Raw genomic sequence first — 121,896 nt, forward strand, 5'->3', positions numbered from 1 at the left:
TCAGTGCTTTAAAAGTACTTTTCCTACTGCAAAAAACAATTTATAGCCTCTTTTTTGTTACTTTGTAAGTGTTCTTGTGCTTTCCCCCCATGTCTATTTCAAGTCTTCACCTAAACTAATTGTCCTGGGACATGGGCTTGCGGGCAAGTGACCGAGCATCCTGGCGTGCCTGAGACGGTCCCAGGTTTTAGCGCTGAAAGCCTCATGTCCCCAGGGAACCCGTCAGTCCCAGGCGAACCGGGATGGTTAGTCACCACGGCTGTGGCGGGTCTTATTTGCAAGTACCCTGACCTGTTCACAGCGAGAGCAGTGTTGTTTGTAAGTGGTGTAGGCCCTTGAGTGTGGTGTGGTCCTTGGATAGCAGCAATGGCCTCCCCTGGGAGCTTGTCAGCAATGCAGAAGCTCAGGCAGCACCCCAGACTTGCTGAATCAGAGCCGGCTCTTTAACACAGCTCCCAGATGATTCCCAGGCAGGTTAAAAGTCAAGAACTGCTGCTCTGAAGGCTGACTTCCAGCCTTTCTCTGCTGAGAAACACAATGTAGATGGCGTCTGCTTTTAAGACTCTTGCTCCATGGGCGTCTCAGATGGGAACCGAGCCCAAGCTTTTGGGAGGCAGTAAAGCACTGGGCCAAGTTGAGAGCAACCCAGCCGTGAGCAGGTGTCAGGAACAGCTTCTCGGGGGAGGCTGTGGAAAAGCCAGGAGGGCCACAGGTCTGCCTGGGGCCTGGCACAGCTGCCACTCCAGCTCTGAGAGTATGAGAGAGAGCAGAGTTAGAAGACCAGCCTCAAGTCTGCTCTGACTTATGCATTTCAAAATGTTGGCATCTTAACTGTGAGTAGCAGGAAGCCATATCTGATCTCCATACCCTGCCGCTCTCACCTTGAGTGTTGATCAGAAGTACTATGGGGCTCGCTTTTTAAAATCAAAAGTTTCAGGGCCACACTTCCGCTCTCCTGCAGCAGGGTTTCTGGCGAAGGGTCAGGCTTCAGTGATTTGGGGAAGTCCCCCAGGTTGCAAGGAGCATCCAGGGACCAGAAGCACTAGGAAACCCATGCCCCTCAGCCCAGCCCACTCTCCGCCATCCTGCCTGTCACCAGAGAAGGACGCCCCACCCTCCCGGCCCTGAAGGAGGAGGCCAGGGCCCTGGCCCTCCCCTAGGTGGGCTGGCACAACCTGCTGAGGGGAGGAGTGGGGAGCGGAGTGTGAGAGACTGGACTCTAGAGGACTCAAACCCCTTGGGATGCTGAGAGACTGCACAGTGTCCTGATACAGAAATGCTGACCTGGTTCCTGAATCCGCAGCAGCAAACCGCCTCTTCTCAGGAGACACGCTCGGGAAGGTGCCTCGGGCCTGCCTGCCCAGCCTGAGGGGGGTTCTGCTCTGAGCGCTTCCATCGCTTCACTTCCAGTTTTCCTCGCGCCCACCCTGACTTGACTTTGAGAAGAACCCAGGCCATGGCCGTGAGGCATTTTCCTCTCGTGCCTTGAATGTTTCTCCAGAAGCCTTTGCAGACATGGTCCCTCTCCTCCCCCCAGCCCCGCAACACCTCAGGGGCTTTAGAGGTGGACGTCATAGGGCTGGGCCATGGCCCATACACCTCTAGGCCAGATGCCGAAGGGCTACACCTGAGGAGCCAGCCGCGAAGCACAGGGAGGGGACGTGGACAGAGGAGCTGGGGGAGATGTGAGGAGCACCACTGATAGGCAGTCAGGGAGACTGCCTGCTGGTCCTGGCTGCCCAAATGGTCACGGGTTGCATGACCTTGGCTATCTCTTCTCACTGGGCCTCAGTTCTCCTGTCCATGTGATGTAAGAGGAGCCATGCCATGGGTCCCTGAGTTCTCCAGCTTTACAGAGCCATGATTCTATGAACGCTTTTATGGACAAAGGTATTAATATCCCCATTTGGTTTTATCTTAGTTTCATAAGAAGACAATTTTTACATAAGTTTAAACTGTGTCAGGCCTGCTGAACTGTATAATTTTTGGTTTTTTCCCTGTTTAACTAGAAATGGGCCAATTGTATCATCATTGGGCTCATAAAGCACCAAGCACTTGTCCATTAAGAATCAACAGATCTCAATGGGGGACAAAACTGAGATCAGCTTTTAAACCATCAGGGAGTATTTATCCTCTCTTTATCACGTAACTGACTACCTTGAGAGTAAATCGAACTCTTCTAGAACACTGGGGACAGGCATGACTTAATATGATTAGTACATCCTGAAACAATAAAGCCTTAGTGTTTTCTGTCGCTGTTGTGTGGGGTTTTTTGTTTTGTCAAAGACTCTGGGGTATAATCAGCACAGGATTTTAACTAAAACTGCCGGAGCACTCTTAACATACATTCCAAACCCCACCCCCACCGGCCCTACCACTTATTCTCATTCCACATTAGGCAACTGAAGCTCAGACAGGTAAAGGCACTTGCTCAGGGTCACACAGTGGTGAAGTCACAGTTTGGACTCAAGCCTGGCTGATCTCAAAGCCCATGCCAGTACCACCACTTCGTGCCGTCTTAGTGACGAGTGAGTATCTGACCACCTCTCCTCACCTCGCTGTGGGCCAAGTGCTGGTTCTACACCATATAGTCGGACTAACTGACCAGTCAAAGCCATCTCTTACGGCCATACTAGGCTGTGTTCTAGGTGCTGGGGATCCCATGATGACTAAGACACAGTTCTGCTCTCTGAGACTCAGAGTATGGTTGGGCTGAGGAAAAAATGATTATGGCCATACAGTGTGTTAAGTGCTTTAACAGAGGTAAGTCCATATGCTCAGGGACCATATAAGAGCATCACCTGTCTCATCTTGGGACTCACCGAAGGCTCCCCAGGAGGTGACCCTTGAGTTGGGTTCCGAGTTGGCCAGAGAGATGAAGGCAGGAGCAGGGGACAGTGTCAGGCACAGAGAACAAGGGGGGGCCCTGGGTGTGTGTGTGTGAAGATGCTCCTGGAGCAAGAGGCTGAACCAGTTGTCAAAAGGTCTTGAATCTTTTTTCTGGAGTTTGTTCTTCATCTGGACAGTGACAGAGAGTCATCAATAGGTTTGCAGCAGGCAGATGGTGGGGACGTAATCAAATGTACACGTACAAAAATCGCATCAGGTCAGGGAGAAAGGTAGATTTTTATGCCTGGAGCCAGGGCATCCAGATAAGAGGTTATTGCGGGATCCTGGGCATCTGAAGGCCCCTAAACTGAGGCATAATAGTGGGTGTGGTGGGGAGGAGAGGACACCGTCTAGTCATAGTCCTGGATAACCGGACGTGGTGACTTGAACATGGGCGGTAAATGGGATGGAGGAATTGGGGCAGACATCCAGGCTCCTGGATATGCAACCTGGCGAATGATGGCACCATCAGCGGAGATGAGGAGGAGGGAGGGGCATCCCTGGGAGTGGGGCAGTTCAGGCTGGCATGGCACGTTTGAAGGGCGTGTGGTCCTCCCACTGGACATTCCTGCATGCAGTGGATAGATGATCCAGGAAGGAGATACCTAGAGATCTGGGGTCATCAGCAGGTAAATGACAATGGAAGTCACAGATGTGGGTGTGGATGAGGTGACCGGAGGGTCAGGTGGAGGGGAGCGTGTAGGGCAGAGTGGGGTGAGCAGAGGGTCACAGGCAGACACCAGCTAGACAGCCTGTGTGGGGAGAAAACTCTCCATCTTCAAGACTTAGCTTCTGTTCTGACGAATCCAAAACCAGCCAAATTCTGTCCACAGTCACTAAATTAGGAATGGTGCCTGGGACCGAAAGGAGCTCTCCAATGAATTGTTTTATGTAATTAGTGGCTGCTGCCTTCACCAGGAGCTATTGGTAAAAGCATTAAAACTGAGTTTGTTGAGCTTGATTGAATGAGAAAGAAAATTAGAGTACAGAATAGAGTTAGAGGCGTCTTCCTTCCCTCCAGTGTAAACACCACACACAGCGCAGTGATGGGCCTTGGAAGGACGCGAGGGGGACGATTGGAGTGCAGGCACCTAAGGCAGGAGGGAAGGTCCTGAAACAGCCGGGAGCAGCATGGGGCGGAAGCACAGCAGCTCAGTCTGGCCCTTGCATGTCCGTGCCTCTGAAGTGACCTTTCCTTCCTGCCACACGAAAAAGGTGGCAGAGAGGGGGCAGTGTTGTAATTTGCATGCAGGACCCGAAGCACCAGAAAGGGAAGTCTGCAAGTTGACTGTGAGCGTTTTTTGTTTCTCTGGCCCCTTTTGCTCTGGCCTGGGGTGTAGTGGGCCGGGCTCCCCAAGGCAGCCTCCCGGAGGAGAGCAGGTTCTGGTACCCGCAGCACCTGGGGGTTGGGGCTCGTAGCTGGCCTGCTCAGGCCCTCAGCCCTTGGCCTTGTCTGCCAGTCCCAGGGAGCAGGTGTAGCTGCTCTGCTAGAGTGGTCTGAAGTCCACCACGTGAGGACAAGCACCTTTGACCACCTTCTCACCGGGTCTTCACTGTCTTACTTTCACACTGCTTCTAGCGATGAATCCTGACCCCCAGCGCTTCAGAATGTGATCTCATTTGGAAGTAGAGTCACTGCAGATATAATTGGTTAAGACAAGCTCATTTGGGTGAGCCCTAATCCAAAATGACTGGTGTCCTTAAAACAAGGGGAAATTTGGAGACAGGAACACAGGAAGAAGGCCATGTGAAGATGAAGGCAGAGACTGGGCTGAGGCTCCTTCAAGCCAAGGAACACCTGAGATGCCTGCAAACCACCAGAGGCCAGGAGAGAGGCTGGAACAGACTCCTCACAGCTGTCGGGAGGAACCACCTGGGTGTCAAACTTCCGGCCTCTGGAGCTGGGGGCCGGTACATTTCTGGTGTTTAAGCCATCCAGTGTGTGATATTTGTAACAGCAACCAGCAGACTGATGCACCTCTGTCCAGATTACTGTGTGTGCAAGCCACCAGGCCCCACCTTTCCCACCTGTGAAGAGGTGACCTCTTTCGAGAAGGAAGGTGGGGAAGCTGAGTGTCCCAGAACATTCTTCTGGTTTCTCTATTCAAATTAATATTCCAGCTTCTCAACCAGTCATGCTCATCCCTCTCCCAGGCCTGTCCGTGACTCTCTGCATTTGGTTGTTCACATCTTCATTTGTTCGTCCATTGTCCATTTATTTATTTGTTTGTTCGACATATCTTTCTTGCTCACCTCCTGTGTGCCAGCCACTGTCCTAGACGCTGGGTGCACAGTGGGAAACAGACTGACGAGAGGCCTGTCCTCATGGCATTTTCATTACAGTCGGAGTATTAGTCAAACAATGCAGAAATCAGTGGTAAGTGCTGAGATGACAGAAACAGCGATTAGCTGGTGGGCTCGAGGTCCCAGTTAACCCTGACCCTGACCCTGACCCCCGTCTGCTTTTCCACCAGCTGAGGACAAGGACAGCTCGGTTATAGTTGAGTAGCCTCATCGCGCTGCAAAGTGTGACCGGTTGTCTTGGGCACAGACAGGGATATTGGTCTGTGTCTGCTCCCTCTGCAGCCCTGTTTTTGGGAGAGGGGCTCTCTAGCCAAGGTGGCAGGGAGGTCCAACACCTGTAGTGGCTGGATTTCTGGGTAAAGACCATGAAGCAACAACACTAGAGAGCTGTGAGAGACTCGGGATTCTCTGCTGGACACTGCGGGACCTAAGTGTGGTGCAGGGCAGTGCAGCTTCCGGGACCAGCAGTGCTGCCCATGAGCTTTTCAGAAATGCAAATTCAGGCTCTGCACCAGACCCACTGAGTCAGGACCTCTGGGTTGGGGACCCCAGGAGTTGTTGCTGCTCCTGGAAGTCGAGAAACACTGCTATCAGGCACAAGCATGGCTTTTGGGACAAATGAAGTTTGAGGTTTGGTTCTTTTATCTTTAATAAGGGCATAAAAACAGCACCTAACTTTTAGTACCGACTTCTACAGTTATAAAGAGGGTATTAGATAATGCATATAGGTGCCTGGGACCCAGTACAAGTGCAGTAAACCTTAGTTAGTTACTCTTTTATTACAATTTTTATGCTCCTGTCTGCTTATGAAGAGCAGACCTACCTAACCTAGGCTTGGAGCATCAGGAGGTTTTCAAAAGCCTCAGCTGACCCGAGGCTTCTCATGAACTGGCTGCCTGGCTGGCTCAGGGCTCACCAGCAGAACTGGTGAGGCCACCTGGCTCACGGGCTTGTGGCCCTGAGGGTTTATAGGCCAGGAGTTGTCAGGAATCTGGCCCCAACTTGCTCCAAGAAGTGTGGTCTCAGATAAGGTTACACACGCACATCGTCATCACAACACCAGACGGTGAAAAATCAGTGCCTCATGCAGGATCTGAAGGAGGCAGGCTGTGGGCACTGGGGCAAAGATGGGTGTGGGAGGGTGAGGCGATAAACAGATGTGTGTGGAAAGGGAGGGAGAGAGATTTCCCTGGAGGAGCCAGGCACCAGGAAGGGCGGGAGCACAGTCTTGGTGTTTGTATTGCCCCTTTGACTTCTTGATTAGCTCCCTTAAAGCACCTCTGTTTGTCTACCCAGTTGTAGGAGGTTGTTCAGAGCTGGAGTAAAGCTCTGTGCTGGAACCAGCTCTACCACTGCTGGGGACAGCGCCCCAAGCAGTTAGGAAATCCAAGGGAGATGTGTGCACACTCTGAGCTAATTCCCAGAATGTGCATTTTTCTGCCCCGCCCCACTCCTCTCCCAGGAAGGTTTGACTGGGTGAGGCTGGAGGGGCCCCTGTGGCATTAAGACTCCCAGGGCTGGCTGCATGGGGCACCTGGGCAGAGACCTACCAGCCTCCTCTGTGGAGCTGAGGCGGGGCTCCCACATCGTGTCAGAGGATGGAGGCAGAATGGGGCTTTTCTTCAGCTCTTTCCAAGGATTCCCTGGGAGGTAATCCAGTCCCTGGGCCAACATATCAGGGTCATCCCATTCCAGAGGAGGAGCCACAGCCCAGTTTGGAGCCCTTGCCTGCTAGGATGAGACTGGGACGTGGTGGCCTCACCTGTTTGCACAGGTGGCACCTTTCTGGTCTGCTCTCGACTTAGGTTTCCCTCTGCAGTGGGCTTCCCCTTTCCCAATCCCATCCCAACCCCTGCACCAGCAAGCCTCCGACACATTCCCTGGGGTGCTGCCTGGCTTCCCCACTGGGGATCACAAAATGGGTGAGAATGCTAACACCCCTGCAAAAGACATGCCGAGCAGGTCCTTTTTCCTTTGGAAGCAGGAATACATCCATAACATGCTACATTTACAAAGGGTTCTCAGGGCTGCCAACCTTACAGTAGAGGTTAAGTAGTGGTATATTTCTCCTATAAACAACAACCAAAAAGGTATCCCAGGCCATAGACAAATCAGAGAGAGAAAAAAAGGTCATAAATTCCTGTGGACCTTACGTACAGATTTGTATATTCTCCAATGATTCTGATTTTTATTACATTATTTATATGTCTTTTTGTCATCTGGATTATTGAAAAACCACTTAAAGCTGTGGATGAAAAAGACTGACTTTTTTTAGCGGTAGTCTACTTCTTATCTCAACAGGGAATGAAATGTGATTATGGGAAGAAAGTGATCCCCGAATCAGGGCACAGTCGTCTAAGACACATGAGAAGGACTAGAGGTGTGAGCGAGTTGGTCTCTGTGCCCCCTTAGCTTCTGTCCTTTTCTCCCTCCTCCTTCCCTGCGACCCTCTTCCCCTAGTCCTTGCTCACAGAATAGGGCCCGATACCCCTTGGGGAGAGATGCCCCTTCTCTAGCTCCTTGGCTCCTATGGGACCCCCCCACCCCCAGAGATAAGGGAGGCGAGTGACTCTCCTGCTGTTGGCCCCACCCCAACTCCTCCTTGGCACACACACCCTCACACAACGTCCCTCCGCACAGATCTGAGAGCCCTGTGTGGACTGCCCATTCCTGCCGGTAATCAACCCCAAACAGGAATCTACAAACGTGCACACATCTGTGTTATGTCCTGGAAGGACTTTGGGCTTCAGGCTTTATGTGTGTGTGACTTCTGTTCGAGTGGCAGTAGGGCACAATGCTGAAGATCTGGACACCAGCGACTGCTCGCCTGGGCGTGGGTCTACCACCGACTGTGTGCCCTTGGGCACACCTCCTCCCTGCTTTTGTTGTCATTGTTTTTATTGTGGTAAAATACATGTAACTTAGAATTTACCATTTTAACCATTTTTAAGCGTACAGTTCAGTGGCATTAAGTACATTCACATTGTTGTGCAAATCAGCACCACTCATTCTCCAAAATTCTTTCCTTCTTGAAAAACTGGAACTCTGGGAAATCCTGTCATGTGCTGCAACGTGGATGAAACTTGCAGACATTATGTCAAGTGAAGCAAACCAGTCACAAAAGGACAAACACTGTATGAATCCACTCATGTGGGGAACCTAGCGTAGTCAGATCCACAGAAGTAGGAAGTGGAAGGGTGGGGGCCAGGAGCTGGGCAGAGGGGCAAGTAGGGAGCTGTTGTTTAATGGATACGGAGTTTTCGTTTTGCAAGAGGAGAAGGGTTTTGGAGATGAATGCACAGCAATGCAAATTATTTAACGGTATTGAACTATACATTTAGAAAAATGGCTAAAATTCTTTTTTTATTGAAAGATATTCTTTTTTTATTTATTTACTATGTTGCGTTCTTAGTTTGAGGTGTACAGCAAATAAGATGATAAATTTTATGTTATGTGTAACTTACCAAAATGTAAAATTTTAAAACTAAAAAACCCCCAAAGGTGAAAACTCTGTACTCTCCCCTCACCTCTTTTTGCCTCCATTTCCTCATTCGTAGAATAGGAATCATTGTGCTACCCAGCTGATAGGGCTGTTGTAAGGGTCTGCTGGGCAATACATACAAATGGTTCACATCATGTCTGAGTGCCCTTGTGTCAGCTATTATCATTATTATGTTTAATTTGTTATTTTGGGGGAGGTAATTAGGTTTCTTTCTGTATTTTTTAATTTTCTATTTTATTTTATTTTTAGAGGAAGTACTGGGGGTTGAACCCAGGACCTTGTGCATGCTAAGCTCGTGCTCTACCCATGAGCTACACCCTCCCTTGCCACCCCGGCTATTAACATTATTAATGTTTTATGTTGAGCAGGGCAAGAAGGAGACAGATTAGTAGATTGACTTTTCAGAGAAAGGGGACAGAGATGACAGGAAGACATGGTACAGGTGTGGAGGGAGGGGAGTCTGTTCTGGGATTTTGGGAATCTGCCCCACAAGACGGAGGAATTCCTCCAAACTTGTTGGCCTGAACACCTGGGCCCCAGCAAAGCTGTTACTGCCTTCCAATTACATAGACTCTAATCATTTTACATTTGTGATCATTTATACACAGCAGGCTGGAGTTTCTGAACCTTTTACCCAGCAAAAGGGTGAGCTGAGTTCAGTTTTGGCATAAGCCAGTTAGGTCGAGTGCAGGAGACTTTTCTGAATTTCCTAACAGGGTAAATGACGCCCGAGTCCTTCGACAGGGTTTTCCGGGGATGTGGTTGCAAATCATCTCACCTTCCAGCTGAGTAGATCCTCACAGCAAATTTTAACAGTGTATTCATTTAAAAAGCTTTATGAAAATATAAAATGTAATTGTATTTAATAAACAATTGCATTCAAAAGGAAAAAAAAAATCACACCTTTGTGAATCTGGGAAGTGTAGCCCCCAATTATGTTGGGGTGCTACCACAGTGAGGTCAGGGTCCTGGTCTCCCCCCAAACACAATTCCTCCTCCAAGACTGCAGGACGGTGACTGAGCAAAGCCCCCAGTGCTGTGGAAAGATCCAGCTGCAGACGGGCAGCAAAGACTAATGAAGCAGAGAAAGCAGATTACTCCGAGGGGTTTTACAGCATCTGTCGGACCAAATGTTTTCTGACATTTGTATTAACTCTCTTGGGCTCTTGCTCAGAGGACTCTAATGACCTCATTTCCCTTAACTTTGCCTTCAGGCCGGCCACAGGCAAGCACGGTGGTCTCCCGAGGGAGGGGCTGAGGAGCGGGGACCACCGCCTGCTGGCCTGGCCTCGTCTAGGGTGTGTGTGTGGACGGGGTGGGCTTGCATGGCTGCCCGGGACCTTCAGGGCCTCTCCCTGCCCGTGCTGGCTGCAGAACTAAGGCTGGGACAGCTTTTTCTTGTTTTATACCTGTTTAAGGTTTAACTGACATACAATAAACTGTACCTATTTAAACTGTGCGCTTTGATAAGTCTGATGTATGATGTACCGTCACCACAAGGTAATGAACATATCCACCCTCTCCCCAAACTCCCTCCTTCCCCTCTGCACCCCACTAACCCCTCACGGAGGCAACCGTTGACCTGCATTTTGTCACTATAGATTCATTTCTTTTGGGGGAGTCCACAGTCTTTTCCCTCAGCTTTGTGGGAGCCCATGATTGGGTTAACAAATTGTAACAGATCCCAGCCACTTGTCTCCTTAAAGAAGATGTGCTTAGTACCTGCCTTGAGGTTTTAGCAATAACCCAGGCCCCGGCTATAAATGCTGGGCGTGCCTGAAGTTAGTCTTCTATCCCCAAAACAGCCTTGGGCTGGAATGGCAAACAACTTATAGAAAGCTGCAGACTCAGAGGTGAGAAGGCTGGTTAGCCAGTGACGGGTAAGACCCCGTGAGGGGGCAACCTAAGACGGGCACAGCCGCCTGAGTCCAGGAAAATCTTGTCAAGCAGCTGATTCTCATACGTTCCACCCTGATAAGCTGAAAGGCTCAACACGATTATGATTCACCAAAAACGGTCTTCTAACCTTGAGCCAAACACCAACAATAAACAAAGCCTTTGTACTCATTGTGATTCCACCCTGTCCTTCCCTAAATTCCTGCTTCAACTGTACTCAATAAATATGAGAGATTTGAGAGGCTCGTGGAGTTGGCTCCTGACTCCTTCTTGCTCTCTTGACTTTTCCCCAGAGTCTTGAGTAATTCATTCCGTCTCAGTGGGATTTCTGCTGGCCAGAACCCACAACTGGTGACGAACCCACAAGCTTAATTACTTTGCAACTCATTCATTGTTGTGTATATCACTGGCTTGTTCCTGTTTGTAGCTGGGTAGTAGTCCGTTGTATACATACCACAACTCGTCTATCTAACTGCTGATGGGCATTTGCGTACAGGTCTTTGTTGTGGACACATGCTTCCATTTCTTTTGGGTAAATCCCTACGAGTAGAATAGTTGGATCATATAATAGGTACATGGTTATTTAAGAAACTATCTCACTGTCTTCCGGAATGGTTGTACCATTTTACGTTCCCACCAGCAGTGCATGAGAATTCCAGTTGCTCTGTGTTCTTGCCAGCATTTGGTCCTGAAGGTCTTTAACTGCAGACATTCTAATAAGTGTGTAGTACTACATTGTGGTTTTGATTTGCATTTCCCTAACTAATGATTTTGAGCATCTTTTCTCATGCTTATTTGCCATCTGTATATCTTCTTTGGTGCAGTGTCTATTTGAATCTTTGTCTATCTCTACCATTGGCTTGTTTATTATTGAGTTTTGAGGGTTTTAAAAAATATAATGGAAACATGAGTCTTTCATCAGATACACACACTGTCGCCTGTGACTTATCTTTTCATTCCCTTAGCAGTGTCCTATGAACGGCACAAGATTTTGATTTTAAGAAGTCTAGTTTATCCATTTTTAATTTTATAGATCACAGTTTGGTGTCACGTCTAAGAAATCTTTGCTTAACAGAAGGTCACAAAGGCATTTTCTTATTTATTCTTCCACATATTTTATAGATTTCATTTTTCATTTAGGTTTATGGTCCATTTTGAGTTAATTTGTATACATGCTAAAAGTTTTTAATCCAAATTTTCTTATTTGCATATGTATATCCAACTGTCCCAGCACCATTTGTTGAAAAGACTATTTTTGCTCCACTGAATTGCCTTTTGCAGAAAATCAGTTCTGTATTGTATTTTTTTTCCTAGGACTGCCTAACGAAGCACCACAAACTTGGTGGCCTAAAACAACAGAACTGTATTCTCTCACAGTTCTGGTGGCTGGAAGTCTGAAACTGAGGTGCTGGCAGGCAGCACTTGCTCTGAAAGCTCTAGGCGAGAATCCTTTCTTTCCTCTTCCAGCTTCTGGTGGCTCCAGACATTACTTGGTTGGTGGCAGCGTAACTCCAATCTCTATGTCTGTCTTTACCTGGCCTTCTCCCCAGGTATCTCTGTGTCTTCCCCTCTTCTTATAAAGATACCTGTCATTGGATTTAGGGCCTATCCTTAATCCAGGATGATTTCATTTTAAGATCTTTAACTGAATTACATCTGCACAGACCCTTTTTCCGAATAAGATCACATTCACAAGTTCCACATAGACATGATTTGTAGGGAGGAAGGACACAAATCAATTCACTACATGCATCTGTGTGTGGATCTGTTTGGTTACTACAGCTTTGTAATGAGTCTTGCAATCAAGTAGTGTTAGTCCTCCAACTTCGTACTTTTTCAAAGTCATTTTGGCTATTTTAGGTCTTTTGTATTTCCATATACATTTTAGAATCAGATGGTCAATTTCTATAAGAAAAGACTATTGGGATTTTGGGGAGATTGTGTTGAATCTATTGGGGAGAATCAACATCTTAACAATATTGAGTCTTCCAAACTATAACCAAAGTATATCTCTCCATTTATTTAAATCTTTATCTCAGCAGTGTTCTGTAGTTTTCAACATACAGATCTTTCTCATTGATTGTCATGTTTACCCCCATTTCATATTTTGTGATGCTATTGAAAAGGGTATTGTTATTTCAATTTCCATTCTGATTGTTCATTGCTAGCATGTAGAAATCCAGTCAATTTGTGGATGTTGACCTGTATCTTGCAATCTTACTAGACTCACTTTTTCTAGTGGCTTTTTTGTAGAGTCAAGCAGATCTTCTTCATAGATGATCGTATCATCTGAGAATAAACACAATTTTACTTCTTCCTTTCTGATACAGATTTCTTTCCCTTACGTTTTGAATTGGCCAGAATCTTCAACACAATGTTGGTTAAAGTGGTTAAAGTGGACATTCTGATGTGCACCAGATCTTAGGGGGAAGGTATTCAGTCTTTCACTGCTGAGTGTGATGTTAGCTGCAGGTAGGGTGACAAACTGTCCCACTTTTCTGGAGACTGAGGGGTTTCCTAGGACTGACCGCTTGCAGTGCTAAAACGAGGATAGTCCCAGGCAAACTAGGAAAGTTGATCACCCTGGTTGTATGTTCTGGGTCAGTTTCAATGATTCGTTTTTCTTCTTATTATGGGCTGTATTTTCTTGTTTCTTTGCATGCCTGGTCATTTTTTCACTGGATGCCAGATATTGGGAATGTTACTTCGTCAGGTGCTAGATATTTTCGTATTCCTATAAATATTCTTGAACTTGTTCCAGGATACAGCAGTTTTATCCTTTCAGGCCTTTAAGGCTTGTTAGGTGAGATGAAAGCAGTAGTTAGTCTAGGGCTAATTACTCGCCACTACTGAAGAAGCTCCTTCTGAGTCATTTCCCCATAAACTGTGAATGTTTCCAGTCTGACTGGTAGGAATAGGAAGTATTGCCAGCCCTGTGTGAGAGCTGGGCACTCTTCATCCTTTTGGGTGGTTCTTTCTCCAGCTGTGGGTAGTTGTCCCACATATGTCTGATCATCAGTGCTCTGCTGAGAACTTAAAGATTTCCAGGGCTCTTTCTCCACATAGCTGTCACCTCTTGGGGATTCTCTCGTGTGTACTGTAGCATCCTGCGTCTCCCCCGGAATCCCAGCTCCTTCTCTTCTCTCACAAAATCTGCTGGGCTCTGCTTCAGTTTCTCTTCCCTCCACCGGGTCTTAGAAATTCTCTCAAGGCAGTAAATGGACAATTGTAGAGCTTGCTTGGTTTGCTTCCCATCTCTTGGGCATCACTGACTTCAGCTGCCTCACGTCCAGGGTCTCGGAAGCTATCATTCTGTATTTCCCTCCATCAGGCCAGGTGCTCCCAGCAGGCAGGTGCTATGCCTGCTCTTACCAGGCTGGGTGTTTCCTGGGCTTCTTCCTTCCTCCTTATCCTTTCTTCAAAGCACATTCCAACAGAAACTTGAGTCCATCGCATTTTACTGCATGGTCATGCTCCCCCAGTAACATGTTTGCTTTCACGTGATACACATTAAGCTTCAGTCCCATCAAATTGTCCTTCTTTCCCTCAATTGTTCCTGAGGTCTCACATCCTCCAGGAAGTCCTCCTGGATAGGATGAGTTAGATGGTGCATCTCCTTGCCACACTGTCTGCCCATGAGTTTATGAATCCTTTCTGCCTTTTACCACTGTCACAGTGACTCCTTAGATCTCCTGACCCCAGTCTTGGGTTTCCCCAGGAAGGTTTTAATCAAGCTTACCAGTTCTGTGCAAACATACAGGATTTACAGTTCAAATAACTTTGGGAGATATTGTTGGCTATATTCCACTCATGGAGATTCACAGAGCATATTAAGACTTCAAAGGCTCTGATAAAAATATTGTCATAAAGAAATCTGTTTGCCCCAAAACAGACTCACGGATGTAGAAGACAAGTGGGGAAGGATAAATTAGGGGTTGGGGATTAACAGACACACATTACTATAAATCAAATAGATAGACAACAAGGACCTACTCTATAGCACAGGGAACTATATTCAATTTCTTATAATAACATATAATAGAAAAGAATCTGAAAAGAAAATTTACATGCATGTGTATGTATAACTGAACCACTTTGCTGTAACCTGAGACTAACATTGTAAGTCATCTACCGTTCAATAAAAAAATGAAAAAAAGAAAACTGTTTGCTTTGTTTACACATATTTTCTGAATGCGTTTGATCTCAGTAACTATTTGATCTCAGGCTCTCTCAACTATTTATTGTTCTTAGGAACATACGTGAAGAAACACTAACCCAAATCATCCTGAAGAAATGAGAGGCTGTCCTCTCCCCTGCCCTTCTCTTCCTAAAGAGGACAGCAGATGAATGTGTGTTGAGCAGAAGATTAAAAGAAAGGATTTGAAAGCACTCTCAACAACGCTTCTGCCTTTATCCCTCTGGATCTGGCTGGTTCCCCCGAGACTCTCCTGACCCTCTCTCATCGCAGGCTCACTTGTCCCCTCCTGCCCCATGGTCCTCCAAACCCACTTCAGTTCATTAGTTCCCTGTTGTGCTCTCTCCCCTACAGATCTGGAGAAATCCTGGCTGCCGAGGCCCCGGTGAGCCACCAGACTTGGGGTCTCCATCACTGCAGGCTCAGGGGCAGGCAGGCCTGGGACGTGCTGTGGTTCAGTCCCAGCTGCAGTGCCCCCAGGTTGGTCCACTCAGGTTTCCTGGCATATCTGAGTCGCCAGGGAGTTGTTGAGAACCTGAGGTTTCCTCAATAATTTACATCCTTACTTCTCGCTTGACAGGATCACATGGTCCGGGACAAAGTCAGTGAACACTCTGCTGGGGGAACCTGATCTCCTAGGTCGGGTAGCAACAACACGGGCGACAATGCGAGGATTACCCTGAACTCTGGCCAGCACTTGGTGGGGGTGGGGGGGGGTCTCGACCCAGCGGGAGGCCAGTGACATGATATGGCCGCTGAAGCTCAGCAGTAGCTTTTAGCTCACTAGAGGGTGGAGGGTGATGAGGGAAAAGGAAGCTGAAGGCTCTGGGAACCTGAGGGAAAAGACAGAGGATCTGTTTCACCCACCCCGACTCACTGGCCTGTGGAGCTGCTGACTGAAGTCACTCGGGCATGGACACCCCACTCCCTGCCCATCTCTGCCATCAACGATGCTTGTTTCGTGTTCTTCCACCGGTGCTCCAGCCCCACCCCCTCCCCTTTTCCTATGCCTTGTTTCTCCTGAATCTCACCCTTTTCTCCCCACTGGTTCCATACCCACAACAGATAAACACACTTGGGACTTTGGAATCCTAAATAACCCTCCCTTTGCCCCTCCAGTCACCATCCTACTACTCTCCTTCCCTTCTGGGATCAGCTACTGGCAAGAGACTTAGGGCACTACATCCTCTGCTGCCCACAGTCCACTGGTGTCCACCTGGCCCACGGATGCAGAGACCCACCCCTCCACGATTTGTATACCCACAAAGCCCCAGGGCACCTGAAGGTTCCATAGGCAGAACCTTGTTATTCATTCAACTGAACTTGTTATTCATTCATCAAAAGCTTTTTAAATACCTCCTCTGTGCCAGACGTTGAGCTATAAAGTGAGTACAATGAGGCTCATGGAGCCTATGATTTGATGGTAAACAGAGATGTCAACCAGCCCTTAATGGATCTAATTTTGAAAGGATGTCACTGAAATCTGCCCAGAATGTTATGAGAACCCAAGGGAAGTGCGTCAGACTGGGAAGGGAGGAGCAATTGGTCAGAGAAGGCTTTCTGGAAGAATTAGGTTGGAACTGATGTGTATGAAGTGGGTAGAAGAAACTGGGATTTTGGCTACAGGACTCTTACAGGTTTAAGTGACAGGACTAATTTAAGCAAACCAGGGAACTCCATAACTGGGATGACTGGGTGAAGTGGCTTCAGACCCTCACAAAGCCTTCAGATCTGCTCTTCTTGCACTCATCTCTATTGTTTCTCCCTCTGTGTTGGACTCATCCTCTCCTAACCAGTTAAGCTTCCTCCATGTTTCAGGGGGCAGAAGGAGCATGGCCGCAGGAAGTTCCAGGCTTACATCACTTCAGTTTGTTGGCCCCACAGGAAAGAGAGAACCATCCCCAACACCCATATATAAAAGCCCAGAGAAGGGCTCTGATTGGCCCAGATAGGGTCATGTGCCAGTCCTGGGCCAATCACTGAGGGGTAGGATACTGTGTTTGATGAGGCCTGGGTCTCCTGCCCGTCCCTGGGGCCAGGGAGCAGAATGCTGTGATAGGCAGCTCCATCAGGACCACATGGATTAAGATAGGGGCAGGAAGCCAAAGGAAGGAATCCTGAGAACACAAAAACAACAGATGTTCACAATAGACAATTAATTATCTAAGCATAAAGAATCACATATGCAAAACTATACAACAGCCATGGAATGTGGGAATTACTAGTAATTTTATATAACTGGATCTAAGGGTGAACTTTGATGTGTGGCAAGAAATAAACCTGGAGAAGAAAGAATTTGGAGAGCCACATGTACTGAACAACAGAGTTTAAATGTTATCCTAAAAGCTAAGGAGAATCTTTGGAAAATGTTATATCAGTTACTTTATATGTCAGATTCTAATACTTGGGGAAAAAAGTCCTTTTGACCATAAAACCGTTCTTTTCTTCCTTATTTCAGTTAATGGCATCCTCATCTTGCCAGGTGCATGAGCTAGAAATGTGAGGGATTCTTGGGTCCATCTCCTTCAGCCAAGTTCTCTCTGGACCCCCTTCCCCATTAGTTATTTCATTCTATGGCACTGCTTTGGTTCAGGCCCAGGTCTGTCCTTGCAAGGGCTCTGCTAACTTAAACCAAGACATCCACTCTTCCAGGGAGGTTTCTGGGCCCCAGCCCAGGCCAGGTTAGACCTGGTTCTCTCTGCTTCCATCGTACACAACCCGGGCACAACAGTCATTCCCTGCATCATAACTGTGTTCCATCTGGCTCTGACCATATGCTCTGTGGGCACAGACTCTGTGGATTCCTCAGGAGCCTGCCCCTGGTTTTCATTTCGTACCCTAGCAGCACCCATGGTCCAACATACTATAGACACTGGGTAAATGTTTGTTGATCAATGAGAAGACAAATGGATAAATGAACTTCACTTCCTACCACTAAGATAGGCAAATATAAACATACCCATAACTGAAAAAAGAAAATGTTCAAAGGCCTTAGTGAAGCTGTCTGAAACAACGGTGTTTTCCTCACCCACTTCCAATGCCCACATTCTTTTTCTCTACCCGTCTAGCTCTTCTTTTTGCTTTCTCTCTCTCTAGAACTGTGGACTGGGAGGGTTGCCTGCCATTCCTGTAAACAAAGAATGTTGCCTGAGGGGCCTTGGCCCACATGATTAAAGCTGCCATCTTGACACGTGTTTTTTTAAAAAAAAAAAAGGTTCTACAAGGATCAAGCATTAGCCACCACCTCAGCCACCCACTGAGGCTGTACCCCGAGGGGAATTCAGGATGGAGAAAAACAGGAAGTATTCTGTGCTTTGGCTACTGGCCCTAGATAGTTAAGATGCATATCAAAGGAATAATTTCAATGACCTCAGATTTTTGCACCTTCCCATCAGCAGTAATTTTTTGATGTTTGACTATGTTTTTTTTTTCTAGCAAAAAAACTCCTATAAATCCTGGCTCCTCCCTTACCTCTTGGAAGCAGTTCATCAGAGCTATCTGAGAGGCTATAGTCTCAGGAAGATTACTGAATAAAACTTAACCACACAACTTTCAGGTGTGTGTTTTTCTTCAGTTGACAGAACACTCTATCTTGTCTTGCCAGCATGATATGGAACTGAAATCTGCATTGAGTGTGTGTGTGTACAGGAAATGCTTTGTAACAAATCACCCCAACCATTAGTGGCTTAAAATATCACACATGCGTTATCTCAGAGTGTCTGTGTGTCAGGAATCTGGGCCCAGCTGGGCTTGGCCCTCTGTTTCAGGAAGTCTCATCCAGCTGTAATCAGCACCCAGCTGTAATCAGGTTTCAGCTGGGACCTGAGCCATGTTTGAGCTCCCTCACATGGGTGGCGGTAGGATTCAGTCCCTTGCTGGCTGTTGGCAGGAGCCCACCCTCTGTTCTGTGCTCTGTTGGCCTCCCCACCATTGCAGCTTGCTTCACCAAAGTTAGGAAGAGACAGAGTTGACGACGTAATTTTTTGTAAACTAATCACAGAAGAGACATTCTCTCACCTTTGCTTATTCTATTTGTCAGAAGTAAGTTACTAGGTTCAGCTCATACTCAAGGGAAGGGAAGGGGATGGAGTCATTGGGGACCATCTTAGAAGTCTGCCTATCACAGGGTGTAGCCAGTAAAAATCATGAAACTATTTAAATGTCTCTTTTGCGGTTTCATACTGAATAAAAAAAGGAGCTCTGTCAACACTTTTGTATTCTGGAAATTTAATTTAATTTCTCTAGATTAATACTGTGCTGTCTACCATTAAATTGAAAACCAAATATGACTTCTAAATTTGTTTACTGACCTTCTTATTGCCCAAGTGAGGTGACATCTGTTTTTGTGCCAAGATGAGAATTCAGACCTTTGTGGTTGCCGGTGACAGAAAACAAGTGTGAACCTATTTAGGCAAGAGGGACAATACATTGGCTCCACCCACCAAGCCATGGGAAGGGCCTGGGGACAGCTGCGACAAGACGCCCCAGTGTCACCAGGTCTCCCTCTGTGATGCAGGAAAATGGATCTGGGGCGTGAGAAGGGCTGTGTCCCAGGCTTCGGTTGAGCCCCTGGGACGTGCCCCGCCAAACGTGGGTCCTTGGCTTTGCGCAGAAAATAATTCAAGAGCGAGCCACAGTTGAGTGAAGGTAGATTTATTCAGAGAGATACATTGAAAGGCAAGAGAAAGGCCACAAGGTGTCGGGGTTGTGCGCTCAGATTAAACGTGGGTACACATCCCATGGACAGTATGCGGGCCGTCTCTGAAGAGGGAGAGAGAGGGCCAGACACGAGGCGCCATGTTGCTGGTTTTTATGGGCTTGGTGGCTTCATATGCTAATAAGTGGAAGGACCAGTCTAAGGGGAAGGGGCTGGGATTCCCAGGAAGTTGGCCATTTCCCACTCTTTGACCTTTCGTGGCTGGCCTTGGGACTGCCATGGTGCCTGTGGACATATTATTCACCATGTTAATATATTACAATGAGGGTATAATGAGGCTCAAGATCTGCTAGAAGTCAAATCTCCCACCATCTTGAGCCTCAAGGCCTACTGGGGGTTGAATCTTTCACCATTTTGATGTTAATTGCTGTAGCATTCCTTGAATGGCTGTGCCCTGCCCCCTTCCATCCTGTCTCATCTGCACACTTTGTGTCTGGATCATCCCTCGTGGCCACCAGCAGCTCCAGGCTTCCTTTCCCAGCTTAACCAGTAGAATAAAATGAGACTTGTGCTCTCAGGCCTTGAGGATCTAAGTAGCTAAGAAGAGGCTCTGTTTTGCTCGGTTTGGATCACAATACATTGGCTCATCTCTGGATCAGTCAGTCAAAGGCAGTCAGCGGCGGTGCTGTGGTGTTCAGGTTGGGTCAGGTTGGGCCCCTGGTGAACCCCTGTGCTGGGGGTGGGGTGGCGTGTCCTGCCGAGTGATTGTCTCCATGGAATCACATGATAAGAAAAGGCCAAAGTCAATTTGCCAGATGGGGGAGGAGAGCTGGACGGACAAGACGAAAGCTCCTTCTTGCCCTCACTCTCTGTCTCTCACACATATACACACAAGGCGCTTATCTAAAGAGAATAAAACTTGGGTGGGGAAGGAGCACTGGGGCAGGAATTTAAATCTGGGATCTATTCCTACCCACTAGTTACATGACCATAGGCTGGGTCCCTTCTCTCTAGACCGTGTTCCCAATTCATAGAAAGGGAACAATCGTACCTGTCCCTCTTGCTCCAAGGGAGATTGTGAGGGCCAGTTGTAGTGGACTGAATAGTGTTTCCTCAAAATCCATGTTTACAGAGAGCCTCAGAATGTGATTTTATTTCAAAAGAGTACTTGCAAGGGGGGTAGGGCATAGCTCAGTGGTAGAACGCATGCTTAGCAAACACAAAGTCCAGGGTTTAGTCCCCAGTATCTCCATTTTTTAAAAAATTAATAAGTAAACTTAATTACCTCCCCCTCAAAAAAATTAAAAATAAAAAACTTTTGTGAAAAACCAGTATTTGCAGATATAATTGATTAAGGATCTTGAGATGGAACGATCCTGCGTTTAAGGTGGGCGCTAAACCCAGTGACCAGTGTCCTTATAAGGAGAGGAGAGGGCACAGAGAGACACAGAGGAAAAGGCCATGTGAAGGTGGAAGCAGAGACTGAAGAGGCACATCGACAAGCCAAAGGATGCCCAGCACCAAGGGAAGCCACTAGGAGCCAGGAGAGAGCAATGGGATGTAGTCTTCCTCAAGGCCCTCAGAAGGAACCAACCCGGAAGACACCTTGATTTTCAGATTTCAGGCCTCCTGAACTGTGAGAGAATCAATGTCTGTTGTTTTAAGCCATTCAGTTGGTGGTAATTTGTCAGCAGCTGCGGGAGACAAATACATAAGATGAAAAGTGTGAAACATATGCAGCATATGGGATCGAGAATATCATTACGATAAGCAGTGATTGCACAGAATCCTACTGAACTCAGAGTTCCTTTGACCGGTTCTGAGCGCTGCCCAGATCTGTTTGTTATATTGTTGCCCCCTCCACAGCCTTAATCCAGCCACAGCCACCTCTCTGTCATCCTTGCAGGCGTGACCTGAAGCTTGGAAATCATCACTGAATTCAGAGCTAGAAGTTAAATGGAGTTCTTACCAACCATGAGGACACTGTGCTCGGGGCTCTTCTGCAGATGGAGAGGCTGATCCAGGCAGGGAGTGAGGGCAGAGCTAAAATCTGAATGGCAAGGGGTCAGGTTTCAGAGCCTGTGCGTGAACTGCCTCACCACACTGCCTCAGGCTACAGGATCACCCCTTCCTGATTTATTTATCGGGCACAACACAGCTATCACCAGAGCCTCGTGCTACCAGTGTGTCCTTCCTCCTCCTTCCATCTCTGCTCCCTCCCACTGCCCCACTATTGTCTAAGATGATGACCGGCTCTGGAATCCCAAAGGTTCTCTAATCCCCTGCCCAGGCCAGTCTTGCCTTTGGTCGCTCCACTGAATGCCCAGCCCCCAAGAGCTACATCTTTGACATCAGGGAAATGAGCTGGTTGGAAATGTGAACCAGCTATTATCCAGCTCAGGTGCTTACTGGCAGGTGGGAAAGGGCAAGGCACTGCTGTGGGCGCCAGGCTGGTGTTAGATCTGATTACTCACCAGGAAGCTTGGTCCTGCCGGCTACAACAGAGTGCGGCTGCAGGCGGTGCCTCCCGTCTCCAAGCCTGGAGCATCTGAATGTTTCAGGTCTGCCTTTTATCTCTACCACCAACTAAACCCTCAGCTCCCTCAGCCTTTAGCCTCACTTCCATGTGCCCTGTCCTCAGGCCATGGCTTTCCCTGTCACAACCCCCTTCTGTCTGGATCCTGCAGGAGTTCCCAGCCCCTACCAGCCCAGGGTGAGCTCATCCAGTCCCCTCATGTCCGAATTTACCTCTCCAACACCGCTGGGCTGCAGATTCGTGTTTCCAATCACGTGACAGGTCCTGTTTAATAGCGAGTAGGTACTCAAAACTTTACATGTTGTCATCTTCCTGCGCCAGTCATCCCCATCTGGGCGATTGGCACCCCAATTCCTATACTTGCTTCAGCCTCCAAACCTAGGTGTCATCTTAATTCCTTTTTCACTTTCTACATTCAATTCATCAGCCTATCCAGTTTCACTCTTTCTCCAAAATATACCCCAAATCTGTCTCCAGTGTCACAACCGTGGTGGGGGCCATATTAATCTCAAGCCTGGACCTTGTAGTCACCCGCCAGCTGAGCCTGCTTCCATCTTGATCTCTTTGATCCATTCTTCACACAGCAGCCTGGCAGCTCTGAAAATCCAGAAATCAATTTCATTGCTATGCTTAAAACCATCCAATGGCTTCAGGCTAAGTGCTTGTGTGGTCCTCGGGGGCCCTCCCTCTGGCCTCCTCTCATAGGCCCACCCACTGCACAGGCACCAGTCTGCCCAGCCATGCCCAGCCCTGCCCACAGCTTTCCCACCCAAGGCCGGTGCCCCTGGGATGTTCGGCTCAGGTCTCTGAGCTGGCTGCCTGCTTCTCATCTGCAGATCTCACCTCCTGGAGACGTCTCCCTTGATCAACCCCCTTCCCATTCACACACTCATCAACTCCCTGTTTGATCTTCCTCCTGGCACTCATAAACAAAATGGTAGTCTTTATGTTTTGTAAAGTTGCCATGAACAATGAATTAGCAAATATTGAGCCATCGGGGAAACACAGGTTTAAGGACCTACGAGCCTCTGGCCACAGCATTTTCATCAAGACCAAACCATGTTCTATGTGTGTTTCTGTTTAGGGACACCTTGCTTAAAATATTCTGTCGATTCATTAACACTGAACGCCCAGCTGACAGCACTGGTGCCTGAGGGAAGCTTACGTAATACTCGTCTTGTCTGTGGGGCATTTCACAGCCTTCTTGCCCTTGCAAATACTGGACAGTCAGCTTCAGCACTGTGCTTGGGACCAGTTTAAACAACGAAATCACCAACAGAAAGCACAAGAATGAAAAAACAAACGTGGGCCCCCAAAGGACCCTTGTACTTATAGTATGAGAGCTGAAACAAGAGGGTTCCACCCAAACATGCACATCCGGCGACTCAGTTCTCATTGCTCTGCCCTGTCCCCGGAGGGCCCTGGGAGTGCTGGAGGTATTGATCTTGGGGCTGCAAATAAGTTCCAGCAAGTAGGTGAGCTTGCAAATGTGGAACTGAGAATAAGGAGGACCAGCTGTCCTTCACTGAGTTGTCTTCTGTTTCTCCTGACTAGAGGATGAGCTCCAGGAGACCTTGTCCGCTCTGTTCAGTGTCGCGGACCCAGCACAGTGCTTAGTCCATGGGAAGCACTTGGTGCATGTTTGTTGATGGAAAGAAAAAAATGGAAGGAAGGGAGTGGTGGCGGAACATGCCACCTTCTTTGTCCACATCCCCACACCAGCACTGTCGGGTTCCACCCTGGGCTCAGTTCCCTGACCCAGTGGCTGATCAAGAGCTGATGATCAGATTCTCCTTTATTCTCCCCTGGACTCTTCTCGGAGGTGAGAATAAGGAGCTATCTGACCTTCCGTTTTAGTGTCTGGAGGCATCTGCATCTCCTGGTGTTTGCTCTGATTTTCGTCTCTCGCAGGTGGAATGGAAAGTCTACTGGGTCAAGAGTCAGAAGCCCTGCCTTGTGCTATCAGACCTACTGGCAGTTAGCTGTGTGACTCTGGGGGTCATTTCCCCTCCCTGGCCTCAGTTTCCTCATGTATTTTTAAAAAGAGGAAAAGGTCCTTTATCCTTTCACCTTTTGTGACCATCAAATAGCATAAAGTGTATATAAAAGTGCCGTGCAAACTCTAACGATCTCTTCAGTGGCACGTATTATCCATGTTATTCATCCTGGGTTCTCGTCAGTGGAATGCTAGGTTACAAGAGGCTTAAATTGTTTCCCGTCTCACACATCAAGAAGCCTGGAGGGAATTCCTAGATTCAGAAGCTTAACAATGTCCAGGCTCTGGGTTAGCGTCCCTCCCACGCTCTGGCCTTCCAGCCTCTCACACCAACCAGTCACGGAAGGTGTGGGCAGTGGAGGAGCTGATTAGAAACGTGAGCCAGTTGTCCAGCTCAGATACTTAATGACGGGTGGGTGGGCACAGGCTCCGGGGAATGTTGATGGGGAGGAGGGAAGAGCCTCCCTCATTTCTCTCTTACTTTTTAAATCAAGAAGATGAAAATCTTTCCCAGGAGTTCCAGTAGACTATCTCCCAGATTGTATTGGCCAGGACTGGGTCACACTAATAGGCTAATCACTGGTATAGAATAAGATTCTAAACCAATCACGGTTCATCCATGGTTCATGGGTGGGGGGAGGGCCCTTCTGACACATGAGAAAAGTTGGGGTTCTCCAGCATGGCAGGTGGGGGAGCCAATTTCACTTGCCACATGTGCTGCCTCATCTTCTCCTGGCCCTCCTGTACCCCTTCCTACACTCCTGCCTGCAGCCCCTCCTGCAACCCCAGACTGTGCCCCCTCCTGCACCCCCTATACACCCACTCCTGCACCACCCCCAGCAGACCCCTCCTGCACCCCCTCCTGATTGCCTCCTGTACCCCCTCCTGCAGACCCAGCCTGTCTCACACACCTCCTTAGAAGGAGGCTCTGCACTGTGGGCCCTGACTTGCTCCTTCCTTCTGGCTCCTGCCATCCCCCCAGAGACTTCTTACTAATGTTCCCTTCCTTTTCTGCAACTCCAAGTCCATCCCTTCCCTCCTTCCTCTCTCTGATCTGCAATATCTTCAAACAACCACCACCACTATAATGGTGACAACTACCCATATCCCTGGTGTCTTTCCCTTGTGCCCTGATTCTCTCAGAAGATTCAGGAAACATTTCAGGATCTCATCTGTGCCTCCAAGTCCACACCAGGCCTGGTGGGTGGATGCGTGCTGTGGAATCAAGTCAGAAAGGTTTTCACAACATTTATACAATACTTGAGCATCTAGTTCACCCTTTTAATCTAGCTTGACCCTCATGAGACCCAGGAGGCAGACAGGGCAGGCATAATGAGCCCGTTTATCAGGTGAATCACAAAGGTTCTAAGAAATCGAGGAGGTTGCCCGAGGCCACGGAGCTCCTAGAAGTTGGATATGTAAGGAGAATTCTTGGCTCAGGTCCTAGATCGCATGCCCATTTCATCACACCACGACCCGGCACAACTCACCACTGGCCTGTTGGAGCGTTCAGTTTAGATTCCAGACAAAGAGGAGTTTGCCAAGTGAACAAGTTCCAAATAACGAACTTCACTGCGGGTGCCAGGAAGCCCTAATACGATGCCAGGAGCAAGGGCAGAAACAATGGTCATTATGTTCCACTCCCATAAAACTCCATTGGTTCAAAAATTCCCCTCATATGTGCTGTTCCCTTTGATCTCTGCTGCCGACATGGAGGCAGAGGGAATGTGACCTGACTGCTGGAGAGACGCTGGGCTGAGAAACGGCCCCAGGGTCCCTACTTCCCAGGCCAGGGTCCTTCCCCTCCCAGATGAACAACAGTCCCGGACTTGCTCCTTGGCACACAGGCTCAGAGGTTCTGGGCTGGTCAATCTGGCAACCAGTTTCTCAGAAGAGTCGGGGAGGTAACCAGGACCTAGAAAGTGGTTTCGAGGAAATGTGGCCAAGGGAAGAGGGCTTGGGGAGGGAAAGAAGGGCCTGGCAAGAGGCTCAGAGCAGGCCCTGCTGAGCCAGCAGCCCTGACAGCCCCCAGCCAGCTGCCAGGCCGAGCCCCCAGTGAGTCTGTGAGGAGGAGGGGACTGAGGGGCGGGACAGTGGGGGTCTCCGGGGTTCTCGTGCCAGCAGCAAAGTTTGCTCTGAATCCTTGACTGGGCTTTGAGTCTCCTTCTCTACGAAGCCTCTGGGGATTAACCCATCCCCTGGAGCCCTTCAGCAGGGCCACGGCTAATCTCTGTGATGCCATCTGGGGGGTGTCAACATGCGGCTGTAAGGGTAACAGGATGCGTCCTTTCTCCCCTCTTTCACCCTCTTCCCAGTCCACGCGGTAAACACACTTCGGAAACAATGCCCCACTATCCCACTCGCCAGGGTTCTGGTGCTGGTTCCCCGGTGTGACAGGGAGGGGACAGGCTAAGCGGATAGCTGGAATATCACATGACTTCAGTCAACAAGGAAAGGGAGAGGAAACAAAGAAATGCACAGGAGAACAATGCAAATGACATTTCATCCACACAGATCTTCTTGCCACGCCTGCCCCCATCCTCTGTGGGGGGCCAGTTCCCAGGGGAATCTGGTATCCCCTATCCAGACATCCGGGGTGTCCCTCACTGCAGTGCCCTAGCCTGCTGTCTTCAGCTGCCATTGTGGTGAATGGCTGGGCTCATACCCACTTCAGGCATGGCCCACCTCAAGCACAGGCCCTGAGTCTTTCTGCTTTGGGCCTTGGGGCTTCATTAGCGCCTGGGGATCCTTTCCCACTCACTGCAGGGGCAGCCCTGAAGTTTGGGGAAGTTGACAGCTGCAGGGGCAGTCCCTCATCAACAGGGGAACAGGAGGTGGTGGGTGACTGCCCAGCCTCCCATAGAGCTGTGATCCCTCTGTCTACAGTGGTGGCCTCAGTAGGGCCCCCAATATTGGCTTTTTGTCATCCCTTTTTCTTTCTATGCCCTCTGCTCCCTGACCCATTCCAGGAATCATCTCCCAAATAACTTCCTGCACCCAAAGCCTTATATCAGGCTTGGCTTTAGAAGGAACCCTAACTAAGACACCGTTTACCTGGACGAGGTGCATGGTTGTCTCTGCCTGTTGCTCCCGGCAGCCTTGCCTGCCTCCTTGGTGGGTTTGGTGTGGTTTTACTAAGGACAGTGAAGGAGGAGAGGCTGCAGCCTGGTGATCCAGCTCCATTCCTGTAGCAGTTGTCCCGCCGCAGCTCCCCTCTCTGAGCCATTGTGCTGAACCCCTGGAAAAAGAGGAAATCCGAGTGGCTAAGAGGCAAGGCTCTGAGGACAACTGCCAGCATCTGAATCCTGGCTCTGCCACAGTGCCTTGGGTGGGGGGCAGAGAGGGGACAAGGAGGACCCCCCAGGAGCCTGGCTCCTTACATTCCTCAGTGGCTTCCTTGTTGGTGGTCCTGGTGGCAGGGCCAACTTCATAAACGTGTGACCTGCGCTTGGTTAAATGCTCTGTTGTTGCCATCTGGAAAATCTTTACATTTTTGAACAGGGGACTCCACATGTTCATTTTGCACTGAGTCCCACAAACTGGGTAGCTTGTCCTGCCTGGTGGCTGGAATCTTGGGGAGATTGCAGAGAGGCCCCTGCAAATGATGAGAGCAATGCGAACCCTGTCTTCTGGCCAAGCTGGGCTCATTGTTTCTTCCCTCCTTGGAGCAGAGCAGAAAGCGCGGGCACAGTGGGAGCTTTGATCCCGGCCCCTGTGACAGATGGGGCTCCTGGGGGCGGGGGAGGCCTTTGGAGTCAGCTGGTTCAACCCCACCCAGAGCTGTGATCTCCTACCCAGCACCCGTGGCGCCGGCTCACCCAAGCCTCTTTGTGAATTCTTCTAATGGCAAGAAAGGCCCCGTTTCATTGTTGATTCAAACTGTAACCACCCCTTACTCTTATGGAGTGTTTTAAGGTTCTCCCAACCTTTTCACAAGGATTATCTCGTTGGATTCCCACCAACACTCTATGAGATTGGTATTTTCTTAGGAGTAGAAACTGAGACATTGTAGATGAACAGCCTTGGCTGCCCCACTCAGCCTTTCCTTCTATCAGCCGTTGAAATCTCACTTCACCTAGGACATCTTTCAGCCTATCAAAAGAGAAGGAGAAACTCCTTAATTCTTTGTAGTACTAAATTATTTCCCCCACCCACAACCCCCCAGGCTGTAGGGAATACAGTGTCTTTTTTTCAGATGTGCTTTATTTTGAATAACAGTCATGAAAGCGGCAGGAGCTAAGCAGACTTTTAATGAACTAAAACTTATTTTAAATGGATTAGACTTCTGTTTAAAGATGGTGGATAAAGCAGGATCACAGAATGGCCCGCCCCCACCACCCCAGTGTCCAGAGAAATAACATAGAAAGTTAAAAAAACAAAACAGAAACACGCCTTCCAACATCCAAAGAGTCAATCACACAAGGAAAGAGGGTGGAGCAAGTGCTTTTAGAAGTGCCAGTCGAGGACAGGCCAGAAGTTTCTGGAACCATGTGATTTCGTCCCACCCCAGACTGGGGACATAGGTCCATCAAGAAAATCCTAAGCACATCACCAAAGCCCTTGGCTTCAAAGGGCAGCCGCCCCAGGGAATGGGAGTGGAGGCCCCTGGGGCCTGGGACCTGTGCGGGCAGGAGGGGCTGTCCTTGGCTTGCTGGGCTGCAGGGTTGACAGGAAGAGCTGGAGCCCAGGAGGCGCAGCCCAGGTGGAAAAGCCTCACCATGGGGTCCTACCTGTGAGCACACACCCGCGCCACCCAGATGTCTGCGGCTCAGCGTATGGCGGGAGCTCCTGGAAGGACACGCTTGTTGCTTCTCATTTGCTCAGTAGACCTGGTGCTCGCCTGCTTGCATGGCTTATAGCAAAGATAAGGACTTGACTTTCACTTCCTGCTTGTTCATGGTTTTCAGATTCTTTGTAGCTCTGTCCTGTGCCCCACTCCGCCCCACCCCAACCCCAAATGCCTTTCAAATGAAAACCCCAGGGGCACTCCACTTGGGCTGGTCTGTCTGCGTTAGAATCTACCCCTGCGGTGAGACAGGGAGCCCCAGCAGGGCTGGTGAGGGGGCCCTCCTGTCGCTCCCCTCCTTCCTCTTTCAATAAAGAGTGAATCTGTCCGAGTCAGTCCTCCTCCTGACACAACACGTTTCCCCACCATACAGACACAATTCCAGTTTATTCCAATTACTATTCAACAATAATGGAACGAAATTCTGAAGGTTAAACAGTCAACAATTCCATTTCTTTGTCTCCGAGGAGAAACTACTTTATAAATTCCACATTCCTTGACTCATTCAGTTCCTTGCCTTTTTAAATAGTTCTTTAGGAAAACAAAGCCAGGTTCTCTTCGTGACAAGCCAGCTCAGGACTTGTCTGAATATTGTCATGCCTGGGCAGACACAGCTGTATCCCCACGAGTCATCACCGGATGATGGCTTCTAAGTATTTCTAAATCTCCTCCAAGAGGCCTGTTCCGCACTCTCACCTCTGCCCTTCATCCTCTTTCTTGTGGAATTGTCACTTTCTGGCGTTAGGACTCTGAAGCAGTTCTGTAAGTGCTGGACTAGACAGCCTGGGGGCTATCAGGCTGGGAAATCAAAGGCTCTTTGGCCAGATCAGGATTTGAAACATCACCTTTGTATCACCTCTCTACTTGCACTCCCAGCAGAGCCGGGCCTCAAACCCATGCCTGCTGTCCCAGAGCTGCTGAAAGTTCCTCTGTACTTTACCACGGCACCTCCAAAACCATGAGAAACATTTGATTCGAATCTGCCCACTTCCTTCTGGTACCCAATTTCCAAGAATTGAGAACACTGCACCTACGACTGGAAGATAAAATGTCAATGTGCAAGATGCAAACCTCAGGAACCTTCTGCAACTAGGAAGGAAAGGCTTTCAAAATCAGTGCAGCTTCCTAAATCTTTAGGATGCCTTCCATGCCGGCTTTTATATTTAGGATCACATGAATTATACATGGAGAACTGTGGGCTGGTGGATAGCTTCCAACTACTAGAAATTATATTTCCCTCCCTTTTGATAATTAGTTCAAGGTCTTCACCACAAGTGACATCATGTCTCAGAAGCAAAAATAGGTCCCTATTAAGACTCGGTAATGTCTTCTGTCTAGAAGGTTCTATTTCCTCTTTATGCCCTAGTCTCCTCACCTTCCTAATTGGCTCTCCAGCCTCAAAGCTTTCTCTTGCTGCTGTCTGGAGCCTTAGATAATTAGGTATAGTCTGACTAGGTGAGGTTAGTTGCTTGGCTATGCTGATTGCCTTTCAGGTTACCGGGACCTAGGGCTCTGGAAAGTGAGAACAGGCATTACAGCCTATGCAATGGTAATATAATTCCTCTGAACTAAACAGGTTACTTGGACCTTAGGTACAGCTGGGTTTGGGAATAATTTACATTTTCTGTTAAAGCTAGTTGCGGTGGGAGAAAGCAGCCTCCCTTACGAGCATTCAGTACAATGTGTTTCAGACACACAATCTCATTTAACACTGAAAGGACCTCTCTGAAAGTTTCCTATTTAACACATGAGAATGAAGTTGAGAGGATAAAACCCTTGTCAAAGGGGTTGAGATTCAAGCTCGTGCGCCAAGTCCTGGCTTCTGCTGCCCATTTGTGGGCTTCTACTTAGACAAGTCCTGGAAGCCAGAGGCCACCGTGATGGAAGGACATTTGGGCACTAGGGGTAGTCATGAATTTATTATCTGCTACCAGTTTCAAACCTGGAATTCAGAAATGAAAGGAACTACGAGATTGAAATCTCTATCCCCTTCAGTCTGAAACAAAGGCATTCTCTATGTTGTACAGAGCAAAAATAAAAACAAAATACATTTCACCTCCATATCCAAAAAGAGAAAAAGCATAGATTTCAGACTTTTTAGTAGTTAACTGTATCTCTGCAACAGCCGAGGGGAACACTTATTAAAAAGTAAACTTCTAGGGCTTGGGAACTATTATGTTTACTTCAAAATCAAGGAAAGGGAAATTAAAGAAGTTTTTAGATCCATCACTCTTTTAACAAGCATACCCAATCCTTTGGCTGTAACTCATTTACAAAAAACAGAAACCCAAACAGAGGCAATCTGCTGTTTGGAGGAAAACTTTTGGTTGGAAATCAAGGGACCTGGTTCTAGTCCCCACAGTTCTATTCAGTAGACATTTGGTGCTATCAGCAATGGACCAAAATTGCACCAGGATGAAATTCGCTGTCTCAAAACAAGGTGATTATTCTAAAGTTCCACTGGCTCTGAAATTCCGGGGGGCCAAGGAGGGCCAGTGATTGAATCAGTCAGTGCCAAATATAACATAAAGGTGACTCCCAAACAGAACCTCCATTGTTTTAGAATGTGATTTATATGAATGAGTGATGGATCAACAGATGTAATCTTCTTAAAGTATTTGGGAAACTCAAAAAATTTTCCAACGATTGAAATTATGGGCAAACTTGTCGAAGTGAGAGAGTTTTCTAGATCCATCCAGCGTTCTTTAATTATTCAGATACCTGAGGGATTATTTACTGGGTTAGCTGGTCTTCAAAGATGGCTGCCAATCAGCCATGCATTCATTCACACCCTTTTGTAGGCCCTCCCACACTGCCCTGTGACTCACTGTAACCACGTGACATTGTGCCAGTCCTGGGCCTAAGCCAAAAGAGTTCTTGGTTGCTGCTACTTTTGTACTTCTGGGGAGCCCAGAGCTGCCACTGCTCTCACTGTTACACACTAAACATATCAGAATTAACAGATCCAATAGAGGCCCAGATGCCTCATTTCCAATGCCATCCTTTGTCCTTATTAAAATGTGTACATATCAGGGAAAGAGAAAAAGCCCTATTGTGGGCTCTAGATGCCTTGATTAAAAGAGGCTTCTTGTCACCAATATTTTGAATTGTCCCTTTGTTTGGCATCTTGGAGATGCCTAATGGCTGAGAGGCATACTCTTCTTCTGCCAAGAGGGCAGAGCATCTGAAATGGCAGCTGGGATCCTTTACAGGTGAACCCTCAGGGATGGTAGTCTGAGGACAGTCTGCTTGGAAGTCGACTTCCTTAAGACCACCGTGTTTGAATACTCCCCGGGGGCCTAGTGTATTGGGGTGTGTGCACCTGTGTGTAGACAGCAGACTTCAACACTCCCTTTGCTTTCTAACACTCCTGGGTTCTTCTGCCTGGTACCCCAAGTTCTTCTGATTTTCCCTGCTTCTAGGTGTCTATTTTCTTTTCCCTTAACTGTCCATCAGCTGATCCTGATATAGTGTTAGGCGTTAGTTAACTGATAAGAAAACTGAACATTAAGACTTTTTCAGGGAGTTTCTGCATCAAAAATGAAACAAAGGAGTGAAGATGCAGCAAGTGTTATTTTAGGGGAGGTATCATAGGAATGTGATTTCTCAGTGACACCACTAAGGCAGCTGCTTTAGCCACAAGGATGGCCCAGCGCTCCTTATCAGTGAGAATTTTACTACCGTGTCCAGAGTGAATCGCACACCTAAAAGGCAGAAAGTAGTCCAGGGAGAGGCAACGGAAAATTTCGAGGGAAAAACTCAGGAATGAGCTTTGTGGTATGTTCACATTTTCTATTAAGAAAACATCGTTCCAATTTCTTCCTTCATTAAATGGGTTTATCATACCTAATTAATTTTCTGACTGTGAAAACAGCCTGTCTCATTTTCAGAGGTTAGACAACCCTCCTCCCATGGTCCATTTGTGTGTGTGTTTATATGTGAATTGGGTAATTGATAACTTGGTTTATGTTTCTTATGCCTCCAAGAGTTAAGAACAAGGTTGTCCAAGTCCTGAGAGGTAAAAATTTATTGATTTATATCGTATCAGCATGTTATGATATGGTCACACCTGCTCATACAGCTGACTTTTTCTTATAGCCAAGAGAGGAAATTTTTTCCTTTTAAAAATACAATTTTTTTTCAGCAGGAAGAAACATTTTTAAAAAACAAACATTTTCGTATTAAGTGGAAATTAAAAACAATGGCTCTTCTTTTTTCCCCCAACTCATGAATAGGACTGGTCAGCAACAGATCTCAGAGAGCTTCAAATCTGCTTTCAGGGCTCTGCCCTCAGTTTGTTCTTTGTCTTCCACACAAACCACACTGGGGCGGGGAGAAATTACAGCCTCACTGAAACAGCAGCCGAAATCCAGATAGGAAAAGAAGAGGTAGACTGAACTGTACAATTTAACTTATTTGGTAGATTGTGTAAGATACTTAAAGACGTTTAAAAGTTTTCAGTGGGATCAAACATACTCTCCAAACAAATATCTAAACAATAAATGTTTTCAATGCTCAAAACACGATCTTAGAGATGCCTATTATCAGTATACTTAACTCTGAAAAATGAAAGCATAGAACCAACTTTAGAAATATGCGAGCTTCCCATGCACTTCAGGAAGCTTTTGTCAAATTCTTCAAACCAAAGCACCCTCTTGAAGGACTGATATTAATGATTTCCCACTCTTTAAAGCCCCTGCAAGAGTCAGTGATAGGAACATCTTGAGAGCAGTACGTTCACTCGACACAAACAGTTTAAAAAAAAAAAAAAGCACAGGGCAGTGGTGTGCTGAAGACGGCTCCTACTGGCTCCCTAGAGCTGATTGTTAAATTTTAGGATTTTGCCAGTAGTTGCTAAATAGTTGTTATTCAAGTTAAATTATATAAGCTTACAATGAGCGCTGAAGCTATAAGTGGTTCACTTTAATGGGTATAATTTGTACAAGGGTAAGACATAGTTTAATAGATCACATATCAAAGTGAATGACAATAAATATGACAAATAAACAGATTAGGATGTAATTCTACTTTTCAAATCATGGCTGAATTACAATCAGATTGGCAAGAGTTCAGCAAAAATCAGTTAAAGCATCCTGGGAGAATCAACTGGCTATATGGAATTTACAATAAAGTACATTTTATTATTATTTGTTAATTGTATTAGGTATCCTTGCCATCAGCAAAATTTATAGCAAACTTGTGTACACTTGTATACATAATTTTTTTTTCTAGGAGAGCAGAATATTAAACATTTACCAGTATACCACTGGATGGGGAAAATGGGGAGGGAGTGAGAATAGTTTAAAACCAAAGAAGGAAGTACGTTTTTCATTTGGTTTTTCAGTTTGCCCTCAGCATCCAACTGCCATGACACACATCCACAGATATTAATGCCAAAATATCTCCAGTAAAATACAAACACCCTACCCCCACTACTAAGAATTAAAAGCAGTTTACTTGAAAAAAAATCAACTTTATTTTTTTCTAGGTTAAAAAAAATAGAACCAGCTATTCATTTTTGTTGAGAAAATGCTTCTTCTGGCGTTCACATCTATATTTCTGAAAAGGTGGTCTGGTTACTATAATAAACCCAAATGCATTCACAAACCAGATCCACATGTGACCAGCCCTTTACAAAATTTAGTTACAGTTGCCACAGCCTTTACATTCATTCTTATTATACATTATTACATGCAGATACACAAAGAAAGAGACAGGTCAACAAGCTGAAGTAAACATTATGGCATCAGGAAAACTAAAATCCACCTGTATAAAATAAATACAACTTTGTAATAACTGTAAAGAAAATGAAAGCACTTAATACAACAATGGCAGGTCCATGTATAACTGTTTCATTACTCAGTCATGAAGTAAGTCACTGTAAAATGCATAGACTCTTTACATGTAAAGAATTTGTGCATCACAGTCATGTGTTCAACAGTTTTACACAATAAAAATAAAGCCATTCAAAATATGTGTGTATACCTTGCAACTAGATTACACTTAAAAATTTTTTTTGCTCTTTTAACTGTTTTAAAAAAATATTAAATGTAAAAATCCTCAAATGGAAATTTTGCAGAAAAACCCTTATTTTATCTTCCGTATGTCTACAGTCACCCTCCCCCAATAGTTCAGCACCCTCAGCTTATTCCCAGGGTCCAGTTCCTAATTGTTGGGGATCAATGCAAAAATGATTACAATAAAGCACCAACCAGTGACTTTTCCAGAGAACAACCAGCCCCTCTGTGACCTAGAAATGTCTAACTTAGGTGGTTTTGGTCCCAAACATATTAGTCTCTATGGCCTCATAAAATGAACCAGTAGATTTTCTGCCCAGGGCAGCTTTGCCCTTGCCTTTCGTGTTAACAGACGTAAAATGCACAGCACTACATTGCAAAAAAGTAGGACTCATCATTTTTATCCACCCTCTGTGGACCAGAGCTGACATGTTCATAGTGGAAACTCTGGAGTGGGGTCCTGCATAATTAAGAAAATAACTAACTCTTCCTATTCAGTAATGCAAACAACATCTTCTTAAATATAAAAAGAATCCAACAAGATGATTCATGATTAAAGTCTACTTCCTGTGATCATAACCAGGTCCCACTAGTTCAGAACAGTCTGTAGGGAAGTGATTGTCAAAAAAAACGTTGCTAAGACAAACCTACAAGAAGCAGGTGACGTGAGTGAAGAACAAAGAGGCATTCTTAACGTTGATCCAAACGACGTTAACGCGACGGTGATGTTCTGAGGTTTGCATTTGGTGACTTAATATTTCATTTTCACAAAAAGGCTTGAGAAAAATTACAATACCGCTGTCTTGATTATTCATGGATCCCTTTTCCAGCCCATGGATTATTTAGGCTTTTGTGTTTCCTCTCCCTGAAGCTGTCTTCCCAAATCTTTTCACTACTCATTAACAGTCATAAATATATAGGCAAGAAAAATTAATAAACAACTCAAATCATTTTTAAAAAATTAATAAGCATCCTTAGAAGAAAAAAAATTTGCTGAGAATAAAACTTCAAGATTCCTAAATACAATTCGATTTTTGGCTTACTAGGACTTATTCCTGGATTAATTATCCAGTAATCTCTAGTTCTTTTACTGTGGAAAGTTAAGGGTTGGCTGTAATATTAAAAACTTCTTAATAATATGACAGATCTGAACTCATAGGTATCTATTTAAAAAGATCTACTATTTAGATTCTCAACTTGTATGCCCACCCAAAACATCATCTTCCATGCTGTAATTTTTCTTTACCTCCCACTGGCATATAGGTTTCTCCACAATATCTGTATATTTCAATACCAATAACAGTTTCTGAAGTTAAGAGTGCACTGCCGGGGCGGTCACGTCTGTGGTCACTGCACCTGCCAGTGGCCAAGCAGATGCTCCGTCACTGTGACTTGTTGAGACCAGGATCCAGCAGGGAGTTTTCAACCTCTCTGCTGTGTGAATCCAGGCAGATCAGCTGAGCCCAAGAAGTGCTGAGAGTCTACAAGCTACTTGCATAAAACTGGCACAGTTTTATTTTCTTTCCCCTTGACAAAATGTATATTCTCTAAACACCCTTTGATCTCACTTTGAAAAGCAAATACAAATCAGGAGTTTTAATTCAGTTCTGTACAGTGAGTGGCATATTGCTGCTTCCCTGATTCCCATATAAAAACACTGATTCTCTCTTTACAGCCCCAAGTGCAAGCAGGAGAACTCCAGTTACTGATAAGGAAAACACTATCAATGCTCTCAAACAAACATATTTTGCCAACAGAAGACAGAGGACATGTTGATAAAGAATCAAAGAGGGACAGGGCAGATCAAATACACATCTATTTACAACTCACAGATCGATTTTCAAAAATTGACTCACACCTCTATTGGTTATTTGTCACTCTAGAGACAGCTGAAATGACCGCGCTTGAAAAGTAAAGTGTCTTACAGAATCGTCTGCTTAACGTGTACAGTGTATTAAACTGTATCATGTTCCTTTGGAGCACAGGGATGGCAAAAGTGGCCCTAAACCACAATTCCATATGCGTGTACACACTTCTTTCTTTTTTTCTTTCTTTCTTTTTTTTGATAGGAGAACTGGCCACTCTACCTGTGGCTTGCTTAGCAATGAGGAAAAGGTCTACTGGCCAGGGGTATGCAGGCCACACTCAACAGTGAGCACCTTACCCCCCAGATGGCTGACTAGCCTCTCAAATGAACAATTTCATCTTGTAGTCCAGTAGTGCTTGCGGGGCCTCAAACAGAAGCATCTCTAAGCTTCTATCTGGCTTCCGATCATCGGCCACACCTCTCAATTCAGACTGGCTTCACCTACTTACTGTCACTGTAAGATATATAACGAATTGCTCAGATTTTTAAAAAAATTGCGTCTTACAACAACCGTTACCAAATCAAACACATTAGCACTGTCTTCTGCATTCCACCAGCAGTGGTGGAATATTCAATGAGGTATTTCAGTTAGCACGTCATTCTCTTTCATATATGCACTGAATTAGCCTAAAGATGAAGCTGCAGTGGGCTTTTATTTGGTGTTGCTTTGCCTTTCCCACATAACTGGGAGAAAAATTCACATCTTTTCAGTTTTTTTTTTTTTTTTTTGGTTTATTTAAACATAGAAAACAATAGCCTTTAGTTTTATTTTCTGGCCTACTTCTCAAAATTGTCATTTGTGTGATTAGTGACAACAGGGGAATCTACAATGCTCCTATCACAGCTAACTAGCACTGACTCCCTAGGATCTAAATGGTCTTACAGTCCCAAACCCAAAAATACCCTCTCTCTTAACACTGGGAGCGCAGGTGACGGACCGAGGCAGCGCCAGTACTTTTTGAGAAGAGTTTGGTTCTATTGTGAGGTAAACCACATGAACATAGTGACAAATACAATAACAGTTTTCTAGAACTAAAAACCTGACTTTGTCCTTTCAAAAGCAATTGGAAGAGACTGGGAAGCCTTTTTGCTGGTCTGTCTCCTGGTTACACCGCTCTGACATGGGCAGCTCCATGACGGGATAACGGAACATGGGTAATGGGGGTGCCATGGGAGAACGTGTCGCCATTTTAAACCAGTACCTGGCTCTGGCTCATACTTTTCCAATAAGCTAGCCTATTTTGCCATAAATTGATCATTTAAATGTTTTACATTAATTTGTTTCAACCAATCCCAAATGCATTTGATGCTAATATGCAAAATGGAGGGGGAAAAAAGGCTCTGCTCTGGACAGAAGCCTCAATGTGGTGCCCAGCGCAGGTGGTGCTGGAGAGTGTCCGCACACAGATGAACACGCAGACAGGCAGCTTCTGGAGGCCCCACTCACTGTTCACGCTTATGTTTGTTTTCAGGCTACGTTACTAATCCTTTGCTATAGATGCATCTGATAAAAGTGCATTTTGTAAAAGACAAATATCAATCTATGATATGCCTTCTATACAAGAGGAGACATCAAGCGACCCCACCTCATACAAGGAAAAGCCCTAGCGCATGTAAACACGGCACTGGACTGAGCTAGTCTTTCTAAAGAACACATTCCAGTACCAGAATACGCCCATGGACACTGCTTCCCCGCCCAGGGCATGCTTGACAACGAACCTCACAGAGTTGCTGAGGACTGCAGCATTGCTGCAAACAACAGGGAACAGTTCTTCAGAAGGTGCCAACCAGCTTCCCGCAAGGTCACTAGGAACAGCAAAGGTTGGGGGAAATGACGCGCTCTACGGCACTGCCCAAATAGAGACGGCTAGCTAAGTGGAACGAATACGTACAACTTGCTCTGAGTTTGAACTAGATTATCAGGTATTTCTCTCAGAGAGTCTCCTAGGATGGTTTTATGATTTCCTCTTCTCCAAATGTGATGTTTGCTTAAATGTGTGGTAGAGTGTATCTTTTGAAAACATGAAAAGTCCTTAAAACACATTAGCAGGTCATTATATTATTGATCCTCATTTTAGTAGAGTTTTAAAATATCCCAAAGGGGGATAAATATTAGTCCATCCATTGAATTTCCTTCGCTTTTTTTTATATATTTTGTTTTGCGCATGTAAAATAATGCACGCTTATGAAAGTCTGAACTCCTGTGGTGACCTTGACAAGTTCAAGTCAATTCCTAAAACAGGCAATGGTAAAAATACCGAAAGATGTTGTACCACATGTAGCCTGACAAAAATGCAAAAGACTGTATGAGAAATATCCACATGTTGCTGAGGGTCATATCCCTGGAAACAGCTTCTTTACGGCCGTTGGGAGGTGGAAAAGCCCCTAAAAGACAAGATAAAATATTACTTTATTTCACTGTGGTGGTAGGTGTCCTAGAACAAAAGCTGAATATTAGTCTAACTAGTTTTTTGTGGCTTTTTAAAAGCACTTTCTGTGACTTCTCGTTGCTCTTAAAGAGAGATTATCATTTGAAACACAATTTTCAAACTGCCGAGCCCTTTCCTGCCGCTGAGCCTTTGCCTTCTCTGCCTGGAATGCCCCCTCTTCCATCTCAGTGAATGGCAGGCTCCGTGCATTCTTCCTATATCAGAAAAATACCACCCATCTCTTCTGCCCACCAGTCACCTTCAACTCCATGCTCATTTCCTTCTTGGCACTTTTTACAATCTGTATCTTGATCCTGATCTATCTCTCTTTTTTTTTTTCTTTCCTACAGACTGGTTTACTCTCCGTCTCCTGCTGGAATCTAAACTGCGTGAGAGCAGTCACTCGGGCCGCCTTGTTTTCAATGGTATCCCTAGAGATTTCCACCATGGCTAGGATACAGGATATGTGAAATCAATTAAATAATTTCCAAAATAACATAACTTACACTAATTCCTCTATTTACAAATGAAATGTTTTTGCCACAAAAGAGGTTGTACATTACTGATATTATTTTCAAATGGCAATATGGTTTATGGAATACATCTTAATAATAAAAAGGAGAAACACCACGTAAACAAATGTCTTTAAATTCTTTTCCAGAAAGGAAAGCTAGACTACTTTGGAGCAATATTTAAGGTCATCTTGAAAACACTCTTCAGCCTTTCAAACAGTCTTTGTCCCTGCTGATAATCCCCTAGGGTAAGCTGATTCTTGAAAGGATTTGCTTCCAACAATTTACAGAGAACATTTTTAAGTTTCAAAGTCTATTATGCAAATAGTTTTCTTCAAAAGAGGTTTACATTATTGTTGCTACGATTTAGACCAAATATCATAGAGATTGAGACTGAAAAAGAGAGATCTTGTTGGCCTCTTAATTACCTGATGCCTTCTTACACATCCAACCTGTCTTGTCTTTAAATTCTAGAGTAAGAACCAAGGAATGTGCGCAGCACAGAGGTGCATCCTGTTTAACGAGTCTTACTAGGAATTCTAACGGCATACAGTGTCCTACTCATGTCATATTAACACGCACTACTCCAAAGCCTCAGGTTCAGAAAGATAAAATGACAAAGGAACCCTATTGAGGACAAAGTGAAGCAATTTTAAACACACAGACAAAATCCTTAGAGGTAATTAACAGTTTCAGTCTTTGCTTATTAGTACTAGATCTTTGACAATCTGATTTATTTTTGTTGATTTTTTTTTTTTTTTGGTTTGTTGTTGTTGTTTTTATTTTGTGGGGAGAGGTAACTAGGTTTACTTATTTATTTATTCTTAGAGGAGGTACTGGGGATTGAACCCAGGACCTCAAGCATGCTAAGCATGCACTCTACCACTTGAGCTATATCCTCCCCCCAAATCTGATTTAATATCTATTTTAATTATGTACCAAAAAACTCTAAGTGGGAAGAAAATTGGGCCTCTATTAATCTAAAACCCCATGGCGATCCTCAGACCTGGGACAACTTTCTCTTCATCTTTTTATTCCTATTGCAGGCTCTAGCAAATAGGCCTACCACACAGCTGTCTGGGGAAGCACTCTGGAAGTGCCTGGCATTCTACCAAGGTTAATTTTCTTCTTTCCTAACTACCTGTTTTCCTCCCTCTCTCCTCCTCCCCTCCTCCCCCTCTCCTCCTCCCCTCCTCCCCTCCTATGTCTTTTTCACTGCATTTTAGTTTTCATAGAACGTAGAGAATACTGAGTATAGAAAAGTGATCTGAAGGTAAATAGACTTTTTTCTCCCTAGGAGAAAAATGTAATAAGGCTGTATCCATGAAAACTTAAAAGGTAAATGTTATCCCTCTGTGTAAAGAAAAGAACAAGCACGTGAAAATGCAGTTAAAAATGATCTGAAATGACTACAAGGTGATGGCATTAGTCAAACGATCAAGTCCAATGCCAAAACATGAATGATATTTGCTATTTCATAAAACGGCCCATATAATCATGGATGTATAACTGCAGTCTTCCACAGATTGTGTACTTTCTTGAACGAGATCCATGTATACAATGTTTTTACTCATCATTTGATTTTTCCACACTGGCTGATGAAGCAAGAGCCTGAATAAATTTAGCATAAATTTGTCTTTATAAAAATTCTAAGCTGAAATTCTTCTATACAGAAATACTTCGATTCCTTTAGGGTATTTGAAGAATCAAAAAATGGTTCAGATACACCTTTGAAACTATCAGTAACTTCAGGAATGCACGTAGTAGGATTCTGTGTACCTGTTTCATAAAAATGTGACAAGAGGTCCTCTTTTTCAATAAAACGTTGATAGAGCCAATCAGCAAGGTCATCAGTCTCCAGGGGTACATCTTTAACTGGAAAGATCCTATTAAGATCAGGGGAAAAAAGCAAAAACTACTTTAATTCAGGAGTCAGAGTCACTCAGAACCACAATTCAGCTTTATGGGCCTGGCATGCTTCTGCTGCGCGACTCTGCTACACAATTCAGCTTTAGATTATCCTGAATCTATGAGTAATTATTGAGAAACGCCTGTCTTCCTATGTTTGTAGGTTTAAGGAGGAGCGGTTTTTGGAACAGATGAAGTTTTAAAATGCAGCTTCTTTAGAACACATGTATAGTACTCAAATGCTAGGCCAAATAATGCATCTTAGCAATGTTCTTTTGGTGGGAATGTCTGGGAACCGGACAGAATCTGCCTAAATTGGTGCTTTTTTGTTAACTGTATCACAGATACTGGTTTCACTGCAGAGCCAACTCTCACTGACCGGGCGTAGTTGCTGGAACGTGACCCTGAACATTCTGCAACCGCGTCCTTACTCAACAGGAAATGGGGTGATCAGTGATGTCTCCCCATTGCAAGTGAGAACAGAAAGGGGCAGCAGGATTAAGTACTATAATTTGTTGACCTTGAAAAAGTGCTTCTTTCTTTTCTTTTTTGTTTTCCAATGGGGGAGGTGTTATTTTTTTCCTCATCGTAGGTATAAAGGTACATTGTTAAAAGTCTGCAAAAGTTTTCTTTGTGTGAAAAATGCAGTCCCTGCCCCTCTGCCCTTTGTTTCTTCCTCCCCAGGGGAAATGATTTTCACCTCTTCGTATTTATCACCATGTTTCTTCTTCAGTTTTAGGGCTTATCCACTGACTATCAGAGATGAGGACTAACCTCCTTCCTTTTCCTGTTCCCACCACATGAGCACTGTCCTTACCACCTTCCCAATGCAGTTGTATGGTCATTTTAACTACTACAATATTTGACATTTACACTATTATCATCATGTAAACATATTCAAAGCTAAGTCATGGAGTAAACCATGACTACTTTTTCTTTCCTATCCGACTTTTGTTCTCCCTGTGTTGAGCAACTGCATTGTTTTCTAGGTACATATAACAAGTTCAACCACAAACGCTGGGCCAATTGTCTAAAATCAATTCTCTGGATCACGTCTGCAAACTTTCCTTTAAGGGGCCAGAGAGAAAATATTTAGCCTTTGCAAGCTATTATGATCTCTGTCCCAACTATTCTACTCTGCTTTGTACTGGAAAGACAGCAAAGCTCACCCTCCTGAGTTGAAGAAATTTATAGACAAGAAGTTATCACTGAAATTAAATGGGAGCAGATATGTCCAAGGAATATTGCAGGAATTTGATCCTTTCGTGAATCTTGTGATAGATGAATGTGTGGAGATGGCAACGAGTGGGCAACATAACAACACCGGAATGTGGTAACATAAGGAAATGGTATCATCACGTTAGAAGCCTTGGAACAACTATGAACAATGGCTGTGTTCACCAGAGAGATCAGCTGCTTCCACATGTCTCTTCCCCACATTTTACTATGATAAAAATTGGGTCATGTACATTTTCTTATTGAACATTTTTTTGTTAAATAAGCTTTTGTAACAGTAAATAAATAAATAAATAGCCATAGAGCTAAAGAATATCTTGAAATAGTGTTTAAAACATCTTTATAGGGAGAAAAGTGACATTAAAAATAAGGCTGATGTAGAGGATGGGTACAGCTCAGTAGTAGAGCACGTGCCTTCACGAGCTCCTGAGTTCAATCCCCAGTACCTCCATTAAGAAAAAAAAAAAAAAAAGCTGACTTAAACAGAGGTAATGTGGGTTTACCAAGTGAACTCTTGAAAGAATGTGGTGAGGCTGATGAGGTATCTAATCAAAATGGGGTGAGTGTGGGAGTAGGGCTCTGTTTTAACAGAAAATCTCTCCTACCATCTGCTTAGAATAGCTTGGACATTCTCTTGCTTTAGGAGACAGGCAGGAGGGCAGACCAAATGCTCCCTCAAGAGTAATCTACCTCTATTACTCATTGTTTGGTCACCATGGGATTAAAATATTAAAACGACTAATCTCCTAAAATGGCAGAGTATCAAATGCACTGAATACCAGTCATCTTGGAAGCAAATAAAAGGAGTTCTTGTGGGACATAAATAAGTAAATTATAGAAATAAACCTTTCCAATACCAATAGCTAAACAAATGACAAACCAGCTCTTAATTTTCAAGAAACAAAAATTCTTATTATCAGTAATCTAGAACGTGCTCCTAAATACAGAGTATTCTACCAAAATCCATAGAATCAGATTTACGAGTACTAGATAAATCATACTTTAATAAAAAGATATAAAATCATGCTTAGCAGATGGCACCTCTATACATTCTCGTTAGAATATTAGTATTTCATGCCACCAAGACTCCGAAATGTGAGCTGACAAACAACATGGCTAAACCCTCAATTCAATTATGCCATCTACATGTAAGGAGCTACTCAGCCCTGAAGAAGATAAATAGTTCATGCTTTCTAAAACCTAATAATCTAGCAGAGGGATAAGGAAAGCAAGTAATCTAAAACCAGAATGTGGGAAATGTTGTATAAGGAGTTTAAAGAATTTCAAATGAAGGGGTGTGCATGTCTACTTAGGACACAGGATACGTGGAAAAGGTATCACTTGAGTTGGCCTAAAAGAGTGAGGAGGATTAAAAAACATTTTACAATTTTTTAACAAAGTAACAATATGTATACCATTTTCAAGAGTCAGAGTACTACAAGGTTTACAATAAAAAAATAATAGGGCTTATTTTTTCCCTCCTTAGATACCTGTTTCCCAGATAGAATCCCTGTTCACCTCCACACCATGTATAAATCTGCTAAATAACACCACAGTTTCTAGATCATCCAATTTAAAATGTACTCACTAACCTCCTACCCTGGAAGGTAAGAACCTGGCTCTCTTCTACTTCTGTCCTCGTCTTCTTCTGCCTCCTCCTCCTCTCCTGCAGAGTTAATAATTCCTCCTCAGGGTCATCTCTGTCCTTTGTAACTATGCTTATTAGTATATGTTCTCTTTATTTCCCTTTGTGTCTGTTTCTTCTATCAGACCGTGCCATATTCACCTTTGCACACCTATTGTGTAAATCAGCGCCTGCTCCTTTGTAGGAACTCAGGTTTGCTGAACCGAAGTAAATTCAAAGTAATCCACCAGTGTAAAACTTTACAAGGTACCATCTGTAACCGCCATAAACACATGGGCATGGTTAGCTGACATCACCAGGGTTAGAAGGACATTAAGGATAATTCAGAAATGCAGAAACCACTTGTCATCAAAAATAGATTTATGGACAAGAATAGATATTGTCAAATTTAATATATCAGAATATCTCCCAGCAGTCAATTTCCAGAAGTTCGCTTTGATCCATCATCCTTAGGTAAGCTGCTCAGGCCTCATCCTCAACATACTAAAATGTAGTATTTTTATAGCTTTCCCTTGACTTCACTAGCAAGATTTACAAAAAAAACAACCACTCAGTAATCTGAAAATAGAATTCAGCAACCCAGATATAAACTTTTTACCCACTTCAAATATAGGGAAAAACAGGTTCTCAGGTAGCAAATCTAGGGTCATATAGGAGAGAATTTTGAGTGACTTGAAGTCTGTGTAGAAAGGAAGGCAGCAAATACTCAGCACTGGGGCTACCTCTTCCCTTCACAGTCAGGGACAACTGAGCCTGGTACCCCTTTCCCTTGAGTCCTGCTCCTTATAATAGTCAAAGCTGTAGCTAACCAACACGCCACTTGAAGGTATAAATAATGAGATGGCATTGGTAGCACCTCAAACTTATACCTTTATTCGTGTTACATCCCTTGAAGCACAAATGCTTGCTAAATGAACTGAACTCTCCGGTAAGCAAAACTGAACAGTGGTATATTTGCTTAAGAGAATCACTATTATGCTTTCCACGAGTCTAATGGCTTTTTAAAGTTTCTCCTTTAAGATTTTTATTTTTTTATAGCGGTTTAAGATTCACAGCAAAATTGAGGGGAAGGTACAGAGATTTCCCCCTAATGACTTCAAGTAACTAAAAGATAAATAATGATCACCAGTGAGAGTTATGCTTAACCATTATTAACCAATTAAAATTTAAACTCTAAGAATTATTTTTTGGGGGGGATATAATATTTCTAACAAAACTTAATTAGAAAACAAAAAGTATTTAAAAAAAATTGGGGGGGGTAGTTAGGTTTATTTATTTATTTATTTTTAGAGGAGGTACTGGGGATTGAATCCAGGATCTTATGTATGCTAAGCATGTGCTCTACCACTTGAGCTATACCCTCCCCTACAAAAAGTACTTTTTGAATACCAATGACAGTCATTGTTCTTGACTCTGAAGAAATCTGGAAGTGAAAAAGACAAGGTGACCCCCAGAGGGCCAAGAAGATAGGAACCAGAGCACTTCATTTCCAAAGCTTATTATAGTTCTCCGAATTATATTATGTCCAGATTCATATATTGAAAATAACTTAGTAAATTAGATATTAGGTTACGTCTTGGTTCTTTACAATGTTAACAGTAAAAAATATCTTTCATATTATAACTTCTTACAAATATTTGAGAAGAAATTAGGCATATGTTCTAACTAGAGAATGAAGATTTTATCTTATTTGAAATGATGATTTACCTCTTTTAAATCTTCAACTTCATTACAGAAATACAGAATGCAATCTATAATATGGTCAAACCTCAATTAAGATTTTAATGTCTCCAGCATCCTGAATAGTGACAAACTAAAATGTTTTGTTTTCTTAAAGAAAAAAAAAACTATTGGTGCAGAAAAGAAAAAAGAATTTGGAGGTGGTGAACATTAAAAAAAAAGTGGCAATCAGAACTAAAAACCTGAAGATTAAGTTTAATGTCTAACTTTCCATTTTCCAACTGGAAGCTTTGAATAGTGACTGATGACTAAAATGCCCAGCCTTTTCCAGCGAAAAGCCAGGACACAGAGGCTAAGCCACAGAAGATAAGAGCTGACAAGAAAAGCTGACAGGAAGAAGAGAATTATTAGACAGCAGAAGTAGAGGTGAGATAAGTAATAATTGTAAGAGGTGATAGAGAAAAGCTCCAGCACAAAAAAAAAAAAAAAACCAAAGACAGGACACTGTTTCCTTCTGCTAGGGAAAAAGAACACTACTTTTAGTTCAAGAGGTAATCTTATGACCTTATGAGTAATTTGGGGGCTGTGGCTGAGGCTCAGGGTGGTAAACCGCTAAACCTTCATCATTAGTATCTAGTGTGCACCACTTAGGGGTGAGCCACTTTGGAGTTACACAGTTACTGGGGAAAGGTGACCTGAAACTTGGTCCTCATTATGCTGAATAACTGAATTTTAAATTGAAGAATTAATACTCACATTGTTTTTTAAAAAAAAAAAATAAAAGCCTCAAGTAGTACAAAGAGAGGTAAGCATCCCTCCCCAGAGGCATTTGCTGTCAATACCAACCATTCAGCAGTCTGTGCTGGGGAGGACATAGGAGAGGCAGCAATCACTTTTTGCACTTTTGCTTAAGTGCTGCATGCCAAATATCCAATTAAATTATAGTTAAGGATTTATTATACTGATCTTAAGATGTCTCTCAGTTTCAGAGATGTTAATATGTGAAAAATAAGCATCTTAATGGATGAAATATGGTATGTGATGTCTTGCTTACTGTGTTTTTCAGGTATTAATTCTAAGAGGTAACACTTACTTTCTCTCTATGGGGTGGGCTTCAAGTATCACTTTTCTAACCATCAACCTATAAGAAATGTAGTTAGAAAATCATCAGTCACACACAAGTTCCCAAGAAAATCTGGACTTTCTAATCTTTCATTGACCCTGCCCCCATACTGCACTGCTTTAATTATATTAAGCCATGACATGTGGCAGGAAGGATTTCTCTGTCTTGTTCATCTTTAAAACTATCTTAAGCTATTCATTTATCTTACTCTCTCAAATGAATTTTAGAACCACTTGTCAAGTTTCAAAAAAAAAAAAAAACCCTCCAGGATTCTGATTCCAAATACTCCTGAATATAATGTAATTGCAATTATGTTAAATTTATAGGTTAATGTGGGAGAACTGACATGTCTATAATTTTCAGCCTCCGCCTCTAAGAGAACAAAGTATCTCTTTCTACTTATTCAGGTCTTTCATGTTCTTCAATGAAGTTTTATATTTTCCTTCATAAAAGCTTTATACATTTTTTGTTAAGTTTTATTGGTAGATACTTTATAGTCTTGCTCCTGAGAATAGCATCTTCTTAAAAAATTACACTTTCTATTTATTGCAGGATAAAGGGATAATATTGATTTTTCTGTAATAATTTTATATCAAGATTGCTGAACTCTACATACAGATGGTAAACTCAGTTTCTTGGGTTTTCTATGTAGAATACTGAGGTGGTTAACTTCACATGTCAACTTGACTGGACTAGAGGATACCCGTACAGTTGGTAAAACGTCTGTGAGGACGCCACTGGAAGAGACTGGCATTCGAATCAGTGGACTAAGAAGACTGCCCTCACCAATGAGATGGGCAGTATCCAATCCACTGAGGGCCCAAATGCAACAGAAAGGCGGAGGAAGGGTAAATTCAAATCCTGCTTGAGCTAAACATCCACCTTCTCTGGCTCTAGGACATCGGTACTTCTAGTTCTTTCAGATTCCCTTCCCCACCATTCTCAGACCTTGGGATTCAGACTGAATTATGCCACTGGCTTTTCTGGTTCTCCAGTTTGTAGACAGTAGACTACAGGACTTCTCAGCCTCCAAAACCATGAGAGCTGACTCCTATGAGAAATCCCCTCTAACTAATCTCTCTGTATATCCTATTGGTTCTGTTTCTCTGAAGAACCTTGACTAATATCTGTCATTCCAATGGATGATTTATAGCTCATTTTTCAAATAGGTTTAGAACATTTCCAACACCTTTATAGTTTGGGACACAGTAGGGAAAAACCTCTTTTAATGGCTCATCAAACAATATAAGACTATGGACCTTCTTATACCATTACTATGAGGGTATCTTAAGCAAACTATCCTCTATGTGTCACATGGCAGAAGGGGCCTCAATTCTAAATTAAAATTCCTGACATCACTGTCTGGAGTGAAAGAGATAAAATGAGTAGGTATCATTCTCCCCTCAGAGCACTGTACTGACTAAAAATTTAAACTAAAAACAGCATTCAAAAACTATTTCTGACAGACAACCAGACATTATTTACCTCCTGATAGAAGAAGTAAGCAACACCACTTATAAAGTATTTCTTGTCATGCAAATTCAAACCTCAATCTGATAAAGTTTAGTATCTACCTACCAATTTATAGGCAAAACAGGTAACGGAGGGATACACAAGATACAATCCAAAACCAAAACTGTATAAACTCTACAAGGCAAGTAGTCTGGTATCTTCAAAAAATAAACTATAAGGAAAATGAAAAAGAGAGTGGGGAATCTATATATAAAAAGAAACTTAAGAAATACACCAACCAATTGCAATCTAACTGAATCCAAACTGTTTTAAAAAAATAATTCATGAGACAATCTAGGAAATTTGATAACTGACTAGGTATTTAAAAATATTAATGAATTGTTATTAATATTTCTAGGTATGATAATGTGTAACATTTTTACAGAAAGAAATCTGACATTTTAGAGAATACATAATGAAATATTTATAAATGAAATGATATAATGCCTGAGCCTTCCTTCAAATTAATCCAGTAGGATCTGGGAAGTAACACAGAGGAAACAACATTCACCATAAGTGGACGATCAGTACATGGGGTTTAATTTACAATTTTGAAATTTTCCATATAGAAAGTTTTAGAGGGAAAAAACTAATTCTGAAGTTATAGCCCCTAAAACTTATAAAAACTGTCGACTTTCAGTTGTTTTAAGGAGGAAAAAGTAGAAAGGAAAACCAAAGTGACATATCAATCACAAATATAAAATTACAAATAAAATTATCAAAATAATTATACTCTATTTTTAAATGTTGATAATTTCTCTTATAAGTAAGTTCTTCCCTCATCTCTTTGATGAACACTTGCAATTCAGATATAATTTTAATAACATTCTCTAATCTAACATTAGCACTAAAAGGTTAAATATATCTATTATCAAAAAACTAAAGTATGGGGTGGGGGGAGCTACATGTATATACTAAGATATTCAGCATAGTGTTATTAAAGTCAAAATAAAACCTGAAAAGTCTATGGTCAATAGGGAAATAGGGAATTAAATGTATCTACTAACCAGATAGTTTTTGGAAAGCCACTAAAAACGTCAGGACTTCATAACAGAACTTACAAATACTTATAATATTTGTAGTCTTAACAACTAGTATATATGTAGTACAGGTTTAATGTTCATTAAAAAGCTATGTGGTATAAAGTACAACAAATAATTTTTATGCATATTACAATTATAGCTACATTAAAAACGCACATAAAAATAAATATTAAAAGGAAATATAAAAAGGAATTTTATGTGAGTATGCTGGGAAAAATTTTTTCCCCTCTATTAAGTGTTTTTCATAGTAATATGCTTTTATTTTTAAAAATAAATTTAATATTTTTACAAAGTACACAATAGAGAATATCTAATAATATTAAAGAAAAAAATTTAATCCTTTAATCCCCTAAATCTAAAACATTATCATTTCAGCATATCATCAACAAAAATTATTAGTGAGATGGTTTACATTCTCTTTTCCTACTAGTCTTTAAAATTCACTGTGTATTTTACACTTACAGAACATTTCAATCAGACTAGTCACGTTTTAAGTGCTCAGTAGCCACACATGGCTAGTGGCTGTTGTAACTGGACAGGGCATATTTAGATAGCATGATTTGAGCATTCATACATTCAATAAGTACTGAGTTTCTACTGTTTGCCAGAAATGTTCTATAAATATAACTAAGAAGAAGACAGGCTAAGTACCTGCTCTCACAGGGTTGTGTTCTAGACAAGGAAGGCAGACGCCAATGAATAAACTATTAAGATTTCCAGTAATGATTGAAGTTTTAGATAAAGATGCTACTTCATCCTAATCTGTTTCATAGCAGGGCATTTTTAATACCAGGTTGAGGATTATTATACTCATTTCTTATTATATAAATATGAAGCCTGAGGCATAATAATGATAATGATATACCATTTCAAACCTATCAACTTTGCAAAAAATTCAAATGACTTTGGCATAGATGAAGGAAGAGGTGATCTCTTATATACTGCTAGTGAGACTGCAATCTGATACAACCACTTTGAGAACTATTTGACTATATCTAGTAAAGGTGAAAATGTGCATAGCCTATGACCTAGCAATGCCACTGCTGGACACATATGCATCTTACTTTAACTCTCACTTACCTATGTTTACTCACTTATGTTTAGTGAAACAGGTATAAAAATGTTCTCTGTGACATTATAATAGCAAAAAGACTGAGAAAACAAGGTTCCAACAACAGGAGAATGGACAGATAATGTGTGACAATTATACGATGACAGTAGAATAGTTTAATAGTGTTAATAGTTCAATCTGAATGAAAAGAGCCATAGGTGTAAAGACAAAATGATCTAGAAAATAATACAGAGTGGAAAACATGTGTTGCAAAATCATATACCATATATGGCATTATACATTTTTTAAAACATACAAAACAGGATTATATATTATACACATTCTTATGTAGTAAGGGTATGAGGACAAGAAGGATACACAGCTCATTTATGATGGCAGCAACTTCGAAGGTGGGACAGAAGGGGTATGGAACTGGGACGGGGGACAATGGGAAATTAACTTTACTAGAAATGTGGGATTTCCTTTATTGACAAAAATACCCTGAGGCAAATATGTCAGCATGTTAACATTTGTCCATTCTTACTAGTGAGCATATTTTCTTTAAAAATATTCGTTAAATATTCCTTTTCTGAATTAATTTCCCTCCAAACTGAAAATAACTTGTTGTCCAAAGTCCCTAATTGAATGCCTTCTCCAAATTTATCAATGTTCCAATCAAATTAGACATGAAAGTAACACTTCTGCCTCTAGTAATCTATGCCACTACACTTATTTTAAGCTTTTTAAAAATGAAAATTGTGTAATTTCTGCACAAGAGAATCATCTTCTCTAACTCACTTTCCTAATTTGGAGTGAAGCAGACATTTACATTAAGGACAGGGGTTACTTTTGCTTTTATTGCTATAAACATTCTATCTCCATAATTAAAATCTAATTCATGCTTAATTTTGCTATTATCCCCTTAACAGCAGCACACTGTGCCCATTACTCTTTTAATAGGAATAAGCTGTCTTCCAGTGAGACAGTAATATGAGGGGGAGGAAAAAATAGTTCTTCTCAAACCATTTTCATAGTTAAGCCTCAGTTCCTTCTCCAATCTGTGGGGAATTTAGAAAATGCTAATTTACTAGGACTGGATTTATCAATAACACATACACACTTTAGATATCTTAATAATAATACTTCATATTTGTAGCTTTTAAAACACTTTTTAAAATCAATGTATCATTTGGTGCCCAAACAATGTATTTACTGAAGTGGGGCAACCTCTGACCATCAAGGTCCCAGGATGAGCTGCCTTAGGAGCTATCGGGTTTAATTAGCAGAGTGGTCTGGGTACTTAATCACCATTTACCACAAGTTTCCTAAGGAATGAGCTCCAAGCACTTGTCTTAAAAGTTCAACTTTTGAAAGAAAACAACACTACCTGTTTGTAAGACAGGATCCAGTAAATAACCATGTCACAAATTTTTACTTTCTCATTTATGTGGCATTTTAGGGAAGTATTTCACAGAGTATAATAACAAGTGTATCTGGAGTTCATTTCTTTCAGAAATCCTAAAAACCAACATAAGCCTAACAAGTAAGAAGTGAATTGACAATGCAGAAAACTGCTACTGGAAGGAAAAACGGTTTATTTCAGAACGTTTAAAATTAGCTACTGCACTCTTGTCCTTTTTTTCCCTAAGCATCAGAACATTCTGCTGTATACTCTGCTAACTAGTTAATCTTTTCCTATTTAAATAAAGACCAAATGTTTTCTAAGCACTTCATTTTACTAACACACTGAAGTCTCTCTGTAAGGAAAATGCCTTTTCTTGTTCAGAGACCTCCATACACCTGTCACAGTATGTTCTAAAAAGGTACAGAACAGGTAGTGGAATCCACTTGGTAGCCTTGACAATAATTTCCAAGAAGAAAAAAGAAATCTATTAAAGAAATAGAAAGTGGCCCAACCAATGTTTAATGTTAAATAATGACGGCAATTGTATTGTTTCCCAAGTGCATTCTGATGGTCAGGAATGTTACAGCATAGTAACAGCGTGCTCCAGCCATCCAGAGGCACATTCTGCTGCTTTTAGCAGGCTCCAGGATGTACTACACAGGAAAGGACAGTTACCACCTCCCATGAAATTCTCCTAAAGTATAATAAAAGTACTCCCTGTCTACAGAAACGTATTACAAACTTAGTGCTTATGAATTGTTAAACTCCTTAACCTGTTTGTACTTCCGACTTAGAGTTTCTCTTGGAATTGTTTCATTTCATTACTACTATCTCCAAATTTGCTTAGGTTTGACCTAAAACGACTGCCTTTGAAGTGGTACCACTGTTCGAGGATTTACCTGTATTAGCTCTTTTCAAACCTTTTATTAACTGTATTATTTCTTTTGAAATAGAGAAGTTAAAATACATGCAATATTCTTTTTCTAGATACTTAGATTATGTATTAACTCAACAAATATTTGGTAAATAAAACCCATGAGCCAAGCCCTATGGCAGGAATTTAGCTGTAGCTTGTGTTCTTTTCTCACTCCTTTGACTAGAACGTTTACTGTGTGTGTGTGTGTGTGTATATAAATATATACATAGACTAAAGCCTATATTAAATATAAGAACTCAATCAAATGCTTTTCAGTGTTTAATGTAATCATAAAATATCAACTGATGTTTCTGATTGATTCACCTCCCTTTTGGTTCTCATGTAATAGCTGGTAATGATATTTATAGCAAAGAGCCGAGGGCTTCTCTCTCTCTCTCTTCTAAGTGGGATCTGATAAATACTGAGCAGAATGGAATAATTCCTTTTGACTCTCACATGTATATGCCTCTAGATTATACTGAAGGAAAAAAAACCAATAATACTAACTTGTCCAACTACACCAAATCACCAAAGTGATCACTTCAGTTATATTCTCTATGAATGGGTGCTGCTTTATTTAAAAATAAGTCAACTGGGCTTAAGAAGAAAACAAATACTTTCTATGTCATGTGAAGCAAAATTGACTTGTACCAATTTTAGCTTAACAGTAATGTTCTGGGTAAACTGTGCTTAACTGTAGGAAAAAAAATACATTCATGAATAGATTTTTAAATCTGCCTATAGGTGATGATAAACAACTCAGTATTAAGCAAAACCACCCTTTTTCGGTGAGCTTAAAGTTTCCAGACCACCTTTTCCTATCTCTCTGGGCCCCAGTCCCCAATTTAAATAGTCAATGCTGTTTAATTTTTCTTTCCAGTCTCCCCACATTCAAAGAGAAAGAGATCTAACCCCAGTTATTTGTATTATTCACATTTATATATATATGATTTCTAATATTCCATTTTAAATCTCTTTTTCTAATTGGAAACATCTCATCCTTGTTTAAAAAATTTTTTAAATATAACCAAACACCTGGAGAGTCTGAACAGAAACCAATCTTTCTGAGAACACTAAACAAACAAACAAAACCAAAAATGAGTAGGAAGCGCCACGTTTGCTTAAATTTATTTTAATTTCAATGGTGTTATTTCTGACAGGACAAATCCAGGATACACAATAAAGAGATTATTTTGAAACTGAGAAATTGGGGCAGTAAAAAAATTTAAAACAGCCAAAAAAAACCCAAAAAACAAAAAACCCAACCAACTGAATAAAAATCCAGTCTTTCTTTCCCTACCCCCCAGGGTGGGAATAGGTGGCCTAAAGTGACACATGAGGAGATCCAGTCAATCTATGGCTGATAGAGACTTATTCCTGGGAGCTGCTAAGGACATGGCCCACATCCCTTCTCACAAGCTTCTTGCAAATCCTCAAAACTTTCCTGACACCAAGACGCCTGTCCTCTCCTGCACCTTTCACCTGCTCTCCCTTTCCCACCTGAACACAGGTCTTTCCCTTTTCCTAACATTGGTTAGACAATGATCTCTACTAAATTTCTGGGAAGAAAAGTATATCTCCCCACCCGTCTCAAGACTCACAGGATTGAGTGTGTATGTGTATAAGTAATCAGGCATAGTTTGTGCTTTAATATTTTGAAGTATGATTCTATAACACAATTTAATCTCTGGTAATTTAACATATTAGAATTTTCTTTATTATTGCTATGTCTGTAATAAAGTTTCTATAACAATTTATTTGAGAAGCTCCTATTTTCTTAATGGAAGTATTTTTCTATATCAAACTAATAATTCCTCATCTTCTATATACTACAATATTTGGTTTTGATCTCTAAATCAGGGGCCCTTAATCTTTTCTTAATCCTTAATCTATTTTGAGAATAAAGTGAAAGCTATGAAATGTCTCTGCAGAAAATTATACACACACACAAAATTTGCTTAGAGATTAGGTTAAAAAATTCTCTGAGGTCCATCCATGAGACCCAGGGTTAAGTACTCCTGCTTTAAGTGAATATAAGAGCCTTGTAGTGCTCTTATTAAAATAATTTTGCTAAAAATGGTAATTTCTTAAGATCCCTTATGACTCTATTCATTTTTTTCTCAGTATCTATAAATTATAATTTCTTCTATTTATTGGTTAAAAAAGAAAAGCAAGGTCAATAATAAAGAACACATGTGTAACTTAATGTTTTCTTCCTTGTCTGAATTTGTTTTGGGTATGATATGCTAGGAAGAGCTACATATATCCAAAGCAGGTATAATGCAGATACATGTGGTCAAAACATATATCCAACAGCCATATATTCTGGGCTTGGGCATTAAAACTGAGCTTTATTTATAGATTACAATTTAAAAACTTAGTGAAGGTTAGATGTGTTTCATACATAATGAAAATAAAGCTGCTCCTGGAGAAATTCTTCCAGGCCCTAGCACCTTGCCTTGTATATAGTAAATGCTCAATAAAATAAGGAAAATGGACAACATATGTGGAATAGAGTCAGAACAATCATTAAGAATTACTTGAGTGGTTTACACGTATGAAAATACGCTACCTATTTACTTTTTCAATGGATATGTAATTTGAGTAGTTTTCCTCTTGAATGAAGGGCTTTTGTGGCAAATTGTGATCTTCCTTAGGACCAAATGTTCACTTGGCAACCCAGTTGCCATGTGCTAAGATCTTTCACCAGGAAATAGAGCAAAGATAAATGGCTTATAAAGTGATCAAATCTAAGCAGGTCTTAACAGCATCATGCTTTGATATGAACACCTCTGCACACTGACCTGAAACTCTTCAAAAACAAAAATCTATATCAAAAAATCTCAACGGGCTAGAACAGAATAGTCAATAAATGTTTTTGCTGCTGTTTATGCAAATGACATATGCATCATAAAGTATTAAAAATCTGGAAGTGAAAGTCATAGCTAAGTTATCAATTTAATCATTCAGAAAATCTTATAGGGCTTACTGATTTAAAAACAAATTCCATTTCTATTAATACAAATTTACTTAACCCAAGTGAGTTCATATTTACCCTTGCTATTTGCCCTTTAAGTTAATTACTTTCATTCAAGAGGGTCAGGCAATCAATCACAGAGCCTCTAGAAAGCCATTTTTAGAGACTTTTATCACTCAATGAAAATAACTACTTCAAATGGTATGTTCATATTAAAAATTTAACACAAGAAAAATTAGGAGGCGACTATTTTCACTACTGATTAAAAATGTAATACTAAAACATTGGTACTATCTTGAGTTAGTACTTTATGCTGGATTAATGCTGAGTACTAATGTGGAATTCTTACCTGTAATGTACATGTGTGACTGCTGGTTTCCTGTATCCAAGGATCCAGGTTTGAATATCTATGGGTTCAGCCTTGGGATAAGCTATGGTTGTATCTATTATCCACTGGAGGCCTTCTGATTTGCTGTCTGAGAAAAATATAAAATTGGATCAATTTTTATATTATTGGCAGCAAGTAACATAGTATAGATTACAGGTATAAAGCATATTGATATATCTTTCGTTCAAGAGGATGAACTTTGGTGTTACTGTTCTATATGATGCACTTAGGATGAAATTAAGCATTTCCTTTATACTAGAAAGTGGCTGAATCCCAAATTAACAAACAATAGAGCACTGTTATATACTGGACATGCATCATGTAAGCATTCAATACAATTATGCACTATCAAGGTCTAATCTACATTTTATCACTCATAAAAACTGGCCTATAAAAAGTCAGAAGCTGAAGCATCACATTACAAAAGCGAAAAGCAGATATCAAAGCAACAACAAAATCCATTCACTAAATATAACAAAATATAATACAAACACCAAGATTTGTGATACTTGGGAGACATTAATAAATATTGGAATAAGGCAATAAAATTAAGCATTTTTTATTGACACACATGATCATCAGTTGCTATTCTTGTTTAAAACAAACAAACAAAACACTCCTCTCCTTTTAGCAAGGGTTATATACAAATAAAGCAATAAACCTGTCCACTCTGTACTTTGGTAGGTACAACAGGGAACTACTGTTGTGAGAGGGGATGGGGAAGTTCTGTTTACTCTGGTCCTCTGCACGCTGTTTTTATTCCTAGGAGTACAGAGTTGAGCAAGAATTGAGAGGAACCTTCACAGAGAATGCTGAGAGCTAGACTTTAAAGTGTAATGGCCTATCCTCTGAAGTATTTAAGAGATCACTAAAAACATAAAACTTATTTTCAAACATAAGGCCAAATGTACAATGGGAATCAAAAATATTTTACTTTTAAAAATCAAATAATTAAAAACTGGCCTTAAATTCTTTAAAAATTTTAGACAACATTCTGAAGGGAAAAAATACTCATATAAGAAATGAAAGAAAGAAATACAAGAAAGAATTTCTCATATAGGAAAGAAAAAAACTTTCTTGTATGTTTGAAAAATTTTGTAACAAAATGGTTGGGAAAAAAAAATCACCAGAGTTCAGTTTAATATTTATCAAATCATACAATAAACAAAAAAAGCCTAATCCTTTTAATTAGACACAACTTAATTTTGGTATGTGTATGGATCACATATTAAAACAGACATTGATGGCATAGTCTGTGTTTTTATGAAATAAAACACTAAATAGTGAATATGAAAACTAAAGAAAATGAAATATAAAATATCAAAACATAGAGAAGAAAATGGTAAAAGAAAAGTAAAACTAGTTTTGGGGGTATACAGTTTTCTAGAATTCCTTGTGAGTTTTCCTAAATTGCTAGAATAAAAATTTTAACTAAGGTAAGATAAATAATAAACTACTTTGTTTTGGTTATAAACAAAATTATTTCTCTCCAAAAGAAAAAAAACATTTTTCTTCACTCTTGTGTAATCAGTATGACAAATGCCCCTACCTTTGAGATCTAAGGTACCACCGGGTACAAACTGGATACAACTATTTAAAAATAGCAGTCTTTATTAGTGCAATTTAATCCTACTTGGAAGACCTCTGCCTTTCAGATTTGGCCTGGCTGACATTGCCAGTGTTTCTCCAGCAGAGACGCTATTCGAACTTTATTTTTCTATTAAAAGACTCTTTCAATTTGTCTTTTTAATAGACAGTGAAAGATTCAGAGAGCTGACTACCAAGCATCTGTTTAGAAAAAAAACAAATTTAAGGAAAACTCAGCACAATCTCACAGGCATCAGTTCTATGCCTGGTCCTCACTGTCATTTAAAAACATCTATTTCTGAGAGCCAATCATTGCCATTCTTATTTTATCTAAAGAATATCAAAAGAAATAGCAAAATGGTACTAAGGAAAAAGGCCCAGTGAGTTTCCTTCAGCTTTTTAATCTACAATTTATCACCAAACTTTCAGTGTCTTAGATAAACTTGTTCAAAACAGTCCTCATGCTGTTGGCACAAATATCTTCTGCAAATCTTCACCATTCATTAGGTGATCTCCAAGATAGTTGCATCTTTGAGTATGGTTTACTTTTTCCTGGCTGTAAAAGTAATACATACTACTTTTTTCATTCAGAAAAGTATTAAGAAATAGGGAAGAATTATCCATAAATGTAACAACTCAGAGAAGCCATCACTGCTAATATTCTGGAATTTTTCCTTCCACTGATTTTCTACTGCCTTATTATTTACATATTTGAGTTCATGTTGTTTGCATAGAGTTTTATGTTCCTCCCACTCCGTTAACATTATAGATCATAAACTATTCTCCAAGCCAATAAAAACTCTCCATGAATATCATTTGCAATGACTGTGCTGTATTCTGTTAGACGGATACTTGACAATTACTTACCTGTTCTTCCTTCTGTTTCCAATTTTTTGCCATTACAAATAATGCTGTGATTAACTACTTTGCTAGCATTTCAAATTACTTCCTTTTGATAAGTATTATTTGCAGTGGAATAACTGAGTCACTTATCAACATTTCAAGACTCTTAATAAATACTGCCAAACTGCATTAAATTCATTCTCTGTATTAAAAACAAAAAAAAATCTTTCTAAATTTGGTAAATGAAAAAAATACATATCATCATGATTCCATTTGCATATCTATGATTGGTTTTTCAAATTAGTCATTTCTATTCCTGTATCTTTTAACCTAGCAATGCCACTTCTAGGAATCTGTGACAAACATACTTCCACAAGTATATAAAGATATTTATAGGAGTGTTTGCTGCAGCAGTGGGAATGGCCAGGAGTAAGGTTAGGGTAAGGGCAAGATACCTTTGACTTTATACATTCCCATATTATTTGAATAAACTATTATGAGCGTGGACTACTTTTATACATAGAAACATTAAAAAATTATATTTTCGTCTTCTCCCTCAGTATTATTTCTATTTGACAAAAATTATAAATATAAAAAAGAACAACAATGTTATCTTCTGGAAATCCAGAAAATTCTTTAATTCCAAGAAAAGAAAAAATGCTAAAAACCATCATACCTAATTCTTTAGCATCTCCTCCTACTGGACTTCCATTTTCCTGTCGTGCTACAAGTGCACTCAAAATAATTTTTGTTGCCCCAATCCTCGGCAGAGTGACATGTGTAAGAAATGGCAAGTTGTTTTTCTTGGCAAATGCCTGACTGGTTTCTCGCCTCTTCCTGAGGAAGCCGCCTTCTGGAAACAGAACAATCCACTTTCGATCTCTGCTCCTGTAATTATTTTCCAGGTGCTTCTTGAGAAGAAGAAGCTGTTGGTCACGATGAGATTTTCCCTAGAAGGTAGACACACACATAATAAGTATTTAATTTAGAGACCTAAAATTAAATAGAAATAATTGCTGCTACAGTAAATCCCAATCACGGGCTGGAACAGTGATCCCCCAGCCCCAACCCCCTCACTTACTTCCCCTTTTCACCATAATGGCAAAAAGAAGTTATTAGCACTTACGTAAATAAGAAAAAAAAAAACTGCTCTAATTGTCCCTGAAAGTTCATTCATTATCAGTGATTTATTTACTCAATACCTACTACTTACTCGAAGGCACTGTCCTGGAGATAGAGAAGTAAGAGACCCTCATGGAGCTGACTTGCGTGTGGAAGATAGAAATAAGGAGTATAAATTCAATTGTTGGTAAGTGTTAGGAAGAAAAGAGTCAGAAGTCAGAGAAACTCAACAGGGTCAGGGAATGCAGCTCGGAGGAGGTGATATCTGAGAAATGAGGGAACAAGCCATGTGAAGATGAGAGGCAGAGTATTCCAGCTGATGAGGACAAAAAGGACAAAGGCCCTGAGGTGGGGAACAAGCTTGACATGTTCAGCGAACTGTAGCAAGGCCAGTGTGGCTGAAAACTGCAGAGAGGTGCAGAGAGCATATGAGAAGGGCCTTGAGCTTGGTAAGTAGCTTGCGATGGGAAGTCATTAAATATTTCTGAACAAAGGAGTGTCATGATCTTATTTACATTAAAATAAGTGACAAAGAGACTACAGGAGATAAAATGGGAGACCACTGCAGAGTCTGGACAGGGAGTGTGATGAGATTCAACTATAGTATACTGATGAGAGGTGGCAATATTCAGGAAAACATTTGAAAAAAGTCTGAAAGCTAACAGGATATTCTGATGGACTGAATCTTAGTTGTGAGGGAAAGAGAGGAAAGAGGATGACTTGGAAACTAAAAAGAATCCAGAAGCATTTTTAGGAAAGCCCCAAACCCAAGACTTAAATATTACAAAGGTTCTTCCTTTCAGTATGGTCAATTTGCTAATAATTTTCTAGTCAACACAATTACAGAAGCTCCTCAAAATAATTTGTATGCTTCAGTCTTTAGATTAAATTATTCCAAACGAAAAACAAGTAAAAATTTCCTTAGCTAATTTATGGAACTGAATTAATTATGATTAAGCTTTATTTATTTATTTAGTTCTCAAGACTACATGTAAAATATTTTTTAATACTCATGGAAATATCTTGACAAAAATGTCTAGTAGCAAAGTCCCAAGAGACTTTCTTTAACATTAATACATTTTCCTTCCTTCCACCATAGATTTTTATTACTATCTAATAGGGAAAAACTTTTTTGCTCTTTAGAAATGAATTTGTAAATCTCTTCAATACTTTGAAATATAGTCCTTAAGTATGCAAAACTTTACACTGCAATAAAAAGGAAAATGTTTTGAAGTATATTATTTTTGTATTTTCAACTCCTTAAAGTACACTGATAATTTTGTATAATTTAGCCTCTTCTTGATGCCTGAAGATCATCATTAGGGTTAAGTGTTACACTGCACTATAAATTCAATAATTTCTTCAGCCTCTCATGATGTAAGGGGTTCAGCAGGCTTTTCCTCTGGATTCCCCCGAGACTGCTTCAGTTGTTGGCTCTGCTGTCTTTCCCTCCAGCTACACTCTTAAGAAATTAGCCTAGTTTCTTTGTTAAGTTGCTCTGAGATCACTGTTTATTTTGTCTCAGCTGTGTTGTGGCCAAACTCTATCCCTAATTCTTCCTGAGGTGCTTTTTTTCATCTCTCTGCTCAGAAAACCAAGGGATTTTCCAGAAGAAATTAGACAATTACACAGCATGTGAAAAACCAAAATATGTTTTGTACATAAAACTGTCTGGAACAAAGAATATGTGCTTTGGGACACCTATTTTCACAGCACTTAGAAGTTTTTCTACAGACTTCCATCTTATTTCTGAATCTGTGGTTCTCAGAAGAGGTGTAGTTACATTTACCAGCTATTCATTAAGTACTCACTATGCGCAGAGTGCTGCACAATCCAGGGTGAAGTTGCCATTTAATTACTTAATAATATCCCTGCTTATTTATTTAACAATCCCCTTACTGCTAATTTAGAGACCGTCTGATCACATGACAGTGACTTGTAAATAAAAATAAAGTGATAGTACAGATGATGACAGTAGTGGTCACGATGAAAATGATGACGAAAGTCACAGAGACTGTTCTGAGTACGCAACACGTATGACTTCATTTAATCCCCACAACAACTCTATGAGAGGAGTACCCAATATTCTCACTTGAAAAATAAGGAAACTTTGAGAGGTTAAATAACTTGCTCAATTCATACAGCTAAGAAGCAGAAGAGCTGAGAATGTGGCAGGTGCTTGATAAACATTTACTAAAAAACATTGTACTGTTTAGAAGGGAGGAGGACAGTAGAAATGAAACTATTTGCATTATCAGCATTTCAATGCTTTGCATACTCAAATTCAGATTGAAATGAATGATTTAGGGAGCAAAGATTCCCAGCTCCCTCAGATACTTGAACTGTCTCTATCTCTTATAATTGGTTTTGTTATGCCTCTTTTTACAACAAAGAATCAGATTGATCAGGCTATCACTGTGAAAAAAGTGCTCATTACTTACCTGTCTTATAAAGAAGTCTCCGTGAATTAGAGAAACAATTCCAAAGTTTGTGTACTTAAAAATATGATCCATCAACCACATCATTTGAGCAACAACCTAAAATATTTAAAAGCAAGAAATAATTAAATGTTGGGCAGAAAAAGCCTGACTCTAGTCTAGCCAAGTCTCTAAATTTTAAATGTAATAATCACCCAAGCATACTTTTAATTAACCTAAGTATCTTAAATTTAATGTTATCTCTACAAATAAAACACTACGTGAAAAATTATAGGTCTTGATTCCAAGTCTTGGGATCCTAAGTCACAAGTGTATACATATCACTGTGTCACAAGCTAAATTAACTTCTTAACTTTGTTTTTGGTTTGTTTTTTTTTCTGCTGGGGGGAGATAACTAGATTTATTTATTTATTTATTTATTTATTTATTTATTTATTTATTATTATTATTTTTTTTTTTTTTAAATGGAGGTACTGGGGATTGAGCCCAGCACCTCGTGCATGTTAAATATGTGCTCTACCCTGAGCTATACCCTCCCCTGAACTTCTTAACTTTGAACTTAATGATTTCCAATGTGTTCTACCTACACAAAATCTCTGGTAATTCTTATATAACTTGTAAAGTTATTCTGAAACAATATAATATACCTAAAGTTACCAAATGAGGGCTATAAGCTTAATTAATAAGCACTAAGGCTTTATAAAATGTGACTTTATCTTAAAGGCTAAAGTATTTAAAGTCATAAAATATCAATATATAAATATAAAAACTGTATAAAAAATAAAGTAAGATCCAAAATAAAAGAGCATCAAAGAATTTATTTAGTCAATAAATATACTGTAAATTAAAAAAAATTTCATTTAGTAGAATGATTTATACATTCTATCATGCTATGAAGAATATTTGTTAGTTTATGCAAGCCCATACTCTTTGTCAACAAAAAATACTCAGTTTCTTAAACACAAAAATATTATCCATTGCTGATAAGAATCAATACCTGTATCATCCAGTGGGAGGGAAAAAAAAAAAAAGAGTTAATACCCGTATCTAAAGCAGAAGATTTTATTTCAAGCTGATTTCAAAATTAAAGTAAGTGTAAACAGGATCTAATTAATGAACTGGTTAACTGTCCTTCCCTGCTGAGGAAATAGCATTCCTGGTTTATAAGCCTTAAATAAATAAAGTGAAAACTACAGCAGCAATCAAGAATGCCACAGAGCTCTAGCTTGGTTCCTAGAGGACTAACAAATGTAAACTTAATCTCTAAGCACCAAATTATATGAACTAACATATAAAGGAAAAAACTAAGCGTCGATACCCATGTGCTGCTTTTACAAAAGCATTATAAAAGCCCACAAATAATATAATATTAAAGCTTATGCCTTAATTTTTCAGGACCACTAAATAGTTTTATTACATGACTCCTAGTCCATCAGTTTTATTACGTTAAATCACTTTTAAAAAATAAAGATACATGCCCAGTGAAGGACTGATTCCCCTAGTCAATTAATACAGAATAAAATAATCACCAACATCTCATTTTTGAATCCTGTTTTGCTTTGTAATCATGACTACTTTGTTTAAACAAATTGAGATCTGAACTAAATGGAATTTGCTAAAAAGTATCCTAAGGAACAAAACAAAAACCAAGTGGATTCAACTTATAAAACCTTGAGCTTTATATACAATATAAAGTGTAGCTGCAATTTATTGGTCTCTGTGTTTAATAGCAACACTAAAGTAACTAGCTTTTATGTTTAATCTTACATTATAGTGGATTTACCGCCTCAGTCAGAAGGGTCACCTGAAACAAATTAAATAAGACAACCAAGCTATCTTCTGAGATTTGTATGGATAATTCTGTTCTAATTTATTTTCGGGGAAATGTTACAAGTCAATAAATGTTTATTACATATTTAATAAAGTTCTTTGGATAGAAATAAAAATTCTTAGTTTTATCATCAGTTGCCACGAAAGGGCAAGACTCCTCACTTCACAGATACTTATTAAAAAGGTACCAGCACATTCAGAAAGTACAATTAATCCTTTGTTTCATATTCCTCAAAAAAAAGAGGTCAGTAAACACAAGCTGCCTGAATCAGCTCTGTCAACATTTCACATGCTGTCACTTGGAACGTTGTTAGGTATTTCCCAGGGACAAAATTATACCAATTATTCTTTACCTGGAAGCACAGAATTTCTATATATCAAAACATCTGGAGAGGCTTACATGAATGACTCAATTACTAGCTCCGTTAAGAGGATAGTGTCTTATAGGATGATATTCTATATTTATAGTCAGTGACCATGATATGAAACACTTACTAAACATTTAGTGATTTGTTTCTTTACTATTGGGCCAAATATTAACTCCACTAATCGTATATACTTTCTATTTATTTACTTCCCTTTTTACCTTCTCCTAAAGTGATAATCCTTTTAACGTAAAGGACTGATTTTACTTTAAACCCTCCCAGTTTATAGATATATTTTAGTTATCAATATAAGCCACGTAAAATCACCAGTTCAAACAGCCTCAGCAACACTAAAGAAAATGGGCCTAACATCTTTCCTTTCAATTTGCTTTCTAAGTGAAATCCAAAATAATTTTTACCGTATTCTCCTCTGGCTAAAGATCCCCAAGATCACTTAATGCCCTGACCAATTTTACTCTTCTGTCTTATGCAAACTGCTTCTCGTGCTTGTACTTCTCAAACTGGCAACCCACCTCTCACCTCAAGACAGCCCCACACTGAACCGTATTAACTTTGCTTTCATTTCAGTTATGTTTTTTAAAAAACATCTTGGTGGAGATATAATCCACATCACCCCAGTTATTTTTCTCTAAGTCTGTAAATTCCTCTTCTGGAGTGATTCAGAATTGTATACGTGGGATATTTTTCTTTTCAAAATTTTCTAAACTTCAGGAAAGGTATACCTTATTAAAGTTTAAGTCTATATTCCCAGCCGCAGTGAAGCAGTTAAACTGAGCCTGCCCCCAACCCCGACTCCCGCAATCTGCCCCTGCCTTCAGGGCGGCTTACCAGTCCTTTGTCCTGCAGGCACATCATCAGAGTGCACACGTCTCCTGTTGCCTGATGATTCACCAACATTACTGCTTCATCTTTTGAAATTGCTTTAATATCTTCCCCCCACTCCATCACTGTAAGAATAAAAAGTTTAAGCGCTGTCATTTTAAAGATTTCTACATCACCAGAAACCTTATGTTAGAAAAACCGGTGCACATTAGTGATGATACATCACCTAGCTAAAACATCTGAAAGTTTAGAACTAAGTTTATTTCCTATAACATTTTATAGAGACCCAAAATATCCATTAAAATGTAAAATGGTCATACCTTTGATTCAGAAATTCTACTTCTTAGAGTTTATCCTACAGAAACATTGCCGAAATAGGCAAAGAAATGCATAAAGGGTATTTATTACAACTTTAATAGTCACCAACAGGGGAATGGATAAGAAAACTTTAATATCATGAAAGAGTATAAATCCTTTAAAAGAATGAAGGATATCTCTATGCACTAACCCCCAAACGACTTGTTACCAAGTAAAGCAAATCACAAAACAGTATATATAGCATGAGACCATCTTTTCAAAGAAGGAATAAAACTTACATGTTACTTAGTACATTGAAAAAAATCTAGGGGGAATGAATTCAAAACTACTAATACTGATTATCATTGGGAACTAGTTCTCAAAGCTCCTTAAATTCTACTTTATAATAATATATGCAAATATTATAAAAATATGTAAGCATTGTCATTGTAAAATAAGAAAACTAATAAAGATGTTACATAATTAAAAAATCTCCATATGAAAAGCCATTGCACCAAAACCTATATGTACACTCCAAGGAAAAAAGTGGTATCTCCAAGTAGTTATACCTCATTTTATAGTTAATTTACTACATAGAAAAAATAAAATTGAGCATCAGCTTCAAACATCAGGATTCTACAAAGAAGCTTCTAGATTCCTCAAAAGTCTGACATGAATCTCCAGAGGCTGAATGTATATTAGTATTCAGTCATCTTACTCACTGCTATAAGGAAAGAAGCTGAGCCATCTGTGTGTAATAGTTCTGGATGAAACAGGGATGGGAGACGTGGGGCTCACCTGCTTTACCCCTGTCAGCCTCCCTCCCTCCCCCGGCACCCTTCACTGTCACCCCAACAGAGTGGAGCTTCTCATAAGAGTTCATGTGAGAAGAATTCTGCTAATGTTTTCTTTCTATTAAAACCCATTTAAACAAAGCATCTGTGCATTCATTTTAAACATTTAAAAAATTTGTATTAAGGGAATTTCAGGTGGACTAAACGTGTATTAAGTTGTGGTACCTACTTACAATCATTCTCTCAGAAGTTATCACCAATACATAAATAGCTTACACAGTATGAGGAAATTTTTTTACTTTAAATTTTTTAAATGAATGCAGTATGGAAACTATACTTGAGATGTCAAGTAGTCCTTAAGGAATAGAGGTGGAACACGGGGGACAGCCCAGCAGCACCAACCTTCCCTCGCAGTTGCCTTTCCTTTCCTCCCAAGATCCCAATGAAGTCTGGCTGACAAGCTAACTTTACTGAAACATACTTATTTGAACAGCTGATATACATTGTTGGGGGGAGTATAAATTGGTACAATAGTTCTGGAAGTCAATTTGACAATATATATTTTGCTAAGGAATGTGAAAATCTTTCTACCCAGAAATTCCACTTCTAAGAATTCATCTTACAGAGGTACATATTTATGTGTAAAATGATACCCATGCAAAGCTATTTCCTGCAGCACTGTTTATAAGAGCAAAGATGAAAACAACTAAAGAGAGACTAACTCAGATTTATAGAAATTTTTAAAAAATGGTGGTTGACAGGACGGAAAAATGGGAAGTTTTTAAATTAGTATAGAGTTTTGGTTTCATAAAATAAAAGAGTTCTGGAGATTGGTTACACAATAATGTGAATATACCTAACAACACTGACACTTAAAAATGGTTAAGATGGTAAATTTTATGTTATGTGTATTTTGTCACAATTAAAAATAAAAAGGGAGACTAGTTAAATAAATTATAATATGTCTATGTAATGGAATATTATGCAATCATAGCATTTACACACTAATATGCAATAATGTACTGTAAGTAATAAAAGCAAAGTATAAAGGATGCCACCAGTTGGGCTTAAGGCAGAGCATATATTTATTAAATGAAAACTCCCCACATCATGCCTCTGTTAACAACCCTTCAATGAAGACAGACAGACACACACAAACACACTCACACAACCATTCTTTCATTAATTTATTCTTCACTCAACAAATCAGCATCAGACACTATTAGGTATTGTGGATATAAAATAAATAAGAACAAAAGTATTATCCTAATAGTAGTTAAAATACTCAAGTCTAGCGTGGTTCTATAAATATTGGGCTTATTAAGAGGTAATGTGGAAAGTCTTCTGGTTCCCCATCTATATAAATAGATGTTTCATAACCAAATATTCCTCTAATGCAATCTCTGCTACATGAACAGAAAATTCTAGACACCTAGGTGTGTGCTATAGGAAAGGATATATGTGAATATATTGCAAATAAAAATAAGTTTTCTACATAAAATGCATCTTACTTGTCCACTTTATAGAAAGTAGATAAATCTAGTAAGTGTGTTGGTTTAAATCTCAAAATATAAACCAAATTTAGAATTCTCTGTTCTGAATTTAATAGTGTCCCCACAATTTACATCTATCCAAAACTGTGAATGTGACCTTATTTGGAAACAGGGTCTTTGTAGATGTAATCAAGTTGAGATGAGGTTATAGTGGATTAGGGTGGGCCCTAATACTCAACACGACTGGTGTCCTCATAAGAAGAGGGAAATTTGGACAGGGATACACAGGAAGAACACCATGACAATGGAGGCAGAGACTGGAGTGATAAGTCTACAAGCCAAGGACTGCAGACAGCCACCCAAAACAAGCAAGAGGCAAGGAAGGATCCTTCCCCTAGAGCTTTCAGGTGGAACAGGACCCTGCTGACATTGCAATTTCAGACTTTAACCTCTGGAACTGCGAGAGTGTGAGAAGATGAATTCCTGTTGTTTTAACCACCCAGTCTGTGGTACTTTGTTAAGGCAGCTTTCTGAAACTAGTATACTCCGCCCTCCTCAACTTCCCTCATCCTTTCTCTTTTTCATTCTATTCCCCACAAATTATAGTTTTTTTTTTCTAATCAACTCTAGGAAAAGAACAATGGCACTGTACTTTAAACATCTAGAACATTATAACGGAAATCTAATATTATGCATTATAAATGGTTTTCAATGTTCATTTCTATAATACTTTCAAAGTGTAATCATTAAGAGTTAATCCAATATATATTTTATCTCTCAGCAATAACTTAGCTACACTCAATGTTCAAACTAAATGTCAGTTTCCTAAGACTAACATGGCATACGAAATCAAACAAGTGAAGATAGCTGGATCAACTTTTTCAAAGAAATTATCTTAATGTAGCAATAAAGTCATGTTGAATTTTAATAATCTAAATTTTATTCAAAAATTTCATTTCTAGTGTCTATGGTATTCTTCTTCAATCAATACTTTTTACCATGTCATTATATACTTCAAAGATCATTGTTAGAAAGTGACATAACAAAATTGAGATTAAAAAATGCTTGTAGAGAAAAAACATTTATTTTATGTATGAAATAGCTATGTTCCTCAAATTGTAACCTGCTGTCCCAGAACCAGTAAGTACAATGATGGAGCTAATATCTTAACCAAGGAATAGAATTATTTTCATGTTAAAGAACAGAAGCTATGGATGGCTGCCAGTACTTACACTGCACTTGATTAGAAGGACAAAAATATTTTAACACACTGTTCTGTGAAACGAATTCTCAAATAAGAATTGGGTCAGGTCCACTATTTCAAAGGGAATGAAGGACAACTGAGTAAAAACTGGAAGAAAGGTTCTCTAGTTGTAATTGAATTTTTTAAAATTCTTTTTAAAATCCAAAGCCAAAGATCATCACCTACACTACACACACACACATACACACGCATGCACACGTGCACACACACACGCTCTAACATATCAATAAACCATCCTCAAAAGTTTTAGACTAGAATTGATCAGGATAGTTCACATCTCAAAAAGAAAATAAAACAACAATAAACCATCACAAATTCCTTAACATTATACTAACCCACAGAACAATGTGGAGAAGAAAGATTGCTTAATACATGACCATAATAGCTTACTTTTCAAAGTTCAAAAAAAATTATGCCTGCAAGCTGATGTCCCAAACTATTTTACCATTCTGTACCTCAGTATTCTCACTTAAAAATATTCATATCATTATGCTACTCAAATACATTGTGAAATTGTAACTAATAGAATCACAGACATCCGGGGTACTGACAGCTGAAGTTACCTTTGAAATCACTATTAACTAAAGTGTCATGTAAGGTCAGGTATTCTAATATGAACAGTAAAGATTAAAGAGCAAAAAAACACATGAAAGAATCTCATGTAGCTCAAGAACTGTGGCTTTCAGTAGCCCACATTAAAAGCAGACAGGATTGGAGTCATCCAAAGTTAGGGGTTAGCAGAGCATATGGGGCAAAATAATAAGGGAGCGAGCATATCAAGTAAGGGGGGCCATGAGAAAGCAGCTTGCAGTGCTGACTGATGGAGGGGAGACTGGTGAGGACAGGGGTAACTGATTGAAAAATTCACAAACAGGGTCCAGGCATTTTGAAAAAGTCCCCTGGGTGAATCTGATGTATACTCATAAATAAGTACCACTGGAATTCAAGTGCTGATGAGTTCTGTTTCACTTTCTTAAAGCAAGTATACTGAACATACCAGGAAGTTGTGGTTAGTGCCCCTTTTTGGGCACTTAAAATTTAAGAGGGTAAACCTGAGGAGACAAGGCTCAAGGTGTAACTTTTGGAAGGCTGTTTAACTAAAAGAATAATAGTAACCTATACTATTAAATAGCTATATAATTAAATACTAATAATCTTAATAGCCAGCATTTATAGAATGTTTACCATGTGCCAGACATTAGTAATCAGTAATAGAAAATAATTTACATTATTTTCTTATTTAATCTTCACAAAATCCCAAATGTACAGACACTATCATCGCTAATGCACAACTGAAGAAAATGAGACACTACAATCCTCCTGAGCTGGAGAGGACTTACAGAAGGTGACAATCTGGCACCTTGATCTTGGACTTCCAAGCCTCCAGAACTGTGAGCAATAAATTTCTATTGTTTATAAGCCACCCGGCCTGTGACATTTTGTTATAGCAGCCCAAATAGACTATGACATGTATGAACTAACACACAAAAAGCATTTAACAAATTTCAATATCCGTTTATGACAAAAACTCTCAGTAAACTAAGAACAGAAAGGAATTTCCTCTATGTGATAAAGTGTTTCTACACAAAGCCTATAGCTAACATAATACTTAGTATTAATTATATGAATGCTTTCTCCTTAAGATTGAAAACAAGGCAAGGCTGTCCCATCTCGCCTCTCTTAACATTATTCCAGAAGTCCTAGCCAGTTCAGTAATGACATTTTTAAAAGAAAGGGGAAAGGAGGGTGGGAAGGGACAGACTGGGATTTCAAAATTTATAGATATTGACAGGCATATGCAGGATAGATAAACAAGATTATACTGTATAGCACTGGGAAATATACACAAGATCTTATGGTAGCTCACAGAGAAAAAAAATGTGACAATGAATATATGTATGTTCATGTATAACTGAAAAATTGTGCTCTACACTGGAATTTGACACAAAATTGTAAAATGACTATAACTCAATAAAAAAATGTTAAAAAAAAAAAGAAAGAGAAAAAAAAAAGAAAAAATGAAAGTCATATAAGTTGGAAAGGAAGAAATAAGACTGCCCATATTCACAAATGGCAGTAACTGTCTCTGTAGAATATCTCAATTAATTTACAAAAACCTCCTATTTAGTGGGGGAGGGTACAGCTCAGTCACAGAGTGTGTGCTGAGCATGCATCAGTTCCTGGGTTCAATCTCCAGCATCTCGATTATAAACAAACAAATAAATAAACAAACTTAATACCCCCCCCCAATTAATCAAACTACATATTAGTAGAACTTTCCTATTTTAAAGGGCTTTCATTCATATTCTCTCAATTGCCACAGCAGCACTATAAGGCATACAGGCCATGTGTCAATCTTACTTAAAGCCAAGGATCAGAGAAGATAATATACAAGGTAAATACTGCAAGTAAGCCCTATAAATCTGACTGAAATCTAGGTCTATTGACCTCTGAGACCAAAGCATAGATAACCCCTGTCTAATGAAACTATTAACCATTCAATTAAAAAGGAAGTGTGCTGTTTTCAAGGTATAATGAAAATACACAGGCTTTTGAGTAGAAGACCTTCATCCAGAAATGAGCTCTATCCCTTGCTAGCTCTATCATCCACACTGAGCAAGTGACTTAACTTCCAGAAGTCTTCCTTTTCTCATTTATATAATGGGGTTGATATTACTTCCCTCTTAGGACTGTTGTTAGTATTTAATAAGATGCCACATGTAATCATTTGCTGAAAGGCCTGGCATATCAGGTACTCAATCAAGGTAAGTTTCTCTTCTCACTGGAAGACTTACCTATGATTTGCATAGAAGTTAGTCTCCTTGCTACAGAATTAAGTAAAAAGCACTGGGAAAGGCTTTTCTTTTCTTTTATCAACAAATCTTATTAAAAGATAGTTTCTAAAGGAATCAGTGAAACTAACTCAAAAAGCAAACTATAAATTGAAGACTCAAGAAGTCACAAGAAGAAAACATCATCATTTTGAGGTTGGTATGAACAGGACATGAATGTAAGAACATGACATAGAGAGAAAATAGAGACTAGAATATACCAGAGGTGGAAGGTTCTTCTCACTGAGCTGGAGTTCAAGCCTGGAGGCCATGGGGTCCATAAATGGACTTTAAAGAGTTGTGAGCCTCTCGAAACTGTTTGTAAAACTGTGAGCACATGCGAAGGTGCTGTGGTAAGCCAAAAAATGTCCCCCATCCTCACCCAACAAGGCACCATGTCAAATCCCTGGAACCTGTGAACATTACTCTATAATATGGTAAAAGATATGATTTAGTTAAGGATCTTGAGAGGAGGAGCCAATTCTAGATTATCCAGATGGGCCCTCAATTGATGACAAGTGTCCTTATAATAGACACAGAGAGGACAGACAGAGATAAAAGGAGGTGGCCATGTGACCCTGGAGGCAGAGCTTGGAGTGATGCAGCCACAAGCCCAAGAATGCTGGCAGCTACCAGAAGCTGGAATAGGCAAGGAATCTCCCCTGAGAGCCTCTGTGGGGAGTGCAGCCCTGCTGACACCTTGATTTGAACTTCGGGCCTCCAGAAATATGACAGAATAAATTTCTGTTGCCTTAAGTGCTTCTGTGGTAATTTGTTATGGCAGTCATAGGAAATTAATACAGGTGCACTTTTCTGAGGGGAAGCCCCATAACTTTCATCAGATTCTAAAAGAGGTTCTCATGAACCCCAGAAAGTCAAAGAACTACTATTCTGTACCACCCTATTGTACAGGATAAAGTAAAACCGTCTATAAACAAAGGAACTAGAATTTTTTTAAAAAAACCAGCAGAACAAGTAGTTACTTGGATAAGTCTCCACAGTTAGTAAAAAAAATAAGAAGCTGTCCTCTGATACCCAATCCAGTATTCATTTCATCATCTCCTGGAGTTCAACCCTGTGAGTGCATTAAAAGGCATTCCCAAGTAATTCCAAACGGTTAAACAGCTTGTTAAAAATATAGGTTCTCAGGCTTCATCGCACAGTATTGAATCAGAATCTCCAGGTTAGATAAGTTCACATACATATTTAACGCTCCTCTGAGCATGCAGATGTGCAGACAATTTGAGAACCAGACTATAAGGCAGGGATCAGTAAACTTCTTTTGTAAAGGGTCAGATAGTAAAACTTTTACAATATGCAGGTCAGGAGGCAAAGCTGAGGATGTTATATAGGTATTTACACAATAAATTTGTTTTCCAACAAATTTCTACAAATCTTTTAATTGACAAAATTCAAAAAATAAAAATAATTCAATACAATTTTTTGCAGTATCAGTCTGCTAATGAGAAGAATGAAATTCTTTCTTGGGAGGGGTATGAGTTCAGTTAATTGGGTTCAAAGTTAGTGTTTTCGATCATCAGATCAATTGCAAATAGTCATCTCTACAATCATCCTGAGCTGGAGAAGACTTACAAAACAACAGGCAGTGGGCTAGATTTGGCCTAAACGCTGTAGCTTGCCAACCTCTATAGGAAGATGTAAAGAAGAAGAAAGAACCATAACCCCTGTCCTTAAGCAACTGAGAAGTTAGTTAAAACAGACAGGAACGGGGGGAGGGTATAGCTCAGTGGTAGAGTGTGTGCTTAGCATGCACGAGGTCCTGGGTTCAATCCCCAGTACCTCCATTTAAAAAGAAAAAGTAAATAAATAAACCTAATTACCTCCACCCACTAAATAAATAAAAATAAAAAGAGATAGGAACAGCAAAGGTAAGACAGTGGTGAGAAAGAAGAAGCAGAATTGTGGATGTTTTATGTGGTAGAGCAATGAGTCTAAACTGTTTCAAGTATAAACAGTCTTTCTTAGTGTCAAAAAATGTGGCAGACATCTATGATCGTAGTCCTTTGAGCTCTGAGGGAAAAGATCTATAACAGAAAGCAACTGAAAAGTCTATAATGCTTTTAAGGGACTTCTTATTAATCAAAACAGCAGCCACATATATTTGAAAAATATTAACGCATATTTATAGGACCCATTATTTATTCATCCTCAGATGGTACTTACTGTGGGTGTGGATTCTTGACCCTCTGAGAGAACTCTGAAGCTTGGCAGGAACTCTCAGCCCAAAGCTTAGTAATCACAACTACAGAGCAGATCCCAAAGAGGTTCAGAAAGAAGGAAACAGTAGAAACTAGAGTAGTGAGAAAGGATTTCATGGGCTTAGATAAGTAGGCATAAATTTTCAAAGAAACTGAAGAACAGATTTTAGGGACAGGAAGAATATCAAGGAGAAAAGGCAGAGGGGCTGAGGGAGGGCAGCCTTACTAAGTAACAGTTCAAATAGGATCAAATGATGGTGGCTCCGCCCTGCTGCCTGCCTCGGCCACCAGAGCCAACATTTAAGTGTTTTCCCTGTTTCATTCGGCTCAGTGAGCCCTGAAAAACCTTCTCCCATTCAGTCGTCACTAAGAATAGTTTACTAAATATTTGAGCTGTGTATGTAAATGACCCTGGTTTCATCAGGTACAACTCTAAGTGGGTCAAAATCCAGACTTTCAAACTGTAAAAATAAAAAAATTTAAAAGCCTTCCCTTGACCCAGTTTCTCTCCTGCAACCCCCTAATTCCTTCAGAGCCACACTTCTGGAAAGTCATTCGTTTATGTTTCCATTTTATCTCCTCCCATCATCATTCATCTCTAATCCACTCCAACCTCGTTTCCACTTCTACCACCTCAACAAACCTGCTCTTACCAAACCACTGAAAGGCTAAATAAGCTCTCATCTTACGAAACATAAACTCTCAGCAGCAGTCACTGAGAGCCCCTGCCTTGGAACACTGCTGACTTCTAACACACACCTGCAGGGCAGGCATTCCTTCCATTTCTCCAGCTGTTCCTTCCCAGGCTCTCCCACCTGCCTCTCCCCAACCTCCAAATGCTGGCATGCCCTCTGAGTCTGACAGTGGGCCCCTCACCACTCAGTACCTACAATTTCCCTAGGTGATCTCATCCATCTGCATGGCTTTAAATACCATTGGTAATTTCCCAATTTATCTTTCTAGCTTGGGTTTGTCTTCTGAGTTCTAGACTATATATATCTATATGCCTACTTCAGAGTTTCACTCAGATGCTTCTCACTAACCTATGCTCAATTTTTATCTTTCCTCTCAACACTGCTCCTTCTCTGGGCTTCCCTAATCACCCAGCATCTCACACCAGAAACCTCGTGGTCAATCCTGTCACCTGCCCACGTATTGCATCCTCTATGTCCAATCCCTCAGCATTCCTAACAATGTTCTTCCTAGAAAACTGTCTAATTAGTTCACTCCATTCCATCTCCACTGCCACCACACCTAGACCAAGTAAACTATCACCTCACCTGGTTCAGGTGAGACTCTTCCAGAGGGTCTCTCCTATACGCTCTCAATTCTCTCTAATTCACTTGCACAAAGCAGGCAGAGTACAGAACTACAGATATGAATCTGATCTCATCATTTCCTTGCTTAAAACCCTTGCATAGTTTCCTTTCAGGATAAACTTCAAAATCCTTAGCAAGCCCTAAAAGGCCTCAGTGGATTTGGCCCCATCAACGCAGCACTCAACCACCACCACCCCGACTCCTCTGCTCCTCATTCATTCCAGCTGGCCTTCCCCTTGTTCCTCAAACATGACAAACTCTTTTCATCTTCTGTACATGCTGCCCCTTCCCTGGCATCACCTGGGCCACTCATACTTGAGGTCTCAGTCTTAATGTCACTTTCTCAAGGAGGCCATTCCTTCCTGCCACCATCATCCCCAGGACAAGCTCTCTGTTACTTATCCTCATAGCCCCTACTGTGTTCTTTGTAGCCCCTTTCACAGTTTTGATTACATGGTTATCATGTGACTCCCGTTTCCCACATGAAACAGTCAACTACAGAAGAACAGGAGCTGCCCTGTTTCATTTGTCACTGTTCTTCTATCACCAGCCTGACAGAGACGGTACTCAGATATCTGGTATTGGAATAGGTGACTGAATTAATCAGAGGACAGTTAAACATAAATTGCTTTGAAGCATTCAATAATTTATAAACACAAAATTTAGTTAATATTTTAGACTATGGTTTAAATTACTAACAATAAATTATTTTTATTTATTGATTAAAGCAAGAACTGTACTGAGGCATAGTACTAGCTAACTTTGAGTAATCTCAAATGTATTTGTAAAACTATTCCGTAAGTTAGCTTTTACTCATTTAGACATACCTTTCCCCAGAAGGTTAACATAATTGTTTTCCTAGGCATTAATATAACAATAATAATGGTAATAGTAAGCTATTTATAGAGTACCAAATATCATGGTAAACACTTTACATTTAAGCTTCGTAAGAGATAAATATTATAAGCTTCATTTTTAAAGATGATGAGACGGAGGCTCACAGAGTGCCAAGTAACTAGTTCAAAGTTACACAACCAGCAATGGGTGGTGGCAGGACCCAAACTCATACTAACTCAAGAGTCAGTTTTTTTCTAATACATCATGCTATCTCTAATATCATACTTATTCAGTCATATCTATTATTTGTTAAAAATACAACATCTGTATATAGGTATCTGAGGCTTAGAGCAGCTTTAAGTGATTATTTCAGCTTTAAAATGACTACCTGATTCAGTCTCTCATACATAAAAACCAATTCTATCTCACTCCTAAAAAACAGCTTGTAACTCATTTCAAATGACACCCTTGTTCCCTATCCATGTAATCTATACTTTATTCTACAAAATAAATTTAGCTTTCAGTTAATTTTCTTCTCTGCAAAGGCCTCAATTAACTTTAAAAAAAAATGGAACCATCACATTAGGGGAAAATGTACATACTGATTTCCATTTTTTCAGAAACTTTTCACAGGACCATTCTGGACACATAATTCATAGCAAACTCAACAATTCCCAAAACCATCTTATCAAAATAGAAACTAAGCCAAAAATTCTTTTGGTAGAAATTAATCTAAATCACTCTTTAGCACAATATTATACAAATCAATAACTTTGCTAACTGGCAGTAGACAGCCAATAAACATTTGACTGATCAATCATGTAAGATACTTCTACAACTAAGGTCCTGCTTCCCTGAGAGAGCAAACAGGATATAAATATTGTTATTCCTAATCACATTATTTCTAGACAACTCCTAGTGAAATACATAATTAGTAAGAATTTCCCCAACACAGAAGTAGGAAGGGGTGATTCAACCCAAATATGACTAATAATTCTTGAAAAACACTGTTCTCAGCAAATACTTTTAAAAGCAAAACAGCTTTAAACTAGGATCTGATTAGTGAACTAGCCTCATTATTAAGTCATAATACATAACAAAAAGGATCGTCTATTTTTAAAGAATTAAAATACAACAAAATATACTTAACACTTGAAACTCGGTACAAAACTACAGTAAGTAAGTGTCATAGTGACATAAGGAAAGACACAAAGACCAATGTAATAGAATTGAGAGCCCAGAAATAAACCCATATAGCCAAATGATTTTCAATAGGGTGCCAAGATCATTCAATGTGGAAAGAATAGTCTTTTTAACAAACAATGCTAGAACAACTGGATATCCACATGCAAATGAAAGGATGGCTGGACTCCTACCTTAAACCGTAGAGAAAAATTAACTCAAAATGGATCGAAGACCTAAATATAAAACTTAAACTCTTAAAAGAAAAACATAGATGCAAATCTTCATGACCTTGGATTAGGCAGTGGTTCCTCAGATATGACACCAAAAGCACAAGCAACGAATGAAAAAATAGATAGGACGTAGTATATGAAATATAGAATCTTATAATTCAACAATAAAAAAACAAAAGCTCCAATTTAAAAATGGGCAAATAGACATTTTTTCATAGATACCTATGGCTAATAAGCACATGAAAAGATGCTCAATATCATTAGTCATTAAGGATAAGCAAATCTAAACCACAATGAGCTACCACTTCAAATTCATTAGGATGGCCAAATTAAAACAGCAACAAAACCCCAGAAAATAATAAAATATTAATGAGTAAGTAAAGATATTGGAACCCTTCTACGCTGCTGGTAGGAATGTACAATGGGACAGCTGCTATGGAAAATAGTTTGGCAGTTCCTCAAAAAGTTAAACGTAGAATTACCATATGACCCAGCAATTAGACTCCCAGGTTTAAGAGAACTGAAAACATATGGTCATCCCAAAACTTGTATGTAAGTATTCATAGAAGCATTATTCACAATAGCCAAAATGTGGAAACAACCCAAATGTTCATCAACTGACAAATGTATAAACAAAATGTGTTCTATCCATACAATGGAATATTATTCAGACATACAAAGGAATAAAATACTGACACATGTTACAATACGGATGAACCTCGAAAACACCATGCTATGTGAAAGAAGCCAGACACATAAGACTACATATTACATGAGTCCATTTATATGAAATGTCCAGAATAGACAAATCCATAGAGATAGAATATAGATTAGTGGTTGCCAGGGGCTGAAGGGAGAAGGAAATGGGGAATGACCGGGTTTGGGGTTTCTTTTGGGGATGATGAAATGTTCTAGAATTAGTCAGTGCTGATGGTTGTATAATCTTGTGACTACAGTAAAAAAAAAAACAAAAAAACCCACTGAATTGTACATTTTAATACAGTGAAATTTATGGTATGTGATTTCTATCTCAATTTAAGTATATGTAATATATTCTTCTTCTTTTTTTTTTAATGGAGGTACTGGGGATTGAATCCAGGACCTTGTGCACGCTAAGCATGCACTCTACCATTTGAGCTACATTCTCCCCCACCACATAATATATTCTTAACAGTAAGCTATATTGATCATAGTTCAGACTTTTGATAATTCAGAAACATCTTGATATATTTAAATTTATAGATTTTTTTCCCTTAAAGTGTCAAATGATGGAAACTTCTAATTAATGACATATGAAAAATGTGTCTTATATACATGATTCATAATGGTTTCTTAAAGTTTAATGAGTAATAAAAAAAAAGTTTCAGGAAAGTGTTTTGCAAGCAAAACTTGATCAGATCTACTAAACCTTAAGAGAAAATATAACCTCAACTAAAATTTAGGCATGCTTTTTATAATACTATTTTAAAATTATCTGCACTATATTTTAAAGGAACAAAAATCAACTAGACTTGCTTTGTTTTTCATATTTAAAATATGAAAAGCAAAGAGAAAGAACCAATTTTTAATAGCCTACATTTTACATGATTATAGTCATAAGAGGAAATGAGTGCACAAATAACAGGAAACATTTCAGTAAGTTAGTAATATGGTACATGAAGCTTGAAAAACCTTGTGACTACAGTTCTTACTAAAGTCACTTCATTTTTCAGTTCCCGTCACGTGCCTCTGCTACATGAAATCAGCAGCTGAGGTCACTAACAAACTTTCAGTTTTAATGGTAGAACTCATTAGTTTATAGGCACCCCTAAGGCATATAAATTCAAAACTATCATATGCTCAGCAGAAACAGACTACTGATTATTGCTTGAGTATTTTAAACGAACATCATCTACACCTCTGGGATCCAGGCAGGTAATATAAATGAGCAAAGTGGCCCGGGAGTAAGACATGGAAGGAGTGGGCTCTTGGGTGAACTAGAGACCACAGGCCCATCTAAAGGAAGCAGCCATCACTTAGCTCCAGGAAACTGCTGCCAGACATGAGGGCCCAACACGGCCAGACTTCTAATTTCTCAAGAACTAGTCATCTTGGTTTTATTTTTCGTGTTTTGTGAAATCCCACTAATTTTGAAATGATGGCAACTAATTTTTTAAAAAGTTGAAATAGTACAAAGGTCAAATAAAGTGTATCAGCTGATGAAAATGGCCACTAGTTTGCAAACTTTGAGAAGAAACTCTTATACCTAGCTTATAACAAATAAACTACAAATATATTATATTTAATATATATAATATACTTTTCTATAAGAAATATATATCATACCTATTTAATATATATAATATACTATAAATCTATTTATCAAAGTTTAGGGGGCATTAGTCATCTTTAAAGTTTTCAAGGTGGTCCACATACCAGACCCTAGAGAGTAGTATTAAAGTTATATTTCATGCATATTCATTACTCAAGTATCAAAGGTAACTCACTTCTTCCATTCATTTCAGTGACATTTTCTTATTGCCAAGGGGAAACAGAGTGGCTATCCTAACTATACTCTATACTGATAAGTATTTTAAGAATCAAAACAGTTTGGGAACCAAAAACCAAAAAACTTTGGGAGGGGAAAAAAAAAACTGGGGAGGCTAGTTCTGCTTTTGAACAGACCTTAAAGAAAATTAACTAGGTAGTAAAATTGATCTCCATTTAAAAATAATCAACTAGTAGTGCAGTAGAATGGTGACAGAGGTGCCTGAATTTTAATTATATAGTTGAATAAAAATCTTGCATTGCATTGCATTTTCTAGTATGAACACAGTAGAGTTATAGACATGAATCTTCCTGGAAAAAACACAGTAACAAAGAGAAAGAGGGGGAAAAAAAAACCCTCATAAAACTCTTTTCCAGCAAACCTAGGGGAAAAACAAAAATATAAAAATTCCAAAATACATGAGATCAGGCTGAGACCAAACAAAGCTAGTATCAGACAGAATCTATGTTGGGAGTGGAGAGTGGAGAGCAGAGACAGAGACAGAACGTGTGGCATGTGATGAGGGGGCCCAAGCGTGGCAGGTCTCAGAAAGAAACGGCAAAAATGCACATACTTAAGGAAGGGGGTTTATTTGGCATGATGTGACTGTGTCCCTCTAGTCACAGCTGCAAAGAAGGAGTGGGAAGTCCAGAACTGGTGGCCAAAAGCCTCCTAGACTCAGTCTGGTTTGGAGACAGAAAGGACTTGTGTCAACACAGAGAACACACCCAGGTGCCAATTGTAAAAAACAAAAAACAAAAAACTATTTCTGAGGCAGAAATCTGGAAATCTACCCTGGCCCCACCCACACCTTCTACAAATAACTGACTGAGGAAAATCCAGCTCACTAAATTACAGGGAATAAAAAGGTAACTGGCACAACACTGACTTGGAGATACTATAAGAAAAATGGTAGAAATGAGCAGCATAATGTACCGTCAAAGGATATGCAACAGAAGAACATTACAATGGAGAAGATAAAAACTGCAACTAAATATTCTTACATGAATTTAAGAAAATCAATGAAGTCACCACAACTAGGAAGAATATCGCAAAGCAAGTATAACAAGAAGTCAAGGAAGAAAAGTCCAGACAACAGGAACAGAGGGAGTACAAACTGGAAGAACTCAAGAAACAAATACAAGAATAAACAAAACTGTCATAGAGATGAAGAAGAAACTAAAAGGAGAACAAAGAAGAGAGACATGGCAGAAGACACAGTGAGAGACATTAAAGACAGAAACAAAACAAATGAAAAATTGTTTGAAAGGATTGAAGAGAAAATAATAGCTAAAAAAAGATATAAAAAGGGAGATTCAGCACACATATAATTAGGTTACCAAAAAAGAAAACCAAAACAATCAAACAAACAGATAAACTTATTTACAAAGTAGAAAAAGGATCAGACATAGAAAACAAACTTATGGTTACCAAAGTGGAAATGGGGGGAGGAGGGATAAATTAGGAGTTTGGGATTAGCAGATACAAACTACTATATACAAAACAGATAAACAACAAGATCCTGCTGTATGGCACAGGAAACTATATTCAATATCTTGTAATAACCTACAATGAAAAAACATATGAAAAAGAACAAATAATGTGTATAAGTGAATCACTAGGCTGTACACCAGAAATTAACACAATATTGTAAAACAACTATATTTCAATAAAAAATCAAACAAAATAAATATTTAAAGATATAATTAAAGAACTTTCCTGAGATAAAAACAGATTCAAATCAACGTATTAAAATGTTACACATGTGCCAGCACATCCTACACCAGCACATCCTAGTAAATTTACTAAATATTAAGAGACAAAGAGGGAATCCTTTGGGTAGATAGACAAAAAAAGATCAAATCATTAATAATGGGAAAACATTCAAGTTTTCACATATCTCCCTATCAAAATTTCACATATCTCCAGAGCAGCATTTAATGCTAGAAGATATTTGTACATCTGTAAGATACTCAAGGAAAGAAAGAGTGAGCCAAGGATTTTATTACCTGCTAAGCTGTCCTTCAAGTGTAAAGCAACAAAAAGAAGTTCTGAAAGTGTTGTAAGAATAATATTTCCATATTGTTCTCATGATTCTTTATGGAGAAACTACCAGAAGATGAACTTTAACCAACAAAAGAGTAACTGGGAAAAACTTCTGCAAAAGTGCTTGGGCAAGGATTACATATATTTAACTGAGGGATTAAAAGACTAAAACAGAAAGAGGTAAAGGTGATAAGGTAGATAGGTAGATAGATAGATAGATAGATAGATAGATAGATAGATAGATATAAACAGAAAACATAAAATACAATGACAGAGCCCAGACTAACCATGTTTGACAGATTAATAAATATAAAAGGATTCAACAAATATTGAAAGAGATTTTCAAACTGACTTATAAAGCAAAACCTATCTCCACACTGATGACTAGAGATACATCTAAATCAAACCGTAATTTAAACGGTTTGAAAACAGAAGGATGGACAGAGATATACAAGGCAAACATAAACAGAAAGTAGGAATTGTCTCACCCAGCTCTTTCTGACTCTGGAATCTGAGGTCTTACCCACTGCAAATAATGCTTCATGTGCTTCTGTAATACTGCATGTGGATATGTGTGCATGAATGAATACACTATATATATATAAAATATATAATAAATATAATAAATATAATAATAATATATAAATATAATAAATATATATAAATAAATATAAATAAAAATATATACATATTAAATATATATATTAAACTATCTAAAATAAAGTACTCAATTGTATACAATCTTTGAAATAAGACCAGATATCAAAATGCTGAGTTTAAAGAATTTAGTAAAAATGTTTATGTTTAATGGTATTCAAATTTTTTTCCATATAAAAATCAAAACACTGTACTGAAAACTCCTCGCCTGGATTTATGTCAAGATCAGCTGTCGACCTTACATTATGCAATAAATCCTCAATCCCATGACAATCTACTGTCAAGCACTCAAAGACTAAAACTTCAGTTGAGCTGTTCTGTGAATCTTAAGGAAGTGGGATTTTATGAAATTTATAGTATACTACAAATACTTCCTTTGAAGAAACAATTTTTTTAACCGCTTGCAGAAATCCACAGCTATGATACTGCTTTCAGGTGTTAAAGAGTTGTAGCTTCAGAAAGAGATTTCGTGCCTCAGAAACAAAAATGCTGGTAGTAAATAATTAAGAAACACTCAAGGAATATCATATAAAGGTCAACAAAGGCTCCTTTAAGTACAAAAGTAAGCTTGTGGCAGCATCGACTCAGTTAATGCACAAGAGGAAGTAACCGTGAAATGTCTGTATTTCGATTTCAACATCCGTAACAAAAGGGGGCATAATAATAGTACCAACCTGATAAGACCGTTGTGAGCATTAAATGACTGAAACACTTGGAACACTGCCTGGCTTATACTTCAATAAATGTTAGCTAATATTATCATCACAAAGATATAAATTTCGAACTGACACATTATTCAAACCTTTAAAATCTATTATAAATACTGATGATAGAATTACCCCAGAGAGAAATATTTCCCTAATTAAAAAAAAAAAAAAAAGAATGTAAAGCCGCTCCTTCCCTAAATTCCCCGTTCCCTCTCTGCTACCACCAACCACTGGGGCAACATCAGGAGCCCTTCCTCTCTCACCCACAGGACATCTCCTGGTACAGAGCACTGTACCAGGATGTGTTCCTTGTCAGTGCACTGTCTTCCCCACCAAGGCTGCTGTGATCTCCTTAAAGTCAGTGATTATACATTGTGCATCTCAACACCTCCAGGGCACCTGTTCCCACGCATAACAGAAGCTCAATAAAGGTGTGTAGAGATGTTAAAGTTAAAGCTAGATCAAGACAACTGACTCCCAGAGTTCTCCTCAATTTCAGTGCTCTTTCCACCAGAACAATGCCTTTCAAATGTTGACAGGGCTCATAGTGAAAAATGTATTCTGTAGCACCACCCAGTACAGATATACGCACTTCTGATCTTTTCTATTTAATTCTTTTCTATTTTGCTTTTTAAAAAATGTTCATCTTGACACACTAAACTGGTTTATGACTCAAAGGTGGAAAAATACTGTTCCAGAAGATATATTTTAAAAACTCTCTCTAGAATTTCAAGGTCAAAAATAATTCCTAATAATTTTTCTCACAATGAATATCCCAGCAAAAAAAAAAAATTAAAATGCTATCAAATAATCAAATAACCCACAATGACTAGCACAGAGCCATGACAGCTGTCACTTGGGAGTGGGAGTAAGCTAAATCTAATCTCCATCAGCTTGTCTAAAGCCACCCAGGTAAATACCCAACCTAAGGGAAATAGTAATTGTTATGCAAAAACATCTTGGTAGCAATTCCCCTGGCACCTTAGCTCTCTTACAGCCAGACTGTGGCCCAAAAAACTCTCAACATATGTGAGAAATCCTGGAGCTTCCACTTACAATGAATATTTTTTAATGATTTGTGTAGAAGACTTTAATTAAATGTGTTTGGATGGGGAACAACGAATTTATTAAAACAAGTGAATGAAAATCAAAATAAGCTATTTAAAATAAACACATCTAATTAAAAAAAATCTCTCACTGAGATTTGCCAGTCTTCACTTAAAATTGAGGGAGGGGAGTATATTTACTGATTTATCTCCAAAGTGAATAAAGCATGTAAAAGTAGATCATTAAATAAGGTATTATCTCCTTTGGTTTGCTCTTAAAATGTGACTGGTAGGGCAGTATACAACTTTTCCTCAAAGTGAGATGCTTGTACAGCACCTCCCACTAAACGAAATGTGAGATGAAGAAACCCCAGTGTCCTCAGAGCTCTTTCAAGAAATGTGTTCCCCTGAACAGACATAAAGCCAGAAACAGAAAGACCAGAAAATCCCTTTCCATCTTCCACGTCCACAGACAATGGTACTCCAGCCCTAAGAACGCACACTAAGTACAAGAACTGTTCAGTCAAGCCCCTGGGCTTACCAGCCTAACCATTTCTCGGCCAAGAAGCATGTCTGAACTTAAAGGACTTATTTTTGTGACATTTGCCTCAAATTAAAAGACATTTTATGAAACTTTAATACATCTTCATGTCTTCCCCCCAAAGAAATCTGTTTAGAACTATGTTGAGAAAAATATTCTTCTATAAAGATAAAATGCATTTTTCCTAAGAAAAAGGAGAAAGCCCTACCTATTTATCAGCTTGATCTAACAGAACTTTCTGTGATGATGGAAGATCTGCACCATCCAATACAGTAGCTGCCAACCACCTAGTACCGAGCACTTGAAATGTGGTTGGTGTGACTGAGAAACTGAATTTTGTTTTATTTCATTTTAATTAATTTACATTTAAATATCCATATATGGCTAAGCAGCTAGCATATGGGGCAGTGGAGATTAGATAATCAGCATAAGTCCGCAGTAGCTGAGTAACTGACTTACCTTAGACTGAATGCCACAATTTGAAATACTGATACTCAATTTTTAGCTTCCCAATTAATATTTAATTAATTAACATTTAAGGTTTCCTCAGAAGTGGTTTTTCAATACTTTAGTAATTTTTATTCTAAAACATGAACATATTAGATCTGCTAAGCAGAATTCCTTTGGCAATGTTCAATTTTCCATCTGTGAAACTTAAGCATAGGGAAAGGGGAAAGAAAAAACTTAAGCCCACCTGTCCTCTTGATTCAAAGGTAAGAAATGAAATACCTAATCTGTACAAAGCTTAATACAACCTCCTAGACCCTTTCCTGGGTACATCTGCTCATCAATTCCTATTTACGTTTGCTTCTTTAGAGCCAGCTGTGGCTTTCAACAAAAGTCATTCCTAAATCTGTTTGACCTTTTGACTGCGTTCTGCTATGATCAGATCCTCTAAAAGTATTCTACCCATGGGAAAACCATTTAAAATGTATATATTAAAATAGTCTATATTTAAATGAGACAAACTGATCAAATGATCAAAAAGCAGTCACTGGAAGGAGAGCAGATGCTTCAGAGACTAAAATACGCAGATCATGCCAAGACCACTTTCCAAGCAGGTGGCAAAAGAAACTGCATAGTTCTGTAGTCAGCAAGGAAGAGACACCCTAAGAAAATATGCTTAAAAACACATGGCAGCCTTGCTGTGGCCACAAGATAACTAACTTTAACTTCAATCAGCACTGCTACGCTCCTTACAATCTCAAGGTCAATGTCAAATTATTTTTCAGCTTCTCATCATGCTAACACTTGTACACAAATATTCCACACACACAAGCACAAATGTTTCAGTAATTTCATTATTTTTAAGGAGAATGAATCTCAAGATTGTATCTAAAAACACTATGAGCTCACCTGAAACAAGCAAACTCAAGAATTCTGTATGAAGAACAAAACCACTAGTACTGCATAGCGTATCTGGGGAAGCTCAAACTATACAGAGCAAAGTAATTCCAAAACACAGTGCAGTTCAAGTAAGAATTCAGCACCACAGACAAAAACTTGATTCTTACTTCATTTTTTCTCTCTACTGCTACCACCAGGTCCTAAAAAAGGACTGGAAGTTCACCTGCTGTATCTAAAGAGCATTAGGATCTCAACAAGACACATCAGAAAGAAGCAATGCATACACTACCCCAGGGGCTTCAGGTGTTGCAGAAAAATGAATGGCATCGCCAAAAGGAGAAAAGGACACATCTGGGGCAACTGAGAGCATTCTGATCTAGCAAGGGACTGTCAGACCCCATAGAAGCTGTGTGCTGTCAGTGCCCTGGTGTGCAAGGATAAAATCTGCAGGTGTAGCCTGGGCCGGAAAGAGGGAGACAGAATGTTAAATGGGGAACTGCTGTGCTTGCTGTTCAACGCCGAGTACCCTCCTCACTCTTCCAAGGTACAAACTACAGACTCTGCTGACCGCAGCATCTGCGGCACCATCTCTAAGGAGCTTATCAGTTATAAAATTCTATGATAAAGCCTCAGGGTCTACGACCAGCACCAGAAACCTCAGTGCTTTTTTATTATCCTAATTCTTGGAGGAAAAAAAAAGTCAAATAAATATAATAAACAGCACAGAATTTTCACAGCAGAGGCACAAGTTCTCAAAGTATGTAAGGCTTATAAACAGAAAATAAACACTACTTCTCATTCAGTTCTTTAAAAGTCCACTTCAGAATGGCATTACTCCTGCAGAAATAAAAATCTGCTTAAAGACACTCAGAAGATAGATTAACAAAGATAAAACTTAATTAATATTCTAATATAGAATTATGAACTAAAATATAGATCCGGGTAAAGAAAAGAAACATACGTAACAGAAAAGAATGCCATTTTTGGCTTGGCTTAAAATGTTAACACAGTACAATACATCATTAAATGAAAAAACTTATTCAATTATCTTAGCACAAATAGGGCTCAGTTCTTTTTCTTAAGGCCCAATCATTATGGGCTAAATATCTTACCTCTTTGTTCTTGAAGCCCTGAAGTCCTGAAGTCCTATAAAAGCCATACCTATTATTCTAGGAGAGCTTTCATGTACTGGTTTTAGTAGATGTCAATCATTAAAAATATTATTTAAGGAACTTATCAATATATAATTAGGAAATTATATATCTGAAAATATCATCCTTCCTAAATTAGGATTCTGGAAAAAAATCAATGGAATTGCTTTCTAGTTATTTTTTCAATGGTTAAAGCATCAAAGCTTCTTCCAATCAAAGTGTAATATAAATATATCATAGACATATACATTTTAAAAAATCATGGCTCCTGACTTAAGCATAACATTACAAAATTTTAATATGCATTTAAAAAGTGCTCTGTCTCTTACCTGTATATCCAGCATACCATCCCCAGGAAGCCACCATTCCTAAAAGCCATTTGTACATGATTCCTTCAATATACCAGAACCGCTTACTGTTCAGCATTCGAAGGGGCTGAAGCACAATTACATAGCAGATGTAAGATGGAATAGCAACCAGGTTGTTGGCGACCATGAAGGCAAACCTCATCAGGGCTTTCACCAAGATCCAGCCCAACCACGGAGCTTCTTCCAAAGTCACAGCCATTCTCAGGTTGGAGTTCATCCTGTCTTTCTGAGGCGAAAAGAAAATTCACTTACAAATGAAAACGGATTAAACGCATCTAAATAGTCACCAACAGAGAAATCACCTCCGGCACAAAAATAAGAAAAATCCAGGGTCTACGCTTTCCCCGCGTAGTACCTCAGCGATCTGTCTGGGAAATTCCAGAGGGGGACAGGGAGCGAGGGAGGAGGAGCCGCACAAGGTCAAGGGAGCTGTTCACGGAGGCACAGGCTATGTCACAATGTATTTGGCAAATGGTAACACTATTCCCACTAATTGGTGGCCGGCCCCGCACCGCGTCTGACTGCAGTCTTCTGTTGGACTTTAAGGAAGAAAAATAGACCCACTTGCTTCACACACCGTCAGGTATCTCCAAACCGACCACAGGAGTGAAAAGACGGAAACAAGGACCTCTCGATCAGATTTCCCAGATAACTGCGACCTCGGTACCCTCACCACCATCCTCCTGCACTGATTCGTTCCTTTAAAAGGTCTCTTCTTTTTGCATTATCAAGAAGAGTTATGCTAAAATTTTTTCGTTTGCGGCAATCGGGTCTTCTGTTCTTTTTTTTTTTTTTTTTTTTTTTAAAAAAGAGAAAGGGGCCAGGAAAGAGGGCAAAAGGGTGAGAGGAAGAAAGTGGGCGATAATAAGGCGAAAAGAAGGAAGGACAGGAGGGGGAGGGGAGCAATAGCAGAAGGAGGTGGAGGCAAAGGGGCCGGGGATGAGGAGCACGGTCCCCGGCCCGAGGGCAGAGAAGCCAGGGTTGATGAAAGAAGCCGGGAAGAAGAGGCGACGGCAGCACTCGCGGGGCGGGTGGAGTCCGCAGCGGTTTCCGCGGAGGTAGAAGGGTCGGGGCGGCGGTCTTGGCCCGCGCGCGCTGGGCTCACCTCAGCGGGCGCGGACGGCGGGCGGTGGAGCGCGGGGGCCGGCGGGGCCGGGGGTCGGCGGCCCGAGGCGCGGTGTTGCGCGGCGGCGGCGGGTGTCCCCGGCCGAGGGGTCGCGGTCATGGACGCGGCGGCGGCGGACGAGGCGCGGCTCGAGCGGGCGCGCGGGCGCCCTACTCCCCTCGCGGCTGCCTGCGGACAGAGGGACGGGGGGTACTCAAAGGCCGGACCTGTCACCGGGGCGGGTCCCGGGGAAGCGGGCGGATGCTCCGCGCCCCCGCCTCCTCCTGGGGCCTACCGCGCCCTCGTCCCTCATGCCGCCGCCGCCGCCTCCTCCCCGGGCCGCGCGACGACGACACCCCTACCCCGCCCCCCAGCACCTCCCCGGGCCCGGCCCGCAGCAGCCTCGGGGCCTGTGCCCGCCGAGCCGGGGGTTACCTCGGGCTGACCGGGCCCCTGCCGGGGCTGCAGGAGCCAGAGGAGCCGGAAGAACGCATGGCCGGCGGCGGGCCCGGCGGAAGGAGGCGGCGGCGGGGCCCGGCCCCGCTCCGGCTGCGGCGCTGCCCGCGCCCTGTCCCCCGCGGCGCCGAGACTCCGTCCCCAGGGCCTGGCCGCGTTCGCCGGGGCTGGCGGGGAGGGGCGGCGGGGAGGAAGCGGCGGGAGTCGGGACTGCGGCAAAGGCGCCCCCAGAGCGCCCTCTAATGAAGGCGCGGCCGCCGCCTGCTCGCTCGCCCCGCCGCCGCCGCCGCCGGTGCCCGGGATCCCGCTTGAACGCGGGTCAAGGCCCTTGGGGCTGCCTGGCCCCTAGGCCGGGACCTAGCTGAGCCCGGGACCGCTCAGAAAGATCAAGGAATGAGCACCAATCCTTACATCACACGAGGAGTTGTTTGGTCCAAACTGAGAGCCCCCTTTCAACCAAAACAGCCGTTTTTCATTGTTAGGGCTCTCTCTTCTGACCAACCGATCACTGCCCAAACTGGGAAGCTGACTCCTTGAAGACTGAATGTCCTCTTTTCTTTCCTAATGAAACCCAGTTGCTCACATGGCTTTTCCTCTGAACCTCTCCAGAGTATTCAGGTCTAGAGTTTAAAATCAATTCATGTCAAGTGCCAAAATTCTTGCTCCTGGAAAGGACCTAGAACATTAATGACAATTCCAATTCTCCATCCATCTTCCCCCCGACCCCTCCCCCCGCAAAAAAAGGAATTCAGTGAGAATGAGTGGTTTACACCGAAATACTGAAATTTAGTTAGTCAAGGAGGGAAAAGCAGGTAGGTAGTGACTGTCATTAAGTGTTCAAAAAATTGTGGTCATAGGTACCCCTGTACTGGTCACTTCTGGGATACTGTAGTTGCATCCTGTTTCACAGGTTGGACCACCAGAAGGAAAATAGAGAAATAGTCCTATGACCTGTGTGCCTGAACATTCTCATATGGCCTACCTAAATTTCACTTTAAAAAAACAAACATAAAATCTTGTTATAGCCCTTAATCACATTTGTAAAATGGGGGAGGGCGTTTTTACATGCTCCAAGTGAAATGCCATATTTAAATCAGAAAGCCACCTATTCTGCCTATAAAACGTTTATCACTGTTTGCTTTGGACTCTCAGCCAACTCCCTCTCTTTCCCTCTCTCTCTCCACTCACCTCCCTCAGTCCTTAACTTCAGCTCCTCTTTGGTTTCTACGTGAAGGAAAGAAAATTCACCTTGTGATGTATGAAAGAATATTTTCTATTCCTATTCCCTTGGGTGATGAGGAAATAGGAAAGCATAGACCCTGTTTGAAATAATTTATTAAATTCCTTTCCATTTATCATTAATTTGTTTTATTTATATATGTTGTTTATCTATTTCACTAATATTATGTTTTAACTGCGCAGGGTATAAAAAGGCAAAAGCCCTGTCAGATCTTTCTGTGTAAGTTCAACTGTTGTATGGCAAGAGAAAAGTGAAGTATGACCCTTCAGTTCCTTGTATTTCCTCTGAGAATTTAGGTGCCAAGGTAATAGCATCTTTAAATAAATCTCATGAGAGAAATAATATATGTACTGTAGATTGCTTAAAATATGTCCTTATATTCTTAAGTGAGTAAGACAAGTGAGGCACATATTTCTCCCAAGAATGAAGAGTAAACTGCTCTAAGGATTCCAATAAGTCCATCCCATTCGGCATTCCCCACATGCTGGCAAACACTGGCTGACGCTTGGAGAGAGAGAACCTATAATGCAATCTGTACCTGCTTCCTAGATCACAGAGCATCTGCCAGAGCGCCAGATACACCAGTACTTGCTGAGATGTAATTAGTACCAATCAGTCACGCCCAGAAAAGGGCCAGAGGTTGGGCAGGACCTTACATAGCAGGTGTCAAACTTTAGTGTGCAGAAACATTACCTGGGGTGTCTATCAAAAAGAGAGATTCTTGGACCTCATTCCAGAAGATTTTAATACTCTAGGTCCAAAGGGGCTTGGGAACCTGCTTTTCAAAAAAATATGAGTGTTTCTGATGTAGGTAGAGTATACAAACCTTGCTTTATGAAACTGACCTAGAAGTATTCTGAAATATTCATATCCTTTTCTTGACCCTTCATGACTTTAAATCATTTAATCACATCTGTTCACATCTGTATTAGTTTGCTAGGGCTGCCATAGCAAAATATTGCAGGCTGGGTGGCTTAAACAACAAATATTTATTTTCTCACAGTTCTGGAGGCTGGAAGTTCAAGATCAGGGTATGGGCAGGGTTCATTTCTTCGAAGGCCTCTCACCTTGAATTGCGGATGGCCATCTTCTCCCTGTGTCTTCACATAGACATCTTTCTTTTCATGCATGTTCTGGTGTCTGTCTCTTTGTGCCCCAGTCTCTTCCTATAAGGACACCAGTCCTTATACCAGTCACATTGGATTAGCACCCACTCTAATGACCCCAGTTAACTTAATTACTTCTCTAAAGGTCCTATCTCCAATACAGTCACATTCTGAGGTACTGAGGGTTATGCTTCAATATATGAATTCTAGGGGGACACAAGTCAGCCATAACACCATCCTTCTGTTGTTTAAACTGTGCAATCCTGCCATCTCAGTAGCTCTCTATGGGAGGGATATGGGGGCCCTAATCTTGATTATTTCAGCTGGTCTCCTCTTCACTGGCTCCGTTTCATTAGACTTATCTCGAATCTGAGCACACAGAACAGGACACTGTGTTCCAGGGGCAGGTATGCCCTGTTTTTTGGCCAAGGGTGAATGAGGAGCTTATCTGTTTTACTTTCTTGACCACAGCAGCACGTTCAGTTTCCAGACACTTCAGTGCCTCCAATAGCTGGCTTCTTCAGGGAACCATTTCAGATGGCATATTTATTTCGTGTACTTCAGAGTTCACTTAGATATGTATTTTGTATTCTTTTACCTTACATATAATACCTCTCTCTTGCCTATACTTTTTTTTTGCCCTGCCACCTTTCACTTACTAAGGTAGCCTCCTGAGAGTTTTCTGTAGCTTATTTGCACAATACGACAGGCAGGTAGATGTATAAATGTGCTGAATGGCTGTGACAAGGAGGTTGGGATGGCCAGTTCTTCAGAGTAGAAGATCTGTAGAAAGCAAGGCCCTTCTTCAATGACTAACTTCGAGCCCCCTGTCCTGCTACCTTAGAGCCACCTTTATCAAAATACAAACATTAAGTCAAGAATTTTACAGCCTTCCTATAGTACACCCCAACAGGGGAAGGAAGAAAACAAAGAGACCCCACCCTTTAGCCACATGAGTGATATTTTCAGTTTCAAGAGCCCACATTTAAACCACAAGAGGATGGTCCTTTGAAAAAGAGACATGACTTCTCACATTTCCAGGAGTCTCCAGACATTTTAAAACAATCTAACCACAATACCCGAGAAGGTTTAATTCCACCATCTGGTCCACGTACACGCAGCAGATTAGTTTATAACCAGGGAGGGGCTCCCTTGGGCAGAAGAATCCTCCAGGGCCCTCTATTTTGCCTAGTGGCAATTATGAAAACGTTTCACCTACCTGTGCCAGTTTCTGCACTAAAGCTCCAATGAAGTATTTCCTCTCTAGGGGAACCCTACTAGCAGTTTTGTAAATGTGCAATGACTTGGCACAGGCCCCCCACGTCACTACAAACATTTGCGTCCTAGAAATGAGCACTCCAAGAGAGTCATGCATTCTGACTGTTGTCAGCTTGAACTTCAAACAGGAAATACATGTCTCTCTAAATATATTACATATCAGTATATATGAAATATATATAACACATATATTTTCTTCTATATTAGTATCCATAATCATTTTACATAAAATATATTAGGGCTTATAACCTTAAAAATTTTTTAGACAGGGTGGGTTAAATCATCAAGACTTGACTGCAGCTTTATTTAAGCCTTTGCAGCAACTCTTTTTATTAACATGGTTGGTCCTAAGCAATATTGTGAAGTAAACAATTCTCTCTTCTCTATGTCCTTCTCCTCTTCCAGTAATTTCCTTTTTTCCCTCTTGATACTAAAATGTTCCCTAGTTTCCAAGGGGCACTGAAGACCCCATCTAAGACTCCCCCACCCCCAACAGACAACACTCTAAGCTAGAACCTTCGGTCTCACCTGTCCAACATTACATTTCCTCAGTTCAGTCCTGTCTTCCCTGCCTAGTGTGATAAACTAATCCATGCTGAGGTGCTAGTGGCTAAAGCCCATGTTCCCTCTTCCTAAAGTGTTAACATTTTATAAAGGACTTCCTTAAACCTTAATTCTATCAGTAGATTCTCAGGTGCTTTAGTGGAGAAGTATTCGTATGAGATATTTTGGAAAGGCTATTTCAGCAAGTTCCTTCACTGACAGAACCTACAGAGTTGTGTTGTACCCCGATGAATAAGACAAATTCAAATTTAAATAGTCTTTTCCCAACATAAGAACTAAAATAATGACATGGTACTGGGGATTACATTAAAATAAAAATAATAGCTGACATTTATAGGTCACTTTCAACATTGCAGCCCCTGTTCTCAGTGCTTTCTTCCCATACATCAATTCATTCATTTTTCAAAAAAATCTATTTTATATATAATAGTGTGTATATGTTAATCCCAAACTCCTAATTTATCCCTCCCTCTCCTTTTCCCCTTTGGTAACCATTAGTTTGTTTTCTGTGAATCTATTTCTGTTTTATAAATAAGTTCATTTGTTTCATTTTTTAAGATTCCACATATAAGTGATATCATATGGTATTTTTCTTTCTCTTTCTGGCTTACTTCACTTAGAATGACGATCTATAGGTCCATCCATGTTACTGCAAAAGCATTATTTTATTCTTTTTTATGGCTGAGTAGTATTCCATTGTATATATATGCCACGTCTTCTTTATCCAGTCATCTGTTGGTGACCACTTAGGTTGCTTCCATATTTTCTTGGCAATTGTAAATACTGCTGCTATGAACACTGGGGTGCACATTTCTTTTTGAATTAGAGTTTTTGTCTTTTCTGAGTATATGCCCAGGAGTGGAATTGCTGGATCATATGGTAGCTCTATTATTAGTTTTTAAAGGGACCTCCATACTGTTCTGCATAGTGGCTGCACCAATTTATATTCCCATCAACAGTGTAGAAGGGTTCCCTTTTCTCCACACCCTCTCCAACATTTATTATTTGAAGACTTTTTGATGATGGCCAATCTGGCTGGTGTGAGGTGATACCTCATTGTAGTTTTGATTTGCATATCTCTAATAATTAGTGCTCAGTGCTTTCTTTCTATGCATCAACTCATTGATTCTTCACAAAGACATTATAAGGACCATATTGTCATACACATTTTATAGGTCGGGAGATTAAGTGATCTCAGCTAGCAAGTGGCAGGCCTGTGACTCGATTTGCAGTGTTGAGGCTCCAGAGTGCATTCTGACCACACACTACAGTGTGTGGAGAGACAGGTAGAAAAGCTATTCCCTAGAGAGAGAGAGGGCACAAGGGGTTGCCACTCTTCTCTAGTCTCACCTCCTATCACTCCCTTCTCACCTTTTCCCTGTCCCTCATGGTGGCTACCCGAAAGTACTCACCATCTTGAAAAGATGCACTGTTGCAACTTCACCAATTACAAGCTCATTTTTTTTGTTTGTTTATGCTTTCCTTTTCTGTGTCTTTTTGATGCTATTCATCCCTCAGGATCCAGTTGAGATATCAAAGGATCCATGCCCCTACCCCCAGCCCCAGAATTCATTCTTTTGTGCACCTGCTTATGTCCCAGTGCTTCCTACTTTGCAACAAGCTTGGGTGTTTTATATTTCAGGTTCTCTGCTGAGATTAGAGGTTCCGTATCACCTGTCTTTCCCATTATTTTTTCCCCCAGTGTCTAGCTTAGTGCCTTATATGTGGTAGGAAACATTGTTGAATTCAATGTTTATTTAATTTATCCAGACTGAGTATTTTCTTTTCATTTTTTTAAGTTGACAGTAGGATGCCTTGAACAGTGACATCATCAAACCACAGTTAGAAGAAAGAATGGTGCTAACACTTCATCTTAAAGTTTATTTCAGTCTTTTAAAAATAATTGTTTCCATGGCTAGAAGTACCTCACCTGAATCACTACCTGTACCAAATAATTTTACTCCTTTTACTATCAAAATATCTTCCTTCCTCCATTCTCAAGCTATCACCTACTCCCTATCCGTCGTAGAAAATGTGGCTGTAGTGTTTTTCTTAAAGTACCATTTTTAACATTTCATTTTCCTGCTCAAGATTTGACATTGTGTTTCCATGTCCTAGCAAATTGTGTGAATGTCTCTATCTGGTTTCTTCTGGACCTCAATACCCGATTCCTCCCTCGTTAGCCCAGAGTCCAGTAACTGATGGGCCGGGCGCGCTGCTGCATCTCAGTAAGGTTCCAGTGGCAGAACCTGGCACTCTAGGGCAGCAGAATGGTGGCCTCCATCTACCCCAAATTATTATCACCATTTTCAGTGGGTGCCATGAAGTTAAAGACTGGGAAACACTGTCAAATTCTACATCAATTCTCATTTACTTCCCAGCCAGCCTCCTCTACTTTATTTTTTACTTGAAAGGAGAATTTTATTATGTTTATTCAATCATGTAACCAGCCAGCACAGAGTATCTACTTACCTAACCATCGCATGCATCAGGTTTTAAACGAGCACTTTCCATAGCTTAGCTTTGGCTCTTCCCCTACCTGGAACTCCATCCCACTTTTTCTCTGACCATCTTTTAAAAACCCTAGGAAGCCTGTCTTCTCGGCCAGGACTCCAGAGTCCTTTCTCCGAAGAACTACTGCATTGATAGGGAACACCACATGGTTCTGACCTCATTCTTCCCTTTCACACGTTCCTTCTGCACATTTATTGCAGTGAGTAGCCATGATTAGCTGCACGATTATGAGCCTGCAGTACGAGGAGATCTCAGCATATAAACCGTACAGATTTGACAAGTTCCAAGTATGCAGTTTCATGGTACTCAGACTGCAAACAAAACCACTAGAGTACCTTTGTTCTGGTGTTGGGGTGGTGAAATTTGTGATGTTTGATAAGAAAGAGGAATTCCCCTGTAGAAAAGGAACACAGGATAATTCCACTTATGAGCAAAGGAAATGAGGTGTGGAAAAGTTCCGTGGCTTGTTCATCATAGAATGTACCAGAAACAGAGCTGATGTGGTCTTAGGGTGACCAACTACTGGCTTACCTAGGACTTCCATCATTTTGGCACTCAAAGTCCCACAGCCAGGAAACTACTCAGTCTAGCAAATGATTGGTGACCCTCTATGGCCTCCTGGGCCCCCACGCAATCCCTTAGCTAGGTTACAGAGGCCTAGCTTTCCCACCCCCACCAGTCCACCTTTCCTCTGCTACCCCTGCTTTCTGGCCATCTGATATATCAGAGGTTAGCAAGCCATTCAGGGCTGATTACGTATATAGTGTTTCCTCTAAAGCATATTACTTGTCCTCACCTGGGTTAGATTTCCCTCTCTTATCCAAGCTTTCTGCAGTGCAGCTTGGCTCTTTCCAAGGTTCTCACCAACTTAAATCATAAGGGGTTTGAGCAGAAATTTTCATCCTGCTCCTTTTTAAACTATGTATGTAAGGTTGATTTGTTATCTCAGGGCCTGAGCCTGTTGGCTGACTCTGTTGTAATGAAAATCATGCCACCTTGCATTTCCCCAGTGCCTTGCAATCAACAAAACTCTTACACACACACACACACACACACACACACACACACACACACACACACACACACACACACACCCCTTGCTGGATATTGACAATAACCACCTAAGGTAGGCAGGTACTTATTGGTTGAAAGAAGTAAGAAGAAGAGGAAGGAAAGAATTTCTTTACAAGTGGTTTTTCTCTTGAAAGGTCTTCAAGAAACAGTTTACAAAACATCCTTTCAAATCCTTTGTTTCTCTTAAACTTTGTCTTCAAAGCATAAAATGAAGTGGAGATCTTTGGGATCAGCTGCTGGCAACCACACAACCTGGAGGAACCCCAGAGTAGGGCTGGGGGCATCCCAGCTCCTCCCTCTCAGCATTGCCACCAGCAGGCCCTGGAGGGAGGCTCCCACCCCCTATCACCCCAAAGGCTGACAGGCCCTGCTCCCTGCCTCCTCTCACCCAGAATATGATTTCCATGGGGAAATGCAAACTTCCATTCTCTCGAAATATAACCTGATTGTAAATTGGAAACTGTCAACAAAGAATCCCTCATCCCTCGGTTTCCTATTGTGTAGTCTTCTAGGGACAAGCTCCTGTTTTAAGTACCAGGAATTAAACAAAGCTATGGGCAAAAGAGTGAGGCTAAAATGGTGTCTCTTAAAGTATGGGATTTTTAAAGTCTGGAGCCATGCAAGTTATATTAGTTATATAGTTTAAGTTCTTATATGAGGTTCTGGTAAAGTTTCAGTAATTCCATGTCATGTTGAATTGAATGACATTCTTCCAAGAAGGTACCTACTCTATTTCAGTGTTTTTAAATGTGCCTAGTCATAAGAATCATCTGCAGTTCTTTTTAACTTGAGACTTTGGTGTAGATGATCATTTCCTGGAGAGCTTGTTAAAATGTGGATTCCTGGGCCCCAGCCCGGAGATTCTGACTCATTGGGTCTGATGTGGGGCCTCGGTATCACCAGCATTAAAAAGCATCTTCAAGTAATCTGAGTCAGGTGCTCTGAAGATCTCCAGAGCCTTGCTGTTTACTGTGCGGTAGGCCAACTTCGGTGTCACCTGGGATGGATTAGAAATGCATAATCTCAGGCTCCACTCCAGATCTTCTGAATCAGGATCTGCATTTTAATAAGATTCCCCAGGTGGTTTGTGTGTACATAAGGTTTGATAAACAGTGCACTACAATACAACAAACAACATCACGTTAACTCAAAACTTGAAACCATATCCATATGTGTAACTGAATCACTATGCTCTGCACTAGAAACTAACACAATATTGTAAATCAACTCTACTTCAGTAAAAAAACGAAAAACTTGAAACCAAGTGAGAGCTATCAATGGATAACCCAGAGCAAGCCTTCTTCCATGGGGACTTCTAAAGTGTACTCAACAAATATTCATTAGATGGATATATTTTCATGGAAGAGGGATAATGGAAGTCCCATTGTGGCCCATTGTGGAAACTAACTTGCATTGACAAAATCCTGAATAAACCAGAGGTCTAGATTAGTGTTAGTGTATATAAACAAGACTATTTTACATATTAATCAGCAAATATTTATTTATTAAATGTTTCCTATGTGCCAGAATTTTGCTTCTGCCATTTTATTTGGGAGAAAGAAAGATAATATAGAAAAGACTTACAGAAGATGTTGAAATGCCTCTATGCTATGTGGGCATTTGATGTTTGCAGTTGGAGCTCAAATAAGGGGGAAGTATATTGACTGGAGAAATTCATGGAACCTCCATGGAGGGAGGAGGTGAGCAGGTGGGTAAAGCGTGGAAGGTGAGGCCTTCCCAAGGAGAGACAGCAAGGAGAGTAAAACTTAAAATGAGCTTGATCTGTCTGGGAGACGGAGAAGTGAATGGCCTTGTTGTAGCAAAGGTTTAAGGAGAGTGAAGGATGAAAAACAAGAAGCTTATTGGAGATAGTTTGAGAGTCAGAAGTAGAATGTGCTATAGTGTGTGTTTGGACAATGCTGATTATTTCCCCAATCCATTCTTTCTTTCTTCTTTATAGGAGGATCTTTTTTAAAATTGCAGTATAGTTAAGAGGATTTTTTTTTTCTTAAGTTGGGCCCATAGCCAACCAAAATTACAGACTACATTTCCTAGCCTCCTTTGCGGGGTAGGGTGATCATATGACTGTATTTTGTCCAGTGAAATATAAACAGAAGTGTCAGCTGTGACTTCTCTAAAGTACCTTTACAGGATGTGGGCACAACCTTTTTTTTTTTCTTCACATCTTCCACATTCTTATTAACTAAATAGGGATGAGATAAATTGGAGCTCAAGTAGCTATTTTGGACCAGCAGGTGGAAGTCACAAGCTGGGGTGAGCAAACTGCCACACAGGAGGAGTCTAGGTCCCTGATGATCAGGCCATCCTAACCCCAGACTGCTTTCCTCTGGTCTCTTCAACATGAGAAAAGTGTAAGTTTATATCTTCCTTAAGTCACTAATACTGTACTTTGACTTTTCTGTCATACATAGCCAAACCTAATTCTAATTAATAAAACACGTAGTTGAAAGCCACAGTTGCAGGCATTTACGCATCAAGCACCATCCTGGTTGCAGGTCACCAGCCCTAGACCCAGAGAGATTAGTTACCTAATCTCTCTAAGCCTTTGTCTTCTCACATGTAAAACAGGGAGAACATTCCTCAAGAGTGGTTGTGAGGAGCAAACTGGATTAACTATATAAAGTATCTAGCACAGTACAGGTGTACAGCACACTCTTAATAAATGTGTTCTTTCTAATTATATAAAGGGGCACATCAACAGACCAATGGGACAGTGATGGCTGTGGGAATTCAGAGGGTATTTGTTTGGCAGTACTGGACTTCACGGTTTGGAAGGTGAATAGGCTAGAAGAAGGCAAATGCTGCAAAAATCTCAACTCTAGCCCACGGCATTAGCAGTGGAACTGAAGCAAATATTTACTGAGCCCGTTTTCCATCCCAGGCACATTCTAGGAGTTAAAGCCACGGTGATAAACAAAAACACACATGGTTCTTACACTCACAGAGTTTACAGCCTGGTATGGGAGTCAGATATTATAAACTACTAATGAGAAATGGCATGACCATGGTAAATGCTATGAAGGGAAGAAACAGAATGTTCTCAGAGCTTACATTAGAGGCACTTAACATAGTGAGGTAGGATTAAGCTGAGATACAAAGGTTGGACCTGAGTTGACTAAGTGAAAGGAGGCAGAAAGTACATCCCCTGCAGAGAAATGAAAGGCAAAGGCCCTGAGGTGGAAAGGAGCATGATAAGTTCTCATAAATAAGATAAAGCCAGCGTACCTGGAGTGGTCAGCCCACTGGGGATCCTAGTATGAGATAAGTTGGAGATGAAGGCAAGAGACAGGTTCTATAGGGCCTCATAGACCATCATAAAAGGCTCTATTCCAAGGCTGATTGGAAGCCGCTGGCAGGTTTTCAGCAGAATTCTAGGGTGGCCAACCATCCCAGTTTGCCTGGGACTGAGGGATGGGAGACTTTCAGTGCTAAAACTGGGAAAGTTCCGGGCAAGCCAAGGGGTTGATCACCCTAGTGACCTAATTTTTCCTAAAGATCACAATCTGGCTGCAGTGTGGAAAACTAAGTGTAGGAGGACAGGAATGGAATGAATAACACCGGTTAGCTTGTTGGAGAACCCAGGCAAGAGAAGACAGTAGCTTGGGCCAGGGTGGTGGCAGTGAAGTTGAGGGGAAGAGGATGGATTTGAGAGAAATTTAGGAGGTAACATTGGCAAGACATGGTGAGAGGTTGGAAATGCTATTTTCCAAGACCAAGTGGATTAACTCAAGTGTAAAAGTGAAATCTGAACTTCAAATCCCACATAGAAACTACTTTAATTATATTCTTCTAAGCACTGAAATACTAGGGTAGACCCAAGAGGATATCACCTTAGCCCAAGTATAAACTCTCTGGTCTAACCCTTGTTTTCAAGAATCAAAGGCTGTAAAGAAAAAATTGTGGTGCCTTAACTTGCTGCCTTCAGGCAAGGGCCATTTAAATCACCTCAGATCAACATGTGTCCCAAGGAAAACAGTCTTCTTTATAGTCTAACAACTACATCTAACCCCAACGTGAAGCCAGAAACTCACCTCCTCTAAAATACTTTTCCTCTTACCAGAATGTGATCCAATAGTCACCATGAAAGATGTATCTAGATTTTATTGGTATGAGAACTGTGCTTCTGACAGTATTTCCAAATAACCATTTGCTTCTGCCTTACTTCTTAACCCATATTTCTAAAGTGAAAACAGTGAAGGAAGTTATTATTTGCTTATGATTGTCATTGTGGATTTATGATAACTTTATCATTCTGTGCAAGATGTCCCACCTTTCTAGCAGGAATGGCAAACATTGTAACTTTACAGACTAACTGATGACTTTAGAAATGAAAGGTTAGGATTGTGACTGATTTAAAGTCTATGGGATCTATAGTGATGTTTCCTCTTTCATTTTTGATATTATTAATTTCTTCTTTCTCCTTATTTTTTTCTTCTTACTCCTTTTTTTTTCCCCCCTGTTAGTTAGCCTGGCTGCAGGCTTATCGATTTTATTGATCTTTTCAAAGAACCAGTTTTGGTTTGGATGGTTGTTTCTATTGATTTTCTGTTTGCAATTTTATTGATTTCCGCTCTAATATTCATTTTTTTCTACTTACTTTGGATTTGGTTTACTTTTCTCTTTCTAGTTTTATAAGGTGAAGTTTAGATCATTGGTTTTAGATCTGTCATCTAATAAATGCATCCAATGCTGTAAATTTACTTCTAAGTACTGCTTTTGCTGGATCCCACAGCTATTGATAAGTAGTATTTTAAGTTTCATTTAGTTCAAAATATTTTGAGATTTCTTCTTCTATCCTGTGTGTTATCAGGACGTGCACTGTTTAGTCTCGACATATTTTGGGATTTTCCAGCTATCTTTTTGTTATTGATTTCTAGTTTAATTCCACTGTGGGCTGAGAACAGACATTGAATAATTTCTATTCTTTTAAATTTGTTAAGGTATGCTTTATGACCCAGAATGCAGCCTATATTGATGAATGTTTCATGTGAGCTTGAGATGAATGTGTATTCTGCAGTCGTCAGATGAAACAGTCTGTAGATGTCAATTGTATTCATTTGATCAATGGTGATGTTGAGTACAACAGTGTCCTTGCTGTTTTCTGCCTTCTGCATCTGTCCATTTCTGATAGAGGGGTGTTGGTGTCTCCACCTACAGTAGAGGATTTATCTATTTCTCCTTGCTGTTCTATCAGCTTGTGTCTCAGGTATTTTGTTCTGTTGTTAGGCATATACACATTGAGGATTGTTATGTCTTCTTGGACTGTTGACCCCTTTATCACTTTGTAATGTGAGGACTTTATCCCTGATAACTTTCTTTGGTCTGAAGTCTGTTTTACCAAAATTTAATACGGCTGATCCCCCATTTTCTTTTGATTAGTATTAATATGTATGTATTTTCATATCTTTACTTTCAATTACATGTATCTTTATATTTAAAGTGGGTTTCTGATAGACAACATATAGTTAAGTCTTACTTTTCATCCACTCTGACAATCTGTCTTTTAGTTAGTGTGTTTAGACCATTGACATTCAAAGTGATTATTGACATAGTTGGATTAATATCTACCATATTTGTTACTGCTTACTCTTTGTTTCCCTTGTTCTTTATTCATATTTTCATCTTCCACACTTTTTTCCTTCCTTTTGTGATTTTTAACTGAACATTTTATATGATTTTATTTTCTCTCTTTTCTTAGATATCAATTATACTTCGTCTTAAGCATTTTTTAGTGGTTGTCAGAGTTGGCAATATACATTTACAACTAATAAAAATCCACTTAAAAACAACACCGTACCACTTTATGGGTAGCACAAGTGCATTATAACAACAAAATAGTTCTAATTCTTCCCTCTTATCCCTGTACCATTGCTGTCATTTAGTTCACTAATATATAAGCAAATGCAAATATGTATATTATCATAGACATATACATACATTACATAAGCATACATAATCAAATACGTTGTTGCTATTATTTTGAAAAAACTTTTATCTGTTAGATCAACTAGAATAAGAAAAATAAAAGTTTTTATTTTTCCTTTTATTATTCTCTCTCTAATGCTCTTTATTTCTTCATATAGACCCATTTCTGATCTATATAATTTTTCTTCTCTTTGAAGAATTTTTAACATTTCTTGCAGGACATTTCTTGCATTTCTTGCAGGGTTACTGGAAACAAATTACCTCAATTTTTGTTTGGGAAAGTCTTTTTTTCTTTACTTTAGAGGGGTAACTTCACAGGATACAGCCACGTCAGCTATATCTAGTCTACTAATGAGCCCATCAAAGACTTTCTTCATTTCTCGTGTAATTTCTCTGTTTTTAGTAAAGTGCTTCACCCTCTGACCTCAGCCACATCAAGGAATTCCAGAGTCCAAAAGCTCTCTGATTCAGTCTCTCCAGAGAGTAAACCTCCATCTAGTCTTCCCTTAGGGTGGGGGAAGTGTGCACTTGTGCCTGCGCAGGAACAGCAGGCAATCTTGGTACTCCTCTATACAAACCTTCAGTCAATCCTTTGGTTTTTAGTGCCACCCCAGTCAGGTACCTCCACAGTCTTTCTGGGGTCCTGCATGGGTGTTGGTTTGGTTCTTGTTGTTACCTCCCAGAAAGCCTTGGTGTTTCTGTTTCTCCTCTCTACTAAATCAGTTACTATCATCTACCCTCTTTCCGTCTTCCAAAATGTTATCTCTCATTTGCTGTGGTCTTTTCCCTCAGTAGATTTGTATCTTTTTTTTTATCTCTGCCCTACCCCCATGACTTTAACTTTTTAATGAGATTTTGGAAGAAAATAGGGATAAATAAATATGATTAATTCTTTAGGTTATCCAGAAGCATATTTATTTTTCATATATCATTACTTTAAAAAATTATGGTTAGCCATATGGGACCAAAAAAATGTAAGCTGTAGGATCTCTTCCAACTTTTAAGTAGGTCCGATAGCTACAATCTTCATAAAGTCTTTCTGGAGACAGAATCCCAAATGAATTACAGATCTGACACAGTATCATCTTTCTCATATCTTTATGTATAAACCTAAATTAGTGGGTAGTTATCTGCTTTACAAAGGAATTTACTATGAGAAATAAACTCCCTTTTGGATATTTAAAGTTAAGTTTTATGTACAAAAACTCAGTATATAGTTTAGAACATGATCATCATATAGGCATTATAGTGGACTTATGTCTTTCTGCTAGCCAAGTCACTCAGCATAGTGACTTCTTTAATTTGGAATCTGGAGTTTAGTAAATGGCACAAACATTTAAATCATATTATTATAGCCTCAAAAAGAAGCGGAAACTGCAAAGAAAAAAGACAAATAGAAAAAAAAATCATTTTAAGAATGATTGGGTAATAAATAGAGACAAGATAAGTAGGATGACAGCCACAGGTGAGAGAAGGTCATCCAAGGACCTGGGAAGAGGTACCACTGAGGTGATGTAAAAATAATGGTGGGTTCTCACTCATGATGTGAAAATAAAGGCTTAAGGTGGAAGATTGGAGAAAACAACCGCTATGGACATGAATCTAGTATCATGGTTATAATCAAGGGCATGACTGTTTTTGAACAGACTTTCCATGATACAAGATGTGCTGGGATTGAATAATGGTCTGTGCATCGAGAGTTCCTAAGTTACAATAATGATGGCAAAGAGAGAGGACCTAGGGAATTTAAGGGGAAAAAAGTAATCAAAGTCTACTCAGTGAGGCGCAAAGGAAGGAATCCAGTGGAATTCTTCCAAGTTGGTTTCAGAATTTCAAAAGCATCGATATTCCAAAAGAGGGGGAAAAGGCATGTGGGTTCATTAACAAGGAAATAGCAAGTGTGCTGACATCAGGAACAAAATAAAGAAAAACAGAATGATAAGCTCCTCATACCGACGTTCACATAATAACTAATGTTTACTCCACATTTACTACGTGACAAGCACAATGCAAAATATCATAGCATTATTACATCTAATCGTCACAATAATACTATGAAGTAGGAACTATTTCCTACCATTTATAGATGAGGAAGCTGAGGTTTTGTGACTTTGAATAACTTGTTCAAGTTCACGCAAACTCCGGTCTGTCTGACTCCAGAGTTGGAGCCTGTGTTTCTACCAAATTCATAGTATCAGTAATAATAACTATTTAATAAATACCATTTATGTGTCAGGCCCTTTGTATACTTATATTTATTCCTCACTACAACCCTGTGAAGTAGCTTTAAATAATATCTACATATTAATAAGGTACCATTATCTTATTAAATATTAATAGTATCCTTACAACAATTCTGTGAGGTAGCTATTACAGATATTTATAGGATATTACCTTATTAATTATGAATAATATCTTGCTGGAGAGTTACATTCAAAAGTATAAAAAGTTGATATTGAATTTCCTCAAAAGCAAACTACTTTAGCATCTCTGTTTCTCCTCTTCCTCCTCTTTTGCCTTCTCCTCATCCTTCTCCTGTGAGAACGGGCAGTGAGGGAGAGTGGAGAGAGTACAGGTGTCAAAGGCAGATGTGCCTGGCTCTCTCAGACTTGGATCACATCCCACCGCGGGACAACAGCAACAAGAAAGATCTTATAAGCAACACAACTGATGCTCTAATTCCTTAATCACCTTCCTTTTAGCAGCTTGTTTATGGGGGAGTGGAGTGAAACCTCAGGCTTTTAATGTGTATTGGAGAGGTTAAAAGAGAAAGTGTAGAAAGAGGCAGTGTTAGACAATTAACATAATTCTAAGAAAGATCTGAACATTCTTTGCAAATAACAAACCTGAAAAACCTGGAAGAATAAGACAGCAACTACCCATAAAATGAGTTCTTAGAATGATGGAATATGACAGGAAAGACTGATTATTTGGGGGGGGGAAAGACATACTTCTAATGTTAGGCAACTTATCCTCATGGCTTAAGGGATGGTTTGAAGTTCTAGTTTGAAAATTATCCAAACCTGTTGCTTTTTCTCTTACCTTTGCCTGCTTTGGACCACTTTATTATCCATTTGCAGGATTCCCAATGAGTGGGCAATGAAGGAGAGGGGAAGATGGATTCATGTCCCAGTGGATATTTTGATAAAAAGAATGGGGAAGAGGATGAAATCACTGGTTAAAATTAGTTTTCTAGGTTAGCTGAATGATTCAAACACCTGTGGTTAGAAGAACACTTGGAGCCAGAATACAGATTCTGTTGGTTCATTAGGATGACATACTTGACTACAGTATTAGCTAAATATGTCTTACTTTACTGATCACCTTTTCCCTGATGGTTTGTAATATGAAGATTAGAACACATGAAGCCATACTCATGGATAACTGGAACACAGGATGAGGATACGTGTACAGTTATCCAGGCGTCAGACTGGAAAAACCCTTCTTTGCTTTTGACCCACATGCCACACACAATCCCCCCCAAAACCTCACCTGAAACTACACCAACGAAATTCTGAATGAAAAAGAATCTGTCCTTCTTACAAAAAAGGCACAGTACTTGTCAGGACTCTTAGTTACTGGGACGGTAGCAGTAATAATATCGATAAAATAGACACTCTCTATCAAGTGTGCTAAAGGTGGCAGTCCATAGAAATAACCTATGTGACCTTTGGTCTACATGTCTAGCACTGAGGAGCAAAGTTCACAGTCAAATAGTCTTCATTCCCACTCAAATTGTGGATTAACTTCGGGGTTCAACTCTGGATTTCATGAGTCTAGAAAACCCCCTCCTTCATCCCTTTATCTTAGCAGGTTCCATGGTGCCTCCTTGGGCGATCTCAGTGATGTCACGAAGAGCTGGGAGGTTCATTTAGCCCCATTTTCCATCCACAGGATCAAGAGATCTGTTAAGTGGTCTTTACCGTGTGTCAGCCCTGGCCTCATTCTGCCTCCCTCTGCAGTTCCCAGCACATCACGGCCAGGTTCAGGGCTTATTCCTATACGCAGTCCTAGCCGGTCCTCCTCACACACAGTTCTGGAACCCATTCTAACTGAGGCAGGGAGTTTGTTTATTTGGGCTACTGTAACAGAGCACCATAGACTAGGTGGCTTATAAAAAGCAGAGATTTATTTCTTACAGTTCTGGAGGCTGGGAAGTCCAAGATCAAGGTGCCGGCAGATTCAGCGTCTGGCGAAAGCCTGCTTCTTGGTTCACAGACTGCCATCTTCTCACTGTGTCCTCACATGATGGAAAGGGGAAGGGACCTTCTGGGGTCTCTTATAAGGACACTAATCCCTTCATGAGGGCTCCACTCTTATGACCTAATACCTTCCAAATGCCCCAGTTTCTAATATGATCACATTAGGGGTTAGAATTTCAACATATGAACTTTTCTTTTGGGGGTGCTGGTGAGTGGGGACAAAAACATTTGGTCTATAACAGAGTTCAGTATTTATAGGCTTAGTCTCTCCCTATAACCTCATTTCATGGGGCTAAGAAGTAAGTCTACTCTCTAAGACCTGGAGTCTGGCTCCCTAGTTATAACTGCTGGGTGCCTCTTTGACCTGTGTGCTGCCCAGTTTCTTTGGTTTTCGAGCAGAGTTGGGACTTAGCGTTCCTAAGGAATGCATGGAAAGTTATTGTGCTAACCTGTGAAGCACATCTCTCCTCACAGCCTTGGCCTCACCACCCCTAGCCCTGAACTTTGACCAGTTACATTGACCAGAATCTCAATGACGAGGCTGAAAATTAAAACCCAGCACAGCTTTGGAACTACTTATTTAATGATTAGGATCACGATTCTCCAGACTTCCGGTTTAGGCTGTAATCTCAATTTCGTCTTGCTCTCCTTCCTTCCCGCCTCTGACCTACCTCCCGGTGCCAAGTTTCCTGGATTGTGATGAAGGTAATTGGGCCTCACGGGCCTCGTGTCTGTTCTGCCCAGCTGGGCCTCTGTCCCAAAGCAGTGTGCTACGTGCAACAAGGGAAGACCCAGAGAAAAATCTCCTGCAGAGCTTGCTCTGGACACTTAGACATCAGGGCCCCTGTATTCTCTGTGGGGAGAGAAAGCCAGGTTGTCATCAACAAGAATTTTTGCTGGTAAATTGCCTACAGTGATCTCAAGAGAAAAGGATATGAAAAGTCACCAGTATTTTGTTGTGATTTCTTTACTCATTCTAAGTGAACATTCACTTCCATACCAAATTTTGTAATTTGTATTAGTTATCTAAAAGAGGGACCCCTAAATTTTATAAACTTCAAGCTCCACAAAATCTGAATCTTCCCTTAATGAAGATTCGTGGCCAAGTTCCATCTCCAAAGACTATGATTTCATTGCTGGGGCCCTAGATTTCAGCTGAGGTCAGTTTTCCCCTCTAGTGGATATTTAGCAATGTCTGGAGACTGTTTTGGGTTCTCACAAATGAGAGTAGGGGGAGGTTTGCTGTTGGCATCTAATGGGTAAAGGCCAGGGACGCTGCTAAACATCTTCAAATGCACAGGAGAGCTCCCACAAGAAAGAATCATTTGATCAAAAGGGTCAGTAGTGTTGCAGATGAGAAGCCCTGATCTAGACTCTGGGGCTCTGGGTATCAGCGTTTTCAAAATGTTCCCAGTTAATTTGAACATACGGACAGGGTTGAGAACAACAGTGCCACAGATAATAATAATAGCTCACCTTTACTACTGTGTGCTAGTGTTCTAAGTTAACTCATTTAGTCTTTGGAATAAGCTTATGAGATCAGTACTTGATTGAATGATTGTTCCCATTTTACAGATGAACAAATTGATGTACAAGATATTAAGAAACGTGTCCTGGGATTCAATCCCAGACAGTTGGGCTCCAAAGCCTAAGCTAACTACTACTATTATATACCTGAACATCTTGGACTGGCTGACTTCATCCACAGAGATCTCTGGAAGGGAAGGAGAGTCCCAGGTGGCTCCCAGAACCACAATCCTTTGTCTGCCTCATCCCTTAGAAATGAAAATAAAGTGAGAAAAGGACTCAAAATAGGTACAGCTGACATGGGAGAAGAGGCACAGAACCGCTTTGAACTGTGTGCCGAAGGATGGGCCCCCAGCTGGTACGGGTATTTGTTCTAGTTCTTCAGATATGTCTGTGACTAGTTCAATTTGCTGGATGCAGTTTCTTTTCTTTTCTTTTTTGTTTAATGAAGCATAGTTGATTTACAATGTTGTATGGATGCAATTTCTTAAAATGAAAGTTTTATCCAGAAATAATAGACCCGTGTTTGGGTAAGAATTAAAAAAAAAAAAGTGCCTTGGCCATTAGACTGTAAATAAGTAATGGTGATTGTTGCTGCCATCCCTGTCTCTGGAGCAGGAACAGGCTGTGTGGTGATGTCCCTTTCACAGATGGCTGTCTTTCATTGAAAGCCATGCCAAGCAGCTGTCAGAAATGCTGACTACCAGACTGGGGAAAGTACTGCCAAATGGGAGGAAGGCAGATGAGTTCTGTGGCAAAATGGGAGATACATATATAACCTGAAATGACCCTCTCTTAATTCACTGTTAGAAAATGCTGAGGTGGAAAGTACCAGCACACTTGGACTTCTTGGTTCAATTTCATAAAACCAAGACAAAGAAGACAGTTTCTGCCTTCAGCGTAGGGGATGCGGCAGGGATAAGACAAAGACACAAGTATTTCTACAATTAAAAAAAAAAAAAAAAAGCCATAGAAAGAGGTACAATAAAGGGCTATCTCAAGCCTGGAAGAGAACCCCAACCCCACATGAGAACCACAGCTGTGGCCAACTCCTTGACACCAGCCTGGGGAGACTCTGAGCAACAAATCTAGTAGTTGAGCCCTGCTTGGGCTTCTGATTTACAGCAACTGTGAGATAATGAATTTGTGTTGTTTTGAACTGCTAAGTTGGTGATAATATTTTATGCAATAGTAAATGAATACAATGAAGTTCATTGGTTGACTTTCAAATGCTAAACCAAGCTTACATTCCTGGGACAAACTCTATTTGGTTATGATACTGTCCTTTAGATGGCATTAGATTTGATTTGCTCAAATTTTGGCCGAAATTGTTTTTATCTATTCATGAGTAATGTGGCTTGAAGTGAAAGTGAGAAGAAATTTGAAGGAGAAAGAAATGGAATCGGAGGAGAAAGGAAGCCATTACAGATGGGAGGACAGCGCAGCAGAGGTGGGAAGGTATCGGCAGAGATTTCGATGATAACCACACATGGGGGTCAAGTGGTTGAATCGAGGAGTAGAATGCATCCTTAGTTTGAGGGACAAATTAATGAGCAGCTGAAATTTGTTCAGGGTCATGACCGGACGAGCAAACCAGAAGCAGCGTGTGGTTTGAAGTGCACCAAGCAGAGCCTGCAGGGCAGTAGGGAGGCCCTTGCAATTGTCTGGTTTGAGGTCACGGGAGCCTGAACCCGGGCAGGTTAAGGGAGAGCAGAGGAAACATGGGATGGAGGAGACCTAGCCCTCAGCACTCAGCCGAGATGTTACGTGGGCTCCACTCTCTCTGTGGACACCTGAACAACATCATCTGGTGATTGGAACTGACTTCTGGAGGCAGATCTGAGAAAGAATGATTAACCGCAGGTCCAGCTCCCTGTGGGCCTGCTGGATCCAGGCCTGGCAGGTCGGCCCCAGAGAGTACAGTTATTAATGGTGGCTCCTGAAGCGCAACCCACAAGGACTCTAAGAAACAAGTGTGAATCTGCTGCCCACTTTGGGATGGGAGGTAGTTCAGCTTAACTGATGAAACATGAGAGAGAGGAACAGGGGGCTCAGGCAGCAGAACTGAGCTCTCTCAGGAAGGCTGGAAGCACCTCCCTTGGGTCTATGGTCCCAATGCAGGGTCAGAAGCCCAAGCTGATAGGAAGGACTTCCCTGGAGGGCGCCACCAGAGGTTCACTCAGAGGTTAGAAGGGGACGGAGTAGGCTTGGGGGTATGTAGCCTGTTGAACATTTATTCTTGGTTCTTTGCTGCACACAGACTCCCTAGGAGAGACCCCATATTTGTGAGCACATTGGGCTCTTACTCCACAATGTCCTCAGGGAGCTGCCTCTAAATTCATTCTCTCTCCAAGAGGATAGCTTTTACTTTCACAGCAGAGGCAGGTTCCTCTGATGAAATGCTGGCGTTACCTGGGAAGGGATTAGTACATCAGCTTATCCGACCATCTCCTTAGGGGCACAGCTATCCATAGGGAGAGATAAAATCCGTAATGGGCTGGCAGGGGCTGACGAGGAGCAGTGAGAACACATCTGAGACACTGAGCCAAAGTGGGGATGGGGGTCATGAGGGCTCTGGGGTGACACCGGCAACAAGATGAGAATCCAGTTCACAATTTTGCTCCAGGCTCACCCTGTAGCCCCGTGTAGCACACCCATTCCCTTCTGTGATAGTTTGAATTATGTCCACGAATTCTTTGATCTGCTGCCCTTCAACTGGTGAAGGGCGCCTGATCTTCCTTCCCTTGATTATAGACCAGACTTAATGACTCCTTCTAATGGACAGAATACGGCGGAAGTAACTGTTACTGCTGAGACTAAGTCACGTGACTTTCATCTTGGCCACTCTCTCTCTTGGACCCCTTGCTCTGGGGGAAGCCAGCTGCCATGTCTTGAGGAGAGGTCCATGTGGCATGGAACTAAGACCTCCTGCCCACAGCTGTGTGAGTTTAGCCACCTTAGAAGTGAATCCTCCAACCGCAGTCAAGCCTTAATATTGCTGCAACCCTGTCAGCCTCCTGACAGCCACCTCTGAGCAAAACTATTAACTATTAAGCTCCTCTCGAATTCCTGACCCAGAGAAACTCAGACAATTCATATTTGTTGTTTTAAATTTTGTGGTAGTTTGTTTCACAGTGAGAGGTAACTGTTATAGCTTCCAGTAGGTCTCAATTAGCTGTTTCAGGTCAATATAGTTCAGTGGCTCTTAGCATAGAAGGACCTAGCAAATAAAGATTATCAAGACTAATCTCTGTATTTTATAGGTAGGAAAATGAGGCCTGATCTGGAATAGGACTAAAGTGCTTTGCTTTGTTTAATTTTGCCTACTTGAATCATGCTTTGGAATCTAGCCATAGAAAGTTGTATGTTGAAATATACAAATTCATGCAAAGCCCTGAGAGAGAAACTATTATTCAGGTATTAAACAGCAGCTTTTTGCCTTACCTAAAAGGGAGAATTTCAAGGGGCATAACTGAGCAGAATTTCAAAATGGGAAAAAGGACATGTTGCTATTTGGTTGGGGGCGGGGGCATAAATCCATGGAAAAGCTGTTTCCTTTAGCCAAAGGAACCCAGAGATAAATCTCAAAATTCATAAAAAATACCCTTTGCCTTGCCAGACAGTGGAGCATCATATACTTTCTCCATGCACTCTGATCCCAGAAAGGTGACTCTTAGGTTCACTGGTCTTGACATTCACGCTTGAAAAAGCAGTAAACTTTGGCTTGAACAACAACAAAATTTTGAAAATAGGAGACACAGTCTTAGCAAAGTGCCACCTAGACTCAGAGCCCTGGGTGACTTTGCATTGGTTTGTTTGTCTGGACCAAACAGGGATTGTTCATTTAGGAAGTAAGCCCATTATGGGGCAGTCAGTGGACATATCTGAAAGGCCCCTGCAGGCATTCTGGAAAGATCTGTGTGGACAAAGAATGTCACCTGCTATTTTAGTAAACAAAGGACACTGTGGCCATAAAGCCATCAACCAGTGCAGTCCCTGCAGCCGCTCCTGATGGTGCGCCTTGAGGGGATTCCAAATGGAGAAAAACTGGATACTGGCTCCAGATAGTTAAGGTGCATATCAAAGGAATGATTTCAATAAACCCAAACTTTTACATCTTTTCATACATAGAAAAGCGCTAAAATCATTGACTTGAGATGTCTGTTTTGTGATTAGCAGTAATCTTGATGTTCAAGTACATGTTTTTTCCTAGCAAAACTTCCTATGTATCCTGGCTCCTTCTTTACGTCTTTGGAACGGTCCCTCAAAGCTATCTGAGAGGCTGTACCCGGACTTAAGTCCTCAGTAAGTCTGCAGAATAAAACATAATTCTCGTCTTTTAGGTTATGCCTTTTTTTTTTTCAGTCAACATCTGCTTACCTGAACTTGTTTAGCTCATGATAATTTTGCTAAGGGCTAATCAGTGGTGGTACCTGTAGCCTAATTAGGGCTGTATTTCTGCTGTAATGGGTCCCAGTTAACGTTCCTAGCAGGAGGTTCTGAGGCTTTGGACCCAGGTCCCCAGGAAGATTGGCACTTTACTCCACTAATGGCGTCTGCTCTGATGGATTAACCTTGTGCTCCTCTGTGTTACAGCTGCCCTTCCTAATCCCCGCGGGAAGCCAGCAGAAGCTTGTTTGAACTGGATAATAGATTACACAGATCCAGGAGGTTAAGGTTCTTAGTTGGACCGGATGTTAACATTTATTTTTGTATCTCCAGGGTTTAGCACAGAGTCTGGCTCAAAAATGTTCAAATGAACGGACAAAAGGGTGACTACTGCCCCCAGGACTGTGGAACTCTGAAGGCCGGTCAGTCCGGCAAGCACGATGTTCTTTGCAGACAAGGACCACTAGCCAGAGATCCTTAATTCTTCACTTAGAGCACAGTGACCTTTGCAGATTTTCCTTCCTCTGCTTTGTCCTTTTTAAATGTACACGGCAACACCAGGTTTCACAGAGACAGAGGATTGTTGCTCTGAATCACTCTACTATATTTGAACCCTACCTTGGCACTACTTCCTGGCCACACCTGGCTCACCTGGTCCCCTATGATCCTAGGGACTTATTTCCCCAGACTTCCCAGAAAAGTGTGATATCTTCATCTCAGTCCAGGCACTCTTAGCCAGGCTCAGCTGACAAAGGCACCTCAGTTCTCCCTTTCCTAACCAAAGTTTCTAGTTGACAACCCACACTCCCCACTTCAGCCCCACGGGAACTCATTCTGTTTTGAGTTATGCTAATATGTTAATCAAATGAGACTCCTGTTTTATATACCCAGGAGCTTTCATTTTTTTTTTATCTTTGAAGTCATTTTGCATATCCCTGCTCTGACTTATTGATTTTTGTTTTATTTCTCTTCATGGTTGCCTCACTGCCTACTTGCTGGGGTCCCCAAAACAGCAGGTGAAGGTGGCTTTCCTTCTGAGTACTCAGTACTGTTGACTGTTCATGGACACAGCTTAGGCTACAAGGTCAGCAGCCCTAGGAAGTAACTTCTTTATTAAAATTTTCATTTTTTCCCCCAGCTTTATTGAGATGTAACTGACATATAACATTGTGTAAGTTTAAGGTGTACAGTGTGATGATTTCATACATGCATATATTGTGAAAGATTAGTACAATAAGATTAGTTAACACATCCATCAACTCACATAATTACCATTTTGTTGTGGTGGTGGCTGTGGTAAGAACATTTAAGATCAAATCTCTTAACAGCTTTCAAGTATATAATACAGTGTTGTTAAGTATAGTCACCATGCTGTACGTTAGAGCTCGAGACCTTATTCATCTTCTAACTGAAAATTTGTTCCCTTTGACCTATATCTCCCTGTATCCCACACCACCCAGTCCCTGGCAGCCACCATTCTACTTTGTTTCTATAAGTTCAGCTTTTTTAGATTCCACATATAGAAGAGAACATATGGTATTTTTTTTTCTATCTGACTTATTTCACTTAGCATAATACACCCTAGGTTCGTCTATGATGTCACAAATGGTACAATTTCCTTCTTTTTATGGCTGAATAATATTCCATTTGTGTGTGTGTGTGTGTGTGTGTGTGTGTGTGTGTGTCTCCCATCTTTTTAATCCATTTATCTATAGATGCACATTTAGGTTGTTTCCATATCTTGGCTATTGTAAATAATGCCTCTATGAATATTGAGGTGCATGTATCTTTTTGAATTAGTGTTTTCATTTTCTTCAGCTATATATCCAGGAGTGGAATGGCTAGATCATGGTAGTTCTATTTTTAGTTTTTTGAGGAATCTCCATACTGTTTTCCCCAGTGGCTGCTCCAATTTACATTTCCACCAACAGTGTATGACGGTTCCCTTTCCTTGACATCCTCACCAACATTTGTTATTTGTGGTCTTTTTGATAATAGTCATCCTGACAAGTGTGAGGTGCTATCTCATTGTGGTTTGGATTTGCATTTCTCTGTTGATTAATGATGTTGAGCAATGTCTTCTTCCATTCAGGTCTTCTGCCCATTTTTCAATTGGGTTTTTTTATTTTTATTTTTTATTTTTTATATACGTATGGGTTCTGGAGCCTAGAAGTCCAAGATCAAAGTATCTGCAGGGTTGGCTCCTTCTGAGGGCTGTGAGGTGCGCATCTGTTCTAGACCTCTCTCCCTTGACTTGGCTTCTCCCTGTGTCTCTTCACATTGTCCTCCCTCTATTTGAGTCTGTCTCTGTGGCCAAATTTCCCTTTTTATAATGACACCAGTCAGATTGGATTAGGGCTCACCCTACTGATCTCATTTTAACTTGATCACCTCTTTAAAGACCCTGTCTCCAAATAAGTTCCCATTCTGAGATACTGGGGGTTATGGCTTCAACACAAGAATGGAGGTGAGTGGTGGAGGGACACAGTTCAACCCATAATGCTCCCCAACTGTAGGAGTATCTTTGTTGTGAACTGTAGGTTTCACAACAGAGATACATTAAGCTGGTGCTGGCTGACTCAGTGAAGATAGAGGCAGGGACAGCCTATACTATGCAGGAGTCGCTCACGTTTCATAAACCCACTTACCTAGGACAATTATCCCAGAATGAAGGGACTGTACGTGAAGTGTTCTCCCTGACTCATTTGTTAAAGACAAAACAAAACAGGCCCGAAATGGAGTCACTTGTGCTAAACCCCCGTCACCAAAGTAAAACTTAATGCCTATTAAATTACAGTTTCAGCCTTCTCCAGGAATGTAATTTTAAACCAGTCAATCTGAAACTTCCTGGTCAGCAGTAGTGTGGTAATCCCCCAATAGAGCCCTTCCATCCTCCAAAGAAAGATGTCATAATCTGCTCTTTCTTTTCCCTGACCCTTTTTGCCTCATAAACGCCTTCAATTTTGTATGATCCTGGGAGCTCTTTTCTAATTGCTGGATGGGATACTGCTCGATTCATGAATTGTTAGATAAAGCCAATTGGATCCTGAAATCTACTCAGTGAATTTTGTCTTTTAACCTGCTGAAAAGTCATATATTTTAACTTTTTAAAAAGGTCCCCCCAAATCAAGATTGAATTAGACTTTGATTCAACAAAATCAGCCGTCTCTTTAACTCTGAGTAACCCTGAAAAGTCCTGTTAGTTCATTTCAAGAATAAGCAAGGCCTGGGCCAGATACTAAAGCAACCACTGAGAAACTGAACAGAAAGAATGGGAGAAAGGAGACACAAGGAGAGACATGAACCCAAGGAGAAGGAAAGAGAGTGTTGAGGAAAGAGAGTGTTGAGGAAAGAGAAAGGAAAAAAAAGAGGTCAGAGAGCTGCAAAGTGCCTCGTCACCTCAGAAGTTTCACCTCCTCGCTGGAGATCAAAGAAACACGTGCAAGTGTGTTTTGAAAGGTTGAAAGTGTTACGCAGTTGTACAGTGTTGTTTTCTAAGGCAGAAATACCGAGGCATCATATCCTTTGGGGACTGGTACTGCTATGTTTTCTGGCTGACTGGGTTCCCTAGACTTCCCCTTCACTTAATTTTTTAGCCACAAATAAAGTATTATAACTCTACTGTGAGTCACCAATATCCATCTTCATTGCTTTGAGGAGGTATTTGTCTTAATCAGGAAATGTGAAAAACTTCCAAGTCACATTAACCTCCCAGCTAATCCCTAAGTGGGATTGTCAGGTTGGAACGCTCCACTTTCTCCCGAGGTCCCAGCAAACTCTTACTGTAGAAGGCAAGAGAATTGGAATAAATGTCTCTGGCTCTCAGATCTCATATTTCACTCCTGCCTTGGCCTTAGACCTGGTGAATAACAATTCAGCTGTATCCCAGAGCCTTCCAACCAGAGTTTCTCAAAGCTACCCACGGCGACCCTGATGGGCCTCAAACTGACTCAAGAAAGCAAGTCTTTCCTTTAGTTCAAATCCATACATGCTGCTTTTTATGTACATCTAGGACCTACTTACTAGTAGCTTGGAAGGTAAATTATTAAAGGGTAAGTCTAATTTGGAATTGATAAACCAAAATTAATGAGATACAAATTTTTATTGAGGCCTCTAATCCCACCAGGAAGCCTGGCTTCCAGAGAAAACTCTGATGAAGGCTTGCCCACACCTGATAGTCTCTGGACCACTGCTTTGTCACTAGTCTGCCGTCATTGTTGCAACGTCTGGGTCAAGGTCTTCAATCGCTGCCATTTTTGCTTTTAATTATAATTTTTTAATGTTAACTTAGCTTCATTGTTATCAAGTTAGCTGTGATTTGTTTGATTAACCTTAAATCAACTACTGTTGCATATTTGCTTCAAATGCACTTTTGGCCTTTAATTTTCCAGCAATTATACCTAAAGACAATTATGCATTGCAATTTGAATATGAATCATTTATGCCCTAATTGCCAAGGCACATGCACACTTATCCCACCAAATATACTTCACAGTGGCCCCTCAGTCATATCCCTGGCTTATTTTTCCACTGGTACGTGAGAAAGGATGGGGTTGATTGGCTGCGGGCTATTTTGCCTGGCTTCAAGTGGGCTCAAGATGGAAAAGAAAAGGTTGAAAACCACTCTTAGACTTGAGGAATAAGCAACTGAAAGTACTGCACATTTGGCAAATAGCTTGTAAATGGCATGTGCAAACTCTTTTCCCTTGATAGATCCCTGGGAAATAAATATCCACGCTTACCTTTTTTCACCCCCTGCTCAGCTGTAGGCTCACTGTGGTTGTAGCAGAAAGTAATGGAGTCTGACCGATCAGGCAGCAGAGCAGTGGTGAGGAATGGGAGTGTGGGGGGCACTGAGTGTTCTGAGCAAAGGTCTCAGGGAATCTGTAAATAATGAGAGGCAGAGTCACAAACAATGCTGAGCTCTGCAAACAGTGGCCAAAGCCTGCAGCAATATGTTTCTGTGCAGGGTTGTGGTAACTACTGGTTGTACATTAGTAAATGGCAGTGACCCTGAAAGTCCGGAGTGACTTTGGAAGCCTGGGCATCCATGTGTTAAGAAATCCCTCAAAGCTGAGTCTGGGCTGGCTTCAAGCACAATGTGGTCTTAAATACTCCCTTCCCTGTGGACCCCACTGAATTTTATTTGTATCTCATTGTATTCTGTCTTGCTTTAGAGTGGTTTATAAAGATCTAACTTCCTTGCAGATTTTGCTTCTTTGGGGCAGGACTAGATATTACCCGTTTTTAGGAGACAGGTTGGCAGAGTGCCAGCAGCGGAGCTGAGGGGTCAGAGAGAGCAGGAGTGAGTCTTGGAGCACCAGTGATTGACAAAATTCATGACTTTGGGACAAGTTAATTCTCTGAGCCTTGACTACTTCATAAGACTGCTTTGACCGTTAGAAGGAGTCTATTAGGATTCTTTCTATTCTAAGTATTGAAAACTCAACTCAAATTTACACTTACACACAGAAAAACAACCCCCAAAAGTATTAATACATAGAGGTATTGTTAGTTTTCATTATGACTTAATCCAGAGACTAAAGACTTTCAGATCTCTTTCTCTCTGTGTCTCATAAATAGATAGACGGGTGGATGGAGAGCTAGACAGATGTGGGGAGATAGATACATAGCTTCACATTCACACTCAATTCTGCTTCTTTCTTAATGGCCCTCATTTTCTTTCACATGCGCTTCCTCCATACAAGTGATGGCAATGCTTGTAAACAATTTGTTTCGTTTCATTTCTGCTTAGCAACCCAGAGGGGAAAAGATTTTCTCTTTTCCTGTATCAGTATATGCAAGTCCAAGGAAGTCTCTAATTGGCCAGATCTGGGTTGCAAGCTCACCCTGGGGAGGGGAGAAGGGTTTTGTGATGGGCAGTCCCACCAGAATCTTCTGGTGGAGTGGGGAGAGAAAATTCCCCAGAGGAAAGGGTGTTTGTAAATGCTGTTATCAAAAATCAGGATTTGGGGTTGGGGGTGGGGAGGGGGCTGAATTTGGGCAGACAGAATAACAACTGTCCATTTCAGTGGGTGGGATGTCATAGGTAAGGTGACAGTGCCGGCTACTGAAATGAGCCATGCATTTCTTCCTGCTTTTGGTAGCTCCCAGGTCCCTCTGTTATTGGAACCTCCTACTTCCTTTCTTATATATCCTTATCCCAGCCACACCCAAAGTCAATTCTGAGACTGCTGGGGAGCTGTGGTCAAAGGGGGCTGAAAGGACCTTGCCCTGTTTTATTCTCTCCAGGGGCAGGAGAGAAAATATGCTTTCGATCTGGAATAGAAGGAAGGTTCACAGGGACATCAGAAAGCTGTAGCAGAAAGAAAGGAAAGCGAGCCCCAAGAGGCCATTCTCAGGCTTATTATTCTCTCATGCTTGAGCAGTTATGAGCTGGGGCACAGCAAGTCCTGGGAGCATTAGTGATAGGGTTCAGAGAGGTGCCGTTCGACTGACAAGGGCAGAGTTTCTTGTCTCTTTCTCTGTCTCCCTTCCCTCCTTTTTCTCTTCTCCGTTGTTTCTACATGATCAGAGAACTCTGGGCGATGCTCCTTGCCAGAGGCCCAGCAGCAGGAATACTGCAGTCAAGAGCTAAGGCGTTGAAGCAGAGAGCAAGAGTGATTTAATTCAGGCCCAGATGAGACCTGGGGGTGGGGGCATAGCAGGTTTCAGTGCAGTAACCTGCTCCACAAGGCTTTCCTTTGAGTCAGTGGCAGAGAAGACGCTGATGGGGCAGGGGTGGTTGGCTCACCAGGTTTCAGAGCACGTAGCAAGTGTGGCCCAGGCGATGGATTCAGTGCCGCTGGGAGCCATTTCACCCAGGATTGGGGATGTCCACACCTGCACAAGGCTTTGTTCTAAGTCCTTGTTTATTTTTTGTTTTTGCTGCTGAAAGCATATTTCAAAAGGAGAGAACAGATTTTGGTGGGCCATTTGACTTATCCCCAAATTTTTAATCTCAAGCCTTCAATTTACTTTGCAACTCTAAACATTGAATGAGACTCAGGATATTTGCCATAAAGTCAGAGCTACATAGAAGACCAAAACTACAGGAAGAAGTTCTCCTCTCATGTATATATCTATTAAAATAAAAAAAGCCAAGTAATTTCACAAGGATCTGGCTTAAACAGTGGAATATTGAGATCTTAAACAACTTCTAGGCCAGACATAGTAAGTGGAAATTAATTGTATGGGTCTCATTATTACTATTTTCAGGTCTATAAAATTTCATAGATATGATCTTTAATATAAAGAAGAAGGAGGAGGAGTGGGGAGGGGAAGAAAGAGAGGGGAGAAGAACAAGAAGTGAAGGAGGGAAGGAAGGGAGGGAGGGAGGGAGAAAAGCTTTGCACCATGCCTGGCATAAGGTAGGCACTTAAATGTCAGTTCCCTTCCCTTGTGAGTTCCCTTTCAGAGTATTTATTCTTCTCCAGGAACTGTCCTGACTCACCTAAAAAAAAAAAAATTGATGTGTACAGGAGAGCAAAGGGAGCTGCTGCAACCCAGAGAACCCAAAGATTCAAAGAATAAAGGCAGCAGCATCAATGTAGCACCTTGAGTTGCCCACTGGGGAGTGGCACCCTGAACACCATGGGGCAGTGGTGGCCACTATAAAACATGAAGAGCCATTTCTCACTCATTGAGACCTCTCTTGGCTGGCAAGCTTCTACTCACCTCTCTCTTCTCTAGCCTCATTGACTGTCTGCTCCAGTTCCATCCTGTTAAGCCACTCTCTCTGCCTTCCAGTGTAAAGGAAACAGCCTGTAAGGGCTGCAGCAGCTGGCTGGAGGCAAAGGCAGGGTGTGCATGGCGCAGGGGTTGGGGGGAGTTCACCTACTGCGCTGTGTGCACCCGCTGCCTGACTGGTGGGAACACGTGCTCTCCCAGTGGCCACTTGGGTTCTTGTTTGCTCTGTGCAGGCAAGTTGGAAAATGTAGGAATGTGATGGGATTGATTTTCCCAACTTCCATCAGGACAAATAAACAGATGCCTCTCTCTCTGGATATTTGAGTTAAGTCCCATCTGGGTTGCCTATGCCAAAGGTCACTCTCATTGAATCTAAAGCCCTGTACTGGACTTTGTCTACTGTCAGGAGGTGGCTGGTCACATGGAGAGGAGGGAAAAGGACAGGACAG

The 121,896-nt window shown here is 40.8% G+C and overlaps 2 protein-coding genes and 1 non-coding gene across 7 annotated transcripts; 2 read left to right on the forward strand and 1 right to left on the reverse strand.

Moving 5' to 3' along the window:
- The first annotated feature begins 7,140 nt into the window (after positions 1–7,140).
- Positions 7,141–7,270, forward strand: LOC116659444. Its single transcript, XR_004314837.1, has one exon. It is a non-coding gene; the product is annotated as a small nucleolar RNA U109 (small nucleolar RNA).
- Positions 7,271–32,773: 25,503 nt separating this feature from the next.
- Positions 32,774–121,665, reverse strand: LPGAT1 (lysophosphatidylglycerol acyltransferase 1). 5 transcript variants are annotated; one of them, XM_032466431.1, is made up of 12 exons: positions 121,436–121,665; positions 120,513–120,649; positions 118,501–118,642; positions 89,463–89,651; positions 88,319–88,583; positions 65,505–65,623; positions 62,464–62,559; positions 59,577–59,850; positions 56,432–56,558; positions 47,149–47,196; positions 41,366–41,472; positions 32,774–39,030 (listed from the first exon to the last, which is right to left on the reverse strand). In XM_032466431.1, exons 4-12 carry the CDS (start codon positions 89,580–89,582, stop codon positions 38,879–38,881), a joined length of 1,308 nt encoding a protein of 435 aa, XP_032322322.1. In that variant the 5' UTR covers positions 89,583–89,651; positions 118,501–118,642; positions 120,513–120,649; positions 121,436–121,665; the 3' UTR covers positions 32,774–38,878. The 5 variants fall into 5 exon arrangements, with proteins under 5 accessions (XP_032322322.1, XP_032322324.1, XP_032322320.1 ...); XM_032466433.1 differs by lacking the exon at positions 89,463–89,651; XM_032466432.1 differs by lacking the exon at positions 47,149–47,196 and having other exon boundaries at positions 33,665–39,030; positions 121,436–121,660.
- Positions 42,622–43,201, forward strand: LOC116659221 (small nuclear ribonucleoprotein G-like; the record flags this gene model as incomplete). Its single annotated transcript, XM_032466426.1, is given in 2 exon segments — positions 42,622–42,823; positions 42,826–43,201. Coding segments are annotated over 2 exon segments (255 nt in total), but the record flags the coding sequence as incomplete, so codon positions are not given.
- Positions 121,666–121,896: the final 231 nt, after the last annotated feature.

The sequence above is a fragment of the Camelus ferus genome, chromosome 23 (assembly GCF_009834535.1).
Source record: "Camelus ferus isolate YT-003-E chromosome 23, BCGSAC_Cfer_1.0, whole genome shotgun sequence".
NCBI lineage: Eukaryota > Metazoa > Chordata > Mammalia > Artiodactyla > Camelidae > Camelus > Camelus ferus.

Excerpts from the sequence above, each read along its gene's own strand:
- LPGAT1 (XM_032466431.1), bottom strand. The coding sequence starts at position 89,582 with ATGACCGCGACCCCTCGGCCGGGGACACCCGCCGCCGCCGCGCAACAC. Across the intron at positions 59,851-62,463 it reads GAGACTTCTTTATAAGACAG|GGAAAATCTCATCGTGACCA; the intron begins GTAAGTAATGAG and ends TCTACCTTCTAG. Across the intron at positions 47,197-56,431 it reads GTCACACATGTACATTACAG|GTTGATGGTTAGAAAAGTGA; the intron begins GTAAGAATTCCA and ends CATTTCTTATAG.